This window comes from Haemorhous mexicanus, chromosome 7 (assembly GCF_027477595.1).
Source record: "Haemorhous mexicanus isolate bHaeMex1 chromosome 7, bHaeMex1.pri, whole genome shotgun sequence".
Taxonomy (NCBI): Eukaryota; Metazoa; Chordata; class Aves; order Passeriformes; family Fringillidae; genus Haemorhous; species Haemorhous mexicanus.
In genome coordinates this window covers 36,610,566-36,754,744 of record NC_082347.1, presented here as the reverse complement: position 1 = coordinate 36,754,744, position 144,179 = coordinate 36,610,566, and the positions used below count along the sequence as shown (strand labels likewise).

General features: G+C 40.7%; 1 protein-coding gene and 1 long non-coding RNA gene across 5 annotated transcripts in view; both read left to right on the top strand.

The window, feature by feature from the left end:
- Positions 1-11,319, top strand: part of FAM204A (family with sequence similarity 204 member A) — a 16,357-nt gene extending 5,038 nt beyond the window's left edge. For all 3 annotated transcript variants that reach the window (XM_059852041.1, XM_059852040.1, XM_059852039.1), the window contains 2 exons: positions 10,507-10,613; positions 10,959-11,319. In XM_059852041.1, the coding sequence (XP_059708024.1) occupies positions 10,507-10,613; positions 10,959-11,010 (159 nt within the window). In that variant the 3' untranslated portion in view covers positions 11,011-11,319. The remainder of the gene's footprint in view (positions 1-10,506; positions 10,614-10,958) is intronic.
- A 56,797-nt stretch (positions 11,320-68,116) lies between these two features.
- Positions 68,117-125,851, top strand: LOC132330109 (uncharacterized). Of its 2 annotated transcripts, XR_009487222.1 has the most exons (8): positions 68,117-68,243; positions 101,690-101,867; positions 107,486-107,575; positions 109,443-113,489; positions 118,606-118,737; positions 120,135-120,271; positions 120,389-120,559; positions 121,199-125,851. It is a non-coding gene; the product is annotated as an uncharacterized LOC132330109 (long non-coding RNA). The 2 variants fall into 2 exon arrangements; XR_009487223.1 differs by lacking the exon at positions 101,690-101,867.
- The last annotated feature ends 18,328 nt before the right edge of the window (positions 125,852-144,179 follow it).

Sequence of the window (144,179 nt, the reverse complement as noted above, 5' to 3'; positions counted from 1 at the left end):
ACATCCATGAACTCTCCCAAGTACTTGCTTTAGAGCCCTGCTGCTCACTCCACAACTCAGAGGAGCTGGTATCTGGTCATCTGTGTTGAGCTTTTGTTATCTCTCTATGTTGCAAGCCAGGAGGACAGGAGTAGGAATTTCCTCTTCATTTCAGTTCCCTGTGCCTCTTAACTTTTTTTGCATTACTTCTCCCATAAGCTTGGGAAGCCTGAAGACCGGTAGAGATTTAGCAAGCCTAGAGCAAATAAGGACATATGAACCCCAAGTTGTGTGCCAATACTTGTTTTTCTGTGTATTTATGTGGTCAAGAGTTGATGGCTGGAAGAATTTTGAAGAAGAATGGGAGTAGATGGTTGTCTCTCTGTACTACTGCTGTAGCCTTAGAACTGTGTTAGATATTGTTTTCTCATTGTCATAATTGTTCAGTGTATAAATACATATCTAAAACCAAGTGCAAAGTAACGGTTTTTTCAAGATGTTGTCTTGATAGTTGGTGTAGCTGAGTAATTTCATGAAAGCTGGGCTCTCTTTGCCACAAAAGTGAATACTTAAAACTGGTGAGGAATTTATCAGATAGCTCTAGTAAGTTCATCTAAGAAATTGTTCAGTTTGTGCACATAGAGTAGGTGGTAGCAGCTGAAGTCCACAGAGGCTGTTTTCCCCACTGCTAGTTGTGCATAGGGGAGAAAATGCAGAGGCAAAAATTAGGTTAATAAAATAGTTTTAACAGTTTTGAAGCCAGGTTAGGAAAAAAAAATACTATTGCAGTGAGTGGAAAAGTGATCTTTTTAAAGTCATCCGAGTAGTATGATTTAAACTATAAATCTTCTAGATATAGACTAAAAAATAATTATATAAAGTTTTGCTTTCATTCCTTTATCTTGAATATTCTTACATCTTTAGAGGTAATGGCAATTACAGAAGTAATGGCAATTTTCTGTCCACTGTATATGCTTGGAAAATTCAAAGGTATTATAAAAGGATTAGGAAAGCAAAGACAAATTTTAGCTGCTTCTCATTCTCATACAAATATTTTAAATGTTTCTTAAATACAGTGTTTTAAACTAAGCTTTAATGTAAAATTGCAGATTTAAATCTGTTTAATGCAATGTATTACAATATTGTGATGACTTTAAAAACAGACAGCTTTTGAAGTGGGAAATACAGTTCTTAAGGTTCTCTGAGGTTAGGTAAAAGTAACTGTTCCTCAGTGAATGTTCTTACAAAATCATTAAACTCCTCCATTTAGTCACTCAGGGCAGTTTCTAATGACTAGACTCTTATCTGCCTTGTCACCAGTGATCACAAAACTTCAGCCTGCAAAGATAACAGCTATTGACAGTGGTAGGAATGTGCCCTGATGTTCCATTTAAGTCTGACCAGCTTCTGACTGTTTTATTACCTTTCATGTGTACAACATGAAAAACACTTGCTGTTCTCCTTCACAAATGTCATTATCCCATCTCCTCTAAAGTGGTTGGAGTATTATAATCAATAAAACATACTGAGGTTCTAGTGCAAATTGTTTGACTGTAAAAACAAATTAATGTAAGAAGTTTTAAGGTTTTGTAATATTTATGATAAACTGTTATCTGATTTTGGTAGCCATGGGATTATACAACATCTAGCATATCCCAGGTGCTCCAGCAGTGTATTATTATTTGTGGAACATTAGCTCCAAATTGTTGACTTTCAAATATTAGCATGTTGTAATTCTGAAAACAAAATGCTTGAAACATTATTAGTATTCACAGCCTTGACTTGGTTTTGGTTAAGTGGGTTTGTCTGAACAAATAATATGTTGAAAGAAGGAAAACTCAAATGGCTGGCTTGATCTCTCATGAGGAGTTCTGTCGAGGCAGAATCCATGTGAATTCACTGGGGTTCTCTGCTCTTGTAGAGATGTGCTCCATTGCTCACTGCAAGGTTCATTTTTCTTTGTGATTTTCAGAAGCTTTTTTTTAATGGATCCTTTAAAATACTTTTTTTTCCTAAGGAAATTCTTCTAACAGTGACTGTTTCAGTGAAGAGCTATAAAAAGAGGATTTGATTATGGAAGAGGCTGATTGAACAGTCATTGTTTTGTACACAAGTACTTAATAAAATATTGCTTTCATGTTGTAGTCATTCAACTGCTACTTTTCTTCTCTTAGCAGTTTACAGAAATGTCAATTTTAGTACACAATGCCTCTAAGAAGTGAGTTAATTTTAAATTATGTGGCTATTTGTATCCCTCTAACTTGCAAATGCAGCACAGCTCTGTGAGCAAGTCAGGCATGGAACTGCACTGTGGCTGTATTGAAGTACACCACTTCTGAAGTGTGGAGTAATAAGTGGATGAATTATTGTTCTTTTATCTCAACTTCATCTCTTTATGTATAGTTTTCATTTTTCTTGAGCGGTGTCACAGGGCTGGGGACAGAGAGTGTGTGAGAAACAGCTGTGTGGTGTTTGGGGTGCAGCCCCCCTTGCAGCCATGTGAGAAATGTTCAGTGGGTAGGTGTTCTTTTTGAAATCAGGTGTATGGGGTTTTAATCGGCACCATTTTCTTTTGCAAGAAGCAGTGACTGGAACCTGCTGATAAAGCTTTTGCTTTGAGGCACAGATCCCAGAGTTCTTACAGCCGTTTCCTGCCTTAATAAGTGAAACTAATTTTTGATGTATAACATTTATAAGCCTGTGAAACTGATAGGGCAGCTTCAGTATTTAGAAAAATGAAGCCAAAAATAAACAGATGATGAGTATAGGCGGTAGAAACATGTCCTAAAAAGCAAAGGAATGTCAAAATGATGCTGTCAATATCCTGTCATTGTGACACAGTGAGAAAAGGTTTTTTAAAATCAGATTCATTTAAAATCAGTGATGACTTAGGCAATATGCATAATCTAGCAGCTGTCAGTGCATCATGGAAAATTGCATTCTAAAAACCTAAATGATACAGCTTTAAGGTTTTGGGTCTTCAGGTTTCCAGGTGGTACTTGTTGCAGGTTCTTTAAGGAAAATGCTACTGCGCTGCATTAAATGAGCCTTTGGGCAATATATTATTTGTTGTTTTCTTTGTTTTGACAAATACACACAAATGCTGATTTTAAAACAAATCTTCTCAATCCAGGACCATTCAAGATTTTGGAGTGAGAATTAGAACTTGACCACCTCCTGCATGAGGCTGTATTAACTGGTGGCTGCATGGGTGGATTCATATGTAGCTTTTGGGACTGGCTGGTGTGTTCCCCCTTGTTTGTTGGCAGTTGCATTTCTATTCTAAACATGAACTGTGTGTATAACATTGCTGAATTTTTTGTCCAATCTCTGGACAAACCTCACTGCCAAGTGTTACCCCTTGTCTCCTGCTGTCAGTCATCAGGGTAGCAGATTTCTACCTGTGGCATTTTTGGCCATCCCCACAGCACGTTCTCTTGTGGGGTGTTCTGCTTCCCTGAGAGGTCTGGTGATCCTGAAGTTCTTGATTTTGTTATTTTATACACAAGTGAAGATTTTCCTGAAAAAAAATACGGGCATCTCTGCATTATGTGGCAGAGAATAATTTAGGCCTTCAGTAACTCTGCTCCTTCAGCTTCTGGCTGGAGCACCTCAGTGCTGTGATGCAATTACAAGATCAACACTGCTTTATAACAAATGTGTTGAGCAGCAAAATAATGCATGTGGGTCATACTCCTTAATTCACTGTAGAGCTTCAAGCATAGTTAGACTACTGAATTATTCCTATAATACCTGCAGTACAGTACTATTAGTATTAAAAAAATTAGCAGTTCATTGCAGCATGCATGGTACAATATGCACAGTTAGTGTTTATTATTGTAATCCAGTTGCTGTCTTTGTTATCACATTCCAGGGCTTCCAGCATGGGCAGAGTCCTTCATGTTTTATAGTTGGGCTGTTCAGATGTAGCCTGGCATACCTAAAGCTGTTGTTTGGACATTGCATTTAAGGATGACTTATTTCACTTGAGTGATGCCAATAGAAATGTTAATGTAGGGGTTACCCAAAAAAAATCTGAGCCTTTTAGAATGAAAGTTATTAAGAGAATAAAGTTCATGTGAACACTTATCTGGGCTGAAATGACAAGATTTTTTTAGTGATGCCTTAGGGTAGGATAGCTGAGATCTAATCGTAACAGATCCTTGTGATACTTGGAGCTGGGAACAGACACTTGGAATTATGTCAATTTCTTAAAGCTTTGTAAAAATTTTTCTGGAATTCTATCTTGAGATGTAATTAAATTGTTCCTACTGTGTTAGTAGGAATCCACCTAGATTTCTTTAAAGAATAAATGTTGGTAAATTAGAGCACTGTGACTGTACATAGCTGGATGTCTTTATCCCTTTGAGTAAGGATGGTATGTGCAGATATCTGCTAATTTCACTCTGCTGTAAATCAGTTTCAATCTGAAGTGATACTTGTAAAAATTATTTTCATAGGTAAACTGAAAAATCTTGAAAGATTCCCCACCACCACTCCTTACATTTATTTTTCCCCCTAGAGAGACTTTTTTTTCATAGTGTTTCTGTGTTCAAATCATGCTTTGGTTTTTTTCTGTGAAATGCAGAACACAGATTTCTTATGGCTCTAATACTGTGAGAACTAATCTGACTAAAGCCCAAACTTTGCACATATTGGTGGGGCTTTTTTGTGTGAGCTGCCTGGTAGGCAGGTGCCACATTGTCTAAGAACACATTAGCCTGAGGACTGTAACTTGAACACAATTATATAATCTTGACCATATTAGACTTACCTGTCAAAAGTAACTTCTAAAATATTTTGTAATTTAGTGTGCTAAATTGCTGTAGCACTTGTCAGTCTCTAAATACCCCAGACTTTTTGACAGCACTTCCTGAGTGCCTGGCTTAGTGTCTTCTGGCATTTTGGGGAAAGACTTAAAAACCTGCAATTTATGGGGACACTGGTATTTAATCCAACTGAAACGAAAGATCTACATTGTAATTGATGAAATTAATTGGCTATTCACTGGAATATCATCCTCATGTTACAGCAAGATCGGTCCTGCTGTTGTCTTTAAAATTTGATTCATCAGTTTTGACCATTTTCTCATGATCAAATTAGTATCTCCTGTCTGCAGGTAACCTCTAGTCATATAAATTAGAAAGGGAAGTACACAAGGCAGTTTGTTGGTCATAACTGCTGAGAACCATTCTGGAAACTGGTTTCCATGTGAGAATCTGGGTAGGAAATGGTTGGTTGTGATGACATTACTGTCAGAGATGGACAGGAGTTAATACTTGACGCTATTCTGTTGGTAAAATAAAATTTCTAAGTTCTGTGCAACGTTCACAATTTCTCACAGTGTTTTTAGGTACCTGAAGTGATGCAGGTTTATGTGGAGTGTAACAAAGCACAAATCAACTTGGAACTCTTGTTGTGGAAGAACTGTCCCCCCCACCAAAAAAAAAGGAAAAAAAAGAGGTTTTTTTATGTGTGAAGGATTTCCTTTCTTACCTTAGTGAAGGTGCTTCCAAATACTCCTCTTCATTGAGGTGGTTTTCTTTTAACCTTTGGAACATGGCAGGGTTATCACCTAGAATTACATTCTTATGCTCCCTTAATTATGTATATCTTTTCCTTAACAAACCTTAAAAAAAGATTTCAGATGTTACAAGTCTAATTAAAGAGACAGACAAAGCACAGTTTATACTGTAGATTTTTTCTGCAGTTCAATTAATCAGCATGTTTTCTCTTTTAATTAAAACCATTTTAGTAAATTAAAGCCCACAGCAAAACACATATATAATTTGTTTGTAATTAGCTCTTAATTGGTGGTAGTTGAAGCTTAGCACCCTTGGTTTCTTTCTTCATGATTGCCATTTTATTAGCAGCCAGTCATTAATTAATCTTTTTTTCTAATTAGCTTATAAAACTGTTGATGGCACATTATTGTAAATGTGATTTTAAGTTCAAAGCTTGTTAATAAGCTTTCTTACTTAGAAGAACAGAGATAAAGAAATTGCTGAAAACAGTACTACAGTTCTTTTTTTAAAACTGCCTTTGTTATAAGGGGGCTCTGTAAAGCATCTAACAGCTTATGGTTAATTTTTTAATGCTGTGTTTTCTCGTGAATGGAGGAAGTTACTTGCATTTAAATGCTTAAGTCTAGCAAAGAACTTAATATTAGAACAGTTTTCTGTCCTTGCTCCATTCCTGTGTCATCCAAATATGATGTGATGTTGTAATACACAGCATAAAAATACAACAAAGGTATTACAAAGTATTTTAAAGGGGAAGTTGAGCACATCATTGAAAGGGGACAATTTTCACTGCAAAATCCACTCGGTATTCTTGTTTGCTTTATATATTTTATATACGTCAGCAATGGATAACATTCCATAACATAAAAGGAGAAAATCATTGCTAGAGGCAAGCCTGAAATAACTAGATTCATATTTGATGAGAAACTGTAACACTATATTAAAAGGCTGTTTGGCTTCTCTGCTATGATCACAGGATATTTCAGGACCTGTTTGAATATAGATGTTTTGTTGGAGCTTTTGTAGGTTTAATATTTTGTATTTCATACCTCAGTATTTCTGGAGCAGTTCTTGATTCCGTTGTCTCGTACTTGTATCATTCAGCATTTACATTTTACAGTCCTGTCTTAAAGGCAAGTCTTTGCTTTGTGATATTTAATGTTAAATGTCCTGATTTGCAAGGAAGTTTTCTGGAAGTTACAGTAGATTCTGTTGCAACTTAATAAAAATGTTTACTCTTCTGCCTGAGCTTTACATTCTATTTCAACTTCAGCCATTTCTTTGCTTGTTTTAAAAGTGTTTTATGATGCTGTGCAAGAAACACTAGAAAGGGATAGCTGACAAGGAAAAAATTAAAAATTGGATAAAAAGTAAATGAATAATGTCATATTACTAAAAAGATGAGAGGCTAATTTGTGCCGACTTTTTGCTAATTTTGTTCAAGCCTCAAAATGAGGAGCTGTCACCCGTTCTGTGTAGCACTGATGACAGTGCCAATGATCCATGAAATAAGCTGCCGCTGGCTTTGTTCTGATAAGAATGAACAAATCTGCACAATGTACGGCTCCCAGAATCTCATTTTCATACTTGCATGCAGGCTAAAAGAAATAAGCTGTTTGCAGGCTTGATTAATCAGACATTTGAGGGTTTTTTGTCTCTTTGATCTCTTTCGTCTCCTAGGTAACTTGCTTGACATTAATGTTGAGCTTGAGTAAAGACAATCAGGAATTGTAGACCAAACTGATATAAAAATTAAAGACCTTAACACTTTAAGTACTCCAGTAATGGTTCCGCTTTACTTCAGAAAACATCTGTTTTCATTTAATTAAAGAACAAAAGAGTATGGCATAAATATTTTTCATAGAGACCTGTTATTCCATAAAAAGTGAAAGTATGATAATTGTTATTTTTAAATAAATGCCTTGAAAGTGTTCAAAAAGAAGCAAAGCTTCAGATATTTGTTACAAGGTAACAGTTTCAGATGAGTAGGAAATTTTCATTTATGCTGCATTAAACATCTAGAGTAAGATATTTGACATGATTATTGGTCAACTTCAAAATGGAAAGGGCTTTGCCCTGTCGAAACTAAGTTGTTTTTTAAGTTTGTCTCAAAATACAAATATATATAGTGTTACAAGTATGAACCATTATATCAGCTTTACTACCCAGTATGATTTACACACTTTAAACCTGTAAAATTGAAAGGAATTTAAAAAAAAAAATGTCGCAGTGCGTTTGCTTGAGGTTATGCAGACGCTTTTACAAATCTTCCAAGTGGCTGTAAAGATGAATGCCTCAAGGGTCTAGCCAGGGCCCTGCTTTTCCAACCAGCTAAAGCCCTTATCTTAAATCCAAGCAAAGTACCATTAATCTTTTTGAAAGACCTTTTATGGCTTTTAATATATCCCAAATTAGAACATTTTACACCCTTGGTTCCTGAAATATGGTGATAAAAAGCCTTTAGAGCTTAATTTTCCTTACTGCGTGCTCTGACCAATTTGCAGTTCTTTGTGATAATGTTTAGACACCTTAATTAAAATGCAGCAAAATATTGGATGTTCTATATGGAAAATGCTGATACTTTGACTACACAAGAAATTGTTGTATATATTTTTATTCATGCTTTCTTACTTCTTTTAAGATTGTATTTTATTGAGTTATCTGATGACCTGAAATGTTAGTATGGTTTTTTTTCTTTTTAAATATAAAATCCATTGACCAAGCTTTTATAGGTTTCTTATGGGGGGGAGCAGGGAGTGAAGATGTATGTCTGGGTTTGGTGGGAGCAGAAGACATTTAATCTGACTAAAATGTTTGTGTGTGTTTATATGCAACATTTGTTTTCATATCTTAAAAATTTGACCCTATGTAGCCTAGAAATTATAACAATGCTGCAAAATGTTTCTGCATTTACTTCCACATATACTGCAGAGGCTCTTATTATCCCATTTTTTCTGTACTTTTCAAAGATGGAAGAACTCATTCTGTCTTCCAGAAAATGCAGATAAAAAGACTTTTCTGCAGCACTTGTTTAGAGGAGCTCCCTTGTGTATATTTGTATGTGTATAAGTGCTCAATAGGCCACTAGAATATGTTTTAAGGAGATTGTGTTATTCATCACACAGTAAAAGTTAATTTTCACGTGTGTTAGGGGGTAAAATAACTGTAATAAAGGCATGGTTCTGCTGACTGACTTCAGCCATCAGATTGCTCTATTGTTTAAACTAATAATTACTCCTGTTTCAATTTAAAAGTAAACATTTTTGAATATTTTAGGTGAGTTTTCTTAAGTATTTTTATACTACAATTATATTAAGGGACAATGCAAATAAAAGAATGTTATGTTTTGGTCTTTGATCTGGAACTTAGCAGTTCAGATGTTGGCATTGAATTACTGTTAATAAAAAACGTTAATGCTCAGGAGAAAATTACGTAGATAATATAAAAGTTTTGAAGTAGCTGGTCACAGTATGTTATGCATGAAGATGATTCCAAAGGTACATATTTGGGACCTTATAACACATGCATATAGTGGATGAGACATTTGTTCAGTTTTTCCTTTTTAAATATTATGTTTATGAAAATATCTGTTTTTCTTTCAAACTGTTTTACTCAGCTCCTAACTGGCTTGTGTTGGCAGCATTTAGAGCCTCAAGCAAAGCACAAGCTGAGTTGTGCTTGCTGCCTTTCCTTAAAGGCTGCTATCTTCATTCTTGAACCCTGAGAGGACCATAAGGTAGAAGAGCTTGTGATGCTGGTTTGGGTTTGTTTTTTTTTTTTTTTTTTGCTTTGTTAACAAAATGATCACCTACCTATTGTGTGTTTGATGGGATAGTTGTGGAAAATGTGTCAGTGCATCTACACCTGCAGATGTGTTCTAGAGTTCTCTCTCATCTTACCTGGATAAAACATTCCTCAGAGTAAATATTTGTCTGCATAGATGCTGCAGATTATTCAAGTGTATTATCATTAATAATAGAACTTCAGCCAAGGTGTTAAAGAGTATTCTTCCCCTTGGGTCTCCCATTCTTTGATGCTCCCATGACATTTTGGGGGACATTTAGAATATCCAGTTTGCTGGATATAACTGTTTGTTAATTTCAAGAGGTTTGGGTGTGGATTGAAGGAAAACCTGTTTGCCCACATCAGTTTGTAGTAATTTGGGGTAAATGAATTGCATGCTTGTCTTGAAGAATAGTAGTAACTTCTGAGAATGAATTCTTTCATAACTCATCATGTCAAGTCAAGGCAGCATCCACAAAATATAACTGCAAGTTATAAGTGCTGATTAAGAGAAATAAACTGGTCATAGTTCACTGTATCTTTTCCCATCTTTTTTACTTTACTCTTCCCTGCCTTTCCCTCCTGTGCTTGACATTCACTAAAGTGAATTTAATTCTCACAGTCTGCATCAGTTTATGGATATTTTTCACCTACATGAAAAGCTGGGATATCACACCTGCAGTTTAAAAGCTTGAATTGTGGAGATAGACACTAAGGACACTGCATCATGTATTTTTGGACAGACTGATTAAAACATGTCTAGTGGTTCTAGTGAAAAATGTGTCATGGTAGCATCTCTTCCTGTATAAAAATGTCTTTTTGGGTGTTTCTGACACTTGTAAGACCTGATTCTATTGTGTTGGCATAGCTGAGGTCACAGACTGGTCCTGATAATGGAGAACTGTGTATTTCGATATGTCTCTCTGTATAAAATAACCAAGCAAAAGTATCCAGTGAGCTGTTGCCATTTGCTTTTGGTTTTGAAAATGAAGGATTTGGTGAAGAGGATTGCTTGCCCAGGATCCTACACCTTTGTGTTTCCCTCAAGAGACATTCTTGTTTGTCCAGTCTTATAGTGCATCGTCAGCCTAATATTTGCAATATATTTTAGTAACTATTGACTTTGGAGAAACAATATCAGACCGAGTAATTTGTGAGGCTTAAATTTCATATGAGCCATTTGCATCTAATCAGTTTTCCTTTGTTCCTTTTCATGTCTTAGCTTGGTGTGAAAATTGCCAAAGCTGCCGCTTGCCGCAACTTTGTAAAAGCCAAGCAAGAAGCAGAGGCTGCCCAAGAAGCTCAAAAGAAAAAGAAGCTTGCTTGGGGGTAAGTCATTTGAGTATGGAATTAAACATTTGTGGTTTCATTGGCACTAAGGGTGTACAATGCAATCTCAGTTAAATGTTTTTTTTAGTTGAAATAGGCTTGTGCTAATCTTATTTGTTTAGTTTAACCTTGTTGGGTTTTGGTGGGCTTTTTTATGAGTGTATCAGACTTAAGTACAGAGGCTTTATCAGAAATAAAGTGGTGGTTGTATGGCTGTATTTGTCTTCATGTCTTTATTACAGTATTAAAAATAAGTTATTTTTGTTGTTGTTAAGAATAATGTGGTTAAATACCTAAAACACATACCCTCATCATTCCTAATGTGGGTTTTGTACTCTGTTTCAGATTTGAAGCCAAGAAAAGATGGGAAACAAAAAGCAACATGGGATACATGTAGTCCATCCTGTTTTCCTCAGGAGTCGAATACCTGTTGTTACTTGAAGAATTTTTGTGGGCAGCTTATTAAATCTAAACATAAAACCCCCCAAAACACAACACATCAGATACCTAGTATTTATCTTAATGTTTTTAAACTGCACTGTCTTGTTTTGTCATTCTTATAAATAATACAGCAAAAATACTATCTAAACATTAAAACTGTGTTAAATTTTCCTCCTAGAAATGAAAGCTAAAGATAACACATTTCAGATAAATTTGGAGTCTGGTAGAGAGTTCTCTGTAGTTGAAATAAAATCCTTGGTCCAAATGTGTTTTGTGCTGTACTGCAATGTGTGGGTATAAGGAGAGAGGGGTATGTTTGCTTCTGGGGCTGCACAGACTTAATGCAGTAAGTATTTCTTTTCTTGTCTTACACCAACTTACAAACAAAATTTGTTTGTAAGTTGGAGGAAGACACCATCATAGATCAAGAAGAGCAAACCCAACCTATCTTTTTTAAACCAAGGGCATTTATAGCCTTAGTAAATATAAACACCAAAAAATGAAAAAAAAAGCCGGGAAAAAGTCCATCCTCCCTCTCCTGGAAGGATCTGGTACTATTGGTCATATCCTGGTGCCACATTCTTCATAATATTTCAGGTTCCTAGTTTTCTTTCCTTCCTAAGAACACAGGTTTTAAAAGTCCAGATAAAAATACATAAATACATATCTTGGAAAAATATGTGAAGTGTTATGTTGTACAGTTAACTGCACCCAAGATACAAATGCAGATTTTACTCTAAGTCAAATGTTTTACAGATCAATTATGATTTGAATGTTTATGTTATAAGATTATAACAAGAACTGATGATAATGTTTCTTCAAAATTGTTCCCAGTGAAAAGAAAGTACACATTCAAAACTAATAACTTTTCTCCCTGAAGCTCTTGCATATATGTTTAGTCACCACAATGCCTGAATTGAATTGGTAATGTAAATGTCAGTTATTGTTAACCAAGATTAATATGTTTCAGGCCAAGGGTATGGTATTAGTGTAATGGTGATTTACTGTGGAAGTACTTGGGGCTAAAACAACTTGCCAACAAATAGCAATTTGAAGTTTTACAGCAGCAATTCGAAGAGTTCAGGTTTGCAGTCCACGATGGAATAGTGCATTTTTGTTCATTAGCCCTCGGGATATTTGATTCTTTTTTTTAACATCATATTTCTTTCACACAGATGAGAGTTTGCAATATGGTAATCTGCAGTTAGCTGTAATTAGTTATGATGACAGAGTTGAATACAATTGCCAGGATTGTAAATTGGGGGCTAAACAGGTTTCTGCAGTATAACATCATAAATCTCACACTATGGTTTACAAACTATATTGCTTTGCAAACTTTTGTGTGGAAGGAAGCAAGTGCTGCACCTCTGGTGAAGTGATTGTAAAGGCAAATTGCATGTTTGTATGTGTAAACACACAGGTTACACCATGAGCCTGCATCAATATCTCTCTCAGTTCCAAGTGTTCCTGTCCAGAAGTTGCAGGCAATCTGTCCATAATTTCTGGGGTTTTTTTAGGCATCTGGAAGAACTGCCTCTAAAGGTGTTAGATACAGTTGGCCTTTGTTATATACTGAAAAGTAGAATGATGCTGATAATTGATGCCAAACACACCAGCAGCATTCCATTAAACTTTTTAAAGTATCATTTATTAAACAAGCTGTTTTCTTTTTTGCAGTAATTGCTCTTAAGAGTAATGGTATTTGTCAAGTGACGATCTTGATCTAATTGCAAGGATCAGTGTTCTATGCTTTGAAAATGTGCTTTAACAGAAACCCAAGCCCTCAAAAAACAGCTCTTGCCCAGCTATCTGTACTATTTTAGACTAAATCAATTAATTTTATGTTAGGCCATTAATAATGAAGCTGTTAGGAAGTATGCAGAATATTTGCTTTGGGTCACTTGTGTGATGAATTTAAAAATGACCACATTTCAAACCTCTTTATCCACCTAAAGGGTTGGCTTGAAATACTCACGGATTTCCAGAATTATACCATGTTCAAAAATATCTTAACAGGGAAAATATAAAAACCTAACACAGCTTTCTAGAGTTCATATAAATACATAAGAAATAAATGAATGCAGAATTGTACCTTTAATTATAATTTTCCTAAATTGCTGATCTGTTTTTTTAAATATCTTGCATTGTGCTCACACTATTTTTTTTTAAATTGTTTTTGGACTGTGATGTAAATTTTGGCCAAGCAAGTAAAAGTGCATTCTGAGACTTAATGCTTCCTGTTTAGCAGTGTTAAACCAATCCAAATGCTTGTTTTAGTTAACTGAAAGCTTTTTAATCAGCTTAAATATACAAGCTCTTACACTGATCTAAATTTGAGATGTAATAATAATTCTTTTAGTAGATGAAAAGTTTGCAATATCTCCTTGTTTGGCTGAAATTACGGATCTAGAGGAATGTAGTTAAATTATAAATATCAGTAAAATTCTGTTGTGACGCCAAATATTTATTAGAAGTTCATTTGATGCTATCTTGAGTTGGGCAACAGTTCAAAAGCAGCCCTGCCAAAGTGGGGGGCTTCCTCCCTCTCAGAAATCCTGAAAAACATAAATACATGCACTGGTTACATCCCAGCTTTTTCTCTCCACCAATTTCATCCAACATCAGTCATGGTACTTTCTTGGATATCCTGAGTAGCCTTAAGTCTTTTGAGGAAAAATTGTGTAGCTTCCCAAGTGTGGCTCTCTAGAGTAAACCAAGAAACTATCTGGTAGTACAATGTGCTCTCACAATTTCTGTGTGAGAAATTGTTGTTTGATCAAGGCTGTCTCTGGAGCATCCTGGCCTGCTCCAGCCTCGCTCTGTTGTGGACAAGGCTTTGTCAGTCTGGCCTCTGAACTGGGCTTGTCACTCAGGTGCTGTGCCAGGTGAGGGGTTTGCTTTGGGGTGTTCAGCAGCCCTAACCATGCCAGGCTGGGGGGCTCTGCCCCGTTCCACTGAGCAGTGTTGATGCTCCTTGAACACTTCTCACTCGGCTGCCATGTCTTCATTGCTGCTCCCATCTCATGTTCTGGCAATTCTCTTGGATTTTAAGGCCTACATCAGAAATACTTTTATCAGCTCCTGTGATAAAAAAATCCAGTTTGAAGTTTGACAACAGCATACTAATACAATTACTTGTATTTCTTAATGCTGCATTCCTGAGCTCCTTAACCAAAGAGTGGCTGCAGGGACAGTTTGGCAGATAAAAACATATATATAGTTGTTAGAGTTTTAATAGTTTTTTTGCCTGCAACCATAATCTGTATCATTATTTTTTTAGTTTAATTCTGTTGGACAAGTTTCAAAGATAAATGTGGTGTGTAATAAGTCTTTGCAGCCTCTAATTTGTGAAGGAGTGTCTGTCCAGTTAATACTTGCTCATTGAAGCAAGGGGTTTTGAAATAGCTGAAGTACGAACTGTAATTACTGATGTCTGTTTCCTATTCACCTATGGCTTCTGGCATTTGATCAAAAACTGTAATGTATTGCTTAATCTCAAAGCATTCCCCACTTTCAAAAATGTTTACCTCATGAGAATTGCAGAGCACTAAATGACCTTAGCAAAACCAGAGTAGATTTTTTATTTGGCATTGATCATATGTAGCTAATCCACCAACAGTATTTTTCCTGTTATTTTTGAGTGTTGGTAATTTAGGTACAAATGTGTCTGTAGTGTACCTTTAGTGCAAGCTCAAAGCATCTTAAAAAATATTAAATCTATTAATAACAGGGTGGGATTTTTACTTCAGAAATGAGGTGGCTAAAAGGAGGAGTACAAAGGTTGAGCAATTTATGTGAGGGCAAACTCCTGGCTGGCAGCAAAGTGACGAGTGAAGGAATCTCCTGGTTTGCTGTTTTGTCAAAGCTGCGAATAACAGAGAAAAATCAGTCTTGAACAATTTTGTGGCAGGTGCCTAATCCTCTTTGAAAGTCATTGGGAATTGGGCACCTCATTACCATCTCTCCCACCGAGAGAGTAAAAGAGCTGCGATATTGAATGCAGATGTTCTGAGCATCACAAGAGTGAGGAAAAGCCCGAATTTCATTTGAGAAAAGTTGTCATTTTTCGTGTTGAAAAATGCCTGTATTGCTTTGATCTGTCTCCAGCTGTGTTTATTTTACCATCAAATCTTGTCTTCCCAGTTTCTGTGGGATTGTAACAGAGTTGAGAGGTTTCTATTTCTTGACTTGTAATTGGACCTGGAGTAAAACATTTTGCCCTAAAAAAAGCATAGGAGCTAAACAGACACTAAGGAATGAAAACAGCTAACTTTTTAAAAGGAGTTCTACCTATTTTTCATGTGATTGTGCTTGCCATGCTCTTTGACTGATATTGAATCATCATCCTGACTTAAATACTATGTTCATTTCTCTTGGAGTTTCCCAGGTATGCTGGCTGCCTGACTCACAGATGGAAGTGACTTCAGGCTGGCATGAAGTGACCACAGATTGAAATGAGCATTTGTATTTCCATGTTACGTGTCCTAATGAGTCAGCCTTTGGCAGCTTTTGCTGTAACTGAGGAAAATAGATACAAGAGAAAAGGTAGATACAGAAATAAGGATACAAATGAGAACTGGCTACTTTCTCATAGCCAGAGAGGGAATTTTGTTCATCCTTTTTTCACAGCCTCTCTGAAATGAGCAATATATTCAGGTAGCCCAAACAGCAAGTTCAGATATCAAGTAAAGTGTAATGCTGTCTGTGGACTCTCTTAGCTAGGTAGTATTTTTGGTATTTTAAGGACTTCTCTGTGGAGAAGTGGTTGCTGACCTTGTCAGATCTTTAATTCCTAAAATGCCAGTTGGCCTCTACTGGTACAGACCAGTATTAATTCTGAACTAGTGGTGCCCTGAATTTACCAGTACTGCTCAAAGAGAAAGAATCTGCATCTTCTCTGATTATTCTGATGCTGTCCAATCATCTGCACCTGTGATGAAAAATCATCATATTATTTTGTGAATCGAAAAGATTCCCAGCATAACCGAGGATCACTGCGATTGTTTTAACATTGATTCCTCTTCTGTGGAACTTATAAAAATACATTTTCCACAATTATATTTGAAGTATGTCACCAGCTCCTCAAACTACCCTCGGTAATAGCACCGGATTGTGAGAAAGCCCTGGGTAAAACCAGGTGTAATGTGCTGGTATAAAGTGTAAACATGCAAAGAACATCAGAAAGTCGACGTGTTGCATGATTCAGCTTCTAATTACCATCAAACAATGGAGGATGGAGCTTTTAGTTATTGCAAGTTAATGAAGAGAATGTTGAGAGCAGCCTGCTAGCAAGAGCTGTCCTCTCTGTTATCTGCTGGAGGAGTACACAAGCTGCAAAGGGGGAGAGTCAGCCAAACAGGCATTTCCAATTTGAATACTTCCTCTTTTTGGAAATACGTTTATAAAATGTCCTCTTCTCTCAGCACAGCAATGCCAAGGGCCTTTCTCACACAAATACAGACATCACACAATGCTCTTGGTTAAGAATTACTGCCTTTGCTTCTCTTGCTGTGTTGTTTGTTTGTTTGTTTGTTTAACAAACTTTAAAATATGCTTAGCTTTAGGTCACTTTAATTTTTAAAGATCAGCTCAGGGAAGGGATTTGGGTACACTTTGTTAAGCAACAGCACGTTTTTCTCAGCTCTGTGGGGCTGCTGTTTCATGCCATACTTTTACCAGGCTTTTTAAAGATCAATGTCACATCTTACAGGCTGGTGTGCACTGCCTGCCCCGGGGTCAGGCCTCAAGGTTAGATATCAGGTGTGTCTGAGCAGTTGCTGCTTCCTTTCCAATCTCTCCTTCCTAAAGGAAAAGTGTCTTTTTTTAAAGCAGTCTTTTTTCAGTGATCTGGTTTAGTATGTGCATCCACAAATAATTGCACAGAGCTTATTGGGGGAGTGGTAGAGAATGGGTTGAGGAGTGAGAGCAAAAGGGTGAGATTCCTGTAGAAGAGGAAAGAGGGAGGGAAAAATGTCTTATACTGGCATTATCTCAGGTCATACTGTACTGTGAGGGCCCTGTGCTCAGTTTCAGGCTCACAGCATTCCCACTGGAGTCACCTTCATTGTTTTGGATAGCTGATGATAATGCTGGACATTGTTGTTGTTAAATATAATTATGGATTTGAAGCATAGAATTGTCTGATGTAATTAATTTTCTGATTCAATCAAAAAGCCTTAGCTCTAGGAATATACTCCCAGATTCTTTCATGATGGAAGTGGCACAATTTAGCCACAGATCCACAATCTCTGGGGATCATATTCTGCTGCCCTCAATCAAGGAGAGCCTTTATTCCAAAATTTGTCAAACTGGAACAAATAAGGGTGACAAAATTTGTATGAAAACAAAGGACTGGAGACATGGACTTGCATTTGCTATGGGGTGTGGATATTAGCTCCTATTTCAATGCTGACTGCAGAAGGGTGTATAAATCTTTAAAATCTAAAGGCAACAGTTAGGTGGAGAAAATTAAGCAGGCAGTGCTGTACTTGGTGCTGCTAAACAATCTAGCACTTAAATGCTGATGCAGCCTGGATAGAAAGAACTCTCCTACATTTTAACTGCCTGCAGGTGCCTGAGCTCTTCTTCTGCATTAATTTTCAGTGGTCCCAGCACTGAATGTTGTCAGAGTTCTAGCAGGTGTTTACAGATCCTCAAAATGAGATTCCCAGTGGATTTAAGGGGCTCCACCAAAAATCTGTGCCTCAGCTCTGAAGTTTCTTGAATATTTGCTTTCTTACAGTCTTGAGGAAGCTGAAGTGGAATGGGTTCTGGAGAGGGGATTCCTGTGAGGTGTCCAGGCTTCAGAACCTATTTCTTTGATGCAAGGAAAAGAGTGCATTGAAGCAGGGGGAGGAGTGGGGAGTAACTGAGATCAGAAAAGGCTGGAGGACCAGAGATAAAGGCAAATGTCTTGTGGAAACTCTTCCAGGTTCAATGATGTCAATGGTGAGAGTTTGTTAAAAAAAAAAACCAAACTTGGTTTCTACAAGCTGAGGGTGCATAACTTGTATGATTTAGGTACAGGGCAGTACTAAACACCTTCCTCAAGGCTGCCTGGTTGCTTTTTTATACTTCAGCATGTGATCTCTGTGAAATTCAACACAACTGCTGCTGCCATAACAAAAAAAAGACCTTCCCAGAAATGCTTTTTTGTTGTTCATTGGGAGCTTATCGCAGCTGACACATGCCTTTTGTTGCTGTCACATCCCTTTTGTTGCTGTCACATAAGATAGCCAGATGACTGCTACCAGAGCCTTACCAGTCACCACTGCCACCACTGCAGAGAGCCTGGTAAGAGCTGGAAAAGCTCCTAGACAGATCTTGTAGGACACATTTTTGGTGCTAATGTGGAGTGCATGCACCTTCATCAGCTGAGCCCCTTAATTTAGAAGGAGGAAGTTCATGGATTTTACAAAATTTTCAGGTCATCAATGTAATCTAGTGAAGAACATTTCTGTAAATGTCTTCCTGTGGCCATGCAGTATGGAAAATAAAGCTGTAGCATAACCTCGTGCCTGAGCTCCCTCTGGTGTAGACAGAACATGTGCTGCTTGCACAGATGTAAATTAAATTCTCCTGGAGTTGGATTGCCCATGGTCAATGCTGCTCATTCCTGTCCCACTGGCCATGCCCACAGCTCAGTCAGGACAATTCACTCACTTTCATTGAGGTGAAAACTCCTTTTATTCTTCCCAATAATAGCACAGACAGGTTAGGAAAGTTGGCCAAGGCTGTGGAGAGTATGACTCACAGGATGGAGAGAGTTGATCTCACATAATTGTAACCAAGCATAGGCTCTCTGACATTTGACTTTTACACATTGAAAACCTGGCTGCAGCTCTTGTGATTCACACCTACCCTGCAATGAGCACCTATTTTCCACTGCTCATAAACCTCTTACATCTTCTGCCTAGGTCTTGTATTGAGTGTTTCAATTGACTTCGTTATTGTCCTAAGTAAATGTTAACTAGAACTTTATGAGCCATCATGACAGAGAGGATGCAAATTTTCATTGAAATATGTTTTGGGGAATAATTAATAGACGTGCACAATTCTTTTGTTATTTGTTGTGAAATTCATCCATTCTGATGACATTTCAAGAGCTGTTTAATCCTTGCTGCACTAATTTGCTTGTGGGATATGCCACAGACAAAAGATGTGCTTTACCAAGACTGAGCAGATGCTTTGTTTGAAATTTCTTACAGAGCCCAGTATTTCAGATGGAGCATAATGGCACTGCAAATGTTAATGCACCTCAATTGATCCTTCCAGCACTGCTCAGCAATGCAATTCATCCTCTGAGCACAGAATCTTACTTCTAGAAAAAAATTAAGTAGAAGTGCTTGGATCGCACAGAGTCCATTAGAAATAGAATGTCCATCTAATAATAGAAAAAAAAGTGTGAATTGGTCCTGAGGATAAATGGGCACAGATCTATTGAAGCAAAGCACTCTTTTTATGTAAGTGGAGTTGCACATGTTTTCTCCAGGGATCAGTTCAGTCCACTTTGCCTTTGTAGTTCATGCTGAAATTCTTCAAGATAGGAAAAACTTGCAGAGTATTTGCATGCAGTAAATGCTTGGCATAGATCAGAGTCTTTACTTCTCACTTTTGCTAGCAGTACAGTCATTTAAAATTAAAGAAAAAAATAAAGCAAGTAATTAATCCTGTATGAATGTTCAAACATTTGGTTACTAAGAGTTATTTTCTCCCTCTAGACCTTGGACTTCCTCTGTGTATGATCCAAGAAGGCAAGTAAAAGTCCTTTCCAGGAAAATACAATTTTCAAGCACCCTGATTGTGCTATGATACTTGCTCTACCTGAATCTTTTTAGATAAGAGGCATCATGCTGCCTTTCATTTATTTATCTCTGATTGAAGAGCAGGGGAACATAGAAGTGGCAGTCAAGGAACATGTTAGAGGTGTGTATACAGTTTGTGATAGTGAGATCAAGCAGAACTTGTAACAGGGAGAATTTACCTCATCTAGAAATTCAGCTGTGCTCATAATAAGATCCTCCATCACAAAGAAAAAAAAGAACAATCTGGAAAAAAAATATTTTCTCCACCCCTTTGAAAGGACAGTCTGATCTTGTTTTTAAGGTATGGATTGGGACTCTGGATATTTTTCCATGGTCTTTTGCAGGCCAGGCTAAGATCATCCTGTCCAAGCTGGCAAGCAAGCACCAGCTCCACTCCCAAGTCTGTGCAGCTCTATTTGTGTGCTGCTCTAAAATAAAAAAACACCAAAAACCTTCTGAGAGCCCCTAAGCCTCGCTTGAAAAAAATCTGGACAGACATTCCTCAGAAGAGCACAGTTCAGTATCCAGCACTGGCCTCACTTCACTGTGAGACCCTGGAGAAAGCTCTGGGCCAGGTTTTGAGACACACAGAGCCATCCCAGAGCCCACTGGTAAAGTGCTGCTGATCTTTTAAAGGCTCAGGGGCAGTCTCTGGTTTTGCCAGAGGGTGTGTGCAAAGCCCAGCTCTGACACTGCCTCACAGGGGGGCTGTGAATGAACTCCTGCATCACTGCCTGAGTACAGGCATTCCAGATCCATGGAAGGGTGGGAAGGGTGTCCTCCAGACTCCAGTATGGATGGGAAGCTCAAAATTCAATTGCACCTATAGGGAGAGCCCTAGTGAGGAAGGACCTCCTCTCTAGTCTGAGCAAATTTCCTGTTTTCAGGTTTATTTGTATAATCTCAAACTGCTTTCTCCATGGTTCATCTCTTCAGGTCCTCTGTAAGGAGACACATGGCGAATTCTGCCATGATTTAGACAAAAAATCTGAGTCTGCTTTACACAGGGAGGCAAATAAAGGTTCCTGGAAATCCCAGCTTTCAACTCCTTCTAAAATGACATCTAAGAAGGCTGCTTCAAAAAATATGGCCTTTTATTTTTTTTAACCATGAATTAAATTTTGGCTTTGCATATTTGGGAAGAAGGAATGTAAAGGCAATTTTTGGATCTCATCATGCAATAAGTACCTCTGAAGAGGGCTGCACTCAGTTCAAAATAGGCATGCACTTGGGAGCTCATAGGCCATACTTCCAAAATGTACTACAACCAGGGTTTTAATTTTCTTCTAATTTTAAGGCAGGAAGATCAACAAGGCAGTTATTTGCAGGACATATTGGGCATAGAATCTCATTTAGAAATATCTATCTGATCTTTTTAAGCTTCTTTAACAGTGGAGCTTATGGTTGAAGAAGTCTATATGAAAGGAGCTATTTTTGTGGCTGTTGTCCTCCCTGAAGAGCCCAGCACTGCACAGGGAACAGGGAGGTGCATGTATTAAAAAGAGGATGGGTGGGGTGCAGAAGCAGCCAAATTTTTGCTTCAGCACAGCCTGGAAGCAGCTGTGAAATGAGAAACAAAGGCTGTGGCTGGCCCCACCTTGAGAGGATGGCAGCACCCACACAAACCATGGCAAGCTGCAGCAGTGCCTCCTCCTCCTCCCTGCCCCTGTGCAGTGCAGGAATGTGCTGTCCTGCCTTCCCTGGTGGCTGCAGCTCTGCCATTGTCATTCTGCTGCAGTCGTGCATGCTGTTGGAATTCATTTGTCATATCCCAGGAACTGGAATCCATCAAAGCGTAGTCACTGGCCTTTTAATTAGTGTTAGATTAGCATTTGAAGATAGGGGTAAATTCCCAAGTCTAACTTTGTTTAAAGGTGCATATTCAATACAGTAGCCAGGAAATCATGTATTCTCATGTACTTATTACCTTGGTAATGTAATGCTGGGAGGGAAAAAGGCAGATAATACTTCCGACAAATATTAAATGTTATTTGTAGAGCTACTGTCTGTGAATTTCAACAGAAAATCATTTCTCATGCCTTGCCATGAAACACACACAAATTTCTTTTGTGGCTTTCATGTTTCATTAAAGCTTTGTATGTGGAGGAGAAGAAAATCTAAATTGCTACTTAATTAAAGGGATACTGTCAGATTAAATATATTTTGAAGAAATGAACTTTGCTTTTTACCTGGGTTGTCAGTAACACCTAGGATTATTAAAAATGAAATATTTTTTAACATCTAATATACTTCTCACCATTTATCAAGCTGGGTCTTTTCTTCTCCTTGGCTGGTGAAACTAAAACAGTCTCTTGCTTTTCCCTGTAGTCAGCTTCATTGTCTGGATCCTATTAGCTAACCCAATATTGAAGAGCTTTAGGTTGTAAATACCACGAGGTGAACCTTACATCTAAACCCAAAAAAAAAGAAAATGTATGGCTCTTTCTTTAATCCATTAAAATATTTCTCTAAAGCTGGACATAATGTAATATACTCTCCCTTAATCACATTTTCATCACCACACAGCATGTGCAGAGTGGGTTAAATCCTGGAAAGTGCTGAGCAGTGTGGTGTTCGTGCCTTCCCCTCTCACTGAAGGCCAAAGGTTCTGAAGGTGCTCAATTGCATGGAAAGGAGTCAGGCATCTCTGTCACTGTTTGGAAACCAGAGCCCAGCCCCACCCGGCGAGCTACTGACTGTTGTGGTGAAGGATTTAAATTAGGAGCAGGGCAGGATTGCAAAATATGTGGGTACATCTGACAAGTGAAAATGAGAAGTGATGTGGAGCCCTCCAGCACCTTGGCTTTCCTACAACATCTGCATGGTCCTGTGTAGAGGGGCAGGCAAAATCTTATCCAGGCAGATGCCAGGTGCAGCTGTAGAGGAGACTGGATTCTGCATGAATGGCTTTGTTGTTGATTTAACAGGAGCTGCAGAAAGAGGATAGAGAAGGTGTGCAGTATGGGTTAATATTATTATATTTGGAAATAATAGTGCATTCAGCAATCCCAGAACTCGGCAATATCAGAAAGGGCATTATTTACAAAATGGCCCTATCTATGTACACCAGTGAAAGCTGGTTCTGGAGTTTCATATTAATGCACATTAGCATCCTCATGAACCTATCTGATAATACTTCTACATGGAGACTTAAGCTCCTTAAGCAATGTTCACACCTCCATGAAAAATAATACATTTAACTTCTTCCTTTAAATAAACTTTCTGAGCAAGTCTATTAACAGTTATCTGTTATCTGCCACAAGGGGAAACATGTAGACAGTTCTGTAGTGTCTTATAAATCTTGGGCTGCTGAGTATTAGGTAGTAAATTAAATGAGAAGAGAGAGCTCCTTTCACTGGATCCTCCTACTTCATTTTACCACGTAGGAATGTTTGAGTCCTGAGGAAACAATCTGCATCCCCAAGGGATATGTTCCTGCATTCTGACAAGTAAGTCTCCAATGTAAAGAGCATTTTAGAATGCTTTTGTAGTAAAGATTTACCATGGCCTGGGCATATAAAAGCCTGCCTCAGTGCTGTACAGTGTTGTATCATTTTAAGATGAGTGTGAAAGATCACTCACAAAATCTCACTTCAAATATCTGGAGATGTCCACAGGCTTCAGCAGCAAACAATAGCCTGTGGGTTGGCTCCTGCTCGAGGGCTGAGCAACTGGAGCTCAATTCCCAGGTCAGCTCTTTCCTCTGACTGAGCAATTCACTTCATCCTCCCCTGCTCCACAGTCCCCTCTCGTGAAGGATGGTGAGGGGGGTGAAGGAATGGATTCCAGGCCTTGCAGGGGCTGGGATGGCCAGGGATCTCCAGAGTGGGAACTGTAAGAGTCACTTTGGGGACAGAGGTTCTGGGCAGGGCCATGGAAGCTGGTGGGAAATTCTGTCTGCTATGAAATGCTATCACATCATTAAAAAGCAAACTCTAAAGAGGGACTGTCATGGTAAATGAAATCCCACAGACTTTTTGGGTTGTGTTTGATGCATTTGTATGAAATCTGTTTTCATCCCATTTATTGCCACAGTGGCAGTGGAATTTCATTTGAATAAAAAAATCACCCTCAACAACTGGAGGATTTGGATTCTAACCATAAAAGTTAAGTTAGCTGGATTTATAATATGCCATAATCAAGTAAAAATACATAAACAGGAATCAGACATGTACAGACAGCACAGAACATGGATAATTCCTTTCAGGATTTAGCATATGGCCAGCAGCTGGCAGATCCCAGTGACACTGAGTGAGAACATAGGCATCCTTTGCTGCATGTTCCTGGGTGACAATAACTGGTAGGAAGGAAAAGACTGGCCATTCATAATCTTTATTTTATTTAATGAGACTTTTATTTCTGTTTTGAAAGGGAGAAGGAAGACATGGAAAGGCAGAAGCTTCCTGGAAAGTAGAAGCCTGTATAAATGGCACCAATGGGAAAAATAGGCTTTTATTTTCTTTCAAAGACATAAAATTAAACAGAACTTTCCAGCATATGTTAGTATTCATAACTCTTGCAGACCATGCATCAGAACAGAAGACTTGTGATGATTATGAGTCCTTTGTATTGCGGTAGGTCCTGGAGATCAGGGTGCTATTGTGCTGGTTGCTCATAATTAGAGATTGTGTTCTCCCTGGAGTAGGGACTATCTCAATAAACAAGACAAAGGGATGAGAAAAAGGAGTTGGTATTGTTCTCACTGCACAAACAGTGCACTGAGAAACTGGCATGTTAAATAATTTGCCCAAGTTCATGCAAGATCTGGCAGAATTTGGCAGGGAAAGTTTCTTGGCTTTTTTGCCAGGTAGGTATTTAGTTGATTGATCTCCTTCTGCAAAAGGAGGAAAACATGGTTTTAAGTGTAAAAATAATTTCAGATTTAAGAAATAAATCCACTTTGTTGTCCTCTAAATCTGTTATGTTCACATAAATGTCAGGCTTTTATTTTTGTAAATGTTGGTTTTCTTTTCAATTTCTCCAGTTTATTTCTACCCATCTCTCTCTTTAAAAAGATATGAGTAGAAAAACTAGGAGAGGAAAGAGTTGAGGGGCCTGGTGAGGAAAAACAACAAATCAAAGTTGTAATTAAAGCAACACGACCTCCCCATAGTTTCCAACTTTATTTAAAAAACTCAAAAAATTGGTGAATGTGAAAAAAATCATTGATTTAATGAAAGACAGAATTAATTTTCTCTCTTATTTCCCATTCTTTACCACATACAGGAAAGCCCCCAAGCCCAGTATGAGAGGAAGCCAGCAGAACCTTTTGGCCATGCACCATGAGGCTGCCCAGGCTCCTCAGCCCAGGCCACTCTGCACCTTGCCATGGCTGTTCCTACTCCTCTGGGAGAGCCCCAGCTGCCCCAGCTGGCAGGGTGGGACAAGTGCTGGAGTCAGGAGGGTGCCAGAGCTCACAGGGCTCGTACTTGGGTGTGTGAGAGCTTGTGCTGCACATCTGGGCTGGGGTGAGGGTTTGGGAGCTGGGGCTGGCAGCACTGGGAGCATTCCAGGAGGAATGGCTGTGACAGAAAACCTGTGATCCTCAGCTCTTAGGCATTGTGGGGTTTTAAGCCCAAAATTCTGTCACTGTGGCACAGGACCTGAACCAGGCTTCTCACAGCAATTTCCTGCCAAGTCTGCACCAGTCAGAACCTGCTCTCTGCTTGCAGAGCTCTCAGGGCTTATTTCACTCCCCCAGCTCCTCATGTGATATCAAGAGTGCAGAATACCACAAGGAACTTGTTGTTTCTGCTTTTAAAGATGAACATGTGAAAGAGAGGTGCTGGATGCTCAAGGGAAGGGTACCTTTATCCATCCTGTTTCTCCTTTAGTACACTGGAGGCAAATAATGCAGCTTTTTTCTTCTTATCCTTGTTTCTTGGTGCTAGGATTGCTGTGGAATGACTTCTGTGCTCGTACTGAGGTCAAGGGTTTCCCTCCAAAGGCAGGGCTGAGGGTCCTTGGACATCATCCCAGAATCTCCTGTGACATAAACAAGTTTTAAATATGTTCTGAGAGCTCCCATCATTTGAATGATAATGATGTAACATTTTCATAACACTTAACAAGTTCAAAACCTGAAGGAAAAGGAACCAAATTAAAAAAAACAAAACCTTTTGCTCAAACTTAATACTTTTTAGAGCACTAAGTTGCCATAACAAGTTGATGCAAAAATCTTTGGTGACAACTTTGTATTTTGTCCTACTGTGGCTAAAATAACCTAACTCTTGTGTTAATACTTAGCCAGCATAGTAAATGCTATTGGTTACAGAAAATTAAAACTTTTAAATAGTGAAACTACTTTTACTGGAGTAAAAGAAACCTCTTAAATCTAAGTGTTTTTCTTCTTTTAAAAAAGCATAATTTGTCAGACATTAAAATAACAAAAGGTCTTTGAAAAAGGATTATGGTTTCTGATGTTTCACTACGAGAATGGATTTACTTTATATCCTACTGATGTTGTAATCTTGAATTCTGAGGTAATGTTTTAGCCCTTTCTTTTCACATAAATAAAGATTTCAATGATAGCACTTCATTTCTTCTGTAGAACTTTCCTTTATTTTTCAAACTACTCATTTTCTCTCGCTTAAACCATTTCATCAGAACAACATACAAATTGGATGCAGCGCTTGTTAGGAGGAGGGGAGCAGTTAGAAAGGCAAAGCATTTCAAATCAACACAGTGCTGACTGTGAGGTAGATTTTAAATGGAGAATTTCCATATTCCTTATTGCTGATATGTTTTTCTCCAAAGTGCACTTTAAAAGAAGTCTTATTTTTAAGATTCCCTTGTACAACATGAAGGTGCATTTTTTTTTAGCATATTGTGGGGTATCTTTCAGTCACTTGAACTTTCATTGCCATGGAGCACAAACAATTGTTTTCCATCAGTAGCAAACACTGGATTTTAAGAATCAAAAAGCATATTTTAGCATAGTAACAAAACACTTGCTAATCACACTGACTTCATCCCTCCTTGAAAAACGGTGCTATATTTCTCTTTGGGCTGTATAGGTTTTAATTAACACTAAGTGTCTTTAAAGAGTTGCAAATTCCCACCCTTTCTGAAAGGAAATCCACTCTTTGCACACAATTGGGCTGCTTTTTGGGGTTGTTTAATATCTTATAGCTGGGTGAGTGATGGAGACAGCAGAGCATCTTTAAAAGATAATTGTTTACTACCAAGGGAACAAAGAGTGCTCAGGGAGGCTCGACAAGAGATTTCCCTGCAGCAACTCCATCATTATTATTAGCCTGCTTTCCAAATAGGGACCATTCTCCTGACTCTCACCCTACAACCTGCCTTTGAAAGTATAGAAAAAGTGCTGTTTATAAACCAGATTTTTTTTTCTTTATTTTGTATGGCGAAGTGAAGGCCAAAGCCTTTTCCGCTCCAGCAGAACCAGCAGGGAGGAAATACAAGCAGTAATTACCTTAAACAAGCAGGACATAAAGGCAGCTGCCTCTCCAGCCCAGTGCTCCAAGGGCATGAGGAAATGTCAGCACTCCCAGCCCACAACAGCTGGCTGGAAATCTGGCATCCCTGTGCTTCTCCAGCCTTCTCCTGTGGGCAGGAGTCCTGCCTGGGATACTGCAGGACATGGGTCCCCAGAAACTGTGGATGGCTTTGTTCAGGTGGGCAATCCCACTGATGGTCCTTGAGAGAGAGAAATGACAAAGCAACTTGGAAATCAGTTGTGGAGAAGGTGGAGTTTGGTTCAATCCTCTCAGAATAATTCTCTGTAGAAATTTTCAGTCACCTCATTTTTCGTGGGTTTTTTCTTCCTTGAGTAAGGATCAAATTGACTTTAATTTTATATTTCAGCACAAAATATTCTTCTTTCTTTTTTCCCTGTCTTCCTGGACACAGGAATTTGCTGACAGAAGCAAAGTCACCACCAAGGACCTGGGCACGAGGCACGGGCTGGGAGGTTTGACAGGGAGCACGTGGTGCTTTGTGGGTTCAGTGCAGAAAAAACCATATTCCTTAAAAATGGTGAAGAGACCAGCTGGGCCCCACTCATGGCCTTGCTGCCTCCACCATGGGCCCTTCTGGACAGTCATGTCCAGCTTGTGGCCATAACAGGTGGGATGGGGCAGCACTGGCCATACTGGAAGGGATGGGAACTGGATGGGGCTGTCCCAATAATAGGATTTGCTTTGGAGGCTCCCACCCCAAACAGCCAGATCTTTGTTGCCCTCTTGAGATGTGTGGCAGATTTATTTCTACTAATGTTTTTAAGTACAGAGTGTATCTGGTGTACTTATTGCTCCTAATTAATGTGAGAATAAAGAATCAAAGAGGGCATTCCTCCAATGGGTTGTTTTTGAAGAGTGACAAATTAATCCCCTTGGATATGGCTGAAGCCAGGGAAGATCGTTTTGTTCCTCTGACAAACTGCAGCAATTAGATGCCCATAACTCTGCTCACAATAAATAGATTTTAATAACTATTTATTCTCTTATTGTAGGCCCAAATCCCGGGCCTTGCATCCTTCAGCCACAGGTCCTTGCAGGTAATGTTGGAGATGTTGGAGTGTGTTCCATTTGTCAGGACCTGTGTGCACACACGTGTGTAAGACACTGTTGTCAGGGATTCCATGGAGCTATTTAAATGCAAATTTTGTTAGGCTTTCCCTTAGGCTCTTGAGAGCATTGGACCAAATCCTAAATTTGCTCCTCCATGTTTCCAGGCCCTGTTTGCTCACACAGTTACCTGTGCTCACTTTCCCTGAACGTACATTTTGCAGGGAAGAATTTGATGGCTGGGTGTTTTTGTACGGCTGTCCCTGTAAATGCACAGTGACATTTCAAGGGGATACTTGTAATCTGCTTTAATAAGGATCAGGTTTACCAGAACTCGCTCAGACTTCACAGGGGCAACTTTAAATCCCCCAGAGTCAGGGAGCTGGGACAGCCCTTGGGCGTGATAAGCCAGAGATGAGACTGACAGCTCCTTGTGCTGATGGGGGCTGGAGATAAAGAACTGGGACACTTCCAGCTGGAATTGTTTCTCCAGGGCGACGGTGGTGGGGAAGGCTGGGAGCACCTTTGTGCTGGAGGGCTCAGAGCAGGGGCTCAGTCAATGCTATCAGCCTGCAGCAGACCCGCGGGGCTCCTGCACCTGCTGGCCCCGCTCCTTTGTGCCAGTGCCACGTCCTGCCTGACACCCCAGGGTGACAGAGCCCCCTGTGCCAGAGGGTCCCCCCACCACGGGGTAATCCTCCATGCCTGGATGTTTATTCAGGAGGCTGCAAAGGGGCAGCAGCTGCTGGTGGTGGCCACGGATGTACAGCTGGAGGTAGCCATGGCTCACGCTGAGGGAGGGTGGATTGTAAATCAAAGGCGGCTCCGAGGAAGGGGAGAGAGAATGATGCATCTGACTCCATCACCAGAAGGCTGATGAATTACTTTATTATACTGCACTATGTACATTTCATCTAAACTGAAACAGCCATGCACTCACCCTTGCTCCCAACTGCACAGCACTGCGCTCACCTCTCATTCTCCCGTGACTGTCCCGTGACAGTCCCACACACACACACACACACACACACACTTCTTGGCCCTGATAGGCCAAGGGAACAAAACATCCTCACTTTGGGTAAACAATCTCCACATTGCATTCTACTTTAGCACAACACAGGCACAGCAAGCGAGACAAGAATTGTGTTTTCCTTCTTCTCTGCTTGTCTCACAGCTTCTCTCTGCTCAGAGGGCGTGTGAATACCACAAGAGTGGATGGTGGGTTTTCCCCCCCGTGCCTTGTTTCCTTTTTCTGGTTGAAAATATTTTCTGTGGTGCTGTTGATGAACCCTGTGTTGCCCTTAAATTGGCTAAATGTAATGTCCTTACAAAGTTTTCTAAAAAGGGAAAGTGTGGCCCTTCCACGCTCAAAAGGAGGAAGATAACATTCATGTTTCACTGCAGCCATTTATGGCAAAATAACATAAAATCTTTCTGCAGTGCTCAACTTCAGAAAAAAATGATATTTTCACAGGCCTTTCCTTCTTGGGTAGCAGACTTTTTTCAAATGGGAGCAGGCTGTAAATAGCTGTGAAAAATCATTGAGAAGGACAAAGCACAGTTTATGACACAGGATGTCACATGAATGCAGACACAGGTATATAAGTTTGCTGATGTTGATCTCATATAATACAATTTAATGGTTGTTTTTTTTGGTACCCTCAGTTTATGATGAGTTCTAAAATTGAATTCTGTTGTGAAATTCTAGAGCTAGAAGAGTCATGCCAGCTCAGGTTGAGGCTCTATTCTACTCAGTGCAGTTTGAAATTTTTGGGCCAAATTTGAGCTATTCAGCCTAGGAAACCAAGGTAAATGTTGAGGCCAGGTTGGTGTGATTGTGGTTCTTTGATGATGTGTGGTGCACAAAAAGGAAATTGTGAGGTCAGAAGGGAGGGGAAATAGTTTTAGAGCCCAAAAACCAGTGAGGCACAGATGGAAGGTCTAGTGGTGTTACTGGGGGAGGAGTGTCAGAGACAGTGGGGACAGCCAAGTAGTGAAAGACTGCAGAGACACACAGAAATCCTTGCTCTTGTCCCATACTTAAAGGAAATAATTTGCAAGACTTAGAGACTGCAAAGACTATGTTTTAAGTAAAACACCAAAATATCCAAGCATGCCCTATAGTCTTGGAAACAGAGAATGCTGCAGTCCCTGGACCCAAGGCTGAACGGAACCAACTCTCACCTCCTCTTTGATTTCTCACTCTCACCATCCCAAGCCCACATCGATTTTCACCCAGATATTATATAGAGAGGGTTGCACAGATCAAGATATTTCTTTTCTTCCTTCTACTTCTTCCCACCTGTGGCTGCTGTGGCTGACACTGGCCCTGCCTTTCCCTCGGCACAAACCCTCGCTCTGGAGAGCAGGGCTCCACTGCAGCGCGGGCACTTAGCACTTTATTTTCTCCTGTGAGCACAGAGTGGGAATGTCTCATCTGGTGTGTTGAACTCAGATCTAGGTGCTAAAATGTTTACTGCTTCCAGTCTGCCCAGCAGGATGCTCTGAGAGAAAGAGAGGCTTGTGAGCCTGCTGCTGAAGGAGCCATCCACCTCACAGGGCTTACGGGGAAACCGTGCTGGATCTCAAACATTAGGCTTTTAATTATTTTAGGGGACTTGTTCCATGAGTACTTCAGATGCTTTTCTATTAACATTTGACAAGATCTCAGCAATTGAAATATAGTTAGTGAGATTGCAGGGTTTAGATTGTTATCTGAGAACTTCTGACCGAATTCTGCTTTCCCTAATTAATCCATTCCAGCATCTCCTTAATGACATTCATTTCAACAAATAATTTCTCTTCTTCTCTAATGATATGCAGCATACTTGGCACTAGAGTACAGATAAATACATATATGTTTTTCCCATTCTAGAAGAAAAATCCATATGCTCTGGATAATGAAGGTTAAGTGACAATTTTTCTTTACAACCACTCAAGTCTTACAGTCTGTGAACTGAAAACTGGATTAACCTTTAATTACCCCCCATGATCTCTCAACCCTGAAACAACATTAGCACTCCTCCTAGTGTTATTTGCATACAGCATTTAATGAGAGAAACATCTGTTTGCATATTTCATATCATTAATATTATGCAGATGAGGTGAGTTTTCATGTTGCAGAGGGCAATTGTGCAGAAATCTCCTTTTCTCTCATTTTTGGTTTATTTCCCTCCTCCAAACAATTTGCTCTGACATGTATTAATTGGAAAAAGAGCTGCCTGGTGCCACCAGCCTTGCATATATAATGCATATAGGCGCTATGTGGTCTGAGTGGCATCATGGCAATATCCTGATGAATTTACAAAATATTCAATATCTGGCTTGATGCTATTGGCAAACCTGTTGATACAGTCTGAGGCAAATGTACTCTTTTAATGAAATGTGCTACTGTGGCTGAAAATTAAATGAATACAGGTAAGATTGCTAACAGGGTTGTTTTGGTTTTTTTTTTCTACTGACTGCATTTATAAAAGATTTGTTCTGTCTAATAAGATGAAACATATTCCTTAGGTACCTGATCTGAGAGCCATTTGACTGACTGAAATCTAGGCTAGATTGCCATCTGTGCCTCTTCTCTTCTGAAATCTTCCATATGGCCCTGCAATGAAATCTTTACTTTGCACAAAGCCGAGGCCATTGAAAACTGCTGGGCCACTGCTTGCAGTGAGTGCATAAACCTGAGCTCTGGGAGGTTCTCCTTCTTTTTCTTGAGGAGTAAGGAGAATTTTCCATTTTGCTTAGCTTGAATCTTTTTTTCTTTAAGGTGTTTCTAAGAGTTTAAGCCATCACTGATATTAAAAAAAACCCCATGGCTGGAGAAGGGAAGGGAAATGGGGATGGAGCCATGAACAATAATTATAGGGGGAAACAGGGCATTGATTTCTAGTTTGCTGCTTAAAATTCCCTAAGTCACAGAGGTCACAATTTGCTGAATGTTTAGCCAGCCCAAGATGTGTGTCACATCTGGATGTATTCCCAGTAAACAAGGTATTGTCTTTAAAATTAGACTTTTAGAAGAAAAGCTGAGGATTTGGTTAGACATTGCTCCTGTGCTGGCTTTGTCATTTGCTGAGGGAATTTCCACTAATTCAAAAGCAGAAATTATTTCCCTCAGAGAGATCTGCAGAACGTTTTTCATAGGTCCTAAATTTGTCTAACTCATCACAAATTGCTTAAATTGCCCTTTTCTGCCGTTGAGCCAGTGCCAGTGACAACTGAAAATTCACAAAACTTCTTTTGCTAGACTTTTATCTGGATAAAAGTGAATCTGGAGCAGCATGAAATTCACTTCATTGCCTAAAAGGACACCTGAGCTGTATTTATCTCCCAAACTGTTCCTCTGTTGAAGAGAATTGATTTGATTTCTGTGACGTGGGGTTCCTACAAATTGCTTGGACTAGAGTGCAGAAACAAAACAGTTTTCACATTTGGGAGTGACTTCTATATGGAGACATCTTGTGGTTCTAATTGTCAAGGGCTGGCAAACTTTCAGTGAGGAATAAAATAGAAATTTGAATAACCTACAGGCTTATCTGCATAGCAAAAAGTCAGTGTGTTATGGAAAAATGAGATTACTCTGGAAAATGGGTGTTTATATCAGGATGATTTCTTTCCAAAACATTTGTGGTGATCCATACCTCAGTAGCCTGGGATTAGCTGAGCCCACCTATTCCCAAAATAAAAGATATACCATAGGTAATACCTACTCTGTGTCTAAATGAAGATTAAATATGACTGAAAAGTATAGGTTTTATCCCCCTACTTATGCTGCAGACTAATAATATACCTCACTTCTAATTCATGACAAATTTTATAGGAGAAATTTGTGGAATGTTGCCTTTTCTGATGGGAATCATTTTCATGACCAGTTACATGCTTTGTGAGAACATGTGTTCATTTAAAGCAGATTTTCATAGTTTAAGAGCTGCTTTAAATAAGTAAAGCTTGTTTATCTAGAGTTCTGACTTGCAGGTAGGATTACTGTGGTTTTGTACACAAGTCATTGCTTTGGCATCTACCAGGCCTTTTATGCAAAAAAGAAAAAATCCTTAATGTATGCAAACTGTTGTGCATGCAAATTCTGCCCTGTGTGTGGAATTTAGGCATGCAAAGGAGCACAATGCTTCCCACATGGAATTGCTGCTGCTTTGCAAATCCTCTCACTCCTGAGCACCTACAGTGCATGGGCCAGCTCACAGAGTCATTGCTCTGGAATTTAGATTTATTTGGGTAAACAGATTGTGCTGGTGGCAATCAAGATTTAGGCTGGCGTAAAACTTTATTTCATAATTCCTTGCATTTCAGGAACTGCTATGCACAAGGAAGGAGTACTTTCCATGGTCACACAGAGACCTGGAGAAGTAAATGAAATTTGGGGTAAGGTTGTATGAAATCTTGACAGAGTTTGGGAACAAGAGAATTGCTATTCCAAAGCTGTGCTTTGTATTTCAGCTACACAAGAAAATTTTAAGTTGCCAAAAAATTTTGGATAAAAAAGGATTTTAGCCTATCATGACAAGCTTTGTTTATGTGATATTATTTAGATTCTTCAGATATAAAGCAGATGGTCCTAATTCACAATAGTGTACATTTAATGGGTGAGGACTATCTTTGGGACCCTGGAGAGGACTTAGGAAGGCAAAGGGAGCTTTTTTTTTAATTTGCAACAAACTCTTTGTGCATCCCAAGGCGCTGACACTTCCAAGGCAGGGATTCTTCCAACCACTGACTGCAATCCAGTGGCTTCTCAAGTGAAGTAAAAGTTGTTGATTGAGCTAGCTAAGAAATAATCCCCTTGATTGTTCAAGAGCTTTTGTCAACACAAGGTCAAATAAATTTTTGTTGGCGTGGCTCTATTTTCATACATTGCGACCAAGGAAAACAAAACCTGCGAGCGGTGGCTCAGCACTGGCAAAGCAATTCTTGCTAAAATCAGCAGCTTCTGTGCCAGGGTTTAACTGAACACAGGATACTTTTAGCAGGTTGTTGTTGGCATTTGATACACAGGTGCACTCTCATGCCAATTCATGGATGCATTTTCCTCCGAGCAGGGATATCATAGTGATATCTGTACTTTAACATGGATGAGATTATTTTGGAATTGGTGAAATATTTCTCCAGTTAAACACTTTTTTTTGTTTTGCTGTGCAGCTGCTTCTGAAAAGCTCATCTCCGTGAAGTATCTCTGTTTGTATGTGCATAGAAAAAAAAAATCACTAAACAGAAAAACAAGAATAATACCTGTGTAGTAACTGAGTTTAAATGCAGCACAATTTGTATTGATAGTGGCTTTTATAGCCCCTAATCTATAGTAAATTAAATTCTATCTTTATTCTTGTATCTAAGATAAACAGTGAGAATGTAATTTATCAGTAATAGAAAAACTTTTGGCATTTAAGAAAGAATTGAGCTTTAATATAAGGACGTTTTTATACCTCAGTAATAAATTAACATTTCAAAAGTACTTTAGCCTGCTGAGATGGATCATTCTATGAGTATGGGTAACACCATGGACTCCAATAATTAGTGTAAATTGCCTTTGAATAATACAGAGCTGGGAACAACTTTCAGTGCTTAATGCCCCTTGCAGTACATGATGAAGAGTCCTTAATGGAGCTTGGAAAAACAAGTAATACCTATAAATCAAAGAAGAAAAGCCGTTTTTGATGCATTTGTCTGAGAGTGTGAGTTTTAAACCAAATTGTTAACACTCCTCCCTGCTGAGGGTCATGGATTAGCTAGGGTGGGAGTTTCTTATAGGATCTTTCACACTAACCAGCAGAGGTAGGGGGTTTCAAATACAAGTGTTTTCTTAACCCTAATCCCTGCCTCCCTGACCAGTAGAGCTCTGAATTTCTCTCTAATTAGGTGGAGAATTAGTAGGTGGATAAATGTGTTAGTGGATGAGGATGAAGTGATTAACTTGCCCCAGACTATGATAGTGAGTTCAAGGCGCTACTGAATTCATTTTGTTTCTAATAACTTTCTCCTACATTCTAGCAGCACCACGGCAGAGCCCTTGCATTTATATCTCTAATCTTACAGCAGTATATTCTCTTGCCTCATTCCCATGGCTTTATCTGCTATATTTAAACAGCAGTGCAGTATATTTCCCAATGTGCCAGCTCACATTTATGTGCACTATATAATTATCTCAACAGTTTTGTAACCTAATTTAGATATATTTATGTTACAGTAAGACTGTGTGTCTGAGGAAATATGAATTTTATTGCAAGATAATGAGACTGGAATACTTCCTCCAACTGTACTTTACAAACAAATATCTGCTGCCTTGCTGCTGCTGCCTGCTTGCTGCTCTTTGTTCAGTGTGTGGGGCTGTGCTGTCGCTGAGGAAACACAATTTCACAGGGCTGTAGCCAGATGTGACTCTGCTAAACTGGAGTGGTGACATTTGCTGTTTCTGAAGATGTGTCCCTGTTGACTAAGCAGGGAGGGATTTGTCCTGGTGGAGGGCAGGATCTGCTCCCTGCCATCTCTCCCTCAGCAGCCTCCAGCAGGGGACAGGCTCTGGCTTCACTCTGGAAGGCTGGTGTGAACTTCTGCCCTTTCAAAGTGATGCTGCATCATCCACTTCCACCCTCCTTGTTAGTCTTACTCATGGCCACCACGGTGTCTCAACCAGCCCAGCATGCTCCTGTCCTCTGGTCTGCTCAGACCTGTGAATCCACTTGGCCTCCAAGAATGAAGTGTGCTACTTGCAAAACAAGAAAACCCAGCAGGAAAGGGACAAGATGCCCAAGATGGCTCAGTGCTGTGACTCAGACAAGCAGGGATCTGAGAAAAACTTTCCTGGAATAAAAGCCAATGAGTTTTTCAGGTGTATTCAGAATAAAGGAGGGTGCTAGAAGATGCCACAAATAGGACAAGATCATAAATGTTCATTTTCTGAGAAGACAGTCTGACACCTACAACTCATGGCACTGGATGCTGACCTTAGCAAATAACTAAAATTAATATCTTTCACAAAAGATCTGGTGCTTCTCAGCATACACATTGAAAGGAAGTAAAAGTGCCTTGGGGAAATGCAAGCACTGCTGTTGGTTGACTGATCAAAAATAGAGGCTGTAGGACATACCAAATAATCCTTCAGGTCTGCCCTGAAGGGCCGAAGTGACATGTTCAGACACACACATTTCAAAATAAGGTGAAGAGGGAGAAAGGGAGAGTGGATGACCAGAAGTCTAGGGAAAAAAAAGGGTAAAGAAGTAATGTTGAAGAAAAGGCAGAGGTTTTGTGATAGAAGGCAGATGTGAGTGTGTGTATGAAATGCAGAGATGTGTCAGGAGTACCTAAAGAGGTCCTAGAGGAAAACTTTCTGCCCAAGGAGATAGGCAAAAAGTTTTCTTCCAGGACCACAGTACACATGAGAATGATGGTGCAGCTGAAATATGGAAGGTTTATCTTAGAGAGTAGCCAAAACACACTACTAGTAAAAGGAAAATTAAATCTTGCCTAGCTAGGATTGAAAGACAAAAAATAAGATAAGTTCAAACTCTCAGTGGCTTAGAATTAGTGGTGTTAAATGATGGTTATTCTCTCTGCACACACAGAGGTGATGCCTTGTGAAGGCTGACCTAGAACTAGATGGAGCTAAAGAATGAAGCAGGGATTTATTAGAAAGCCTCATTGGATGCACCTTGGGCAGCACCAGAGCCCAGCCAGGGCTGCACCCAGGATGACCCAAAATGGCCCCAAAATGCACGGCCGGGCACGGGGTCTCTCCCTGGGATCAGCTCTGCTCCATTTGCACCTTGCAGTTCATTGTCCCAGCCCAGCTTTAGCCCAGGCAGTCCCACCCTGCTTGTTTTTCTCTCTCCAGCCCACGGGGTTTGTGCTCCTGGGCTGAGATTTGGGTCATTTGTCCTTGGTGCCCAGCTGGAGCAGGAATTGTTTTGTCTCCCTGCTCTGTGAAGAGAGCTTACTATCCCCAAATATAAAGCTCAGAAGTATACACAGAATCTGAAAAAAATAGATAATCTAAAACCTGAGGAATGATTTCCCCCCTTTAGCTCCACCACTGACCCCCCCAGCCTGTGACAGGGCAGGCTGGGCTGGCTGAGGGGCTCTGTGGGTCAGCCAGGGTAGCTCAGCTTGCATGATTGAGTCATTAGCCAGGGTATTGTGTGTGCAGCCAGGAACTGAGGCAGGCAGGAAATTTCAAGGGAAGTGTATTTTCTATGCAGTGCAATCAAAGTCTATTTCACCCTTATCTCAGTTGTTTGCTCCAGTGAGCATGGAGTGCCTGGGGAGAGCATGGCTGCTGAGGAATCTGAGGTGCACAGGGTGCACAGGGGTGGTGCCAGGGTGAGCAGGAGCCAGCCCTGTGCTGCCTGGCACAGCCTGTCCCTGGGGCTTGCTCCTTGCTAAGCCAGAGGATCTGGGTGCTGCAGAGACACTCAGAGGTTCACCCTTAGAGTGAGAGCCCCGTTACCTCAATCCCAGGTGTCTGCAAAATCCCTGGACTGCACAAGATCCACAAAATGTCAAGAGCTCCTGAGAACCTCAGCAAACCTTGAATGGGCTGGTCTTCTTTCATGTTTCAGTTTCTTCCTGTCCTTTTTGCTGGTAGAAGCCTCTGCCTAAGTGTCTCACTGATAAAACTCTGAGGTACACACTTGGGAAGGGAAATGTTGGGGGGTTTGGATGTGTTTATGGCAGTGGTTTGCAGATGGTGCCATGGGAGTTTCTGTGAGGTGCCAATGCACAGCTCCCAGGACAGGTAAAACACTTTAGGCTCAGCATGCTCAGTAGGTGAAACCTGTGTAGCAATTTAGGTTCAGGGTCAGCCCTCAAGAGGGTACTTCCCTGGCCCCAGCCTCCCCAGGTGGAAGGATTGCCTTTCTAATGTTCAACTGCATCCATACAGTACATAAAAGTCACCCTTCATTAGCCAGGATTATGTTGTCTCTTGATCTTATCAGGTTTTGCTCTGCAAACTGCAAAGGAATGTAGCCTGATGCAAGCAGCAAGCCAGGAACCTCCACTGGAAGCAGGAATTTCACTAGCTAAAATCTCTCTGAGGTGACTCTCTACAGAGTTTATCTTCATTTTTTAACAGGGGTGCAGCTTCATTAAAGCCTTGGGAGCCAGAATTTTGCTAGAAAGATACAATTTTCTTCATTAAAAAATGTAATGTATGTGGAAGTCAGTGAGTGATCCCGTTCTCTAATGGGCTACCCTACCCCTTGAAATAGTTTTATATATTTAAATGGACAAGGATGTAAATTGTACTTCCAAACTATTAAAGCCAATGGCACACATTAAATTATGCTGTGAAAAGAAGATAACTTCGGCCAGTAACTCTTAAGCCTAAATGAGTTTCTCCTAAGAGGAGAACAGCTGCTTAAAGTACATATATTTAAAATTAAATTTCTTTATTACAAGTTACTTAACGTATTTTGGACTTATATGTTCTCTCTTTTTTATGTTTTTTTTCTTTTTAATTGCACAAAGCTGTGGAAAATAATCGGAAACTCAGTTAGCATTACAAATTGAAAATCAGAAATTACAGAGATGTTTTTTCAGGTTCTCAAGCTACACAGGTGTATTAACCCTCATTAGTCGTTTTGTGGCAGTGAGAGATTTGAAAACAGAATTCTATTATGGTATTTATGGTCAAAATCTGATATGATCAAATAATAGGTTTCCCAATAGAAAAGTCTATGTGCTATGTAGTAAACTTGATAATTGTAAGAATACATTTAATGCAGTAGAACTGAATACCGAACCAGGAGATTAACATTTCTGTTATATAATTACAAGTTCAAGGAGTTCAGCTTCTTATCATACTACAGTAAGTATAGAAAGTAGAAGTGATCCTCTTTAATTTGTAATTATTTAACTGAAATAGAATGTCTCCCAGTCTTATTCTTACTCTTCTACACTGAAGACATTGGTATGCAGAAACCATGCACCAAGGAATAGTACACTATCAGAGTAGGACATGTTTGAGTATTCTTTAAACCCAACTAAGAGAAGTTAATCTCATTGAACTTCTTTTTATTCAACAAAAGAGTTAGATGTTTCCAAGTCTAATGTGACTATAATGTTCATTAAATGGACTTCTTCACACCTTTAAATGGATTAACTGTACATCTTCACAGTCTAATTATTATACATGTCTCTCACAAATCACAGATCTAATTCAAAGCACTATGAAAGCTCTGTTTATGAGCATTAGGAAAGCAGATACAGTGAGAATTGAGTGTGATTTTTATCTGGGTCATGTAAAAGAATCAGTGTCGTCCACATTAAAGAGTGCACCTTCACTTGTTGAGTTTTCCTTCAACTCTGAACTGGTGAGAGCCTTTGAAAAGTTAAGCCACTTGGTCATCTCCACTCCCTCATTTGTCCAGAACCCAAGATGATCCCTGACTAAGATCCCTGCAGCTGTCTTGTTCCTAATTTTCAGACAATAGCTGTTAGTCGGATAAAGGATGATGCACAATTTTACCAGTATAGGAATAACTGTGATTTTGAGTCTTAACTGAAGTTAGGTTTTCTAATAAGATATTAAGAGTGTTTTTAGTGATCAGATTTTAAAAGGTAGCTAGGTGCCTAACTCCTTGGTGCAATCATGCCTGAACCCTTCAAAAAGAGCTTTAATTTGTCTTTTTGCCATTTGCAAATTGTTAGCTCACAGAAGTCAGTGGAGCTGTGCCAGGCTGTGTGGGCTTGGCTATCAGAGAGGATAGTTAGCTGTAGAACAAACTTTACTGTCTGGGCAGTAAGGGCCTATCAAAAGTTTAGGAACGTGGTATGAAAATATGGTCCTCAGTGAAAATGCCTCATCTGTAGTGGGAGCAAAAGTCAGATGTTTGCCCAAGTTTTCTCATATTTTCATCTGTAGAAGGAAAAAAGAGACCTCAAAATCATAATGAAGAGGTTTGCAGGATGATCTTAGGGCTTTACAGTGAGACGTAACAATAAAAAAAGTTTCATGTATTACAGAAATATGTTATGTATGAGACAAATTTCCACTGACTCCTGACATGGCAAAAATATCCCCATTTCTTACAGATGTGTGCTGGCAGCAGTTGTAATTCTGCTTGTGTTTATAATGTAATACCAGAAATATTTCCCTTTTTCTCTCAATTACAAAACCTTAGATATTTCTGCCACATTTCTCTTACAAGAGTGTGCAGATCCTTGGAGCAGATGAGAGTTCAGATAATTGCAATTCTCAGTTTGAAGACCATCAGTTCCCTGGCCAGGCCCACAGATCCTTTCAGCCAGCAAGGACCCAAGCTCTCTGACCAGCAGTGGTGTGTCTGAGGCTGTGCAAGAAGCACAGGTAGGTTGGTTTTCTTTTGCAAGGGAGGATATTCCAGTGAACAAGCACAGATATTCTATTACTGTGCAAAAAGCACAGACATGCCCCAGTATGACAGGATGGAAAGGGATGAGCCTCTCTGTGCTTGTGGGTCTGACTTTTCTCCTGTGTTTGGACAATACAGATCTGATTTCACTGGATCATCTTGCAGCTGCTGTGAAGCAAATCCCAGAAATGTAAAATGCAGCCTCAGCAGCATGAGGTGCATCCCCTCTGTATGCCAGTCACAACCACAGACCACAGTGTTTGGGTATTCAGACTTCAATGAAATGGGGAATTTTGCACATTGGGGGAGGTGTTTATCCCTTGCACAACTACATCCAGGTGATTGACATGTATTGTTATATTTCAGTCTGAAATTTATGGCTGGAAATAGGCTTTTGCATTCTTGCCTTGTCGGGCCACCTGCTCCTGTTGCTTTCTATCCTGTGCAAAAGCACTTCAGTTCATAAAATAAATAACTACCTGCAGCTCTCTCTGCACAAAGGCTCCCCTGACCCCAGATATTGTCATGCTTTCTGCAGTGATTTTAAAGAAAGGCTTGCTCTGCTTTCCACGTGTGCCTCAGTGTCCTGGGCCCGGTGGCAGGTATGTCAGGGAGGATGAGAACCAGGTGTTCCCCCAATTATTTACTTATTTGCAGACATGGGGGCTGCAACATCCGCTGGAGCAATTTGACAGTGATTTACCTGCTGCTGCCAGCTGCTCTCTGCCTGTGGGGGCTGCTCCAGCTCCTGGGGCCAGCTCTTGACTTCCTTGCTTTGGTACCAGAGCATTTGGAGGCCCTGCTCTGTCCTTTCAGTGAGAACCAGGCAGCTCAAAGCTTCTCCCAGTCTCTAAACCTATTGCAATGACTTTGCTGATGAGGTTTCCAAGAGCTTTTCTTGCCTGAGGTCTGAAGATGCAACTTCCAAACTTTTACATTTCCACATGCTCCCACTGTAGGGGTGCATCTCAATTGTCTCACCAAGGTCCAGCAATATTCTTGTGTGGAGCTTTTTACTCCAGTAAAAAGGTGTTCCCACAGGTAAATTTTGTGAATTTCTGCAGCAATGTAATATTTGTTTGAAAGTATCAGTGTTACAATGGCATCAGCATAAAGTATCACAAAGCTTTGTGAGCTGGATCTTGATGAAGGGCAGAAAGTATTTTTAGTTTCACTGCTAAATATATATATGAGCAAGTGTCTGGATACAATTCCAACCTGCTGGCTGTTCCCTTGACACCTTAGCTGAGGGAAATCCAATTCTTGCTCACTGTGCTCCTGCAGAAGCATGGTGTGTGGCTGGGGACTGGTGTAATTGCAGTGGATTCAATTTTGAATTCATGGGGTTTTGGCAGGGAAGCAGCAGCACAAGGAATTAATTTTTTTGTGTTGCCACGTTTTTTGACTGTACCCACTTTGGAGCAAGTAGGTTTTTTTGTTTTTTAAAAAGTATTTCTTAAAAAAGGCCCTAAGAGCCAAAAACAAACTGCTGTGTACAGCAAAGTTTCCTATTAGGCTGAACCAATTTAGATAAAATGACCTGTCTTTCAAAGTCTGAAGTCTAATTTTCTATAATTATTTTTACTTACACAGCTAGGTAAGCAAACAGATTCTTAGGTAAAGAAGTTGTTTTGGTTTTTTTTTTTTCCTGTGAGTAAGGATGGGGGTCCAGGAAGGTGGAACCTCTGCTGACAATGAAAGTGATTTCCAGAGATCAAGATCGAGGGGAAATGAGCAGAGAGCCTAGAGAAACACAGGACAGATTAATTTAAAATATAGTCTAAGGGAAAAAATAGGGTGGTTTTTTGTTGTTTATTTTTTTTTTGAGCTGAAATTTCCATGAGAAATTTGTTTTATGTTTTACTAAGAGCATAGAAAGGTTGCTCACCCTTCAGACAAGAATTTTCATTTCCAGTTTTGTGCATGTGGCAAAATCTGGAAATATCTGAAGTAATTTTGGAGCAAAACAAGATCCCTTTTCCTGTGAATTCTCAGTGATTCAAGCTCTGGAGCTTTTGCTATAAAATAACTTAGACTGTCATCCACATGATTTTCCCCTTCCAAAGACCTTCCCAGGTTTGCCCAGTGGCCACCTCTCTTTCTTCAGGAAGGCTAAATTAGGCCAGTTGGTGGAATATGCTCACAAATGATTTCTGCTGTTCACACTCCCAGATCTGTTAAGGAGTTAAATGAGTTAAATGAGTCAGTTTAAGATTGATGTTGACTAGGTAACCTGCTTATCTCTAGAATATCCATTCTGAAACAATGTATAGGAATAAGCTGGGGTTTTTCCCTATACAAATCCTGCCTTAAAAACATGAGTCCCAGGTCACTCTGGGACTGCAGGATTCTGGCCCTGCCCCTGGCCCTGTTAACCCAGCATGTGTCTGTGATCAAAATTCAAATACAGTTGCACCAACTGTTAAATAACTTGGATCCTGCATTTGTAACTGATCTCAGCAGAGATGTCAATCCAATTAATATTACATTAGTCTACCCACAAGACTCTGCTAGTACAGAGCTGATGCTCCAAGTCCAGCCTGGGCTTGTTGTCTGCTACCTGACAAAGCTGAAAAAAGGTGAATACTAAATGTAAGATAACTCCATTAACTCTTTGTTTTCCTGAAGGCATATTCAAATACTATGAGTGCTGGGGGGCCTGCTTACAATCTCAGTGAACATTTCATTCTGACTCACCACTGGATTTGTAAAAACTGTTTGTGGAGCAGAGGCATCTGAAATCACTATTGGGAAATTCTGATCTTAACTTGTATTTATATATTTCACCCAAAGTTTCCTACAGTATTGAAAGTGAGTGGAAAAAAAAAAAAGAAAACACTTTTCTTCTAGGAACTTTAATACCAACTAATAAAAACAAAGTTCCTTAGAGCAGTGCAGGTGGAGTAGAGGCAGAGTGTCAAGGACAATTGGGGGAGAAGAGGACTTCCTTTGTGATAGTTAGAGAAGGTCTCAAAATATTTGGCATTTCTGAGCCACCTGGGTCTGGGAAGCTTTCATCCACTGCACTGACTGTACAGGACCTAAGGGTAGCAGCTAAAACCAGAACACTTTCTTCTGTTGTCTGACAAGCCAAAGAACAACCAGTTCTCCCTGTGTAAATAACACACCGTGGAGCTCAAATACATTTCTCTTCCTTGCTGACAAAACCTGGGGTTTATGGGTCTGTCATGCAGCTGATAATCTCAGGGATATCTGACAGTGTGACATCAGTTCTCCCACCAGCCTGGAAGGCAAAAGAAAAGCTGGAAATTTTGTGTGAACTTTTCTGGTTTAGATGACAGGCAACAAACAGGGATATCTTAATTATTGTTCCCTTGATTATTAGACAGAAATGGAGAACTATTGTTGTGGTTCTTTTCCAAGATAATCTGGTTCCTATCACACTTTAGTTTTGTTTCCCAGCTCTGACTGAGGAGTGTCCAAAACCCTGTGAATCTTGCCCTCTGTGGTCTCTCTCCAGCACAGTGGCTGGTTTGATACAAGTTGCTGGGTTTTGGGCTTTTTTCCTTCCATTTTCTGTATCATGATGAGCTGCCTTCTAGCTGTTTTGTCAACAGTGCATTTTTCAATAGGCATTTGCATGTTGATATGCTAATTGCCTTGATAAAATGTTTTATCATTTGGATTGCACCCAAAATGGCAGGAAAGTCTTCTCTCCTGCCAGAGGATCTTCCCATGGAAGAAAGAAAATTCTTTTCAGGTGAGAAGATTTGATAAAGTCTCAGGATGACTCTTTATAATTTCTTTTGGATCCTGAAATTTTGGAAAAAATGAGTACAAATTCTTACTCTCTGCTGGACCAATGTCATTATGAGCTGGATGGCAGATGAGCAAGGGAACTGGGAATCAGCTAATTTTGGTATTTCTTTGAAAGGGCTAATACAACTGACAGGCACAGTTACAAGGGACTCCAGTTTAAAGTTACTTAAAATGTTTGGGTGAACACTTTGATTTACTCGTTAATTACTTTCCTGTTTTTTATTGAGCATGAAACAGTCAGTGCAAGTCTAGTGACTCATGGATGCCTTCAAAAAGCTTCAGGCTCAGTTTCAGAGTTGTGCAGCAGCTTACCCTGGCTCTCTGCTTGCTGACTTGGGGTTTCAAGAGGTTTTTTTGGAGGAGACTCAGAAGATTTCAAGTTCCCTCATCAGGGTGCAGGATATTTTCTAAAGAACTTATTGATACCTGAAGGTATCCAAAGACCTTTTTCAAAGCTGCCTTCTAAGCAATGCCAGGACATCCAGAGGCTGCACCAGGTCTGTCCAGCTGTGGCCTGACTATAATGGAGAGCTCTGGCTTGAAGTTGTGTCCTAAGGAATAAAATCAAGGTTTTGTCAGTGATGTTGTTACAGCTGCTGGCCGTACTTGGAGTTTCAAACGTGAGAAACATATTCCACTTTTCCTGATTGTGGGGAACATGTCAGATTTTGAAAATATGGTGTTATTGGTGGGATATGGGAGCATTTAAGGGCTGAAGGGATTATGGGCCTTTAAGCAGATGCTGAGTACACAATCTGTGCTGTGGAAATGTAAATCTAATTTAAAAAAAAAAAAAAAAAAAGGAAAACTTCATCTCCAGTCTAGTACCTGAGGCACAAAGAAATGAAGCAATATGGGCAAGGTCTACAGCAGAACTGCTGTTCCTCAGGTCTGTAACTTTAACCAAAAGAGCATCTTTGACTGCTTTGAGAGCCCAGTATGAGCTGGATAACTCACCTGGGTGTCTGCTGTCCATGTCCAGAGGAAACACAAGGTGGGATGGTGTGCAGGGATGCACCACACCACTTCCTCACGGGAAAGAAAAACCTGCAGCCTTTGCTAAGTGGCAAGTCTGGATGGCACACAGAAAATTATGGAGCACATTCCCTTACAGCCAGGAAATTGGTCTTGCTGGGGGGCTCAGGGTTTGATTTATGGTGCCCCTGAGCCAGGGCTAATTGTTATTGGAACAGGCCCCTGGGATGGACTGGGGGTGGGGGAACACTGCTCCAGAGCCAGAGGCAGAGCAGAATGGTGGTGGGCACTCCCCTGGCTGGGCAGGCAATCCCAGAGAATTCCCCCTCTCCTCCAGATCCTGCTGGATGGGGCAGAGAGAGAGCCCAGCGGGCTCTGCAAACACCCCAGGCAGGAATGGCACAAGAAAGGACTAAAAATAGAGTTGATGTGCCTCAAGTTTGGGTCCATTGAGGTAATCCTACACTCTGCAACTGCAGCCATGGGTCAATGAAAACAAATTGCAGTTCATTCCCCAAACAGAAACATTAAGACACAGGAAGCTGCTGAATGCTGAAGGTTCTGGCCTTGACTTCACAACCTGGCCAATTTGTGCTGATTGTGGAGCTGTACAGCTGTCAAGGAGAAAACAAATATTCTCAAACAGAAGCTCCTCTTTTACATAATATTCCTTTTATTTTATTTTTTTTTCCCCCAGACTCCAGCCTTTGTTTCTAGAGAAAAGCCAAAACCTATTTAGCATATGCAAAAAAGCAAAGACGACACTTGTGCTTGAAACTGTGAGTGCTGAAGCAAATCCAGGGCAAAACCATCTAAAATGGGGAGGTTAGAAAAATACTGGATACTTCTGAGGTAAAACCAAGGAGGGTCCCTACAGACCAGACCACCAAAGTTTGCCTTTCTTCTTTGGCTGAGAAGGACCCTCACTTCAGCGATGAGTGACATTAGCAGGCTGATAGGGGCAGGGTTTCCAAAGACAACCTAATTTGTAAACAATCAACATCTTAGCAAGCTGTAAACAGCTGCCTGGACTTCTGGAAGATTTGCTGATGCTTGAAAGGCTAAGAAAATCACAGTGTTTTCCTAAAACCCCCTTCATTAATTTGTGGCCTGGTATTCATTAGGACAGCAAGCCTCGGGGGGCTGCTTACAGCTTAGCTCCCCCCTTCCCATCACTTCTCAAGCCCACATTCTGCTGGAAATTCAGTTTTAGGTATGTTCCCATCCAATGGGAGGTGAGGACCTAAAAGGAAAACAAACAGAAATCAGAGCACCACCAAAAAAAAAAAAGTGGCTGGTTCCTCCTGCCCCTAACAACAGGTCATTTATCACCAGTGCTCCTAGGGCTCTCATCATTAAGTGGATTCCACAGTGATGCTTCTGCCCCATCCACGTGGGAAATCAAGGAAGACAAGACAAGGCTTGTCTAGTCCTAAACTAGAGGGAATTTATGGAATTATGCAGACCTGGTACCATAAGAGAGAGCAGCACCTACACCCAGTACAGGAAACACATCCCGGTGCTCAGAGTGGAGCAAGATAATGAAGTAATTGGGCAGGTAGCAGCCAGCACCTGTGACTCATTAGCACAGGCTCCTTCCAGGGAGGATTTTAAGAGCTGTTGGATAGATTTTGAAGTTGTGGTAGAACAAGGTTGGTTATAAAGAGCTATGAGAGAGGCTTTACATGCTGGAAACCTCCCCCAAAAGGTTGATTTTGTAAATTACAGAGCAAGGGGAAGCTCTGTGTGCATGCTGAGAGAATGAAAAAAAAACCAAAACAAACCAGACTGAAGAGAAATATGGAATGGTTTGTTTTTCCAGCATGTCTTAGGTAAACAGAAGTTTTTGCAATTAGATTTCTTCTTTCCAATTCATTAGGGTTAATGCAGTTTTAATTAGCACTTGATTTGCAGGCTATGAGGTATGGTTTAATGTGCCTTTTAGAGATTCCAAACCAAAGTACTGCAAGAATTGAACGCAAATGAGCAAATTAAGATTTTTTTCATACCCATTTGTGTTTGTGGATGATTTTCCCACCAGTTTTAATTTGTAGAACAGCGATCCTAATATAGAGAGCTCCAATTTTTTTTTTTTTTTTTTTTTTTTTTTTCCCTGTGGAAGAAGTATTCAGTGCAAAATACTGCCCAAAATCCTTGGTTTGTTTCTGTTCTCACACACCAGCCCTGCCTTCTGCAGGTGCACTGTTTGGCCTTATTACTAAGGCCACTTATCTTGCCCTCTTGGCATTGAAGACAGACAGATCTGCAGTGGTGACCTTGTGCTTGTGTTGATTAATTCCTCTCTCTAACTATGCCATAATTACCAACTTTGCAACTGAATACTGGATCACAGCCCAAGGGTTCCTTCTGAATGCAAAATATGAGGAATTCAGCGTTGGCAATGAGTAAATCTTCAGTAATCTGCCCAGGTGGTTCTTATATTGCACCTGCCACTGTGGCATCCAGCTCCTGCACAGGAGTTTCAAGTGTTCCAAGCACATATAAACACAGACTGTCTCCTGCATTCCTTTTGTACTTTGGAAGTGCATGGAAATAGCAATATCCAGGGGGAATGTTTAGAACAAAGCCAAGCCAAAAGCAGCTCAAGAGCGAGGAGACTCTGTCCTGAGTGGTTTTATCTAATTTCTGTTGAACAGAAAATATTTCTTATTCAAGAAATGAAATTGTCATAGTATAAATAATATAAGGACTAAAATGGGGAAATGTGTCCCAAACACATGAAGCCACTGCCCTGGAGGTGAAAGGCAGGCTGAATGCTGAAGTGTCAACATTAACTCTGCAGTCCCACAGTCCCTGTCACTACCTGGGATTTGGAGGCAGCTCAGAACCTTGAAACCTCAGCAAGTGAGGCTCACATTGTTCTTCCTTTCCCAATATAAAAAGATTCACAGGGAAAACAAAAAAAGAGTGTCAGCCTAATAAATCTTCAGTGTTTCTGCATTAAAGGCAGCCCTGAGACACTGAGCATCCTCAAGGCACCCTCGGCTGGGAGAGCCCTGCTCTGCTGGGGCTGGTCCCGCCAAGGTCAGGGCTGCAATCCCCACTCAGGCCATCCACTTGGGAGCTGGACTCGATGATCCCTCTGGGTCCCTTCCAACTGGGAATATTCTGTGATTTCAGAGCAAATCCCAGCGATTTCCTGGCTGTGGCAGGACATAGGCTCTGTGCCTTCGGCTCTGGTTGCTTGTCTGGGTGTTTGTGGGGGGGGGCTTGGGGAGGTGTGAGGGTGTCCTGGGATGTGGGGACAGCCCAGCCTTGGCACTGCCAGCTCCCACAGGACTTGGCATCCCTGGGTGGGAGAAGGAGAAGGGGAGGGGAAGGAGGAGAAGGAGAAAGAAGAAGGGGAAGTGAAAGGGAAAGGAGGGGGGAAAAGGAAGGAGAAGAAGAGGGGATGGAGAAGGAAAAGGGGAAGGAGAAGGGGAAAGAGAAGGAGAAAGAGGAGAAGAAGAAAGAGGAGAAGAAGAAGGGAAAAGAAGAATGGGAAGTGGAAGGGGAAGGACGGTTGAAACAGAAGGAGTGGGGATGGAGAAAGAAAAGGGGAAGAAGAAGGAAAAGAGGACTGAGAAGGTGAAAGAGAAGGAGAAAGAAGAAGGGGAAGGAGAAGAAGGAGAAAGAAGAAGGGGAAGGAGAAGAAGGAGAAAGAAGAAGGGGAAGTGAAAGGGAAAGGAAGGACGAAGCAGAAGGAGAGGGGAAGAGGAAGAAGAAGGAGAGGGGATGGAGAAGGAAAAGGGGAAGCAGAAGGAAAAGTGGAAGGAGAAGGGGAGAGAGAAGGAGAAAGGAAAAGAGAAAGAAAAAGGGAAGGAGAGGGGAAGGTTCGGAGCGCCTGCACTACCCGCGGTCACCACTAGATGGCGTCTGCCCACCACGTCTGCTGGCCGCCCCTAAATCGCCTTTTCCTGCCTCAAAACGCGCCCGACGGTCGCTCCCCGCTTCCAATAAAACTCTTTCAATATATGTATATTTTAATTATATTTTTTTACAGGGATAGAGCGCAGGTGAGCGGAGATGCTGTTGTACTGAGCGGTTGAAACAAAGCAAGGATTTGGGGGGGTTGGATGCTGCGGTTCTCGACCTTGTGCACTTCAGCATCGTTGGTACCACGGCAGGTTTTCACACCAAGAGAATTTCGGAGTGTCCTTCAGGGGATGGCGATCTCAGCCTCATCATCTTTTGTAAGGCGTCTTTTACTTTGGAACACTCCACGCCTGGATTTTTTAAAAAGCTGCGTGCGGGGGAGCAGCAGCAGGAGCACACTCAGTCCTGTCCCAGCCAGAGAGGGTCAGGAACCCAAAAGGGACAGAAAAATTATAAACAACTCCAGCCAGGCCACCCCTGGGAATACATCCAGGGGTTCCAAAATACAGTTTTTATGGTGTAGTTCTCCATACTTAATGCTTCAGCTTCAAATATGCATTTTGCTTTTTATTTTTGTTGTTGTCACTACAGAAGATGGACAGGACTCTGCCTGGAGCAGTCAGACTCTGATCTTGCCCACTTTAATTGGGTAGTTAGTTCTATCTTTTCTTTCCCAAATTATTTGCAAGAAATTGTGATTTAATCCACTCTGCACTTAAGAAATTTAATCAATCATTAGAAATAACTGCCGATGATAGGAAAATATGCTAATTCATGTTATTTTTGCAGACAAAGCGCTGATATAAACAAAACATAATTAAACATGCCCTCTTTATACACTTCATAAAAAGCCACAGTCCTTGGGTATTATAAATCTAAACTTATTTCTCTGATCTCAGGGCATGAAATGTGTTCTGTGAATTGTCTTACTTCTTGTAGGAAAACACTGATAATATTTGCCTCGCAGGCAGCATAAAACACAAAATGTAAAATAAAAATAAGTTATTAATCAGACTAACGGGCAACTTAAATGGAAAGCTGTCTTCTATGTCACATTAAAAATGATAATGAACAACATTTCACAAGGCAATATTATTAAAATTAAAAAAAAAAAAATCAAATCCGTGTCACACACAGACTTCTTAACCCATATCTGTGCTGTAGTCTCCAGGAAGCAAACGAGAAGGACAAGTTTTGCACTTGGTTACCATGGGTATGTTGCCTGGGGAGTACCTGCATTTCCACAGAGCCATACCTAAAACAGGTGTTGCTTTTTTATCTGCAGCTAACCAAGCCCCAGGCAGCCGGGATCTTGTTTTTCCAAATTTGCATCTTAGTAGAAACAAAGTTTTAGCTCAATTAAATGCCTGTCACAGGAGGGAGGGAGGAGTTGGGATAAGTTGTGACGCATAAGAATATGTTGTGGTTTTGAAAACGGCCCGGTAAGAGGTATTTTTTTAAATGATCTGTGGCAAGAAATAATGAAAAAAGAAAAACCCTGCCCCGAGGGCAAGTTGTTGCTCTTTGTTTCTCACTTGGGAACTAAGAAACAGAATTTTGAATGAAGTTCATTGTGTAAAAATATAGACTGGCTCATGCTGTAGGCACCTGCAGGTTGCTTTTGCTATTTTTGCTTTTGTTTTTTGCTATTTTGTTACAGACGTGGGCCAAATTCTGCCACCCTATTTCCAGCATAATTTAGATTGACACTTGGCTTGTGGGAAAAATTCTTATTGTAGAAAGGTTATTATGGCTCTTGCTTTTCTTACCCAGTAAAAATAGATGGATTCTTTCATCTAACTAAACCTCTTGGGTGACCAGCTTGGGGCTGCCCTCTGCACAGGGTAGCAGGTGTGGATCTGGCAATTTATTTTGTGAAATATTTTTAGCCCTTGAAGACTTTTGCCACCAGTCTAATGAGCAGTGACTCAGGGCTGAGCTGGGGCTGCACACAGGTGTCTCCCTGCCATGGAAGCACTTCCCTTCTGTATTTCTGCTGACTCTGTGCCCATCATATTCTGCTTTTGGAAGACTTTAAGGAGCCTCTCTTCATAAAAAAAAAACCTTAGCAAAGATGTTTGTAGGTCCATTCAGCTCTGCCACTGCTGAAGAAGTGCTTCTACTTCCTGTACATAAAAATATAGCAAAGTTCACTTTTTCTCTCTTGTGTATTTTTGCAAGAGGTTTTGCATCAGAGGTTTTGCTTATTGCTTATTGAGGTGTAGTTCCCTGCAAGAGAGGATCCTTCACAGAAGTAATAATTACCTGATTGCCAAAACAACACTTAGGCACAGTACTTTTCTCTATCCAGAAAAAGAATCCTCTCTTTCCAGCTCACCCTGGAGATCTCAGTAAAATCCTAAAGCTGATACCTTCTGAGTGTCCTCCAAACCTCTTTGTGTGACAGTCCAGCTATTCAGGTGCTTTTTCAGTTGTAATTGCACTTGAGTTCAAAGCCAGTGCAGTTCAACAGGGCTTACTGCTTCAGACTGGAGGCTCATACTCATTGCTTGATCCTCCCTGCAGCAGGGGCTGCAACTCAGTTTTCTGACATGCCTCACTCTCCTTTTAGCTCTGTGTTTAGTTTTGATTTATTTACCTTCTCATCCCATTTCTGTGCAAGCTCTCAGCTCACTACCTCTAAGAGTTTGTGTTCCCCAGCAGAGGGAATGGACAGCAGTGGGATTCCAGGGCCATGTCTGTGTGCTGTGCCCTGGCACACAGCTGAGATGCAGTGCCAAAAATCCAAGCTGAGTGCCAGGAACCATGCTAAGATCAAAACACCAGGCTGGGGGAAAGGGATGCAAGTCCCAAACATGAATATCAAGTGTATTTCTGTGCTACAGGACAAATGGCTACAACATTTTCAGCAGAAAGCTTTTGCAAGGCTGAGCATGGGTTCTGAAACACCTCTCAGCACTGCTGTGCCAACTCTGTAGTCTCTGCTACCTTTGCATTGCCCTGCTTGAGGTTTCTTGGACAATCCCACAGGCTGACCCATGCCTTTGGGATGACCAGATCCATCTCTGACTCCAGCCACCAAATAAACAATTTCTTGCCTCCCCCAGCACATTGCAGTGGATATGAAAGTTCTATTTTAGAAGAAATTATGTGAGGATGAGAGTAGCTCTTTGGGTTCTGGGTCTATAGGTGAATGTTGTGGCAGCTATAAATTATGGTTCTCTGGGTGATTGTTGGTTCACTCAGTCCTTGAAGGGAATTGTTCTGGGCCCAGTTGTAAGAGACAAAAATCTACAGGATATTTCAGAGAGAAGGAAAAATTATTGGTTTTTTGTCTCTGTTTGAAAAGCCAGGTGGGACTGGAATTGACAAAAATTTGTCCACTGAAACATCCTTTTCAACTAGAATATAGTTTAATAATCCTAACATTTTATTATATTAAAATTATGCCTATTTTAGTGAAAAAATGGGGTTTCCTAATTCCCCTCCCCCTTTTTAAAATCTGGTTTTTGCTGGAAGATTTGAAACACGGACTTCCCTGTCTCTCCATATATATATACCCACATATGTGTGTGTGTGTACACATTTTTAACTAAAATTATTTTTATATATTTTGGAATACGAGGTGCTAAAATGGTTCCATTTGCTTTTTTGATATCCCCTCCCCACACATCTTGCAGGGAAGGTTTTCCTGAGTTTTCTCTAACAACTTGTGTTTTCTGGGCAAACGCAGTGGAAGCTGGTTCTGATTCTGTCTTCCATCTAGAGCAACCCTGAAATCAGCTGAGCCCTTTAGTAAAAGAGAAGAAATTGGCCCACAGTAGGAGTTTTCAAGGATGACAAAATTCAAATAGTTCTTTTCATTTTAGTGGGTAGTTCCTTCATATGCATATATGTATATGTGTATATATATATATGTATATATATATATATATATATATATATATATATATATAGTTGTCAGGTGTGATAAAGAAGGGAAAGTGTGATCCCATCAAGACCAAGTCAGCAGGAGCTAGACAGACAGAATATTCATGTTTTGCTTAAAATAGGAAAAACTGGCAGCAAGGTCTGCATCACAGCACAAGACTATATATAGGACTGTAAATTCAAATCATGTTCAATCATGTGCTGCTTTATCTTTCTCCTCACTTAGCAAATATTCCTTATTACAGGTTCTAAATGCTCCTTGAATTGTGTCAGGTTTTGCTTTTATTTGTTGTGAAGTTGTTTTTCTTTTTTCCTTAATGATGATGTTGCAGCAACTTCTAGGGGTTTTACTGTTTCAATGCCTTGTTCCAAGCCTGGAAAAGCAAATTAAAAATAGTCACAGAGAGCTGAGTAGGGATAGCCTGACTTTAAAAGACAAAGGAAGAAGGAGCTGTAAATGAAATGTAGGCTCCACAAGTGATGTCTGTAACAAAGTGCTCAGGCCTGACTGATCCACAGCTACAGAAATGTGCTTCTTGAGGATGAAAGAACTGACAAAATGGGAAGGACTTAATTCCTCAATTAGTTTAGTGATTGAGATGTTCAAGTAACTCCACAGACTTTGCAATGTAGCATCAATAATTTCAGAGCAGTATTTAGAATTAATGTAGTTCATGTTTTACTGCATATCCTCCCAGGCCCTGATTATATGGGGGCCCTCTTCTTTATTACTTATGTGTGAAAATAGCTTGTACTTCTAAGAATAATCATTTGTGTTCAATGAAAAGCACAGGCAGATCATCCAAACTCAGGAAAAGCAGGAAATCTGAACAATGTGCTTCCTATTCTTGAGGCTGTTTATGGAAAGCAGCATTTGTATGACAAAAAGCATAATTTTTTATTATATCAAACTTTTCACATCAAATGCTACTAATGCCTTTCAGTTCCTCCTGCTTTTCTGTCTAACCAGGACCAGCTCAGTTGCCACTCTCTGGAGTGGAGAACAGCCCAAAGCTTTTATCTATGGTTTCCTTTTTTCATTACTTTGCCATGCAGTGGAAGTGATCACAGTGAGAGCTCCATCCTGTGCAGAGCATGGTGCCCCACTCTGGCTGCTCAGGTGGTTCTCTTATCAATTTATCAATTTATCAGCCATATAAATCAGTTTTATTCCTTCTGGAGCATTAGAAAGGCTTTTACTGACAGACCAGGTATCTTTTTCAATTAAGGACTTCCAGATGCATTCTGTCTCTCAAGTTAAAGGCTTTTTCCTCAAGAAAAAAGTTTTCCACAGAAATGTGTCAGTTGTTTTGGGGTGCTGCTGTGTCTCAGGTGTGATTTATGGATCATTTGTACCATAAAGAGCCTTCTGCTGGAGGTGCAACACAAAATGCTGTGTCATGAATTATAAAAGATTAGAACTTGAGAACCAAGGATGGAAAAAAAAAATGGAAACTGTTTCCAAAAGGACAACTAGAGATTTAGGGATATATCCTGTTCTTAGACAACAGAAGTCCACAGAGATTAGAAAAAAATATTATTACCATCTCTATTGCAATTTCATGGCCTTTTTCTGAATAGAATATTTTGTAAGTCCTGCACACCTACAACTGAACAAAGAACAGGAGATTTAGAACTTCAATGTTATGGCTGGTGAAATTCAACCATAATGATAAAAAGAGCTGAAATTTTTTTAAAAATTGGTATTTTCTACTTTTGGAAACCCATTCAGTTAAGAATAAAGTAGTTTTACAACAGCAAAACATTACCAGTGCTGACTTTAAAGGATGAGTTTTCTTGCAAGCTGTTTCTGAACCGTGGAGGAAGTTGTGACAGTCCTTCACAAGTAGTTTGGAGGGTAAACCCCAAATTCACAAATGTTGCTGTCTTGCAGAAGGCAGCTCATGTAGCTCCAAAAGGCTTGGTGAGTAAAGTAACCATCCAAGTTGCTGCAATTAAAGAAGAAACCAGTGTTGTTTCTGCACTAAAGAAATGTCCCTGCAATGGGCATGCTTGCTCAGGGTTTACTGGCGTAATCCCCATTTTCCCTCTGGGAAAGCAGAAGGATTTTTGAAAGCACAGAAGAAATCTTTCAAGCAAAGCTACTTCACATCCTATTGGAATAAAAAGCTCTCCTGTCCCACAAGAGTTAACATTTCTGCATTGTGCTTTGGAGAGCCAAATAGCTTAAGGACATGGGGCTTCTTCCTTCTTCCCTGGCTGGTGCAATTCCACTGACATGTGTAATTTCTTCTGCTTTCCACCAGATCTGTTTGCACTAAGTCCCTTTGGCCTTGCCCTGCCGTGGTCCCCCGTGGTGCCCCTCTGCTGGGCACCTGGCCCCATGTTCCCAGGACATCAGGGTTTGAAAGGAGCAGCACCCCCGAGGTAATTCCAGCCCATTCCACAGCCACCACCTCCCTTTTCCTCCCAGAGCAATCCCAGAGACAGGAGTGGTGTCACAGCCAGCAGTTCCCACAGCGACAGGCCACTGAACAATAAAGGGCTGCATATTCTAATGATGATTAATTACATCTTCTCCTATCTTTCCATCAATTAACTGGGAATGTTTCTTTGTTTTAATAATTGTCTTTTGGTAAATAAATGTGTAAACACTACTTAAAGCATTTTGGGGTCTAATTATACTTATCTGAAAGTTAACAGATTTGAGATGTGATTAGTGTTTTAATTGTTTTAAATGATGGTAAAACATGGTGTTGGGTATTGATTTTCTGTACAGCTGATCTCTGATGTGAGACAGTGAGGAACTACAAACAATTGTCTCTCAAACCTTGTGGTGACTGTAAATCAGAGCTCTGTCCAAGCTGTGTTTGTACTCAGGTTTGTTGGCTTTTCATCTGGTCAAACCAGCCACCCAGTGACCAGAGCTACTCAGCCAGGTTTGAAAAACAGCTCAAAGGGCCTGGCTGTGGTTCCTGCAGGGGAACAGCATCACAGCCCCCATCACAGTGCTGGGGTGCAGAGGCAGCCCCAGCCCCAGCTCCCAGTGCAGCTCAGCCCCCTTTGCAGGGACACAGCAGGGACAGCTCACGTGCCATGCTTGACCCTGGGGCAGGGGAGATCACAGCTAAATCCCCGTGGTCTAAATGCACCAGGCTTTGGGGTTCCTCTCACCCTTTCATGTCCCTGCCCTCTCTAATGGCAGAGGAGCCCCGTGTCACCCTGGCTTGTTATTGTCATTAGCTCTCATTAGTGGAACACTGCAGGCTGGGCTGGGCTCAGGCAGGGGCTGTGTCCAGCCCTAAGGGAGATCCCAAGGTACATCCTGAGCACAAACCCACAACCTCCAGAGGGAAGGGAGGCACCAGGGGCAGAACCTGCCAGCAGCAGAGCCTGCAGCATCCCTGGTGGCTGGGGAGGCTGGGCAGAGGGGATGGAGAGGAGGGGTCTGATGGAGGAGCTGGTGTCCTGATGCTCTTGAGGTGCTCTCTCTGTCATTGCCTTATTTTCTGGAAAAATCCCTTCGCCAGGATTTCTTCTCCTAGGAAGCTGAGAAGGCTCAAAGAAAAATGAAAACAATAATTCTGTGATTGCTTCTCCTGTGTTTTGCTGCTTGGAATGTGGTTGGAAATTGTTTACCCAACAGGTGAATTGTTTGTCCTTAATGACCAATCACCATCATCTGTGTCAGACTCTGAGGAGTCAGCCACCAGTTTTCATTAGTATCTTGTTAAACCTTCTCTAAGTATCCTTTCTCTATTCTTCAGTATAGTTTAGTATAGCATCCTTTAATATAATATAAGCACATAAAATAATAAATTAGCCTTCTGAGAACACAGAGTCAGATTCTCAATTCCTCCTTTGTCCTGGGGACACGGCAAAAGCCACACTCCCTCTGTGCTGCCACAGAGCCCACGTGGACCCTGGTGTGAGCAGTGCTGGGTCCTGGTTGCTCCTGCAGCTGCTCTGGCTGCTCTCTTCTGGGGCTCAGAGGCTGAAGATCATTCCTCACCCAAGCACAAAGTGTGCCCATGGCCATGGACCTCTTGGGTTATGAGCCCTCTCTCTTAATTTCCCTGTCTCTAAAGCAAGGGCAATATTTCAGCAGTTCAGGATGATGTTAGAAGGTTAAACTCGCAAATCTGGAGAGGGGATCAGGCAAGACAGGATAAGGACAGCAATATAAATAAAGAAAACAGTTCTCTGCTATTTTTTCTTTACTCAAAACTTTTTTGGGGGACCTTTTTTCCAGTTAATTTCTTTTTTTAAGATAAGGGAAAAAGAAGGAGAGGAAGAAATATCATCTCACATATGCAAACAGAATTTGCATTAAATTTTTTCTTAAATTGCAATTAAGCAATAAATCTTCACCAGTTGCAAAAATAAAGAGAGTGGGGTGGGGGAAATTTATTAGATAGTGTAATCTTTCAGGCATTTTTTAATTTCCTTCTAAGATCTAGAATATCAGTCCGAGTCCCAGGTAAAATAGGATTCAAATTTTCAGCCACAAGTTGTGACTCAAAGTGCTTAGCTAAATTAAACAGAACAGATGTGCAAAATAAGATGAGAGCTATGCAAGGAGCTCTCAAACAGCTGTCCCACCTTCCCCTCCATTGAAGAGCCCAGCCTAATTCCCCTTTGTTGACTAAAGTCTGCAATTTGATCCTAAAAGCTTGTCAGAATTAAGTACAATGCCTAATATAAGTTTACATTTTTACTGTTTTTCTTTGATATTTGACAAGGACGTGGGAAGTAGGTCCAGAACTTTCTGCTGGGCCAATTTGCCCAAGGTTGCTGTGAACCATGCTTCCCCTCGGGCTGCTTGCCCCAGGGACTGCACTTGACACCTGGCACCTGTTGGACACCACAGCAATTAATAATTAATTAAAGAAATAACCCCTTTACATGTCACTGTGAAATCAAAGCTTCAGCATAAAAAAGAAATTCACCTTTTAGGTTTCCAGAAGTAACCTCTGCCCCAACACTTGTGCAGTATGGGGAGGAAGAGATATTTGCTTTTTGCCTCAGAGAAGTGACTTTTACAACAGATTAAAAAGAAAAGTAAAGTAAAGGATAGGAAGGAAAGGTCAGCCTTGTTAAACCCTTCCTAGTAAACACAACTCAGCTGCAACAGTGACAACCAGTATCTGAACATTTCACATCTAAAGAGAAAAAGAAATTACAGACATTCTTCTGGAAAGGAGGATCAGTGGAGCCTTCCAGCTTACATTTCTGTGTGCACCTTCCAGGATGCACTACACTTTTTCTAACTGTTAGTATTTTGGTTTCAGATATGACAAGTGTATCTTGGCCTTTTTTAACCTTTTTCTTCCTTTTTCTTTTTTTTTTCTTTTTTTTTCCCCCAAAAGGTAGCTGCACATTAAGGAGATAAGTGAACTTCAAAGGGCTAAATACCAATCAGAAGATGGAAGATGGCCACACATAAAGCTGTGCTGCTTCTGCAAGCCCCTTTAGTAGCCAGACAAGGTCACTGATCAGGGTAATTTGCAGGAAAAGTCAATTTCTCAAGTACCCAAGGCAGGTGTTGTGCCATTCTGTGACAATTTACTGAAACTAAATTGAGGAAGTTGAAAAAAGCAAAGGTCATGAACCGTGGGAGAAAGGAGGGAAGCAAAGTCTCTTTGACTGTATTTTTAACTCCTTTTCAACCAAAGCATATTTACAAATTACTGAGCCTGTTTCCACTTAAAAAAAAATCCCACTTGTGTAACTCAGATGTGTTTATGAAAACCTGCACTAAAACCTGGCTGCACAATGAGGAGCCTTGGAGGGTGGTTAAGGAAAACACAGAGTGACCCACGGGGAACTCTCAGCAGAGTAAAGCATGGGGAAAAGCAGAAGTTGTTTCTTGTTCTGAGAACAATTCTGAGTCTTCACAACGACACAAAGTAGACAGGATGGAAAGATAAAAACCTGTCTGGGAAATTTGAAGCAAGCCACTGAAATGACTGCAGAAGGACAGAAGGGGAGTTGATGTCTCAAAAGGTATCTGACTGTGTCTCTGCTTCACCTGCACCCCAAAATGCACTTCTAAGACTTGGTCCTTCAGGAAAGGATGGTCCCAGTGCCAAGGCTGTGAAATAAGGAGGCAGAAATAAAAGTGAAAGAAATGTAGGACCCTGCATCAGCAAACTCCCATGCCAAAACAGACCTCCCCAAGTGTTGTTGACCTGGGATGAGGAAGAGAGAAATCCAAGACCTGGTAATCTGAGTGATGTTCAGATGACAAATGGGGGGGATTCCAATTTTATTTCCTTCTCCTGTTACCACAGGTTCTGAGCTGGTGACCTCTTACAGAGCAGGAGATATTTGAGTGGGAAAAGGTCCAGTGTTCATGCTGTTTCTGGCACTGGTGTGGAGCACTCAGTCACGCCAAAACATCTAACATCCACCAAGAAAGAGCAAAACTAAACCAAACCAATCCACACCAACACTTTCTCTCTTTGTCTCCCATCCTCCAAACTGAACAAATAATTTTAGTAATTGTGTTGGTGACACAAATACACTTGCAGCTCTCCTTTCTCTTCCCTGTTACAAGATTATTTATTTTATGATAAATTTTCACAGGTCATTGGCAGTGCCTCTGGCCCAGCTGGGAAATTTATGGGGCAGCAGAAGACCATTCTCTCTCTCTCTTGTTTTTTGTGGGCTTGAATCCAAATCTAATCAGGACAAACTTCCCCGAATCCTTCCTTGGAGGAAATATTTCAAAAGAGAATAACATTATTAATATTTTGAATAGGTAGACAAGGAGGAAATAGTTGTTTATATATTTATTTTAGAGCTACATAGATTGAAAAGAGAGAATTTGGTTGATAGAATCTGCATGTGTACATTCCATGGAAGAGATGCATTTCTATGTGAATGTGAATAATCAGAAAAGGTTTTTGTCTGGGACTCCTGAAAGGGAACTTGTTTGTTTCAAATTCTGTGGGGGTTTGAGTGGTTTTTGCCCCTTTTCCAGCAAGCTCCAGCATTGTTTCTCTGTTCATGCAATGAAGTCCAGTACAAGCCATCTTCTCTTTGCAGGACCTCTCGGAAGCAATCTGCAGTTTGGGATGTACTGAGCTGGGAGTGGCTGGACTTTGTTTCTCTGCCACAGCACAGAAGGCTTGGTAGAAAGATTCATTTAAGTACAAAGAGGATATAATTAGCCTCCCAAATTACTCCAAACCTGCTGCTGCCTCACTTCAGCTGACTAAAGATCACTTTATGACCAGGAGATAACAGTTTTATGTGTTTGGGCTATTCCCAAGTGCTGCTGGTCAAATCTGCCCCTCGGTCAGATCTTCTAGAAATACAATCTGTGAGTTCCTTGTAAGTACAGGACTATTTTTATTTATCTGTTTCAGGGCCCCCTTGCCTGAAAACCAATCCAGTTGTTTAACTTTGAGGAAAAGAGCCCTAATCTCTCTTGCTTCTATCCCATGTCTTTTACATCCTGAGACTGGAAACAATCTATATCCTAAACACTCAGAGTTTCAGGAATGTTAAATAAGAAGGCTCTATCTGCACCGGGCAGGAGGACCTGAGTTAGTTAGTCAGGCAAATAAACAAACACAGTAAAACACACAAATAAAGCCACCACACCTGCAGGAATGTTAGATATGTTAAAAGAGGTTGCATCCCTAGGCGAGCTGCGCTGGTTCACTTTTCATCACCAGTGACCACGTTACACATGCAGCTGGTGACATTACTTAGCCTCCAGCAAGGTCAGAGCACGCCATGGAGTGAACAGAGAAAGAACTGTTCCCCTGTTTGTAGCAAAAACATGGTCAGAAGTGATTTGAACTCCAGCTGCAGCTCGGTCTCTGCCTGGTGCTAGCAGAGCAATGCTGCTACCAGGGGCTGGCTCCCCTCTCTTGTGGAAGCATCTCATTGCCACCAGGCCACCTTCAAAGCAAAGATGGGTTAAAAATATCTTTTTATCTCATGAAACTTGTCTTCATACGCTTCCCTAAAGTGAATTCTAGGGAAATTAATATTCAGGAATGTATGGCAATAGAGGTTTTTGTTGCACTTTGTAGGCACTGAAATGATGTTTTCTGTCTGGTTGTATCATGAACTGGATTTAGAGGGTCAGGTTTTGAAAATCCTTGGCAGCTCATGGGTCACTCAATTGCCTGCTGGGGCTCTCAGAAATGCCCATTCAGCCACATCTAGCTTATGTGAAGGACACAGGCCTGTAAAAGATTTGAGGACATATAAAATTTGGACAAAGATGTTTAAGAATGCTGTGGCAATCATCAAAGTGATTCCCCAAGATGAGAGAGCTAAAAGATGAATTAAACCACAGACTGATGGTGTCACAACTGTTTACATGAAATGAAATACACTGTACATAACATATCTTTAGTGCAGAACTTATTATTTATTTGATTTTCATTAATAGTGATGCCTAGGAATACTTAATCACATTGTCTGGTCAATAGATTTAGTCACAGGCACTGCCTGAAAACCATGGTTCATTCTGAAAAACTTCAAGTTTTACCAATTGTTAAAGGGGTTAATAGAGGCTGTGCACGAGGAAGATAACCTAGGTTTAGAAAAACTATAGTCATCATTGTTCATTTATTCTCTTTATTGAGGTAATTTAATTATCATATAGACACAAACATTTGCTCCCATGCTGGGCTCTTCACATCTGTTAGTAGAGATTTGATTAGGTCTACACAAATGTGCTAGATTATACCATCTAGTTGGTGAAATTCAAGCCACCTGGATATTTTAGCAACATCAATAAGAATAATTCTCTTTTTCCAAATCAGTAAATCCAAGATATATTAAAAAGAATTAATTAATGAGTACCAGATAGGCAAAACAAACATTTGACAATGAATCATATTATCAAAGGTTTTGTGGGAGATCCCTCTCAGCTTATGTTTAGATGTCAAATTATATTACCAAAACTAAACAATCTGTTAAACCGATCTCTTAATGCAATAAGTCTCAGCACCAAACTCTCTTTTTTCCCAAAGTCCTTCATGAATGCAGTGCAGCATCTAAGGACAACACTGCTTAAAGCACCAGCAGTAATGTTACATTAACAAGTCATTAGTATGAAATAGCTGACTCCTAATATTTTTATTGCCATTAAGGGTTTTTTTCTGTTTTGTTTTAAATCATGTAGGACCTGATGCTGAGAACTGCTAATCACCCAAGGAGCCATTGTGGGTGTGAGTCAAGGCAGGGTGAGCAATAACGCCCTGAGCGTGCATTTCTGGGTTATGCTTTTAGAAAGTGAATGAGCCAAAAGCTTCACAGGGAATTTCTAGTAAATACAGCTGTTAAGATGACATACAATGATATTAAATGTAAAGAGAGGGGAGAGGAAGCAGCTGTTGTCCACTGGAGAACTTATCTCCAAGTTAGTTTAGAAACATACACAAATGTTACATTATTTTTTTCCCTTTACTCCAGAAAGAAGCTGCTGAAATTAATTTAGGTAGAGGTGAAGCCTTTTTTGAGAAAAGAACTTTCAGACAGAACATGCCTTCAATCCAGAAGTATTTATGAAAATACTTTATTTTAGTCAATTAAATATTTGTGCAAACATAGAACAATTTGAATTAACTTTTAGTGAGTCCTTCAGGCTGTGAGAGGAGAAGCACAGAGTGGTCCAGCTGGCAAGTGAGAGCAGTTCCTGGACCCCAGGAAATGTGATTGGTGTGAGTGCCCAAGCAAGTCCAGGTTAATTCAGCTTCCTGTGTGGCTGACACCAGGCATCTAAAAGGGGGAATGTCTCACTGAAGTGTTTTGTTTGGGCTTTGTGAAGCAAAATTGAGCAGAGTTCAGCTCCTTGAATGGAGAGCTGTCCCTCTGCATGGATGTGGTGGCTGTGACCAGCCTGGGGGGAAGAACCCTGTCCCATGTCAGGCTCCCTTGTGCCTTCCAGAGAGCTCTGTCTTTGTTTGATGTTGTTCTTCCAGAGGAAGGGTTGGAAAGCCAGGGAGGAGGTGAAGTTTCTGACACATCCCTGCTCTCTGCACGTGTCCCACCAGATTTCGTGGCAGTTCAGGAACGGACCCAAAGGATTATGGTAACCTAAGAAAAGTGGGTTTTTTTGGGTACAGCCTTCTCAGAAGTGGTGTTAAGGCTTGTGTTATAACTTGTCACTGCAAGAGCAAGCTGGACTAAAAGCTTTCTAAATCCATATAATTGAACTTAATTGTTTACATAATAAAATTATTTTTAATGGAGAACAATTGAACGATGATGATTCAGTCCCAAGAATTTGCTTCTAAATCTCCCAACAGGCCTCCTCTGGGAAGACTCATCATCAGAAAGAAGGATGTGTCCTCACTCTGAGGTAGTTGGATGTCTCTGAAATATACCTAATAAAAATAAATAAACCTAATGCAGAAAGCAACTGGATGGCAAACCCATCCCAGCCTCAGGAATCCTGCACAAAATTACCAGGCTTCTTTTGACCTATTTACTCCATTGAATATAAAAGAAATGGGAGTTATTGTTGTGAATCCAGAAGTTCTGGAGAGATGCTGGAGAGGCACTAGAGATGCCCATGGAGCTGAAACTGAACTTGAAGCTTTATTTTTGTTGTTGATGAGGTTCAGCTCAGGAAAGGTAGCAGATTTATGGACACTGATTTATGTTCCTGATATTCTGCTGGTAACAGCTTTGGGGCAGAAACCAATCAACTTTCTGCTGATTTTCTGTGCGCTTTTAGAAAGTGATTGCTGGTTTCCAAACCAGCAATCACACACTGGGGTGGTTTTAATGTTTGGAGGAGTAGAAGAAGAGAGATAGATTTCACATATTTTATTTCAAGTCAATACTAAAATTTTATTAATTTAATTGCCCTTGACTGTGTTCAATTCTTGCATCAAAACTGACCTGAAGAATTATCTTTTTAATTCTCCACCACACAGGGCCTAAGGTCCCCAAAACCACTGGGTCTGTTTGGCACCACTTCAAGGTTTTTTCCACTTTCATTATAGCCTGGATATGACTTGAAATCATATGTTATTAGCCTGAGTGAGAATTATATGAGGAACAGTGTTATAACAGGGCTCAGCAATGAAAAGGCAGCTCCTCCAGGGCACTTTCAGCATCTTGTTTTGCAATATGTGATAGAAAAGTCTTTTTGTGCTGTGAGCAGGTGATTTTCCCATCCTGTTTGACACAGCAGTCTGCAGGTGTTGTGTGATCAGATGTGCTTCCTTCCTGAGGCATGTCCAGAACTGTAATTCCAGTAGTAGTAGTAATAATAATAGTAATAATAATAATAATGTGGAAGTCACGCCTTAAGGCTTTTTTTTTTTTTAAGAAAGAATTTTTAAAAATTTTCTGCAGGAATTTTTATGTGTAGTATTTTCTCTGTATTCTGATGCATCCCTCTTCCTCCTCTCCCCACCTGAACACATCTCAGGACAGCCAAAGTGCCTCTTCCAAAGTGAAATATTGATACAGATGCAGCTGCTTTTGTGAGATTCTAGTTCTTGCTCATAGGGCAGGTTGCATTTGAGTAAATTATGTCAATGTTTTTTTAGTGGCTGGAGATTACTTCATTTAATAAAGTAAAATAAGAGGCAAGTGAAACTAGGACATTTTAAGCAAAAAAATCCTGAGGTGTTGGAAAGGTCCATTTTACAAGAAAAAATGGATTTGGAAAGACACTGCTTTAAAAGATTGGATTTGTTGCTAAACTGACCCACAAAAAATCCTACAGAAAAAGTAACTGGAGCTCCTCCAGTGCCTGAACCCAGGGCTGGAGGGATGTGCTCTGCAGATGGATCTGGGGGCCATAAGTGCCAGTGGAGACTTTGCACTAGGAAGGCTCAGCACCTGTGCTTTGACAAAGTATTGCCAATCAGAGCTGCTGAAGCAATATTAAAATGCAAATGGCCCAGTTGGGGTGCTCACTTTTCTAGATCCATCTCAGAGAAACAGGGCTGTGAGCTTGCCTTGCGTGTTGATGAAGCATCCCCTTAATAAAAAGTTTGCTGATGGTCTAAAGCAAGTGGGTGAGCATTGAGAAAGTCTAGAATATATTTAAATGGGCTACATATTGAATTCTCTAAATGTTTTGGCTCCCTGATTACTGAGGATCAAAGGCAAAAAGAACTGATTGATACTGAGCCCTTAAAAATCAATTCTTTAGGAAAATGTCTGCCCTTATTTAGTGTTTTGGAATAATAAATGATGAAGTGATTTCAGCTGTAAGAGACACATTGTGGGCAGCTGCTGGACCTGAGTTCAGCCTTGTGCTATTGTTAAGAGGTAACAACAGCACAGATCTTAATTGAGGAATAACTGGGAAAAAACCCAGTTAAATATTTTTGTAAAAATCTGTAGGCAGAGTTGGGCTGTTGACCAAACAGACCACACCTAACCAGCATCTTGGATTCATTCTCCATTCCAAATAGCTTGGATGGTTCACACAACATATTTATCCAGAGAATGGATTCATCTTAAATATCTTTTATATTCCTAGCTTCTTTTAAAAGTAAGCTGGAGAAGGGCTTAGGTAACTTGATAGTAATCTACAAAGACAGAAAATAGGCCTTACTGCCAGTTTGTGGTTAATTATGGTAAACTCCTATCTGTAATTTACTCCTGCCCATAATGGAAAAGAGAGTTTTGCTTGAATGTGCATTACATTACGAGGGGTTCCATCCCATGCAGTGACATGGCATTGTGTAATTTCATACACCCAGCTCAAGTGGGACATGTTTTTTCAATGTATCTGAAAAGAACCCAGGGATACACTCTGGTAGAAAAGAGATTTCCAGTGGACCCAGCTCAGCAAGTGGGGTTTGTGCCAAACCCAGGCTCTAATGGAAATGTTAATCGCCATGTTTTTCTGCAACTCTTGCAGAAGCAAATCCAGAGTATCTTTTAATTGGGAGTCTTTCTTTATGGCCTTCAGATGTTTATAAATATGCACAACCTAATCTGATTAGGGCCAGACTCTACATGCTGCCTGCTCTGACAAAAGGGGAGAAAGTTCTTGCCTGCAGCCTGTGAATTCTGCTCCATTCTATGTCTCCTGTGGTATTAGAGGAGCTGAGCATTTTTAATACAGTATTAAACAACAGCCAGTTCTTTCTTCATCCATTTTCTGTCGGACAAAGTAGTGTCTGCAGTGGTAAGTGGGAAAAGCTAATAGGAAACTCTTTGTGGGAACCCATTTTTTTTCAACTTCAGCTGAAATAAAAACATTTGATGCAATGATATCGATTTTAAGGAGAATATGGAGCAGAAGAAAAAAGTAAGAAGGGATTCTTACAAAGCTTGCAACGCATAAGCTTTGATTTTTGAAGTGGAGATCTTTTAAATTTATGCTGCTTTCAGTATTGCAATAACAAACTAAAATTTTTCAATGTAGGTGAATATAATATTTCAGTTAGTTAAAGGAAAGTCATGAGGAACTTCTAATTTTTCTGTCTTTCATCCCACATCTGAATTTAATCATATTTTAAAGTAGCATATTCCTTCATGAGGCAGAATGTCTATCCTCCACACAGGTTCTGCCTGGGGAATTTCACTTACTGCTGAGCAGCTCTGGGCAATATTAAAATTGCCTAACTAACTTCCACAAAGGTCTCAGATCTGCTGCTTGGCTCCTTGCCTTCTGAACTGGCCAGCCAGTAGGAAACAGTAGACTTTGAATATGAGTTTAAATTTGGGCTGTCTGGACACATCCTTGCATCCCTTTCACAAGATTCATTCTGCAGCTCACTTACACTGACTGTTATTAAGTCCCACAAGAGCTTCTGAGTGAAACTTTGGCTCTTCTGGTTCAATCTCATCCTGTGAAACAAAAAGGACACATCTTTAGGTGTCTACATGTGGTTTGGGGTCTCTTTCCACCTCCTCACTTCTTCTCCCCAAGAGGTACATAACATTACCAATGGCTGGTGGTGAAATCATAAAAATTCATCACTTGTTCACGGTGTGGAAGTCAAGAAAGAATGAATGGTCAGGAAGACAATTTTTTAGTGTAAGGTAATGTTGACCTTTGTAGGAATAATTTGTGCCCTTCAGCATCTGCAGCTGTGTAATAGTCACCAGGGAGCTGTCTGACTCTGAATATATATGTATATTTTAAAAAGTGTCAGCCAAGTCAGAGCTCCAAATGCAAAATGTATTGCTCAGGAACACTGGGAGGATTTGTCTCTGCCTCTGAAAAGCAGTGGTGTAGAGAGCATTGAGAGTCACAGATGTAACTGGAACATTTTCATATTCTGATGAGGACAGGCTGTTTGCAATGCTGCTCGAGTTAGGGGAGAGAAAATTGCTCCGTTCCTCTCAGATCTGCAGCTGCAATTTCACAAGGAGGAAAGTCTCTGAAGGGAAATGTGCTGAGAAGCTTCTATAGGAAATACTTGAGTTTTCACCCAAGACAAATGAATTCTGCAGAAACAAATGATGTTATTGTATTATAGAAATAGATAATGGTATTGCCTTGTAAACCTTTATTAGGTAGCTAAAACAGCTTTTACAGCATTGTAAATGAACAGAAACACCTGTCCATAAAATTCAGGGGTGTTTCTACAGACTGAGCCACATCCAGGGGTGGTGTTTGTCTCCTCTGTGGCTTTCAGTGTCCTCTCCTGTCAGTGCTGCAGACCAAACTGACATGGCAACCACTGGTGTTCATTGCTGAGCTTGGCACCAGGATGCAAAGGAGCCACAGAACATTCTGCAATTGACAGAAGTGGTGTGCAATGGGCTGCATGCTCTTTCAGAGTTGTTTTCTCTCTTGAAAGGCACCTGTCTCTGGAAAGCTGACAGAGGTCAAGGTGTGATTTCAGCGTCCCTTAAGCCCTGCAGTAGTGTTAGTGACATTTAAGAGCACAGAAATCACTCCCACCTGCCTGCACAAAGCTGCCTCTTTGTCTCAGGAGCCACAGCAGAGTTTGAGAGACAGAAATGGGTGGAGAATCACAGCAGAAGTGGTGGATGCTCATCAGTTGCAAAGCTGTGACTCTACCCAGAAAACAGCATGAGACATTGAAGTGTCATTCCTACCTCACCTGTGAGATCCAGGTTTGTCAGACTTTCTTTTGACTCACTATCAACAACTTCAGCTTGTGACTGTGACTTTCTGTTTCTTCAAACACCCAGTGTGTAATCATGTCCTTTCTAAAATCTGATTAATTTCTCATGGTCTGCCTTACTGCTTGCTCATACTTCTGATCCCTCTTTTGCTATTTTCAGCCTACCCAAAGAAAATTTGTGTGATATATTAGTACGATCACAAGTAGCTCAAAAGTTGTAATGATTCCTGCTTTTAAACATAGGTGTTAGAAAAAATTATCCAGGCAGATAATCCTGGACATCCCAATAAAGGCACCACAATTATTCAAAATATCAGGGCCCAGTCGTGGCTGTTGAATGAGTATCTTCTCTACATTTAGAGCAGATCCATAGCTGCTGTATGACTCCACTGAAATGAAGGGAGAATTATCTTCTACTTCACTTTGTAGACATAAAAATATTCATTTTCTTGTGCAAGGCATCAAGGGTCACTGCATTAAAGGGCATAATTCACAGGAAGAGCTGTACACCCATATTAAGGACCGAATTTGGCCACCCATATAAACACAATTCTATATAAATACTAAAGAACTGGTTTTTTCTTCCCTTGATTGTTCTAGTGAGACCAAAAAAATCATCAGAAGGTGAATCAGTCTTGCAGCTGATACTTGCCAAGACATGAAAATATGGGGATGGCCTGTGAAATAAGAGGCAATGGGAATAAGAGTGAAAACAAAGGAATTGTTCAAAACTACTAGATGCTATTGCATGATAATGGAAAATACCAAAACCTATGAATGTTGCATCTGGATTGCTGTCTGCCTTTCTTTGGGAACACTCATATGTGTTTAAAGTGGAAATTAATGAAGATAAAATTAAAACACTTGTAATGTAAAATATTACATGCTTTCTCATAGGATTGAGATGTAGCACTCAAGAGGATTAGCTCATAAAAAGTCAGATAATCCTCACTGGTGGGATAAATATAACTTATAGAAATTCCTGAAGCATGCTCTGCAGAAGCATTTCACTAAAATTAATTTAGCAATAATATTATAATTCCTGCAGACATATTTTTCAGAAGTTGTTAAAGATCCATCCAAGTCATGCAAAGCATTATTTTCTAATGTACCTAAATTTCTTCAAGGACGAGGGCTGTCCTCAATGATGAGGAGTCAAATTGAAATGAAAGCTAGGGAAAAGAAACTTAGGTAACTAATCTGCATGAGGGTTTACAGCCTGCTGTGAGCAGTCAGGTGTGCATGTCCAGCACACACAGCTGAAGAAGGTTTGGACAGTGAGAAATAACTTTGATATTGGCTTAGCAGTATCAGCAATGGACAAAATGGGTGAGTTTGAGAAGCTGGAGCAGTTTGTAGAAGCAAGTAAAACACAGTTAGGTAAAACAATAATGGAGAAGAAATCATGAGTTGAACACAGGAGCTGGAGTGGTAGGGAGGTTCTGGAGAGAACACCAAAGATTCATGGGCTTGAGCTGTGATGTACATCAATGATGTGGGAAAGTGGGGAGAAAACAGAAGAAATATTGTGGGTAGAACTGGATTGGGTTCAAATCACTTTCCTGATCAGCAGCAGCAAAGTTATTTATCAACATACTGGAGGCTGACTCTCAATCTCATCTTTGTATTGGAGCAGGGATGACTTGAATCCAGTAAATTCTTGATTTTGTGCAAGTGAAAATTAACAAGTGGCTGGAATGTGCATCTTTAAGTCAAGGGGGAAAGTGTCACAGGGAAGTGTTCTGGATTTACTTGGTTGGGTGATGCATAGTCTGGAAAATCTGATTTATACCAACCAATTAAAAAATATACTGTTTTATTTATCCAGAGGAGAATCACAAGGTGATTTATGAAATGTCTGCATAGGGAGAAATAACTGCTCTCAAAATCTAGTATTTTAGCAAAAAAGGTACAGTGACATCTAATGCTTAGAAGATGATGCTGAAAAAGTTCCCATGAGAATGAAGATGTAACCTCTTAAGCAATGAAGAAAATAATTAATCTGAACAAGTGTACTAGCCCATTAAATTCATGTTTACATGTATTATCAACAAAATCATTGATTTTCCATTAAGCAAGGGTTACAGGCATCACTAATTTCTTATTTGCAAACTTACTGATTTTAAAATATATTTTATAAAATAATTGGAAAATATAACATGCACAAAATTACTTTTTTTTTTTTTCAACACTCAAATTCTTGGATAGAAATTATTTTCTTTTATGTGTCCTGAGAAACAGACTCTTTATAACATTGTGATAGGGATGATTTAAACAGAATTTGGACAGAGCAACAGAGCAGGTGTGAGGCTGTGAGTGCATAAAACCTATTATTGTTTATTGTAGCACTGATTTTTGCAGCATATATATCACTGAAATTCAGATTTCTTTACTTCTATCCTATGGCCCAGATTCCTCACCTGTCAGTTTCATGCAGGCATCTCAAACAATGGCAAAATGGCAAAATAATTTTTTTATAGTGACTCCCAACAATATTATTCAATTATTTTATTAGTTTTCTGTTCACTTACAAAATGACAACATTGCATTTGAATGGAGCTGATGGGTTGAAAAAATCTTTTATGCAGCGTAGAATAATTTCTTGTAGGCAACAGATTCATGTTTATTTTTCCAAGTATAATGGCACTCCTCTAGGTCAGTAAAAAGCCCTCTGTCTCTTTTGAGGCAAACCTCTTGCTGCAGCTGAGGACTGAATCCCACAACTGAGTAAATATTTTATTTTCATATATCACCACTTGCACTGTAATACAAACTTTTCAAGGTAAATATCTTCAGAAATTGCAATTGTGATACCTGAATGTGTTGGAGTCAGACTCTGCAGTGCAGAATCAAAAGTAAATAGTGAATCCTAAAGTGCTTTGGATTTCTACTTGCTGTAATTTTGGTTTGACAGCTCTGGGGAAGCAGAAACCAGAGGTGCCAGGAGGCACAAAGCTGCTGCACTACAGCCCTTAGAGAGATGCTAAGCCTTGTAAGTAGTAGTATCAATTTTTTGCCCAGAAATAGCAAGATTTTGTGTCTGGAGGAGCAGGATGGAGCTTCAACCAGCAGCCACCTGGGCTGAAAGACTTTGTGATTAAACCCAGGACAAAAGGTGAACCTGGGTTTAGCTTGAAAAAACAACAGTTTCTTCCTTTTGGCATCTGAAGGAATAAAACCTTAGACAAGGTGTTCAAGTGCCCACCTCTCGTGCAGAATATTGTGGTATTACTCACAAACCCAGCTTTGGCACTTGGATAAATGGCTGAATTTTCAGGGAGGTTGGAACACCTTAATTTTTACACCAGTCAGTCCAGCCCAGGTCCCAGGGTGAAATGGGTTTTGCAGGAGGTGGGATTTAAAAGGGAAGGAGGGTGCACTGAGCAGGGTCCTGCCTGCCCACGGGAACCTCTGTGGAATTGCAACACTGCAAGGGCAGCATCAGCCCCATTCTCAGAGACTCACTGCAGCTAATGGAACAGAAAAACAGCCCAGCATGCAATGACTAAACCTTTAATTACCTCTCTGAATGATGGAGAGAGGCTAAAATCTGATAAACATGCTTAATTGCTGGCAATTACAAAAAAAAAAAAAAAAAAAGGTGCATTTTTGAAATACAGGCCAGTATTTTGCAATATTGTTTCAACATTGTGATGACAACTGCACTGCTCTTAGGAAGGGGTTGACAGGAAATTTCTTCTCTTAATTTTAGAGGAGCAGGATTAGACCCAGTGTTGCAAGGAATGGACACCTTCAGCAAAAGCTCAGTGTGGGATTGGTGCAACTTGGAAATCTTTCTTTCATCCATTCTTTGGTTAAGGAGATCCCTGTTTGTAAGATGTGGCTTTTCTTTGGAAATAACTGTGAGTTCTGCCAGGGAATCATGGCTTGTGTTTGCAGATAAAAGCAGTCCCCTGAGCTCCAGCAGGATTTCTTGCAGGTGACTAAATAGCTGTGGCTGTTCTATTGCTCCCCAAACTCTACAGTCCTCTCTTATCTTTACTCAATTTCTTTACTTAATTTCTTATGAGAAAACTCATGAATGCTTGTTACAAAATAGTCTTAATAAGTTACTGGCAAAACTTGAAAGAAGAATAAGATTTTCACTGATTTCTGTGTTCAGTGAGAGTAATAGTAATAAAAAGGTGGTGTTGCCTATAAAATTGGCAAAACCAGAAAAAATAATCCCCCAGCTGATTTAATACGTGCAGCCATTGATTCAACATCCCTAAAGTTTGATTGATAATGTAACCCATCAAAATCTCAGAGTGGGCCATCTAAGAGTGCATCTAATCTTACTGAAACCAGACACAATGGATTTAGAGGATGGCTGAAAAGTTCAGGGGTTACTCAGGAGAGGGAATGAAGCATCAGCCACTGCCATGATTTGAGGCTGTGTTTGAAAGGAAAGGCTTCTTAAGGCTTCAAATCTTTCCTTGCCTGATTATGTGAAAAATAAAATTTGTAATGGACATATAACCAGTCTAAGTGTTTCCTGTATCAGCATACTCCAGCATCATCTGAGAACCCCATCACCTCATATATATTTAGTGTTTCAATGAAGTGGGAAAGAACTGATATCTCCAGATGGGGTTGGAGGAAAAGGCTCTCAAATGATGAATTTAGAGATGGGGAGGAAAGGTATTGAGAGACTGAGTAATATACTGAAATCTGGGCAGAGGAAAAAAGTGAATCCAGGTGCTCCTGCCCTCTCACCTGCTCTTCTCTTGCAGGTGCCATTCTGCTGGGAGGTGAAATTCATCCTGCTGCAGTGACACAACCAAGGTTTGCAGGATCTAAGTCCTTGACCTCAGTTCAGATTCTGCTGCCTCTGCTCCCTTGCTCTGCTTCCTCCCTCTAGTCAAGCCCACCTTCTGTAAAAATGTGATGTGCAGCCACAGCAAAGGAAGATTTTTGCAGATACCTCATCAGACAAAGGCTGGCATTTACAAAGGCATGAGACCACGCTCTGAAATGCAGGAAGTTAAACACCTAGCTGGAGCTAGATGGCTCATCTGGCCTCCAAAGCCCTTCACCTGGTCGTCAGGTCTTTAAAAAATAGCAGGTGGCTCTTAAAAAGTCCCCTAGTGGTGGATACAATTACAGGGAGAGCAGTATGGAAAGGCTGAGTGGGAGAGAATGCAGGTTGTCAGGTGTTGCACTGGAGGGTCTGCAAGGTCCTTGGCAGACAGAAGAAAGGCAGTGTGGCTAATGAGGTGAATTTGTTTTATATATTTTGTTCTAGGAGGAAATAAAGCTGGGAGCCTGAAGAGAAAGGGGCTGGAGAAAGCTGGAGCATGTTGCTGAGTGTGTGCAGGGCTGCACCTGCTTGGAGGGGGCTCCCAGGGATCCCCAGGCCGGGGGAAAAGGAGTCAGGGCTGTGGGAAGAATTGGCTGGGGCTGCAGAGGGACATTAAACATGAGGCTGTTGCATTTTACTGTGGTCTATAAGATATTTAGTATGCTCTACACTCAGATGTGATGCTGATAAAATGTCTGTGTTTGCTTGGGCTTTTATAAGAAAGAAAAAGACTTTGCTAAGTGTTACACAATGAACCATTACCCCAAGCTCAGTGTCTCTAACTTCCACTGCTGAGATGACAACCTGCATGTGCCACCTCACTTTTAATTAAAAAATCACTCATTAGGAGGCCAGGAGCTTGTCTAGTGAGAGGAGTCTCGTGCAGTATCCTGACCTCTATTTGCATCTGTTCCTTGGCACTCCACGTACAGAAAGCTTTTAAGTGGTGTGAACAATGAGTGCTGTGTGAAACAGTGGGCTCCAGGTCTGATGTGGTATCCTGGGCCCTGGCAAAAAACCATAATTGTTCATCCCTATTTAAATACACCAATCTGTGCAATGGGAGGATGAGGGCCAAGTCCTCATCTGAAAACTCTTAAAACTGCCACACCATGTGTTAAAATTGCTCAAAGTATTGAAAACTTTCTGCTTCATTTCTTAGTCTGGGTGGCTACTCCATGAGTGTCTCTTATCTCCAGCTAGTGAAGGCAAATGATTTTGTCCCCTGCACATCTGGATTTGTCTGTTGATGTAACAGGAACAGCTGTGAGCTCAGACTGGTTGATGTTCAACCCCACTTACATTTCCATCTGGGAGGACTGTGTGCCCCACAAAGCAAACCTGTGCTTCTTCCCACCACTGATGAGAAACACAGAAATTACCTCTGAGACTCTCATTCCTCCTTGTTTAAGAGGCTTGGTATTTATTTGGTTGGTTGTTGTTTCACAGAAACTGATTTTGCAGGGTAGCTGGGTGCCTGTGCCACTCCAAGGTCATCAGCTCACAGTTAAACTCCTGGTGTTCCTTTGACAAAACATGGGTGCTGTTCCATTTGCTCTGGAGTTTTCATGCCTGTTTAGTCAGTGAGTGTTTGCCATTGATTTTGGTAAGAGAGGCACCACTACTCCCTTTTTTCCATGTAGCACCACACAACTGTCCCAGCCCTAAGCTCATGAGAGAAGCGATGAAGTGTAACTTCAACATGAAGCATGATTTAAAAACAAACAAAGAAATGCAACTAAAAAAAAAAGTCTGATTTTCTTTCATTTTCTGTTAGTTGCTACTGATTATTTCTAGAGTCTCTCTTACTTTGCACAAGAAATATTTACCTGACACCACTGCCACGCACTTCACAATAACCTGTTCAATACAAATACCAAGTGTCTGGGGTTTAGCAAACTCTACAGCCATGAGACATTTTTATTTCCCTACATGTTGTGGAAGGTCTTGTATTTCTTTTGGAACCATAATGGAAAGAACAGATTCACAGCTTTGGAATTCATTCTTTCTTGCACTGAAACAGCCTGAATTTCATGACATTCAGACATGTAGAAAGTTCACCTTTTCTCCCTCAGGCACTGGAGAATGACGAATAACTTTGGTGGTGGGGGGGAAATCACTTTTTACTGTTATTATTATTACCTGTCTTACCAGTAAAGGTTTATATTAAATTCTGCTGCTTTTCTTAAGCTATTACTTGAGATTAGGGCCGTGAGAGGAGAAAAAAAATGTCTGAAAATATGGTTTGGATAGAACCAAAAGCATTTAAATGAAAACCAAGTATTACCAAGGCTGGTCAAAGAAAACTTCTTCCTAAGCTAGTAATAAATTAGTTTTCTCCCATGATGGGCATATGCAATGAAGGTAAAGCACTGCAAACAAAAGGCCAGGCTTCATTGCTCTTCCCAAAGAGATGTGGCAATAATGTCTCTCTTCATTGAAACTGTCCAGTTTACCAAGAACACATCCAGACATGGGTGATTGCAACCTGCATCTCCAGGTCACAAGGAAAATTAGCTTATATGGATGGTAGGTGGCTGGAGGTGTTTATGATCTTCTGTTCATGTTAATTTTTTTCCTCTAAAAACAACTTTAGAAGAGGTTGTGATTAATTTTACACTGATTGGCAGAGAATTCTCTAGTAAATGCCCTATTGATAGAGAAAAATAAAATTTTTTTGATGTTTCATTTTTCAATAGTGAGAGGACCATACGGATGGATGGATGTTGCCACTGGATTTTATATAACCCAAATAAAAGTGTACAGCTCTGCTGAGAAGTTACCATTAATAAAGCAGTAATGTTTAAGAATTCCCAGTTATAGACAGAAACTTCTCATACTGAGTACTACTGTAAAGATAAACCAAGGACTAAATTCCTGTCCTTAGTCAGTTCTAGTCCAAGACAAGAAATAGAAGCAGGAGATGTAGAGCCAAAATAGTGAAGTTGTACCAGACAGACAGGGAACCACAAGGAAATAATTAGGGAAGAATAGGCAGAGGTTTAAAAAGTCATTATATTCAGCACCAAGTGTTTTCCTATGGCTATCTGAGGAAAGGAAACATTTCTAGCAGCATTGGAGAGAGAACAATGAAGTTTGATGATATCTGTGAGAGATTCTTCCATCCATGAAGGCTGGCATGGGAGAAAGGGCAGAAGTGCAACAGAGAGGGGATGATGGAGGCATCACTGGCAAATCCAAGGAGAGAGCTGACATGATGATAACACAGAAAAAATGATAAGGTGGAGTGTGGATGGGTCATGAAGGGCCTTTTGAGTGAAGATGAATGCTGTACGCTTGATACAGTGCCAAGTTCACAGATGATTCACTGTTTTCCTTCTTGAAAGTTTAAATTTCCACATTATTTTTATTTGATTAATGCTATTGAGTGCTTCTGACTGATTTTCTCCTAATAACAAACATTCCATTCATTTTACCAGGCCTCTATTCAGAATAATGGATGGGTTCCTTGAGCTCAGTGCAGTTGATGTCGTGACATGTTGGTACATTTCTACACTATCACTTACAATGGCTCAGTGCACAGAAAAAGTAATTTCAATCACTTTGTATTAATTGTTTGATTGTTCCTGGGTAAAGAACATCAAGCAGGTTGTGGTAGGCTTGAGATAGGTTACATTAATTTCCTGGAGAAAGCCTTTTAAAGACTATAGTTAAAGATTGAATGCTATCCAAAGGTAGCATCTGGTAGTTGGGTTTGTTGGGATGTGTCTGCCTTTTTAACCTGGGCTATTACACAAAGATTTCTTTTTATGCCTTTCCAAGAATAGAATTTTGGTGTGCAGAAGCTGATCCCAGGGTGCACTTTCAGTGATGAATGTCCTGGTGGAAACACTGGCTGTGCTTTTTCATTCTCATGGTAGCTGTTCACCTCCCTTCTCGGAGGGGAATGGGCAGACAACCCCACAGTGATGGAATGATCTTTATTTACACCATTTTCTGCTACTGCCCAAGTGTTCAAACTGTCTAATCTTAACATGTGTTATGCACAACTCTACATGAGAACTACCTTTCCATCTTTGGAAGCTGGGATTTCTGTGGATTGCCTGTACTTGCAGTATCTAACTCAAGTAACAAATCTTTGGTAAAAGGATCTTCTTGGTACCTGAGAACAAAATCTAAAGCACCCAGGAATCTCAGTTTGACCAAAGATATCTCCACTCATATGAGCAGCAGGCAATGCTCATAAGTTAACATCTTTACAAAATGTCTAACTCCCCTTAAAACAGAAATTGAAAAAAAGAAGTGGAGCCTTGGCTTCCTGATGGCCCATTAACCATCTTACTGATGCTCCAATTGCTGATAAAGTCAAAGAAAATGTTAAATGTCTTCATCTGGGTAGGACAAAGCCTCTAATCCTGAATGAAAACTTATGCAAATCTTGGTGAGAATGTGCTTGCCAGCATTTCCATAGCTCTAGCTTTGTTCAGAGCGTAGCAATCAGCTGGAATTTATCCATGAACCCTGTTTATTAGGAGAATGGGAAAAAGATGTCTATGTGGCAGAGTTAGATAGCAGGGCACAGAAGTGCTTTATTCTTATGTGTATTTTGCATGAAAAATCTTCAAGCCATTCACACTTTTCAAAAGTGCCTAAGGAGCTTTCGCTGGTAAATTGGACAGGTAAATTCTCCTTCCCTTCACATCCTGCAGCACATGCCTGGTAGCAATGGAAATCAGGAACACTTTGTACTCTGAAAGTCCATGAGAAAGTAATTACAAGATCCTGACATTTGGAAACTTGGATCACAAAAATCAGGGGGGAAAATATCCTCTTTATTTTAGGAATACGTGTGAAGGTGAAGAATCAAAGCAAGTGTTCCCACAACATTCCTAAGAGCAGTGGGTTTATCCTCAGCTCCTGTAAGATGATGAAATGACACTAATTTACACAGATTGGAGGAACAGCCCTTTGAAAAGGTGAATTTGTGACCTTTCCTTGATTGCCAGACATAGATTTAAGTACCAGAATGAAACATCCAATTTTAATGATTTTGGCATGTGCCTTCTTCTTTCTGGACTTCCACACCACCCCAAAACCAGAGAAACTCCTTCAATAAAAGTTTTTAAAATATAACAAGACCAAGATTCTTTTCTTTTTTGATATTTGCTTTTAGAGGGGCTTATATATAATCCCTTTTAAATTACTGTGCCTATGGAAGTTTGCATGATAAGGCACCTTATAAATTAGACTGTATTATGTTCTACTGGATGTTGAAATATGAAGATATATTGGCGAGACGATATCTTATAATTAGTTTGGTTTCACCATCTTAGTGTGAGTGTTGGCTGCTCCTCAACCTGAAAGTACTGCTCTCTCCTTAATGTATATCCCTGTATCTTAAACTCCACATATTTAAAGGATGGTATACTACTAGTATGTAGTACTTGATCTGCTTGATGTAGTATTATATTTTTTTAGCAAACAAAGGCTGAATGTTAAATTAAATGCAAGACTTTCAGAAGCAGAAGCCTAAAATTGGGGTTTTTTTCCAAATATTTGTGTAGGGCCCTCTATGGAAGAGCTGGACACCATATGATGATGCCTTTAGATCCTATTGAGAGCTATTGAGCTATCAGCACTGGAAACCAGGTGACTTAATTGCCAAAATATATAGCAAGTTGACCAATACTGGTGACCAAATGGCTTATCTGAATCAAAGTGAGAATTTCTGGTTCAAGTTCTGCCCATCTGCAGGCATTTTGACACTTTTTTTCTATAACATTTCACTGTAATTATATATTTTGCCTATAACAGACCACGACCATTTTAGGTATCTGACCAGTTTCAACTGAGTGTTTTTGTAAGACACAGCTAGAGATCAGCAGCAGTATAAAGGAAAGGAAGAATACCTCATAAAGAATGAAAAATGGTAGAGGATTTTGAAGGCCACAGATGTCCATTCTCATGCAAAGTGGAACCAGTTTTGAAATTGGGTTAACTTAATAGGCTGTGAATTATACAAGCTCTTTAAGTTAATCTGATTTCATAGCCACCTTAGCGTATCCACACTTAACTGTCTGAGGACCAGAGCACAAGGCCTTTGAAGTGTCAGATGAGGTGGATATTGCTGAAATTTCCATGCCATCAGAGCATGTTGCTGGTGGTGTCTGCTCCTGGAAGGTATTTGAACCTCAAACTATGACATGAATAGATTGGTTGGGGAAACGTCACTGCCGGCACTCGTCCTCTTGGAGTGATGACAAATGATTATGCTGTTTTTTTCCATTGTGTGCACAGTTCTCTGATGTTATTCCATCCTCTTTGCTATATCACAAAGATCATTCAATTCCTGATTGAAGTCCCTGGCATCTCACTTCCAATGCCCTGCGGCATTAACACATTGCATGATTCTGTTTCAACATCCTTTGCTTCTTGGCAGAGATTTCCTCCCATATTCCAAGCCTAGACAGTGCATGAAAGGATTTCTGAGCTTTTATACAACAGTCTTGGCTGCTTTTTTTTCCCCCCCTTTTTTTTAATAGTTTTTTTTTTAGGCAGTGACTAACTGGTCTATCTCCCCTTAGCTGTAGTGAGGACATGAATTACACAGAGGTTACCTGAAGGTAAATGTCCCTATGGGATTCAACACAAATGTTGCTAGAAATGAAGCATTTTGGTAACAGATTTTTTTTTTTTTTTGACAAATGAAAAATGTAAAACCACTGATTGCTTTTATCCCAATTCAACTGAAAAACAATACATACGTGTCTGTGCATATATATATGTGTATCTGTATGTATATATACAACCCCCACACACCTCTGTGACTGAACTTTTCAGCAAAAACAAAGTGACTTCTTAAAACAAGTATTTTTTGTGAGATGCAGTTTTCTTTGGGAAAACTGATTTTTTAAACCTTTTTGTACCTGTTCCAAGCAGAACAATAGCCAGGCTTGAAACTCCTTGGAAGGCATTTTATACCAGTCCATCCAAAAAGACTGTGTTTATAAAGAAGTAATGTGCTCAATTCCTGTCTCAGGAAAGAGTAATACATTTACAAGTACTCAAAAACCTCTGAAATAACCACTTCTGCCTTTCCTAGCCTAATAGAGAGCACATTAGATAATGAAAGTAAACAGAAAATGCACACAGCACTATTTCCTGTAGCACACAACTGCATCCTCACCTAATGCTAATCACAAGCCGATACTTGCCTACGTAAATCTAATCAGTTTCTTTCAGGATTGCATGAGGAGTGACTCCTTTCATCTGCATGGGAAAACATCCAAATCAAGTATCACATTTGTGTCCTTTAATGGTGCTGTTTTCTCTGAAACACACAGTAACAGGCTCTCCACTTCTCACGAGTGTCCTGCTAGCAATACCGTGGTGCTCATTTTAATTTCCTCAGCATCTAGCTGTGGTGGCAGGAGGATGTTTAGGTGCCTGGACATACATCCTGCCAGGTACTAAGGAAATTCACCTCAAAGGAGGTGTTCTGACACTATGTACACTGGGTGGTGTGTGTTGATATTAGGTGTGATGAGACAGAGAAGCAGGACTTTTTGGCTGATGTGAACCAGTCTAATTCCTATCAAAAGGAATAGTTCTTGCCTGCTGAATATAAACAATGTAATGCAGTTGTGTTGATTGCTCTGGGGCTGCTTTTAAAGCAGGAGAGGTAGACAGAACTGGGGCTCTGAGTTTGATCAGTTGTTTAGTTAAACTTGTGCCCTATCACAAGTTTGATCAGTTCACATCACATGGGTGAGGGGGCAAGAGATATCCTGCCTGCCAAGCATGGCTCTGCTCATCTCCATGCTCTTCTGCAGTTTTGAGTGCCTGTTTTCCACAGCATTAGGTGTGGTAGAGGTCATGGTGAAATGTTTCCATCATGTTTCTCCAACTTCAGCTTGGTGAGGACGAGCCCTGGGTGGTAAAGGTGCCACCTGAGATCCCCTGGGTTGTATAACTGCTGCAGGTCCCAGCCTGTGTGCACCCAGCTGTAGGCACCTGGGAACTTCGGGGCTGAACAGGAAAATATCTGTGGATGTTGGGAAGAGCAGCTTGGTTTGTGAATTCCTTTGATCTCAACTGAGTTCATTTTCAAAAACTGGACTGCAGAGCCTCTGCTCTGTCCAAGCCTGCAGCAGTCTGTGTCCCCTTCCTGCATCTGGCTTTCAGTCTCTGTGCATCACTTTCCAAAAGGGAGACGAGAACAGCTTCAGAGGAGGAGCCACTATGGAAAAATGCTGGTTTTCTCCATATCGTGGCAATGCAAGCCATAAAGGAACTACAGAAAGCAATGAGAGATATTTTGTTGGAAGTTTCATTTTCTATCAAACATTTTTTAACAGTACCTCATCTCCTTCAGGCAAAGATAAAACTAGAGTTTTTACATTGAGCCCAGGATGAAATTTAGCAGAGAGTTAAACCTAAAATAGAATGAAAAGTGTTCTGTGCATCTTTTGTTTCACAGATTTAAAAGTTATGTGGATTGGCTGCTGCATAGGGTTTTTTTCTTGTCAAATTCCCAAAAAAGCAATTATATAAGTCCTCATGAGTCACCAGCATTGTTTTGTTTTATGAAATGAAAATGCTCTACCAATGAATTGTCTCTGAGTGCAAAAGAACATATATAAAACTCAGTCTGCTTCTGCTTCACCCCTTCATAACTCAAAAGTGATTAAGTAAATTATAGCTACTGAACACCAATTTTGTTATTGAAGAAAAGTTAAGTTAAGGCTTATTCAAGTGTAACTAAAACCGTGTTTTTGAGCAAGCTTTAATAAACCACTGAAGGCAAGATAAACCTTAACAGAAAACCTGCTTTACTTAATATTTACCAGATATTGTTATTCCCAATATCTTTAAAGCTAAAGTGCCTTAAATCTAAACTCCAACTTTCTGCTCTGAGAGAACTTGGAAGAGGTCATGTTTTGAGCATATGTGTAAAACAGCATTCCATAATTGATTTATTAACATATGAGGTCATATTTATGATTTTCTTTTTGAAATATATGAAAGCAAGCTATAACTGTATAATCCTGTATGATCTATTCAACAAAAATCTGCTTCAAAAGTCCAAGAAAAGAGTAAAAGAGGAAGGGGGGTGGAAAGCAAGAAAGCCAGTAGAATGTATTTTGTGATGGTAAAGGTTATTCTCCAAAGAACAAATTAATGTAATTTGTACTTGGTAAGGATCACATCGGATACTTTATTTGCATTCTTTCACATCTCAGGAGAGGTGTTGCTAAATAACTCCAAATGGGGAAGAAAAAAACAAAAAGAAAAATTCTATTTAAGTGCAAACACGGCATTTTTCAGACAGCGATGCCATAGCACGTAGGGGGCTCAGGAACACTACCTTAAGGAGAGCCTCAATGCCCAAGGACTTTTTTATGCTGCTTTTCTGCTTTTCTCTCCCCCATTCCATTCCTTTCCTTTTTTTTTTTTTTTTTCATCTGCGAGGCCTTTTTCTGCATACAATTTCTGAAATGTGAAGCACATGCCGGGTTACCCTGTAGCACAGGTCCCTGCTCACTCTCTATCAAAGTCAGAGCTGCCTTTGAAGTCAGAGCTGCCTTGTGCCTGAGCCCTGTGTGCTGCTCTCCTCCATCCAGCACCGTGCGCTCTCGGCGCTGCCCCGGCTCTGCTCGCCACGCTGGCCACTCGCCCCTGGGCTGCTGCTGTCCTCAGAGTGCTTCATCACCCTCTGAGCCCCCGGCTGGGCCTGCTGACCCCTCCGGGTCTGGCTACAATTTAGTTGCCATTTGGAGGTTCAGGTCTGAGGCGCGCTCGGGTCCCCCCCGAGCTGTGACCTCTGGGATCACCCCAGCTCCCAGCGGTCATTTCCATGTGCTTTCCCAAGGCTGTGCATCATCTGGACTTCTGCTTTATTCTGGGATGATGTTACAGCAAAACAATGAATTTAGCATGTGTTGTTTTTTTTTTTTAATAATGAGCTTAGCACATGACTCTCAACAACGAGATTCCTTGAAGTTGTTCAGCACGGTATTGATCGAATTGGAGATCATCAGAAATGGGCACTGGTAGCCAATCAGAGCACAGCCTGTGCTAATCTGAGTGTCCAAAATCAGTCTGAATATTCCCCATTGAATTGGAGATCATCAGAAATGGGCACTGGCACCTAATCAGAGCACAGCCTGTGCTAATCTGAGTGTCCAAAATCAGTCTGAATATTCCCCATTGAATTGGAGATCATCAGAAGTGGGCACTGGCAGCCAATCAGAGCACAGCCTGTGCTAATCTGAGTGTCCAAAATCAGTCTGAATATTCCCCATTGAATTGGAGATCATCAGAAGTGGGCACTGGCAGCCAATCAGAGCACAGCCTGTGCTAATCTGAGTGTCCAAAATCAGTCTGAATATTCCCCATTGAATTGGAGATCATCAGAAGTGGGCACTGGCAGCCAATCAGAGCACAGCCTGTGCTAATCTGAGTGTCCAAAATCAGTCTGAATATACCCCATCCACACTCCTGGATGGGCATATAAATAAAGACCCTTCATCATAACTCATCCTCTCTCCTTGCCACAAGCTTTGACACCAACCTGTAATCTCCTTCACCTGCTTAGCAATTTGGGTACCTTGTACTTAGGGACTGTTTTCCTCCAGAGGCACCTCAGGGTGGCCCGGGGTTACAGACTTGGTGGTGTGCCAGGGGCAGTCCTTCAGGGAAGTGACAGGAGTCTCCCTTGGGCAGAGCTGCTGTCTGGAATGCTGTTTAATAGGCTTCTCTCGGGCAAGCTGGGACATGAGTCCCACATATAATATGAACTGCAGTTCATAATTTCATACAAACAGCCCTGCCTCTGTTATGATCCACTCTCAAAGGCTGAGCACAGCCTGAGCTCCATAAAACAAAGGACAGAGAGAAGAATATTAAATGAAGGGGGAAAATTTCTCCAAAAATATAGCAAAACACCCTGAAATCTGATGGAGGGTGTTTCACCAGCTGTACAGGTGGTTTAGAATAAACAATGAATGTTTTGAGGGAATTTTAATTGTTTTAATAATTAAAAAGAATTATTGTCATTTATTTAGCAGTGACACTGAAGATTGTCTTTCAGAAAACTCATTTTAAGTGTGGAAAAGTTTCTGTGCAACAGCCAAATTATTTAATAATGTGTAAGCTTCCATTGTGGAAATAATTAATAAAAATCATAACTGTGCATCTTTATTGAGATATTCAATGACTTAATTCCAAGACTTAGCTGTTTCTAAGAGATTCTCTTTATACTCAATTATCTTACCATTTCTTGAAGATACTCTGCTGGTGGTCTAAGCCCAGCTTGTGTGTTAGCTCCTAGAGAGAATATTGTGATATTTTAAAATGTTTGTGTGCACTTCAATTCCTACCTTCCTATCCTCCTATGTACTTTCCTATCACTTTTTATCTTCTAAGGTGCCATTCACTGCTCAAATTAACCAAAGCTTTAGACAGAGGAAAGTAAAACTTATACAGATATAGGTGCTACATTTTTGGTATAAAAGAGAGTCCTAAAACATGAGCAGCTGGGACTTGACATCCCAGCAGGGGCTGAGCCCCTGGAGAGAACCCAGGGACTGGACTGGGGATGCTGCAGCCCCAAAGGCCCCCTTGGAATCAGCTCCCACCTGAAAACCTGCACCCATCCAAAGAGCTGGGATTGGCACAGGCAGGGAGTGCTGGGATCAAAATCCAACCCTGTGTGCTCAAGGCAGATGACAAAGCTAAATCTTCTCCAGAGCTTCTGCAGTTGTTCTTGAGCTCCTACAGTAATCATGGATATCCTCTTTGAAGAAAAAGTGTTTGTTTTTTAAAGCCAGTTGTGTGCCTGTGGCAAAAAAAAAAAAAAAAACCAAAAAAAAAAAAAAACCAACAAACCAACATTGCTATGGGAAAAAGATCCTGACAGACACATGAAAAACATTTCAGGTTGTCATATACTGTAATTACCCTTCTGGAGTTAGAAATTCATATAATTTTGGTATGACAGTGTGCTAGGTTTTTTTTTTCTTTCTCTGTGATTTTCATAGGGTCCTTACTTTTAAAAAAAAAAAAAACCAGCATATATTTATCCCCTGCCCCCAGCCTGTTATTTTTAATCTGATAAAACTAGTCATTGATGCATTAGAATGGAAATAAGTCCTTTTTTTGGGACCCTGTGCTCTTGAGAATCCTTTATATGTCTAGAAATTCATAAAATCTTGGAAGGGTTTGGGTTGGAAGGGACTTTAAAGATTATCCAATTCCAATCCCCCACATTTTCCACTATTTTTTCCCACTTCCCGAGGGAAGGAACTGTGTCATTGCACATGTGTGACCTGAAGTGTCTTTCAAACACATAGCCCTTGCTGGTTGAAGGGCTACCCCAGGTAGTGTCTCCCACCTATGCTGCCTCTAAAAAAAAATTCTCGAGGAATTTTTTTTTCTGCTTTTGTTTATCCTTGAATTCCTCCATAAGATTTATTTTCATTCTGAACTGCAAGAAAATTCAAATTTCTGCTGAAAAGAAACTGCTGCTTTCCTGTATTTCCTCTCAGGTTTCTGCTCCTGTTCCTTTATGGTGTTTTTTTTACTAGCCACTGTTGAGCAAAGTGCTAGAGAATATGATTCCACATCTAATTCAGTGTGACAGCTCTTGTATCTCTTGTTCTGTTTAAGAAACCTTCAGCCAATTATCAAATACAAAATAAGCTTTTTTTTTCTTAGTCTAATAACAGGCAAGATTATTTTAATTGGGACTAAAATAATTGAGAGTTTGTATATCACATGTTAATGTCAAGGGCAGATCAGATCCTTTTCTATTTTGCAAGGCTATGCCATGGTAAACAGTCCAGAACAGCCCCAACAGCATTGCATTTTCAGACACATCAGCCATAAAAATGATGGTAAAAAACCCTTCTGGTTTCACTGGAGTACAGGGAGGGTTACACATTTTATTATGGGGGGCATGAACACCCCAAACACAGAAAACATTTCACCTGCTTGTCTCGTGGCTGTGATTTTTCAAAGGTCAAGATTGGAATTCTGCTCCTGTGATAGCGCCAGGCAATATTCTACTTTGTGATGTGTGGCCCATTTCACCCTCAGTGGTGCTGTGTGTTTTGGGAGGCCCAACACCCCTTGTCACTGGGAGGAATATTTTCCCAGTCACTGGCACTGCAGGTGATGTCAAACTGGGAAGTAGAAGGCTAGATCTAGGGCTGTCCTCCTGGGCTGCCTGGAATTTCAGGCAATTCTCTGGAAATAGTTCAGGTATTTGTTTGTCTGTTTGTGCTTCCTCCTTATCTCCTGAAGTTACAGAATGCTAATGAGTTGTGTTTCTATTTATAGAAAATAAAACATATGGGGAAAGGATTATGTCTGTCATACACTGCCAAGCTGATTTCATGCAGTGGCCCTTCTACAGGGAAAGTTTCACTTCCAGTACTCCTGGGAAGTTGAATTCAGACTCCAAGCTGGAAAGCCTGGGTTCCCATCCCTCCATCTGCAAGGCACTTAACCCCCAGTTCCTCCCCTTCATCTGCAACTTAATTGGTTTAACTGCACTTCCCTGCCCCACTCTGGGTGCTGCAGGGTTAATTAACATGCAGAAAGTCCTTAAGATTCTTGGATGTAACTTTTGTTTTTTGTAGCTTTTCTCAAAGTAGCTTCTGGAGAAAACCTTCACTCTAAAGTGAAGCCTTAGGGTTTTCTTAGTGTAAGGTCACTCCTGATATCTTTTGCTGGGATTGGGCTGTGGTGTGTAGCATCATTAAAAGGTTGATTTTGAGCAACCATTCAAATTCTACAGAACCTCAACATGATTTTCATCCCTTGGGTGTCATCCAGACACACCTCAGTGACACCTCACTGTGACACAGAACTCCTGAAAAGGGGCTGTCAGGCACACAATGGACACAGACAGGTAGGAACTGAAATACTGATCAGTGGCTGCTCCTCTGGGAATGATGCTGCTGCTCCATAGATGACCCAAGCTTAAGTGTTTCCATGTTTTTTCTTGCCCTCCTTCTCCTTCTCCTTCTCCTTCTCCTTCTCCTTCTCCTTCTCCTTCTCCTTCTCCTTCTCCTTCTCCTTCTCCTTCTCCTTCTCCTTCTCCTTCTCCTTCTCCTTCTCCTTCTCCTTCTCCTTCTCCTTCTCCTTCTCCTTCTCCTTCTCCTTCTCCTCCTCCTCCTCCTCCTCCTCCTCCTCCTCCTCCTCCTCCTCCTCCTCCTCCTCCTTCTCCTTCTCCTCCTTCTCCTTCTCCTTCTCCTTCTCCTTCTCCTTCTCCTTCTCCTTCTCCTTCTCCTTCTCCTTCTCCTTCTCCTTCTCCTTCTCCTTCTCCTTCTCCTTCTCCTTCTCCTTCTCCTTCTCCTTCTCCTTCTCCTTCTCCTTCACCTTCTTTCTTCCTCTCCTTCTCCCCCTCCTCCTCTCCCTTCACCACCTTCTAGGAGTCCATAACTTCATAAAGAAGCTGCAGCTGAGCTTGCATGGATTTGAGCTCAGTGTAGGATGAAATAAGCAGCAATTTCAGGAGGAAGTTCACCCTGAGAAGAGCTTTCCTATCAGCTGGAATTGCCACTGCATTTGAACTTTTACTTCTGCTGTGCTGTGCAGCCAAACCCCAGCCTCCTGGGAAAACTGGAGGAAACACATTTTGCACAGGGGATCTCTGCAGACTCCGGCAGGGTTCCAGCTACAATTTTAAAGGAGTAGCAACAATTGCTTCTCCTGCACTCTCCACAGAGAGAGGATTTTGTCCAATGGATCTGCCATGCACCCACCTGCCTTTTCTGGAGGCTTATTTATTTTCAAGGCAGGCAGCAGTGCCTGTGCTGGTGCTGAGTGCTCCTTCCCACTGTCTGGAGAGATTTCCTTGCCATACAGACAGCCTGCTCTCGAGTCCCCCTCCTTCCTCTGCCCAGTCATTAACATAAATCATAACCTAGCAGATGAAAAGAAATTTCCAGTCTTTGTGATCTCCTGCCAGAGTTCTCCCAGTTTTTTCTCAGTTTAGGAAAACAAATGTGCATTGCAGCATGTCCCGAGGGTTGACAAAACCGGGCTGTTCCAGACCAAGAAGAAGAAGAATTCTGAACACGAGGCCCTGCTGTGGCCCTCAGGTGGAGCTCTGGGGTGTCCCTGCAGTGCTGTGGGGCAGGACAACCTCTGCCACCTGCCACCCTGCTGGGCTGGCACAGTCCTGGGAGGAGATGATGGACTGGAGCCTTCTTCCCTCTGTCCATGAGCCGCAGGGCTGGCCACAGCATCCCAGCCCAGATCTGTGCCTGCAGGGAGAGCAGGGCTTGTCCCATCCTGTGGCACATCCCTGGGATGAGTGAGGGTGAGAAAAGATGCCCTGAGAGGGGACAGGGGCTGCTGTCCTTGCTGTCACCCTGTGGCAGTGCTGCCTCCAGGATGAGGGGCTGCTGAGCTGTCAGCTGAGACAGTCACTTTGCTCAAGCTGGATGGGGATTTTAGGCTGGGTGTTTTTCAATGAAGAGCTGTTTTCCAGACTGTTGCTAATCCTGCTGTGCAGTCTAGAGGGACACAGGCTGGGCTGTCACTGTTTTGGAGCTGTGACCTAAACAAGATGTGATTCTAAGTGCAGCAACTTGGAGAGGAGGTGACCTTTTCCTAAGAGGGCTTCAAACAAAGAGCACTTTTCCAATAATCCCCCGAGAAGTGAAATCACTTCTAAAATGCTGTCAGAAGTCAATAAAAAGTTCAGGTACCCTGATAAAAACGAGCAGCTTAAGCCAGACTTGCAATATGAAGCAGAAAAGCTTCACTTTTCCTCATCACACCCCCTGCTTTGCTTGTGCAAAGATTCAGTGATCCAGTGTAAGAATTTGTTTGCCACAGTCTCTGCCACTGCAGGGCAGGATAGAAACTCACTGCTTATATTTACTTTATATTCTGGAAAATGTGACTTTGGTGCAATCAAATGATCAAATCTCAAGCTCACTACAGGCAGATAATAAATGAATAGCTGTCTTCAGCCCTTCAGCACAGCACACTTTTAATGCATTGGTCCGAGCCCATATGGTCTTATTTTATTATTCCTAGCTGCCTACTATATTGAATTTTGAGGTAGATTTTTGAAATGGATATGACTTCCAAATTTAGTCTCCTCAGGACTTCAACTTTGCTTTTTGAAATTTTATCTTTATTTGAAATTTTTATTAGGAAAATACAAGTCATGTGACATAGTCTTTTTGGTTTGCCAGGCCTCCCCCTTCCCAGGACAGGAGGTGCAGAGAGGAGTGCCCCTCTGCAGTTTCGTGTCAGAGTTTCCCCTATTTTTTCCCCCCAGGATTCTATTGAAAGTAGAAAATGACTTCAACAAAATGATGCTAGGTTTTGTTCATCAAAGCCAGCCTTGATTTGTGCAAGTTTATTAAATCCCTCAGCTCTCCACTCTCTGTGCTTTTTGTGCATGGCATAATCTACCAGCAACAGAATTTCTCCTACCCACTTGTACATGAAAACCTCAGCATTTCAGGTTATGGGGATACTCAGAGAAGATCTGTTGAGACCATCATAGCTGACATTATTTAATGATTTAAACTTCAAAGCTCAATGAAGATTTGCATCATGCATTGTTGTCCCACTTTGAATCGTTGCTGTCTTGTGTCCCTTTCAACCCAGAACTGGGGGTGTCACAGAGGCAGCTGATATCTGCCTCTGTGGAGAAGAGCCATGCATGTAATCTAGAATATTAAACACAAAATCAGGTTTCTGGTGAAGTTACTGCATTATGGTTTGATCTGCCATGATAGGGCTCACAGCCTGACTGGCATCTCTGAAGACTTCTGTAATATGAACAATAATTATGAAAACACAGACAAAAAATGCATTTGCTGAAAAAATTTTCTTTCTGGTCTCGTAATTGAATTTGTAGGAATTCCTTGAAAAGGTAAATACCAAAGGTATTGTGAACATAGCAAAAAATAAAATCATTTAAGGATTCAGATGAATGTTTGTAGGAAGCATGGTACAGTTTCTTCCAGCTTTACAAACAGGATTACATGAGTAATCTTCAAGTACTCTAAGGATAAATAATGTTCTGAAAAGCCCCCGATGGTTTAGGTATCAGCAGGCTTTCCCTTGCTAGCAGGCATGCATTTGTTTCTGGCCCACCTCTCTTGCAGAGTACAAAACACAAGGAAAATCCCACTCTTTCTTTAGGCCCAAATTTGCTTTAATCCTGATGAATATGCATTTTTGCATCTCATTCCAGGATGTGCTGAGATGCAAGTTTAGATTCCTACCTTTCCAAGCTGAAACACTGACACTAAAATGTTGTCTCCTGCTTATATTAGATGGATATAATATCTGAATTCCCCTTTTCCAAGAAATCCCCAGGACTGAGCTGCTTCTCAGACCTCATTTCCTCAGGTTTGGCAGTGCAGGGATGTAGAAGTCCTGCAGATTCTCTTGTGTTCCTGTGGAGTTTGGGGTTTTCAGCACCTCCCATCAGAGCCTGGTACAGTTCCTCTCGTGATTCCTGCCAAAAGCTCTTCCAAATAATTTTGAGGATTTTGGTGGTATGTGAATAGAAATGGATTTGTCAAAATAGTTCCCATTCTGTAAGAGCAGATGTGGTGGTAGTTATTTATTAGGACTGCTCTGGCTGCTTGACTGTGAATCCTGTGGTTCTGAAGGACCATTTTAACTACTGGTCTATTCAATTAATGCAAAAATTGAAAACCATAGCTCAGATTCAGGTAGGTAAAGTTTCATAGAAGTATTTTAATGAACACAGAAATGACAATAGATCCCTCTGACCCCTTTCTTAGGGGCACAGTTAGTGTAGTGGACAACTGAAAGACATAGGGTCTTGAAAATGCAGGAATAAGGCTGTTAAGATGTGACTAAATATATTGATGTATCTGTATCTCAATCCTGAATATTTCAAACATAATTTGCTCAATGATACCATTTTTAAAATTATTTTTAAATTGCTTTTTTAACCTATGCTTTCAGAAGCTGTCACATTAATTGAAATTATGTTCCTTGAAAATTAGGATGCAATGCTGAGTGTTCCATTTTTATGTATATACATTTATGACTTTGGTTCAATAAGACACTCAGTCTTTGAGGCACTTACTCAGGTTTGTAAAATAACATTAAAAAAAAAAAAGTGAGGTAAAAGTTAGTCCAGTTCTGGAATAGCTTATAGCATATGCACCTGTTCTCTACACAAAAAAAAAAAAAAAAAAAATCGAAATTTTAATTAGTGATTTGGCATGGTCTGCTCTTCTTAACTAGCAGTGTCTTTTATTTCTTCATCTGACAGCCTCCTCACCCCCAGGGTATGGTGGAAAATGACTCATTTTCATATAAGGTAGAGGAGTTTAGTGAATATATGACCTGCAGTTTTTCCCAATTTTTTTTCCTATAATATAATGTACTTTGATGCATTTCAAAGATAATCTGCCTGATGCTTTGCATATTCCTACTTAATTACAGTATATCTCAAGATGATTTACTACACCCAGATAATTCTGAAATAGTTTTGCTATGGAGGGCATGCACACCACAGACAGCTGGATAATGAGGCAAAGAGTTCATGGGGGAAATTACATGTGTATGGGGAAGTGGGCAGGGTTGGCACAGGAAGAGTTACAAATAAAAAGAGATATATGGCCTCAACTAATGTTCAGTGATGAGATCTTTCTGACAGTTTCAGTGTATTCTGGCTAAGCCCCAATTATTATTTAAACATGGTCCCATTCCAGCCTCTCAAAGGAATGGGTGATGAGCAGCACAGCACTGATAAAATATTCTGAAGAAATTTCCATGCTTACTTATTTCCTTTTCCAGTTTTATATCATAATATCCTAGTAAAACACGGATCTATTTTGAGGCCAGAGAAGTCTGGAATAGCATTTTGGCTTTTTATTTGACCATATGTGTTAAAAATTCCAGTGACTCCCTCCACACAAAATTAGCCTGGAATGAAGTGATCAGTGCTTGAGAGCATTTCAAAGCCTGAGTAACAGACCCAGGCTTTTAAGGCCAGATGAGGACTGTGGGATCACCCATCTGACCTCCCCTATAACACACATTGGAGACAACTGGAAATAAATGTGCACCTCTTCACCCTTTCCAGAAATGCTGGGGCACATCAGCCCAAAGCAGGTGGAGGGTTCCCATGTGCACCACGGGCTACCTCAGAGCCACCAAACAATCCCAGGGTCTCTGTGCCAAGCCACACAGGTGTTTCCATTCACAAACATTGGAAGAAAACACCAAGAATTAAGTAATTTTGAGGGGAAGAAAAGCTTTTTGGGAATTTAGGATTCCCTTGGCTGAGATAATGGTCTTATTTACTTCTGATTTATTTTTATTTTAGCTAGTAGAGTTCTGAGGACTGGATTGCCATGACCTATTTATTTTTGGAATATTTTATTCTCACTAGGAATTCATTTATTTCCACCTCTCCAACCAAGTGTTAGCTTGGCAAAAGAGTCATCTGTAAAATTTGCTGCACATCTGCAAATATCAAATGTCCACGAACAGGCAAAAGACTCACTCCACTTACTTTTTTTGTCAGATGGTTTCATTTAGAACCCAAAGGGTCAGGAGTCACAGCATGACCTCATCAAATTAGACTCAACTGAGAGAGGTGTTTAGCACAACAAAAAGGAAGTAATCTGAAGGACATTAAATGCAAATGAGACTGCCATGTGCAAACTTCAAAAACACCTGATCCAAATGAACAGTGTTGACGGGGGTCGAAGGGGTGAGAAAGAAGGTTTCATATTTTGGTTGATTTTTTTTTTTTTCCAAGGGCCATCAGCAATATTACATCCTGTAGAGCTGGCTAAAAAATCTCATAGGTACGTGAATATTTAAACTTTAAAATGCCCTCTGCTATTTTTGCCAGGTGAGAATATGTCAGTATTTACTGGCAGGAGTTTGGTGGACTAGTAGATCAAACCTGGTACCAACCCTTTCTCTGGTAGTAATCCTCTCTTTTTTAGTGGATTTGTTACTAAAAAAAGCAGTTTTAGAATTAGTTCTTTACTGCTTGAGTCTCATTTTTAATCTTGAGCACCTAACTGAAGAATTACAAGGAAGCCTCAGCTCCTGATAGTCCTTTTGTACAGAGACTAAAAGGCTTGTTAGAAGGTTTGCACATTTTCCCTTCAGGACATTAATCCATGCCCCCATTGGCTGAGATGTCTTTCAGCCATGAAGGCAGTGGGGCAGTGAAGGTCTTGTTATAATGGAACCAGGCTATTTCCAGATAATGTGAATCAGATTGACTTCAGGGATAGATCTGCTCTCCAGATGTGGGCAGAGGCAAGTGGAGCAGAGATGGCAGCTAAGTGTAAGGAGAACCTCAGAATAAATACTGAGTCAGAAGTGCAGTGTCTGCAATGAGCAGTGCAGAGATTTTCAACACTGAGCCAGGGAAAAACGTGATAAACAAATATTTGTTGCTGACAGACACAGGGATGTCTAAGTGCATTGAGAAATGAGCCAGTGATTAAAAGGGGATCAACACGGGACTGGAAGCAGCACTTTGTCAAAGTTCAGGATCTGAATACATCCATAGGACTGCAAAGATGGGAAAGCAATTGAAAAGGCTGGTAAGCAGAAAACAAGATCAACTGTACTTGCTCATAGAAATCCAGGAAAAAATAATAGAATAAGTGCAAGAAGAGTCATTCAAAGAACCTTAGGTAGAGTGAGAGCTGGTCACAATCCCAAATATCTAATTCAAAGACTACAGAAGGCAGTGGAAGCTCTGTCAAGTGTTAAGGCAGAAGGAGTGGTTTTGTTTCTTCGTGTTTGGCTCTATTCATCTCGTTTGGTCTCGTTGGTCTGCATCCCTAGAGCCAAATCAGAATTAGATCCCTAAAATCAGATCAAAATTAGCTGCCTAAACAAGTAGCCAAGCTCTAGATCAGTGCTACATGCATCACAAGACAGTTGGAATTTGTGATGGACAGTCTTTGAGACAGAAGAATGTGGGGTGATGGCTGAGATGTTTGTGAGCAGTTGCCAGGTAGGCTGAAAGATGACTGTTCATGTAGAAAGAAGATTATTTTATTCAGTGATAGGAAGGTGGACAGACTGCATTATCCAGGCCCATCCTTTCAGGAGTCTCTTCCCATCCTCAGTGCTTTCTTTGTAGGCAGGGTGATCACAAATGCAGCCTTGTGTCCCTTTGAGGACCCTGCAGAGCAATCCCTGAAAGAAGGTTAGTAGAGCAACGACACATGCTCCTCCAGCAGCCTGTGGAAGGTGCTGCTCTTATTCCCTCCAGCATGGAGCAGTTTTTCCACAGTCTGAGCCTTCAGAGAGGGGGCACTCCTGGGAACAAGAGCAGCCCCACGATCAGGTGTCATTTTCTTAACCCGGCCAGTGGGTCTTATCTCCGGATCAGGCCAGCTGGCAGCAGGCTGAGGGCGAGTGCTGCAGCCAGGGGAGGCAGCAGGGGAGCTGTACAGTCAGGCACACACTCGGGGTGTGGGGGCTCACATCTGGCTGCAAGATGCTTTGAACACTTTGTCGGACAAAGGCGCTTGGTCAAAAAAGGTCAGGGCAGGTTCAGTTGTACTGCCAAGGGTGAAAACTGCAGTGAAAGTCAATAAAAGGATCTCATGGCTTCTAGTTTACCCAAATAAGGGGAGAGAAGAATTGTTAGCATAGGGTTTTCACTTACCTTTTCAAGGTCATAGGAAGGTTAGCTCAGCTTCAAATTGCTGCATAAGCTTGAAAGGAAGAATGACAAAATGTGGATTAGGAAAATACATGGTCTCATTTTTAAAAGGTTGTTCTACCGAAATTGCAGAGGATGGTGGTCACCAGGAGGGTGAAGTGCAGGCAGGCTGTGATGAAGGCTCAAAATTTTGCAGCTCGAGCATTTTTCCACATGTTTTGAAAGAGGGTGTAGTGACAAGAAAGATTTTGATGTTACAGCTGGGTGAACTCCAGTTACATGAAAGATGTATATTTTTAATGGTGTTGGTGATTATCTACAGGCAAAAATGAGCAGGAAAATTTGGGGGTCTGTAGCTTGGTTGTTTCCTGGAAGGTCTGATTTAATTACAGAAGAAGTCATTCTGTATAATATATGGCTGGTTGACGAAATCCTATCAGTGAAGATGATCTGGGAGAGGTTCTGGATACAGGAGTCTGTTTTTTAAGCTCCCCTTTTTATACAAAGTAAAACATCCTAGACAGTCACCTGAGCTTTGCAAACCATGCTGGGGCACTTTAGTTCTGCCTTTATAGACAGAGAGCAGAGCTGACTGTGGCAGACTGTAATGAGTTTTCACTGCCAAAGAAACTAATTTGCTGTTTACAAGTCATGTTTCAAATGAACAAAAAAACACCTGTGTGTAAATTACTCTTTCTGCAGCATGATTTTTCAATACTTCCAAAGACACCTGTAGGGTTTCATGTCCAATACCATGATAAATTAGTGGTGGCTGGATGTCCAAACCCAACAAATCATCTTCAGGCAGTTCAGCCACTGAAATGTTAATGTCAATTTACAGTAAAAAATATCCTCTTTCATACAGAAATAGAAATTAGGGTGTGTGCACAGGAGTGGGTATCAGTTTATAAATCAAGAATTCTGAGCACTTCAAATGTTCTTAAAATATTACAGCATGGAAAAATATCAGGGAATCTGTTATTTTTGCCTCTTCCACCTCTGGCTGTGCCCACTGTGTTCCCACTGATTGCATCATTGTTAAAAATAATAATACAAACAGAGATTTCAAAGAAACTCATGAGCAAATACTTTATGGTATTTACAAGGTGCATTTTTTATGAGTCGATTTTTCTTCTCTTTAAGCAATGCTTCATCTGTATCTAGTAAAATCCTAGATGAGAAGCAGTTTACTAGATATAGAATATTAAATACAAATATTGGGCGATCATAACAGATAAGTCTGAAAAGGCCTTTAAAAGAAACCAAAGAAGCTTTCATATAAACAGCTAGAATAAACACATGAAAATTTGGGGTTTCTTAATAAAATGTACTACATATGTGTGTAGTTAGGAAAATGTCTAGATTCACATGCACTTATGTGTGAGTATATATATATATATATATATATATATTTGTGCACTTACATAGTTCAGCTGTACATGTATACACATATTTTATACATTTATAACATCTGTTTATTATAATTATATATGCTTTTCAACACTGTTGTGCTGTTTCAAACTGTTCAAAACCAAAACTGCTTAACACAAAATTCTAATACTCCAGCTGGAGGTAAATGTCACCCTTCTAAAATAATAAGCTATAAATACAGCATTTTTTTTTACTGTTTACTCTGGATAAATTTTATTTTTAACTAGTATGCTATCCCGAGGACCTGGAAGCTTTCCATGCATATATACAAGATTTGACCGTTGTTTAGTGGAAATAATACCAAATTACACTGGTGTTAGAAAGATGCTAGGCAGCCTGAAGAATGATGCAATGGTTGAACCTAAAAGTTCAGTTCATTTGCAGGGATGTTACTGGTTCCAGCTGTGTTCTCTAGGTAGGGGATGGGGAGAAAGTCCATGTCCAGCAGGAAATAGAATGGGATACATGGAGCTCCTTGTTAGGGCAGAATACACACCAGAAACCAAACAAAGAAATGCCTGAGATACACAGCACTGACTCAGAATAAAAACAGGAATAGTTGGATCATGTCATGGTAACCCGAGATACTTTGCACAGGTCCTCCTACACTCTTCCAGGGAACTTCTTCAGGTGACACTTTGTTTAATAATGGAAAATACTCCTATATGTAACCTTTAGAATCTCCCTTAAAGTCTTGACTGATGTGTTTTCATCATTGAAATTTATAGTAATATCAGCATCGGTAATTTATGTGTTTTAATTTAAAACATCTGGTTTTAATTCATGTAGTTCAAGGGGTTTTCAGCAGTTGCCCATGAGTAAACATTTGATCTTGATACTATATTTTGAGCTTATATTTGACTACATATTTCCCATGTTTGGTTTTCCATTAAAATTTAAATTATTTTGTCTCAAAAAACAGTTTTTCACAAGAGAAGTGACATTGTTTCTAAATAATGAAGAAGACTTCTGTGTTTCAGTCAAATTGGACAATGAAAACAATTCCATTCGTTGCATATTGGATTTTGGTAATTCTCACTTCTGGGTTTTTTGGAGGGTTTGGTTTTTTTGGTTTTTTTTTGCATACCCATTCAGTACTGCTGTGCTGGATGATACTGAGACATAAGAAAAGACCACTGTAACAAGGAAGTTCTCCCATTAATTTTCAAAATCCAAGCAGGCTCAGTGAGTGCAGTTCAAAAGCAATGCTCTTTCTTTGTGAGACATATGGCCTTGAGCAGCATTCTCAGCTTCCCCTGTGGTTTTAGGATGATTCATGGATTTTGATGGTTTTCTCGAAGGCCCAGTTGCCAAAGTGCTGTAAATGCATTTGAATTTAATTTTATTTTAAAGTGAAGGGGTTTTCAGCTACTTGGTTTCAAAGAAGGGGTCGAGAATGAGAAGTTCAAAGGCTCCAACACATTAAGACATTTAATTAAGGGATCTCAACATCTCTTTGTATTAAAAATCCATAAATGAGGAGGGACATTCTGAATACATGGGACTGAATTCTGAATGCCATGGGATTGGCAGTACTGCAGATCTCTTGCAAAAGAAGTCACTTAGATGGTTCTCTAAAAGCAATTTCTTGGTTTCAAACCAAAGCAGTTCAGCTTGGACTGCTCCCAGCTGCTTCCATCTGCTGTCCTGGTCCATGGATTCTGTACCAATGGACTTTGCCTTCACATGGATTGTGGCAGCAGCAATGAAAGAGCTGTGTGGAAAGTTAGGTCAAATGTGTCTGAAGCCCCAAATGCTCTTTCCCTAGGAGAAACAAGGACATATGGTGTGAGGTCTCCCATTGCCCCAAAGTGTGATTATGTATGTGCAGGGTTTTTAACTAACAGACTCTGGCTTCAGAATACTCTGAAATAGATTTTTATCAGGGGGTGTAGCAATTGGATGAGGGGTGCAGGTTTCTAACTCAGAGGGCAGGATTAGATTAGATACCAGCCAGAAATCCTTGCCTGTGAGGGCAGTAAGGCCCTGGCACAGGTTACCCAGAGAAGTTGTAATGACCCATCCCTGGAGATGTTCAAGTCCACCTTGGATGGGAGCTTTGGGCTTTGAGCAACTTGGTCTATTGGAAAATGTCCCTACCAATGGCAAGAGGGGGAAAGCAGATGATCTTTAAGGGTCCTTCCAACCCAAACCATTCCATGGTAGGGTGAATCCATGATATCATGATTTTGTGTATATTCCTATCAGTAAAGAAGGAAGAACAGAAGACAATAATTATGAGAGAGAAGGTGGCTAGATCCATTTACCATTTAAAATTCATCATCTTTTTAGCTCTTTAATTAATTCATTAATTACAAATTAGCTCCCAGGATTTCATAGTAGGAAGCTTTATAATTATCTAATCTTTACTCCTGTGTAACAAACCAAAGAACTGAGCTTTAATCCTCTCTCCATAACTGATGGTGGGTATAAAGAAGAGATTCAATCAGGAGTATTACTCTATCAGGACTCATTTCTCTGCAATTTACGATACCATATGGTATATTTAATCAGGAATAAAGAAGGTTTCCAGAATTGGAATGATTTTGTATCAAGACTGGGAGATCTCTAGCTGCTCTACTTTCATTGATATGAAGGACATTAGTCTAATCATAGCTTTGGACTGAATTTTTGGTTAACAGCCCTTTTGAAGTAAACCTCTGTGATTTCTGTTTTTAAGTCTTGGTTTCCTGCCCAGAACCTGACCATGCTGGAAAGCCTTTTTGAAGACCTTTATTCCTTTAGCATATTTACCAGTACCTGAGTGTAATAACACAGCATTTTTATCCTGGGAACACAATTCCTACACTTCCAGAGCTCCAAATGGGAATGTCCTGCTTCTCTGAATGGACAATATATGTCTCTTCAGGAAATAATCCAATATAATTTGCCTTTGGCTGTAAGAGCTGTCGAAGTGTTGGAAGGTCTCTGGCTGCAGCCTTGCAGTAAGCCAGTTTAATCAGAGTCATGGTAGCAATTCAACTTGAAGAAATTTAAATTAATCTCTCTAAAGAAATAAAAAAAAAGTAACAAGCCCAAATCTTAATTAAATGCTATATTTTAAATTCTGTGAATAATATTGTCTAAGAAACATTTAATCATTGTATTTTCTTGTTTAGGATTAGCTGTTTAAAGACAAAAGACTCTAGGCTCCAATTAACTGCTGCCAAAAATTAATTTAAGTAGCCTAATTGACAACTTGCTTTAAGCTACATAAAATCTTGGCATAAAACTTATTGTCAAGGGAGAAAATATTCCTAATTTATTACTTTATTATAAATGAAACTATTGACCAAAGTGCACTTGCTCTACTTGCAGCTGTTATGTAGAACAACAGCATGGAGATGAGGACGATAAGGAGTCCTCGTCCTTATGTGTAAATACGAGTTGCTCTAAAATTGCACCAATTGTGAATGGCTGTTTGGAGTCACCAGGAGAGGGAACTGCTGTGGGACGGGCAGAAACCTTGTTTCCAGGTGGTGCCATGGATCCCATACTGGTGGCACTGGTGGGCTCCTGCTGGCCTTGAGACAAAGGCTGAGGGTGAAAGCCGAGCCCGCGCGCCTCCCACCTCTATGCAAAAGAGAAATGTAAACTCTTCCACATGTGGGAGCAGAATGTGGTCGCTGTGGGGAGAAGGTAGCAAGGCTATTAAATGTAAAACCAGGGCTGAACAATCAAAAGGCTTGTCTGCGAGTGTGCGAGATACTCGGATATCTGTGAACAGGGAGAGAAAATTAAAAGCTGTAAGTACATACTGTAAAGCTCTTTAGTTTCTTGTTTATGGTCGCAACGGGCCAACTTTCAAAGCCACTTCTTGAAACGTTGCCCACGGTTTTCCACCTGCAACTAGTTAGACACACAAGTCCTGTGTTTTCTGCACTGGCACAGCTAATTTGCACCCCTCAAAACCCAGATGAGTTACAGAGGCATCGGGGAGCTGTGTGGGGCACAGCTCCCTGGTTCCCTGGCCCTTGTTTTGTGCCATGCTGGAGAGGCAGCCCTTTTCCTTCAGCCACTGTGCTGTGCCTTCTGCTGTCTGGCTTTTCCACTCACTGTTTCTGGCCATCCATCCATCTCGGCCTGCTTCAACACCTACTTGATTCGTTCTTAGCCATTATGCTGGGCTTTTTTCCTCTTTGTGCTGCACAAAATGATGGCATGGGAAAGGTGGCTTGCTGGTGTGCAGCTTTTCCAAGGAGTCCCTTTGAAGACTAAAAAGGTTGCTTGGAAAATATGGTATCTTGGCTCAATTTTCATTGTCTAGGCACATTTCATTTCAGAAAATCATAAACTACCAATACAACCATGTCATTGCAATTTTTCAAGCATTTTCTTTTTGTGCCTGTGTGTTTTATATCTGGGTGAAGTCACATCCCCCCAAGGCTATTGGAACAAAGCTCAGCTGAGAGCTGAACGTACCAAACAAGGGGAAATTACAAAGGGAAAGTTAATGTCTCCAACCATTAGTATGGGCACTTCTCCCACAGCCTTGGTGAACCCTGGAGCAACAGCCTGAGTTCACTGTGAGAGGCCACTGGCTTGGGGAGATGCACCTACATGGCTGAGAACTTTGGAAAGCAAAACCCTCCCAGCCAAGAGCACGGCATCCACTGAGCCTCAGAGATGCTTTTGCAGAGCTCCCAGGGCACTGTGACCCTTCTTCACACCCCTCCTCCCCTGAACAAACTGTTTAAAGACCAAGATTTGCTGCAGAGATAAGGAGCACTAAAGAATTTACAGCAGGTGCTATTTGAAGAGACTTCGAACAATGCAGAATTACCTGTGCCCATTTAGTCCATTAATCTTCTCTTGTAAAAATAGCAATAAACAGTGATTTAGGAGCAGGGAGGAACCAAGTTAGAAGCCCTGAGGTTAACAGGGAGGAAGATCAGTGCTTGTGGTTAAATTTCTCTGTTGGTGCAACAAGTGACTGAACTGATGAAAAATGTAACTGCAGGTACAGGGTAGAAAATACCAAATTACGATGGCTCTGGATGGTATTAATTAGCAGATATATCAGAGGGATTCTACCAGGTCATACTAGGTGCTGCATAAAACCACAAATAACAGCACCCAGAGCACAAAAATGGTTTGCAAACTGCAAAGACCCCCATAACAGATATATGGACTTGCACTGAATGCCCAGGGAAGGCAGTACAACAAAGAGGTTGTCCTAACCCAGAGCGACTGGCTGAAATCTGAAGGTAAGTGACAGTGGTTAATCACAGTAATTACCACCTGCTTGGCTGCTGAAGTGTCCACAGCAGGTACCCTCAGCCCCAGAACAAAGTCTTGTTATGATGGATGGGCTCTGGGTTTTAAACTGAAAAATTCAGGGACCTGACCAAAGATCACTGGAGCCAAAGGTGATTCTTTTCCACTGGAACAAGCCCTGTGGCATCAGGAACCCATCAAAAAAAAGGTGATTTACGTGAATGCAGCAGCAGAATAGTTTCTCCCCGAATGAAAACAAATGAGCTGGCAAAGTATTAATTTAAAATAGTTGACTTGTTAATGAGCAGTATATATTATAAATGTTGCTTCTTGAGGACTGTCAGCCTTTGCTTTGCAGGTGGCTGTGTGCCTGCCCTGCTCTGGTATGTGGGTACCTCCCCCAGAGGCTCCTGGATCCTCCGTGCACCGAGCAGTGATGTGCCTGCTGCATTTGGCTGGGAGCTTTGGAAGCAAAGATGGTTGTGACTTTAGCATGGTTGCCAAAGTGTTCATAGGTTTTAATGCTCTTCAACAAGGTAATATTAATTTAAAATGGCTTTGTTTTTCCTCTGTATTAAAAAAAAAAATTCTGAAATAACTTTTGAAACTATTCTTGTCTTGCTTTTTATATGAACAGGGGCTTTCTCATTATCATTCTAAAACAATCTCAATTAAAACCACTTTTTTATCACTCATTTAAAAATTTGTGGAAATCGCTGACCTCTTTAAAACCAGAGCGAGCTCAAAATAATTATGACAACACTTTTTCTTTCATTTTTAAAAAGAAATGTGTTTCTGGGTTTGATTCTGTTAATGTAGAAGACTGTAACTTTGTTTTGAATGAGGCAGTTATGTCAACAACAAATTTTGAAAACACACAAGAATCTGAGAAAGGAAGGATCCAGCATTATTTACACCATTTTGTAAGATAATAAATACAATTCCTAGAGTGAACTGGCTAACTAAACACCGATGTTGTCAATTAAAACTTTAGTTGGTAGAAATATTCCCTTTACGCTCCTTTTTTCCTCCCACTCCTCCCTGTGTGCTGAGTATCCTTTATTCCTGGACACCAGGCAACACAATGGAAAGAAAGCAAGACCTGAGCATCCAGACAGAAAACCAGGCCTTGAGGCAGAGCCAGAGGCAGCTGGGATCCCAAGCCATACAATGCCACCACATCTGTGCTGTATGATGAGCTCCAAGTGCTCCTTTCACATCCCAAGGGCAGCTGGATGCTGAGCATGCTGCTCCCAGCTCCAGCCCTCTGGTGACTCTCGCCCAAAAATGCTGCTGAGAAAGGCACAAATCCCTCTGCTTCTGCACAGTGTTTGGGATGCAAACTGGCCAAATATGTTAGGGTCAGCACAGGCACAACACTCTGTTGGCAGCTTAAATACAGTTGGGATAGGGGGCTGGCAAGGACAGTAAAATTTAACATACAACAGTTTCAGAACATGAAAGGGAAGGTGATTTTTAAATATAATCATCCCTCAAATCTGCAATTGGGATGAGGGTTGCAACAAAGCAAACAGGAATTCTGGAAATGGAGAGGCCTCTCCGTGTACAGCACAGGTTGTTTTGCAACTTTGCTGCTGACTTACCTGAAAAGAATTCCTCTCCCCCGGTTCCTGATAAGGCACTTACTCCTTCAAATTCCCCACAAGGAGCAGTGAGATGGGGACAAAGTGGCACTCCCCAATTTCCTACACTTACACTTTCATTTGTTATTAGAGACAAACTACAGCATAATTGAGCTAAATCTCCAGCCTCTGCTGGAGGCAGCAATGCCACGCATGGTGCACTGCAATGCCTGCTGTCCCGGGGATTTTTATGAGATCATATTTCACAAGGAAATAAATTTCCTCCTCCAGTCTGATGCAATCAGGTTACCAAGTGGTAACCTGATGGTAAATAGCTATGGATAGCTTCCGTGCAGTTTTGCAAAGTGTTTGGGGATATTCGAGGATGAAAGCTGCCCCAGATAACATCTTAATCACTGAAATCTGGAGAGTGATTGAGAAAACGGCTCCACAGGGATGTCCCAGGTTCCCTGCACCCCCTGCAGCCACTCAGCACCAGCAAGACCCACAAGAAACTATTTATGTTGTATTCATCTAGCCTGTGCCAGCACAGCCCAGCTTTGGTGACAGTCTTCTCTCTGCCACTAAGGCACTGACTTGGATCGATTCATCCCTAAACTGCAGCTATGGAACCTGGCATAAGATTGTTCAGTGTAAGTACGTGCATTTCACTTCTCTTTCTAGAAGCAAAGGAAGAGCAAAACATCTTCACAAATATAAATTGTCCTCCCTCTACCCACGCAAATTTTCATTGGAAACAACAGATGGGTGCTGCCCAGTAGAAAAAAAAAAATCAGTTAACTGAGTTTACAGGGAAGATGTTTTTTGAAAGGCATTTTGGTAACATGCTCAGGATGGCCAAGGCATCCATAGGTACTCTCCAATTCATGGAAGGGGCACTGTTAACTCCATGACAGCTGCTGTTGTATCACCATAAACATCTGTCCATGACCAGCAAGCAATGCAGCAAGTGTGTTGTGTGTGCCACGTTCAGACCTGAAGCCAAACAAAAGAAGTTCAAAGGAATGTGAAGTCATGCTGGTTTCCACCAAAGATTTTACCTAAAACTACTAATTTTGGCCAGACAAGAAGGGAGAGAGCTGGATTGCCAGCAAGATTGTTGGCTTCTGGCAGCTCTTTCATGAGTAAATCCCACGGATCTCTGCTCTGAGAGAAGCAGGCAGCAATTTGAATCTTGTTCTTGCTAATTTTAGATATGTAACTCCTGAAACAAGGCAGGAGACATCCTACAAATTCTATGTTGACTAGGAACAGGAAATTCTGCTGAACCTGTAGGCATCAGCTCCTGCCATATTCCAATGTCCCATGGAGAACCCTCCTTCCACCTGCCCACTGGAGAGAGCTCTCAGCACTTTGTGATCTGCCCTTGGGAGTGGTCACTTCCCATGCACTGGGATTTAGAAGAGTCATTTCACTGCCTGTTCCTGGAAGCGAAACAGAAGCTGTCAAATGTGTAACCATCATCACTATACCCCATCTAAGTTCATCACACAGGCCAAGATTTTGTCTCTTCTTCTTTTTACCCCTCTTTCTGATAACCACTCTTTTGTCACTTCTCAGTGTTTTCTCAGTCAAAAGACTAATGTAAAAATCACCTCCATGGGATTTATGCTTCTGTTTTTCAGTAGGCACTTGCCATTTAGTAACTCCTTAATGTGAGATTGTGAAATACCTAAAGCTAGGCCTGATCTGGCAGGATAATGAGGACGCGAATCGCTATGGAGATCAGCGGAAATTGTGCGTTGAGGCACGCACCATGAACCAAACATGTGGGGATCAGAGAGCAACTCAGGATTGGGTTCAAAAGGTGATGAAATGGGAAACTGTCTTGAGCATTTTGATATGACATCCAAAGGATTTACCCAGGTCAGAGCAACCTGATGAATTCACTTGCAAGTGAATCTCCTTGGAAGTTCTCCTTCATCCTAGAGAAAGCACGAGGCATCAGAAAAGGAGTTCTTCACAGATAGTGTGATATTCAGCTCAGGCAGTCCTGTAAGTGCACAGGAGAGAAAAAGATGGTGCTGGGCCAAGGGTTAAGAAATGCTGTTCTCTCCCATGGACATCCACTGTCTTTCCAGACAAAAAAGAGTGCTTGTATAAATTCACTTGCAACACAGTTTGGAAAATGGAGGTTTTTTAAAACATGTCACAGGACAAAAACTTCTGAAATTTGTATTGTCTTTCAAAGAATTTTAATTATTTATAACAAAGAAGCATTGACTTAATTATGCAGGTCCATCCTCTAGTGCTTACATCTTTTTGTTTTTCTTTCAATCTTAGTATGAAGTAGTTTCCAAACCTTCCTAGGACCTAAAATACATATTAACAAAAAATCTAAGTCACTTGGGAAGTGAATTAATTTCAAGATATTTTTAATCATTTCTAGGGTATATATCTGAATTTTCTCTGAAATGTTCCTTTCCCAAGGTGACTAGGATACAGGGGTGATCTAATGCTTCCCTGAGACATTCCTCCCATGTTGATTTGATATAAGATTTGCATGCCTTTTGGAAGCTAATATCAGCTCCTCAACAAAAATGTTGCAATTTCTATTACTCTACCCCAATCTGCAAAGAATGCCTTTGTGAGATTTTTAGGTGAGAGAAATCTTGACCCAGACAAAGGTTTTGTTTTTGTTGTTTTGCTTTATCTCCTGATTTACCTTTGAGACAACACCCAACAATATGCTACCACACCGTACAAAGCCAGATGCAACAGCTCTGCTTTTCATCAGATTTTTGAAAATCCTGGGAAAGTGGGCATGATACATGATGAAAGTGGGGAATGTGGTGTCAGCACAGCTGCACCTTTCTACCTTGGAGCTTCAGGCCACCACAGGTCCCTGCAGCCAGTGCTGGGGCTGCTTTCTGGCTTGGACTGGAGGAAAGACCCAGTAGACATCAGTGACCAGGCACAAACTGTTCCAGTCTCTTCTGCAGTCTGGAAGAGCTCAGAAGCCCCCTGAGCCCCCTGTCCTTGCCTCTAGGAGTCTGACACACCACAGGCCAAGCAGCCAACATAAAGCCAGTGAGGCTTTTGCTTCAGTGGATGAACTGGGCACTTAGAGATGATTGTAAAGCAATGCTCTCTGTGAATGTTGATCCCACTGAAAGGCTTTCCCTGCTAATCTCAATAGCCCTAATTTCTTTAGACATTCCAGAAGGATTTTGCATCTCAGTCTAGACACACTTCATCTCTCTGTTTTGAGAGAGAAGCCTTTTGAAGCTGCCAGAGCTCCTTTGTTTTCCTGCTCTGAAGGGCTTTGGTGCCTTTGAACAAAATAGGATAGCCTAGGATGGAGATGAAGTCTTCAAAGCTCACTGTTTCCCTATGTGCTATTCAAGGTGCAGCCCGTATATCTAGAGTTTCTAGTCCCTTTCTGCTTCTTGTTTCCTAAAGTTCCTCATTAAAGTCAATAAAAGCATGGGATCAGAGCTCTAGTTCTGCCTCAGCCTCTCTGACCTGTGGAGAAAGTCTCCTCATCTTTTGGTTCCCTATAAATATTCTTTTTCTTGTGCCAATTAATCATGTAATGTCTATACAGTGTTCACAGCATTAGATGGAGTCAAGACCAAAAAGGCATAATCACGTCTGTTTCTGCTTCCCTCTATGAACTCTTCTGTGCAAGAATCAACCTTTCAGGGTATAAATAACTTCTGCTGGAAATTTCTGAGTTTTTCTGATGTCAAGCAGGATGAGGCTTGATTATGTTTATGCTGGGTTTTGGGGTTTTTTTGCTCACACAAGTGCTTGCATATGGAAGACAAGCAGTGCTTTTAAAGGCAGAGTTCAGTAAGCGCCTGGCCCCGCAAGAAGTGACAGACATTGAGGCTGGTCCCATCATTGTGCCCTGGGTCATTCTGCAAGAAGTAAATCAGCAGCATCTTAAAAGCAAAAGCAATGCAATGTGCTTTATTATTTTCTTACCTTTTCATACAGTCCTCCTGAAAAATGTCACAAAGTGTGACTCATCACATCTGCACGAAGTTATGAAAAAAGTAAGCCTTGTTAACCTGCTGTTTGAAAACCAGAACACTTTTATCAGTTCATATAATTGCTAACCCCTTATTCACTGTTCAACACTGAAGGGTTCTTTGCCTCCTAAGATCCCACTAATTGCTGACAGATTTGATTTCTCTGTGACAGCAGGAGTCCTGTTTCTGGCCTTTACATCAAGTAATTGCTTTATTTTTCTCCCTCTCCTCTGAAAAACGGAATTCCCTTCTCCCCTGCTTGAACCTCTGTAATGACTTCTTTCTATGTTATTAAATCCTTGCCATTTAAATCACATTTAGAGATGTTTTGAATAACTGATTCCAATTACTAAGGCTCTTACTAAGGAGCAGCTGAAAATGCAAGTCATTACTTGCCCATACACAAGCAGCTACACCTTGCAGCAGTCTCTGGTGGACTGTATTTTATTTCTACTCAGTAAGGTGCAATTTATACTCATAGGAGGCGAGTGTTCAACAAATATACAGCTGCTGGAGTTCTCATAATTTGTTGCTTGCGCAAAATGGAGACCTGATTTTATATTTATTTTATAGAAATCATCTGGTCCTTCCTGTAGTGGCTCAGGAAGCCTGCTTGGAACAACAGCGGAGATGAGCAGCTGACCGAGGAATGACCCACGTGAGGTTACTATCCCAAGATCTAATAAAAAAGCATGGCAGGGTAAAAGGAAACATGTACAGGTCGTACATTCCTTCTGTGAAGTATGACCAACCCCTCTTGTCCCCAAGGTTGTTTTTTTTAATACAGGTCATGATTTCCTGAATGCACTAAAACTTCCCGGCAATAACAATTTAGTTCAGTTATTAATCATACTTGTATTCATTAGCGCCTTTGTAGAAAAAAAAATATGTGCCAGGAGATGATTATTTGACAAATTACTGCAGGGGCTCAGCATAATAGCTCTGCTGATACAATCAACATTGAGCCATTAAAAAAAAAAAAAAAGAAAGAAAAAGGAAAAAAGAGAACTTTCCAAACTGTTCATGAAAAACACTACGCTGTCAATGGAAGGGAACTGACATTTAAATAACTACCACACAGTTGTCTTCACATGCACAGGCTCAGCTCTTTTCACATCCAGTTACTACCGTGGCACATGTAAACAACTAATAAGTGAAGATAATTCATAATAACTGAGGAATTTGCATTTGTCTCCAATTCACGAGCTTATTAGGAGCACAAGTGCTGCAAACCAAGCTGTGGCTGAGTCTGAACTGGAAGCCAATGTTCGGTGTACTGGGAGTCTGTGTGCAGCTCCCAGCTCCTGCTGGTGCAGGCTCAACTGGTGCCTTGGAATCTGTACAAGAATTAAATAATCCCTTCTGTATTTTCATATTAACTTTCTGGTACTTCCCCCAGCCAAGCACTGATAATTAGGCCTGCTAATATACACAAAGGCAGCAGTGTCCTTTTGACCAGCCGAGTAAAACCACCACCAAGTGGAATAAAAGGTATGCTGATAAAAGCACAGCCTGACTACTAAACTTGCATCAGTTCTGCCAGCACAGCCAAGCTGAAATAAAGATCCCTCCCTTCTCCAGCCCTGATAGCACGAAAACCAGCACAAGGCCTTAATTTTTAAACCCTAGAGTCTAGAAATGGTCTGTGCAACAAAATGCATCTCTCAAAATGCAATTATTGTTTTCATGCAGCACTACTCTTCTTAATAAGTAGATACAGTCATGAGTTAGTATTTTTATTGTAGTTGTTCTGGAAAGTTATTTGGTACAGTGTAAGGTGCTCCTATAATTTAGTTGGAATAAAACTGCTTCTTCAGATTGCCTAAAAGTGTGAGCAGACCAGTATCTGTGCATCTCCTTGCAGGCACTGCTGTGTTTTCACGCACACATAGATAACTATTCACTAAGGTCCAACTTCACTGTGGCTGAAATAAATGAACATTTTCCCGTTGACTTCCGTAGGCAAAGATATGGATCCAGAACCCAACTGCCTATACTAATATTGCCTCAAAAATACCACTTCATGCATATAAAATTGTCCTTAATGAGCAAACTAAAGTAGGTGGGTTCATTTGGTATTCAGAGATAAGCTCCCTAAATGTGTAAATTAAAATAAAAATAAAATTTTGATGAGTATAGGGAAGTTGTTTTCTGTTCTTTTGTGCAGATATTATTCACAACTTTCCCTTTCTATGCATGAAAAGAAAAGAAGATTGAAAATACTTGCCATTAGCTTAAAAAAAGTTGCCCAGTATCAGGAAAATGAATGTCTCTGATGCTAATTTTGTTGCTATGAGCACAGACCAATACACCTGGCAAAGTCTATGTGGTCTGGAAGGCCTTGGCCAGGGGCTAATGAAGGGACCCAAGCACAGATACTAAGCTCAAGCTGAGAAATAAAAGAAAGCTGGCTTGGTGCTGAACATCCCTCTTTTCATGAGCTTTAATTAACCCCATTATTGGTTTTAATTAGAGATGCTTAGGAGAATAATCGCCGAGTTTTGATCTGCTTTTTCTAACGTGGCAGCAGCAGCGGCAGCGGCATCCAAAGGAGCCTGAGTCATTTCCCCCGTGGAAAGCCGGAGTCAGCATTTCAGCATTTCCACAGGGCTCCTCACACGGACGTGGGAACCGGCAGAAGGGCGAGATTCCCCAAATCCAGGCTGGCATCCAAGGCTGGAGCTCAGCACCAGCACCACGGTGCCAACCCCAGAGCCCTAGGGGTGCCCAGAGCCCCAGGATCCAGCACGGAGCTGGAAGCAGTTAAGCAGCTGTACCTCGGGGTACCTGAAATTAGGCCCATAAGGGCAGGCCTGGAGAAATGTTTTAGAAAAGAGCAGCGACGTTCTCAAAAGAGCCAGGATGTCAAAATTCACTTTTGAAAATCTCCCCAGGAATCCCATCTATCTGCCTTTTTAGTCACTTTGAAGGTTGGTGATTAAATCCATACTTACAGTGTGATTCTCCCACACATGGGGAGCAATGGGAGCTTTGTCATCACCACTAATGGGGACAGGATTGTGAGGAATGAAATATGCAAGGAGTATGTGAGGGGAAAAAAACAGGCTTGAAAATCATCAAATGAAAGAGCCAGCGGAGTTTTTAATTTTTTATTCATGCTTTAATTACTGAAAATGATAGAAGCACTTTGCCATTTTTTAAAAATGGTTACGTTTTAAAATGTCTGGGGTTGTTTGTTTGTTTCTTTTGGGAATGCCTTACAATAACCAAGAGATATAAATCAACCCATGGTTTTGCTTTTCTTTTCTTCTGCAGCCACAGCTTAAACAACCAAACAGCAGGGCAGCTTCTCAGCAGCCTGGCTCCACCCCGAGTGCTCTGGGAAGGTTGGAGTGGGGCTGCAGCACATGCCAGCTTTGCCCTGATGGAGTTCTCCCACAACATTCATGCCCTCCTGGTTGGGGTGCCCACAGAGCCTCCTAAGGAGGCTGATTTCTCTTTGCTAAACTTTTGAGACCTTTCCTGCCTTGTTTCACAAAAATGAGGGGTGCTGAAATTGGAAGGACAGCCCAATTTTTGTGATTATTCTGAGTGAAATGCTTACTCTACTTTAACAGCTCTGTAAGACTTAGCTAAAAAAATGTATCAGGTCATGCAGGCAGACATTTTTCCACTTTCATATCTCTCTGTACCTTCCCTCTCCCCCTTCCCCTGTCCCATATAAGCATCAGATTTTAATCTGCTTCTGTCTCTTTAGGGGTGTGAGCCCACAGTGTCCCAGGTCCCCAGGGAAGGAAGCCCTGGAGCCATGCCCAAACCTCACCAAAGCAGCTGCCTTGGGTGGTGCAGCTGTGCTGGGTGGGAGGCTGGTGTGGGCCAGATGCTTTAGGGACACTTACTTGGAGTTTGGGACAAAACCCTCGAGGATGTCACAGTTTTCTAGCCTCTGCTGCCCACAGGGACTGTCAGTCTGGTTTCTCTCATGGACCCTCAAAAATGGTTTTGCTCAATCTACGAGGCACAGAGAACCAACGAGCTGTCAGGTGGGAACATCCACATCATCCCCCAAGGACCACTGAAGAGGGCCAAAGCCATGGAACCTATCACTGGACTCTTCATTCACTCCTTTCTTTTTAAAATATTCCCTCCATGGGCAAACAACTCCCTGGCATTGCTAGCCAGTGACATGTGACCCTGCCTGTCACAGAGCCCTGTGTTTTATGCCATGGGGCAAGAGCAAATGGCCAGAGGAAGCCAAGGCAGGAGCAGGTCACAGCTCCCTGGGCAGCTGAGCTCCTGGAGGAATCTCCTGCTGTCTTGTTTGCTCTCTCTTCAGTGTTTCAGCTCTCTGTTTTGCAGAACTGCAGAATTTCTGTAGAATGCAAAGAGCAGCTCCTCTGTGTCTCACAGGCATACTGTGAGGATAAATGTATTAAAGATGTGCAGATGTCAGAGTCCACATCAGGGCAAAAACATCTCAGGGAAGATAAATACGCCTGTAGACACCAAGTAGTCTCTTTCTTTGATGCTTTAATGCTTTTATGGTCAATAAAGAAACCCTGAGTTTCACAAAGGCTGTCTGACAGTTCTAATATTAGCATCCTCACCACATCCTTGATGATGCCTGTTTGTATCTCTGTGTGATGCTGATGTTGTTGGTAACATTTTCATGTAGTCTAAACCAAAGTACAAACCTGGTTTGTGCTTGACAGTGAATTGGTTTGCAAAAATGAAGCAAAACACAGTTCAATCATTTGCAAATGTGAGGAGAGGATGATTACATTAATATTTCTGTATTACATGAAAAGATGTCTAAGTTGCTTCTTCATAGGAAGAATAATAACTTAGTAAAGGAGTAAATGTAATTCAGCAGAAACAGCAGTGGATATTTGCATTTCCCTTGGCTTTAGTTCAACCAAGTCAAGAGCTTTTTGTGATAAATTCAGTGAAGAGAGAGAGACCAAGCTGCAGGGAGGCTGTGCCAGTAGCTGCAGTCCCAAGGCAGCTCCTGCTGGGAGCTGCTCCCACCCCATCACACACGGGAGCAGGAGTGCAGCCTCGACCTGACAGAGGTTACACCCCCTCAGCGTGGCCAAATTCATCTATACTGGAGCAGGAGAGATTGTGCCATCAATCACCTGCACCAGGGATGAAGTTAAGCTGCTTGCTCAACTTCCCTTTTCTCCTTCCTTGCTGGTGGAGCCTTACCCACCCAATCACAGGTGCCTCAAAGGAGGGTTTGTGTGGGTTCTTTTTTTTTTTCTTCCCTGGAACATTTGACTAAATCACATTTGCAGATATTTCAAATGTTTCATTCACGTGACACCTGAGCTTTATTTACTTTTGAAATAAGTCATCTCATTAACAGAATTCATTATCCATTATTACTGTCATGTCATTCTCCTAATAAAAGGAATGTCTGTAGAAGCATTCAGTGGCTTAGCTGGTAGCATAGTGAGCTATTATGCAGCAAACCTGCATTCACACTGTACATTGGTATGCCAAGGCTGGCAGAGACTAGGAGCATCAATGAGGTAATAGTCTTAATCTCTGAGGGGAGGATTATGTTGTGCTGCACTGCAAATGCCTCCTACTGTTAGCAGGATAATACTTCAGATGGAGCTATAAATTGTTCAACAAATAAGGACAGGTGCTGGGAAGAGGGTGAAAAAACACCTTCAATGTTCCACCATTATCTCCAGATAAGAGGTGGAAAAACTGTTGTTCTCACTGCTAAACTATTATCACTCTTTCTCCATTTAAATTACCAGCGTGGCATGGCCAGCCACTCAAAAGTGAAGTGCACTGATAGTAGTTGGGTCTCTTCTTCCCAGAAATGCTGTTTGCTTTTGTGACTGAACTAATGCTGGCTGTGGATACGTGTGGCACGAAGTGATCACGGGCAGGCTGCCCCAGAAACACTGTCCCACCTCCCTGTGTGAGTTCCCTTTTCCAGACAGTCCTACTGCACATCTGAGCCTGGACAGACCGTGCTCCTCACTCTTTCCTGCTCAGAGAAAGAGTTAGGATTCATTACTGTTCATGGCATCACAGCTTGTAGCTGTTCTCTTTATGGAACCAAGTTTTATAGATCTGATACTCTGGTTTCACCTTAACTGACCCCTAACAGCAGAACTTAGAATGAGAAAGGGATTTCTCCTTTATAAGTGGTAATAAAAAAGTTGGCACAATTTCCAGACCATCTTTTGCAATAGGAGGTCAGTGAATATCACAAAGCTGGGAAAATTGTATTATTCCCACTTTACAGAGGATAGATTTGAGATATACACCAAAAAGTACTCAACCTGTGCTTTTGCTGGGGTAAACTTTGTCCAGTGGTCCCTGGAAAATGCTGCTTTATCACAGGATAGCAGAAGAGCACTTAATGGCAATGTACAGATCAGCAGTTCAGGCTGAACTTAAGCAGAGCTTTGCTCCTAAACAAATGTTGCCTTTTTCAGGTAGCAGTGATTTACCACAGTCCCAGCACTTGTCTCTACTCTTATCCTGTTGTTCTTCCCACTGCTGGAATTTGCTCTTGATCCAAAGCCTCACCCAGCCACACAACAAACCAGAGGTGAATTCAGAGTGGGAAGCAATGCCTTCAGTCTCCCAGGTTAGTTCTGAGTCTAGCTGAGAAGCTTTGCTTTGGATCAAGGCAACATTAATTTAATTTGCCTGGCTCACTTCTCAAGGAACAGAAGTGTATTTCCCTGCTTATCCAGCTGTAACTCAGGGACCTGCTCTTTGCCCAGACCACATCTCTTATGATGCAGTGAGGACCTTTTCACTCACCATGTGAAACACTACCTTTTGATTAGAAATGCCCAGAGAAACATTTCCAGGCCCCTAAATAACTTTTTTAATGGTTTTGCTCATGGAAAATTTCAGCATTTGCAAACACTGTCCTGTTTTAGGATTACAGCAAATGAGGGAATATTGACCTTGCCCACCAGCTTGAAATTACTTTAAAAATTTTATCCAAGCTCAAATATGTTCAGCCCTGAGAAGTGGGAAGAGAGACCTCTTTTGGGCAAACTCTTAGCAACATCTGATTTAAAAGATGCTCAGATTGTGGGTCTAACTCATTTCCTAGCCATGCACGTGGAAATTCAGTAATTCCCCCCCCATACTGCTCATCTTTCCTGTCTGTGGAACCAGTACAGGCTGCTGGAGAATCAAGGACACAAAGTAGCTGATGATATAACTAAACAGATTTTTCAACCAGAATCAATGGAACAAATGAAAATCTCTATGCGCTTGTTTAATTTTTTAATTTTGAGTTGATCCTTCTTCTCAGGAAGCACATGCAAGGGGCTCCTGCTTTTCCTTGCAGAAGGGCTGACCTGCTGCTCACTGCAGAAGGATTCCATCCTTTCCATGTCTCTCAAAAAATATTAACTTTTTTGCTCTCAGTTTTTTTCACCCTTCCTCACAGAAATGCCTGGCTTCATTTGCTAGAAAGTTAACCAGTTCTCATCACAGTTACAAAGACTGGGATAAAAAAGTCTGTCCATCTCTAAACTCTTGGTCTGAAGGTTTGCTTTAACACCTACTCACCCAGTCACAGAAGCTTGTCACAACATGACTCAAACCCAAGTATTTTCTTCAAGAGGGAGCTTCAGCTGGAAGTTGTGTGACTTTGTGGCCAAGCACAGCCACCCCAGCATGGATCTGACTCCACAATTTCTGTAGGAGCTGGAGTCTTTTCTGACAAAAAAGGGAATTTTTCCTGGTCAGGACTGCACCCTATTTGCACTGACACCAGATTTACCACTGCTGAAAGTGGTGTAAAGGGTTTTTATGGTGATGGTAAACCTAAAGCCAGCTTGGCAGAAGTGAGATTTGTAAATATATCAACAGAACAGCTTGTCTCTGGCTCCCCTGCAGCCAGGTATGAGAGATGCTCAGGGAAAAGCATGAGACACTTAAACTCTGACAATGCATTAGCACAAAAAATCCCAATATCAAAGTCCAAACACACACTGCTTTACCAGCACTGCAATCCAGTGAATCCCAGCCTTTTGGTTGGTTTTTTCAGCAGTCTTTGGAAGAGTTGTTATCTTTCTGATTTAAGATACAGTGTTACTTAAAACCCCTTAACAGTAAACCAAATGTCAAAAGATGAAAAAAAAATTTTCCATCACCCTCTGCTTTTTATAAAAATATATCAATTTAATAACTTGGTTTAAAGAAAAACAGAATGATCATGTTAAAATACTGCCAAATTTATAAGCTTTGACAGTCCCACATACTGAGATGAACAGGCAAATTTATTTAATAAGAAATAAAATACATTTTCTCCCTGCGTTCACTGAAATAATAAGACAGACACATCTGTCCCAAATTTCTTTTAAGGAACAGAATGGCTGCTGCTAACTAGAAAATAGTGCCTTTCTGCTGGCTTACCTCAAGATAAATTTACAGCTTCACTGTAACAGTATCAGAATTCAAAATGTAATAAGTTCAAGTAGAATAAGATCAAACATTTCTGTCCACATTAACTCTTTGATGTCACAATTCAATATCTCACAATAAAAGATGGGGATGTAAAATGCAGGAAAGTTTATGCAACTTCTCGCTGTTCTCAAAGCCAAAATATCTGCAGGGTCTGTTCTGTGGGGTTTGCACATTCCTGTAGGAATGTGTGGTGAGCATGGTAGAAGGCTACACTGCCACAGGAGTCACAGACTTATATGATTTTTAGGACAAGCAGATCTTATTATTGGTGCAGACCTCAGGCCCTCGTAGTCCAGCAGCTGTTTAGGGACCTAAACCAATATCTCAGAGACAAAAATTGTCCCAGGAACATTTCAGTGCAAGATCTTTGTGCAGTTAGAGAGCTAACATATTTCAAAAGGATTTCAGGGAAAGAGATGGTTCTTCTGCCATCTGGCCTCAGAGGAGGGATAGGCCTCTCTCAGCTCCAAACAGTGCACAAAATGGAAAACAGTAATTGCAGCCACACAAAAGGAAAATGGTACATTTGTCAAGACAAAGAACAGTCATCCTTCTCTATGGCAACAGGTAGAGTTATTACCCATAAATGTGTCCCTAAATCTCCAAAACAAGGGATTTATGCAATGTCCCATATCAAATGGACAACCCTCCTTTATGAATTTCTGCTGTCCTCCCAGACCAGACATTTCTTCTTGACCTAAAGCCTTTGGTCCTCTCTGTTTCTTTTGTGCTTCTCAGATGGCACCAAGAGCATACCAAGAAAAACCAGCAAGGAACTTCTTTATTTATGATCTTAGATCATGCATGCCAAACAGGTTCTTTAGCAGTTTTTCAGTTTCATGTGGCATTCCCATAAACTGCTCCAATATTCTGGGAAACCAAGCTTTGGGAAAAGTGCTACCAGCAGAATGCAGGCAAGGTGTGCCAACAACCAGCTACGATGGTGAACCTTCCCAGTGAGAACCAAGAAAGGGTAAATGAGAGTGAGAACCAAGAAAGGGTTTACTGGGGGTAAATGAGAGCCAGCTAAAGAGGCTGTAGCTCCCCACCAGAGCTGCCTGATGAAGTCCTTGTTTGTGGGTTGATATGACACCACTGCAGCTGTGCCCTGGCACACATTCAGCTTGTGCTGGCCACAGAGTGCTTTTCTGGTCTAGCCTGGAACAGTTCTGCAAACAAGGCAAGCTGTATGAACAAAAATCACTTGATGCCAGTATAAGCTGGGTTTCCCTGAAAGCTTTTGCCAGTGTGAAGTGTTCTTAAAAACTGTAAAAATAAAAAACAAAAAATGTCACACCCTTGGCTGGCATTGGCTTGTGTGCAGACGTTTTAAAGATATATTTGGCTCAGGTTTGCTTTTGCTGGATAAGACTGCACCAATGTAATTGAAGAATGTTATGATAATAATAATAAATGTCACGTTTATTAATGTATTTAACTGCATTAATAAAGGGGAAGCTGTCAAACTGGTGTTACCCTGAGCAAAGACCATAATAACACTAAGTGGTAACTCTTGGGGACTGTGTGAAAACATGATCTTTCTTCTGATGGAGTTGTAAAGCCTGTAACTGAAAGCTAAAGCAATATCTCTCTTACCTTTGTGAAGAGCAACTTCTAGAGAGGGAAGGTTACTTAGCAGGGTCCAGAGCACACAACGAAAGCAGGAAAGGAAAAAGAAATGAGCCTGACAGGTGGAGGTCTCTGGATTCCCAAATGCTATTCTTTTGCCAACAAAAGTGTTTTTCTGTCTAAGAAACAGATTGTGAATATCCTTGTCTATGAGTATTTAAATTTAAAGTGATTTAACCTGCCACAGTGAAATGAAACCTTCCATGAGAGGGTCCTAGAGGAAAAATTAGTTGCCCTGAATATAAAATTAGTTGCCCTGCCTGGGACAAACCATGTGTGTCCTCCAAGGGACAGACAAGTCAGACCCTGCATCTGCCCAAGAAGTCTGAATAAAAATTCTTGAAAACTAAAATTAAAAAGGAATTACCTGAATAAGGTTCACAGAATTCATTGCTTTGTAGACAGGGCTTATTAGAACAAGAGAACATCAGGCAGACACGACAAGTATGACCTGCCATAAACCAACCAAACCACAACTGCATGTAAGAATGCACCATTTTATCTGCCTGGCTTTCAGATCATTGTTAGTGCTGGAGAATAGCTCTGCTCAATGGCAAACAAGTGATGGCCTCACCTTCTGCATAACTGGCACATAATGGGGACTGTAAACTGGGGAGACTAAACAGCTGGGAGCCAGAATGGACCATTTGCCCCATTGCACTTGCCAGCTGAGGTTTGGAGAGGGGAGGTTATAAATATATTTTTGCACATTTTTTTCCTATTCAATCAGCACTTTTCCCATAAACGTTTGCAGGTTAGAAGGACTTTTGGACCCTGACCAGACAAAGCTCTTGACTGCTTGCAGGTAAAGAGCTTGGAAGTCAATAGAATTACTGACCTATTTGAGAGCTCAAAGGAGCAAGGGAGGCAAGGTTTGTAGGGAGAGGTGATGTATATTATGAAGAAAACTGATATCACTGGAAAAAATAGACAAGCTGTCATGGACACAATTTTTAAATGCAAGCCCTGTCAAAGGTTTTCATTTCTGGTGCAGATGAATTATTTGGTTTACCCCTTCTGTTGCTTTGAAACACCTCAGGGCCAGTTTCCTCCCTTTTCCAGTCACTTGGCTGTGGTGCCTTTTCCCACAGCCTCGTCCATGAGATCTGAACTGATCTCTAGGTGTACCTTTCTTTTTTCACAGGGCACCTGAGGCACCTCCTGAATTATATGCCTATAATTCAAGGGGATTTAGGACACCTGACGTGTCATGTAATGGTACACAATTACATCCCAGATCCTAGCTTTCAACATCTAAAATCCAACAAACCTAGATGAGATAATTTCAGGCTGAGTTTCTTTGTGGTTCCATTATGGATTTTTTTTTTTTTTTCCTTTTTGGACAAGGATTAGCTGTAGCATAAAGCAAATCTAAAAAAAAAAATAATTAAAAATGTGGCTCTGGATTCTTTATATACTCAATCCTCTAATCCACCCTCACATAACCTGTTCTGTCACACAGCCCTTGGTGTAGGTGTGTAATGGGATCTGATGACTGAGCTCCATTGTGTGAACACCCACACAGCACAAGCAGACGGAGCTGTTGCTGCAGCCCTTCCTCCAGCACAGCACTTGAGCTCGACCATCCTTCCTCCCACCCTCTCTCTCACCCCCTCTGTGCTCTCTCCTTTACCACACTGCAGTGCCAGGGAACTGCTTTCTGCAGGACAGACCAGAGCCTGAGCTTCACTGCCTGCTCTGAATCTGCTTCAGAGATGGAAAAAGTCCTCATGGGTGCCTGATGTCGCCAGAGCTGCAGGATCCCAGCTCTGCAGGTGAGAGTGGAAAATGTGATGGGATCTGCTTCATATTGCACAAAGCCAAGAGCTGACAGCTCTTTTGAAGATGAGCAAAAGAAGAGGGTGGGGATAAAGATCTCAACTGCATGTTCCCCAAATATTCCCCTGCATTCGACATACAAGGTCTTCATTTAGTTCAGCTCATGCTGGGGATATTGAAACCCTACTGGAATATATATTATTTCTACTAGTGTTGCAACTTTGCAATCAAATAACCTCCTATATTCATTTTATATTTCTCAGCCTTCACAACATGTGCCAAATGCAGAATCTCTGAAAAACAGAGGACTGGTCAACAAGGGTTACTGCCTGCTAATAAAATAAATTGTGCTACAGAAACTTAACAGGTTGTGTGTTGAATCTTTGAAGAAAAAGCAACAAAACAATTTCCACCCACCCAAATACTAACTGAATAAGTTGGCCAAAAGCTTCATATTCTTACACCAATCTACTTTATCATTAAGAAAAGATGTACAAAGAAAGATTCAATTCCTAGCAGGATGCAGCTTAAGAAATGAAGAGGTTGCAAAAGGGAGATTAGAAAAAGCAATGAAGCACAGGTCAATGGTAAAATATCCCTTATATTTGTCTAAAGCAAAACTAATTGAAAATTTAACTAAAAATTGTTGCCAAATATCCCATTAGCTGATTCCAAAACCTGTTTCAACAGCTCAAACCTTTTCCATATCACTGGGACTGCACAGGTGCCTACAAAGGTATAATTTGAATTTGTTTCTTATAAAACAGCTCATAAGTAGAAAATACCCTGGTTTAGCCATTATCAGGCATATTTTTCTAGGTGCCCATAATGGCAAAAGCAGCACAAGCCATTCACATCATTAAAGCTTTGGGAGCTGACCAGGCTCAGCACACGGGCTCTGGGAGACCATAAAGAAAATGTCTGCGAGCAAATTCCTATCAAGAATGAATCAGAACTCTGTGTAAGAGGTAATTTCAGCATCTCTGGCCTAGCAAAGTAATGCCAATTTAGGTATATAAGATAGGTATATATACTTATATGGGATATAAGGCCAGTCTTTCTACTTAAACAACATTTCCAACCAGGAAAAAAAATGTTGTAGGAAACCTAGGTGGTTATTAGTCCTTTTTGTGCTTTGTTTTTTAACAAAAACTAATAACACACCCTCATTCTAAAAATCACAGTCACATCATTTAATGGTTGCAGATTGTGCCAGCTCTCTGGATTAGTAAATCACAATAATGAAATTGTGAAATATCTTCCTACCATCAAGAAAAGAAAAAAAAAAAGTTTTAGGGTTTTCCCAAGCATTTCCAGTGATGATCTTGCCAATCAATTCTTGTAGTGAGCAGAAAAGAACTAATTATATGACTTTTTTTTTTTTTAATTTCAGAACAAAGAACATATAATAATTATTGGTCCTGGAAACTTAAATATAGAATATGCTGTAATCCTGTGTTCATTATGACTTGAGGGACTGGTAATAATAATGAGGCATTACGCAGCCCTAAGGAGCTTCATATCTAGAAGGTAAATACTTAAAAGCCTTGGTACATCAGCAATCCAGAGGCAGTAGAGATTATTATGGTTTTAGGTGAGGGTACATTATAATTCTTGTTTTTAAATCAGCTTTAAATCTGATTGCAGAAGAGCTGGATTTCAAAAAAGGGCTTTGGTGTGCAAGAACATGAGAAGGGCCTGTATTTTGCTTTCTACTTGTTTGTTGGTACTCCGGGGTAGAAAAAGTGCCTGAAAATCATTAAGAACTGAACAAACTGAAGTTAAAAGCTTTGATCATGGAGTGGAAACAGGAAGCAGGTAAGTGTGTTGTGTTTTCCTTCATTGTTTTGCCCTTAGACCACGACATTTGAAATTTAAAGTCGTTGTTTGCTGATTTTTTTGTTTGTTTACATTTTCTGTGTATGTTTTGATCAGCTCAGTTCACTTTGTCGTACAGAAGGACTCTCACTGCAAAACAGCACCTACAAAGCTGCCCTTGTTTTTGACAGGCTAAAATACCTGTGTGATTAAAGCTATCAAATGACCTCCCCACCCTTAAAGCACTGAACAGCACCTAAACCATAATTCAGCAATAACAGATGATCTACATAACACTCCTCCAGTTATAGAGTTTCTCTCTAGTTACTCCGTCACCCTAATAAATATAATAAATATAATATTGGTAATTAATGAAGGGTTGCACTGGGGTGTTCTGTCAAACCTTGTGGAGAAAAAGGAGAGGAGAAATCACCTTGGGGCACTCTTGGAAGTGTCAGTGATTTATTTCACAGCCCCACTCCAAATAAAACACAGGGTTTCAGTCATGGGCTGGTTACATGTGCCAGTCCCTGGACTGCAGGAGAGGGGCACTGGGGGAAGAGTTGCTGTCTGAAATAGACACTTTGGTTGGAAATGAATCTTTGAGAGCTGATGTTCCTCTGACTTGTGTTTCTGAAGGGCTGCTTTAGCAAGCTTGGCTGCTGTGACTCCTCTCACCAGGATGCCAGCTGGAGTAGCACAGGTCACAGAACCCACCAGGCAGCATAAATATTCTGTTTCCAGAACCTTCCAGATTCCTGACAACTTTTGGATTCGGCACTGATAAGTGACCAGGACTGACATGACATCTTACAGAAATGACACTGCTCCTGCAGCAAGGGGCTCTTGGAGAAACACTCTGTGAAGATAAGGGTGGAAAAGTCAAGAGGATGAGAAAAGCATCCCAAAGGAGCCCATGAATTGAGGGAAAGGTAATAGCTGGATTAATGTTCAACTGCTTCATTTTGGGGTTTGCCGTGAATAATTAAGTGTAATTAATAAATAGTGCCCTGAAGATAGGATCAAACAGACTTTGGGTGTGGTGCTTAATCCTTCCTGAGTTGGAGAGCAAGGCCAGCAGCCCATAATGGATTTAACTAATTCTCTTAATTGCAGCTTCATTTGCCTGATCTTTCTAAATGGCATTAATCTAGATTTGCAGAATAAGCACTTGGAAAAGACTTACCAAAATCACGGTAGGATCTCAAAGATACATTTCTCTTCTTAGGTTTTCTTCAGTGAGAGAAGAGATTTCATTGTCAATGCAAATTCTATTAATTTGGCTAAGTGTTCACAGTCTTTGTTGGCATAAAATAAGAATTTAAAATGTCATTAGCAAATTCAACCCTTAGAATCAACATTGGAAATGACAAATTCTGCAAGACTGCTAATTAGTTATTTACAGATTAAATACTTCTAAAAGGCAAAACTGCAGCATTTGACTCTCATTTCTGCACTGGGTACTGAAGCATTGCACAGATTTCTGTGTCTCACAGAAGGAAACACATCCCACGTGCTGACAACCACACTGGGAGACAAGATAATCACATTCCTTTATCACCCTTTGCCTGGACAACAACAAATCTGCAAGAGAGACCTTTAGCTCTGAGCAAATTCCAGCCAAAAGCAGTTATAGTCATATCCTCAGGTTTTCCAGATCTGATCTGCCCTCTGCTCCCACCACACTCCACCACTCAGGTGTTCAGCTCCCTTCTCTACAGAGCTCACTATGATGACTAAAACAATTAACAAAACCTAGAGATGCAGAGTTTAAATCCACTGCCAACAGTTTCTCTCCTTGGGCACAACAGAAAATTTCTTCTCTGACAGTGTTTTTTTGGAGAAAAAGGAATAAATTGCAGCACATATGGAAAAATGTGAAGCCGTGTGAATGGCTTTGACTTGCCAGAGGTGACCAGCTGTGCCAGTTTTGACTCTTGACCCATTTTGAGTTTGATTTCCTACCTAAGTCCTGCAGATGTAACTGCTGTCATTCTTGCCTGAAATCAAGACCATGTCATTGGTGTTATTACCCATGAAAATAAATGCCAAAATTCCCACTGGCTCAGTGGTACAACATCTGCCAACTGAGTCCAGTTCTGCTCATGGCAAGGATTCTTCTGTCTTTTAATTACAGACTGAACAAAATATATATAAAACAAAATCAAACACGAGCAACATGGACTGTCCAACCATACACACCACTGTGTAATGTTTAATGTAGGTGCACACCACTCATCTTTTCCCTCCCTATGATTTGCTGCCTCTGTTGCTGTGTTTTGCCTTAAGCTGGGCTGTAAACTATTAGGAAAAATTTGGTTTTTTCCCCTGTGTTTGTGCAGCAATGAACACTGAAAATCCAAGGGATTGTCACCCCACTGTACTATTAATGATTGAGACCAGTAATTATTTGATTCTCATTATGAAATCAAAGAAATACCACTGCTTCAAAGCTACACATGTTGCAAGTAGCCAAGTGCATGTGATATCCACGGCCCTTTTGCTGCTCTTAGCTAGCCACTAACTCACTTAATTTTGTGTAGTTTAGCACATTACAAGATTGTTCAGGAGTGCCATAAATGATGTCAGGCACCATCAGAAACCACTTCAGAAAATCATTGCCTGTAGCCAGATCAAAAGGTGAACACCTGGAAACTTGCAGTTCTGGGAAAGCAGAATAAATCTTTTTTCTTTCCCCCTTTTCTCTCTTTTTTTCCTTTCTCTTCCTCCTGGAGATTTGTTTCTTTTTGCCTTAAAGAATTTGAAAGGTTTATTTACAGCTTTTCAAATGACCCCTAATCTATTTAGAAAAACACAGCACGGCAAATTCATCTCGGGTGCAACTCCATTTGTTGACTTAAGCAGAGTTGTGCCAGAAGGGAGCCTGGCCCAGGAGTTTCTCTGCAGAGAAAAACAAAGCATTTGAATACAACACTTAATTGGCTCCTTGAGTCCCATCACAGGCTGTCCTGGAATATATTTATTAAAGGTAATTCTTTTATTGTGGTAAGATTGTATCAGTAACTGAAAGTCATGGTATTAGTTTTAAACATTGTCTTTTTCCTTAGGCTTCCCTGCTTGAGGCTGATCATTTTCACAGCACCTGACAGTGTTTAGAGAGACATTGTATTATATAGTTGAGTGAAATCTAAGACCATAAATAACTGGGAAAGTTGCTTATTTTGTCAGATATCAGCAATATAATTGCTTACAATCCATCAGGGTCAACTTTCAGGAAGTAATATAAAAAGTTGTTTGCTGTGGAGCTGTGGAATTCAGAGATGTGCTGGGAGCCTCTTGCAAAGACACACAGAGTCCATAAGTAATATTAAAATGATACTTGCTATATAATTAAAAGCTAATTGATTTGTTTAATCCTTCAAATTTTCTACATTCTTCTCTTGACCAGGTTTTTATATTGATTCACTATTTTTACATTAATTTGTTATTTTTCTCAGCAAGTCCTGAAAAAGGAATACTTTTATGAACACATAAACCCCAGAAAAATAATCTCAGGCACAAAAAGTCTATTAAAACCTGTAGCTGCTGATTTTCTTGCACTAAGGGTAGAGCATGAATCTGCCTGTAAGAGCTCTCTCCATATCTTGTATATGGAGCAGGGGCATGGGGGGGAGTAGAAGGACACTAAAAGGAAAGGATTGGCAAAAAGGATAAGGAAAAGAGACTAAGGAGTGACCAGGGAGAACATTGGTGAGGGGAAAATATAGAAATATCCTGAAAACAGAAATCAGCAAGTGATTGAGACAGGGCCAAAGCAGCCACAGACAACTGATCCTCTTCCCTACTTGGCTGGTGACTGGATATAATGCTCATGGGGCATTAATCCTCCCTGTCCTGTCCCAAGAAACAATCCTTATAAGATCCAGTGATGAAGCCAGCAGAAAACTGCTGAACAATTAGTGTACATTCTGGATGAATCAGTTGCTTTGCTTTCATTTGGATGCTAATGATGTTGTGATTGTGTTAGAGTAAGCTGGGTTTGGGTTTTCTCAAGTACACAAAAAATCTGCAGTTTTAATTAGTTTGCTATGAACCAGCTCACTTTAAACAGTAGCATTTAGTAGATTGTAGAAGATTTTCATCCCTTTTTTCTGACTTTAATATACCAATTAAGAGTTGTGCTTGCTGCACTGTTTTGGCCTTACACTGTGATTTTGGTCATATAGTTTAACAATTTAGAAGAAAATCCTGAGGCCACAGAGCATTTGCAAACACAGACCCAGCTGAACTGATGGGGAGAGCACTGAGAGGGGAATTTGCTTAAAAAAAATATGACCTTCCATGTGCAAACAAACTCATTTATAGGAAAAGGACTAATAAAACAGAGCCTTTTAATGAGGCACCCAAACAATATTTTACAAACCAACTTCTTGCTAAAGAAGCTGTCTGGGTGTATGCACGTGCATTGCTGCTAAAACCAATTACTTTACTACATATGCTAATAATACATATGTATGATTAGCAAATACATATGCTAATAATTCAGCCAGGGTAAAAATGTTAAAGCAAAAAAAAGGAGAGTAGCATTTTGTAGAATTCTGGTTTTGTTTATCCAAGCAACTTGAATTTATACACCACAAGGAAGAAAATGTTTTCTTTTTCACTTATGAAACAACAGCAGGTAATTTAAAAGCAACAAATACAAAAAGTGCCAATCCCAAGCAATTATTTGAAATAAGAATAAATTAAATGCCCAAATTATTTCTATATACCTATATATGATCCAGCATCACTGGGATTTTTAAAATGAGAGCAAGGTCAAGCTCTGTAGCAACAATGACATTACAGACATTATTAAGATATAGAATTACCAAGTCAGATAACTTTTGGTTTTGCTCTCCTCTGTGAAACACATTTATAATTCTTTCTGCAGTTCCAGGTTACAAATGGCAAACTTAATCTGAAGAGAAACATTTATATATTTGATGTTAACTGCAATAACAGTTCTATTCAGTTAGAGCTTTTAAACCTTTTAATAAAGCAGACACTTGACACAAAGTTTTTATTTTATTTTTGTAATAGATATATCCCCCAAAAGCTTGAAGTAATAAATCTGACTATAGACTAATATTTCTCAGTATTTGCCACATAGTTTGTACCTATTAGTGTTGCATAATAAATAGATGTTTAAAATATTTGTTCATAGAGGTCTTTCCTTGAACTTAAGCGTAAGTTATCTAAACAGTTGAAAAAAGATTTATAGTTATGAAGAGGCCTATATGTCAAGCAAAGTTTTATGATATATTCCATAATAAATTAGCAATAAATGGATACAGGTGACTGTGGAATTTATGGCCTTTAATGTTTTAATGCTTCACTAAAGAAAAACCTATTATTAAGGTCCTAAAGGGTAATACAGGAATACCATCTACAAATTGTCAAATTAAATAGTTGTTGCCAGGTATTTGAACAGCAGAACATTTCTGCTTGACCAGCAGCAGGGGTGGATGACAAAGAAAGCAGGAGAAGACCAGATATTTTCTCAAGTACAGCTGAAGATTTCACCCTGCTAACCTTACTCACTGGAAGTGATGAGTCTGATCCAAAACCATCTCACATTTGAAAAACCTGTAATTATCCAGGTAATCTAAGTCTGCTTGAAGGGCTCCAAATCACTCATACAGGTAAGGGCTGAAGGATTCATCCCAGTTTAATGGAAGGCTAAAAGGCAGTGAATGAAGCTTTGCTTGGTAGAGACCTTTCAAACATTTCTGTCCACATGAAAACTATTGCTTGAATTCAAGAAACAACACACTGTGGAAAAGAAATAGATTTCACTGTCCTAACTCTGTGACCTCAGATAATACTGGAGAGTGCCCTAAAACACAAATGCCAATTTGCTCCTGCAGATGCTTGTGAACCTCTCTTAAGTGATTAGAACCCCATCAAAGGATAAAAATATGGGTAAAACTGATGAGAACCCAACCAGAAAATAAACCTTTGAGTCAAAGCAGGGATGGTACTTGGTGAGGTAAAGGGAGAGAGATTTATCTTTGAAGGGAAATCAGACCTGGCAGTAAGGAGTTAAGATCCCAAAACGACTTGGCAGTGCTGCCCTCTCTGGAGAAAGAGCCCCCCCAGGGATGTAGCAGAGAGCAACCCCGTCCTCAAAATTGCTTTTTAAGATTAAGCATACCCAAGCTATTAGCAGGATGTCTGCACGTTAACACATCAGCACAAAGATAGGGCCAGGGGGAGGGGGAAAGAGTTATGCAAAAGTGCTCTGCGACTGCCATTGGGGCAGTTCATCCCTAAAGGGAAACACATGTTATACAATCCTCTGCCTAATAGGGTTGGACAGTAATTAAAAAATATCTTTTATTTGGAGAGCTGGGTCTTGAAACTACCAGCTCGCACCATTAATCTTTTTGATGTACTGCAAAGATCTGCAGCAAAGGTCAGCGGGCGGGAGCTCTGCCATTTGTAGGGGGACGAGCTCCCTGATGGGACAGTGAACTGCAGAGCAGATAGAGCCATTACACCCGGCTATCAGTGAACTGTGGTTCACAAAGGGACCACAGGGTGACCATGACCTGACCACATTCCCATCTGCTCTCATACCGCTGGGCCGTTGGTAAATCACCTTGAAAACTACCAGCAGCTCCTCAGATATAAAATTCAGGTGAGGCAACTGCACAAGGGAACGATTTAAATTGAATGGAAAGTGGGGAGAGGGCTCATTGCTCCCAGGATGCCTTGGTCTGCTCCTCAGAGAAGGCAGAGCCAAACCTACTGTAAAATGAGGCATCTGAGATCCAACTTGTACCTCGCTGACTGTGCCACAACAGTTAAAGCAGCAAACCCAAAGCTGCACTCTATCCTCTCAGCATTAACACTGCTCTGCCCCACCAAATATTTCCAGCAGTCCCATTTGCTCCAGCTGGGGAATCTTCTGCTCTAAAGAGCCTTGATGTCCTCTACCAGCAAAACCAAATCTCCAGAGTGGCTACTGCCAGTATAACCAGGCAGAGTTTGTGCTCAGGGGGAAACCTCTCCACACCAGAGCAGGCACCAAGTAACAGTTCCACAGCAGAGGCTGGAGGGCAGTGTTTTAGCCAGCCTCTGACACTGTCTCCAAGCATGTGCCAGATCAAGACCCGTTGTCATTCAAATCATCTCCAGCAAGAGCTTTCCACTGCAGGTAGGGATAATTGTTAATTAACCCATTAGTCTTGTTCACTTCACAGCTCCTGTCCCTTCCCTCTGCTGTCCTGACACCACGAGATGTTTTTCCTTATTTTGACAGGGCTAAGAACCTCAGTTCAGTGCTTTTTTTAGATTTTGGGGTGTTTTAAAAGAGAATTTGATGAACACCTGTGATTTCATCTGGAAGTTGTTTTTATCCCCATGCTGTGAAGAGCTAACTTCCAGATCACCCTCCCATCCATGTGTCTATCAGATGTGTTCATCTTGTGCTGGGCTGGGCAGGGTGGTTGGGTTTTTTTTCCACTATGAACTATGAGCTTATCTGACCCTTAACAATGACTGCTGCAGGTGAGTTGTAAAGCTATCTGCTGCTCAGATAAAACACAGATACTATCTACAGGTATAGCCTCTGTTTTCAGGAGCCTTCTGCTGTGCTCTGTCCAGAGGGCCAACAGTGATTGCTTCCCAGGGAATGCTCCTTCATCCCCAGGGTGAAGATTCTGCAGAGTCTAATATTATGTAAACTCTCAATTGTTGCTGTTTCCTTGTGGATTTTTTTTTTTTTTTTTTTTTTTTTGCCATTCATCACTTGCCCTAAAAATTCTGTATCACTGTAAAAGGCAGATTACTGAATCAAGATCCCAAGATTATTTTTTTGAGTGATGTCTCCCTCAGGACAGAACAAACTGAGATGATTGTGAAGGATTAATTTAGCTTGGTAAGTGTCCCCAGATCTGGCTCTAGGGTGTCTATTGTCTCTGTATCCATTTCCACTCAGAAAATGGGGGAGAAGGACATCCCCTGACACATTTTTTTCCTCCTTGGACAGCAGAAGTTAGCAGACTTAGATCTTTCTATTCCTCTTAGGTTAACAGTGTATTTTATGCCTGATTTCAGCAGCTGTGATGAGCCCACATATAGAAATATTCTGGAAAGATCAGTTCACAAGAATGCTCAGCTTCTGGGGACAGGACAAGTAAAACAACTCTTGTGCAAAGGTAGTTGATATCTTCTAAATAAGAAGGTAACAAAAAAAATAAGACATATTTCTGATTCAAAACAATATTTATTTAATTTACATATTTAGCTGGCATATTTGTGCAAATGAGAGAAAAGACTGCACTACTATTCCACCACAGATGAGGCTCTTCATTATAACAACATGCTTCTAAATAATGATTTTCAGGTTTTTCTGGCTCCATTCACTACTGCAACATGACAAATCTTTAAAAATATTATACAGATATGTTTTTTGAGGTTTCTAATGTATGGGTATTTTAATGGTATCTACAGTAGTGTTCAAATGAGGATAAAAAAATAAAATTTATGGATTTCAGATGCTTCTTCATTTAAAGCAGACTGAAAAAACAAGGAAGTGGGGAAGTGATAGGTGTAATGCACCGCAATTGCTTTGCATCTGGGATTTTCAAACAAGTTTAAACCACTGGAATCTCTTCATGCATTCAGACACATTTTAAAGAGCTTTGAAGGGCCTTCCTCCATACAAATGTTGTGCATTGGGAATGGGTGTGATCCAAAGCCCTCCTCTGGATATTCCTCTGCCAGTCTGTGGCTCTGCATCCCCACCTGAATTTTGCAGCTGAGGTCACTCCCTGTTATGTCCAGGACTGAATATTCTTGTAACCCTTGTAAGGCACCATATCAAGTACCAAAATTATATCAGTGACCTCTGAGAGCTGCAGCAGGGGAAAAAGGGCTGCCAACCTTCAGCTGCAGCTTTCAGGCTGGTTCTTGGAGACTGGGCTGCAGGGGCAGGTGATGTTTCCAGCATCTCCCAGTGGAAACTGCAGCATTGCTTGTCGTGTACCACAAAATGAGATTGCTCTTGGCTTTAGGAGTCTGTTCTGAGCCAAAACCCAGCAAAAAAAGCCTGAGTAGAAATGCAGGAGGTGTGTGGCTTTCATGCCCAGGTTGCTGCAGCAACTGGGACCAGAGGGAAAGGGTAGCACTGTCTGTTGTAAACACAAAGGTAAAAAGAGCTGGGGGAAATCAGGAGGTGAATCTGTCCGAGGGAATGGAGAAAATGATGGAAGGAGCACCAGACAGAACAACATCCAAGTGGAGGTGAAGAAATTCAGATGGGAATTTTCTTCTAGGGACAAGACAGGACTGTACAAAATCAGAAAAAGTGAGAAGAGGTTAAGCCTACTGGAGGGACAGGGTTTCTGTTGACAATGTGAGATCAGTGTTTGAAAGAGGAGCTACAAAAGATGGCAGAGACACCATGCTGTTGAAAAAGAAATAAAATTAAAAAGAGGTTTATCAGTTCCTTAGACATTTCAGGAGTTGCTGTAGAGTCTGTATGGAACAAAACGAAAAAAAAAAAAAAAAAGAAGGCCACTTTTTAAACAAAAGAAAAAGAAGCAAAGACAGAAAAGTGAATCAATAAACCTCAATCTGTGAAGTTGCTGATCCTTTCCACACACTCCAAAGGGGCTTTCTAAAAATGTAGAATGTCTTTTGATGTTGAAAGATAAATACAAAGGAAAAGCACCAGTAGCTATGACTGGATATCCAAAAAATGTAAAGGTCTATTTGCACATATACCTTCAGTATAAAGGGATAGTCTAAGACAGCTGGGTACCTGTGTGACTTCCTGAGTTAATTGATTTAGAGTCTTTTGTTTCACAGTAAGTATTTCCATAACAATAATGGAGTGGGACATTTGGGGTTTTTCTTCCCAAAGGTATGCAGCAAGCTGAGTTTTATATCCAAATATATATGTCTCATTTGATATTGGCTTAATGGCTGCTTTCCCAAACACAACAATGCCTGGCTCAACAGCATTTCTACTTGATTTATGTAACAGCCAAATTCAGGAACATTGCTTCCATTTTCTTTTGTTTTTTCTTTCTCTGATAGTATCTTCTTTTTTTTTCTTCTTAATTTCAACTCAAGAGGGTCTCAGGTTAAAAAAAGGGAAAGGAAGTTATGCTAATGAAATTCTATTTCCCTTTTAAAGATACAAGCATAACATTTAGCTAACATGCTATTATAAATTTAGGCACACAGGATCAAAATTCAAAATTATTCTCACTTTCAAAATAAAATCAATATGTAAAAATCTCTAAATCACAGCAGAGGACACCACACCTTAAAATCAATAGCCTAATTCATATATAAAGCTGAAATTCCACCACTGAAGGCCCTGTGTGGTGAATCTAGCCCAAGCTGTTGTCTGTAAATTCATTTTACCAAACATCCCAACCTGGGAAGTTGGAGATTGAAGAAACAGCTGAAACTCACCTCTCCAGGAACCAACCTGACTGCAGCTTGTCTGGTGTTGAGTGTCTGGTTCTGGTTTTACTCCTGCAAGACTGAAGTTAAACTATATATTCTTGCCCTCTGTCATCTGACAGAGGAATGTACTCAGCCCCCTAACATTTGCACTGCTTGTCTTGCTGCCATCATTAAAAGAACCTCCTGCCTTGTAAAAATGTAACTACACGTGTTTCATAAAAATCGATATAAAAATAACAACACCGGGGTACTTACATCTTTCTGGAACAATTGAATTCTGAAACAAGCATCTTGGTTCTTCCTCCTGCAAATGGATCAAATTACATTTCACTAGGTAATAAAGTGTGGTGCAATAGCCTGCCCAATCTGTTTTCATCTTGTCTGGTACAAAGTTTCAGATATACTCACTCATTATTCAACCTAATGGGCCAGGTTTGGCATATATTGAATGTTAGCGCTCTCCCTGGAAGCTGCAGAGGTTAACTGCTCCTAACAGCCTCTTTCCTTCCTTTCTGGGCATGTTTTCCCCACGAATATTTGAAACAACAGAACTAAATGCCATAATACCCTACAATGAAGGTGCTGGTACAGACCACAGTGATGAAATAACTGTAGCAATTTTTTTGTTCTAATCCTTGGTCACCTCAGTGGAACCTGGACCATACCTGGAAATGTTTTGAAATGTATCAGGGAAGAAATCTGCTCTTGCCAAAATGCTTGCAGAATTGAAGGTCCATATTATTAAGCATTATTATTGTTCTTTATTCACTTTATTGGTAGTGTTTGCATGATTGTGGCTCTCCATGAGAAAAAATAATTCTGTCAGAACCTGAACTGGAGATGTTTCACCCTTCATTCAATTATCATTTCAGAGGAGAAAGAAAAATCTTGCTAAATACAAATTACTTCATTTAATGTTAACTATGATCTATATAATGGTCATTGTAATCCTGTAAGTGGTCCTGCTGCAGGAAGTTAAAAACAAAGTTACTTCTATAAGCAGAAGCTTGAAAAACCTATGTATATAATTTCTAGGCTCCGCAGCAAGGAATTACACAAATTGCTAATCAGGCACTAAAATGAATATACTGTTGATACAGTTGAAATATTTTCTTTGCTCTCCTGTCGTGCTATAATATTTTTCTAGTTCCTGCACTCAAAGTAGATACATCACATTTTGATGTAGTTAGTCTCCTTTCAAGGTGTGAAATTGGTAAGTACCAACACCAAAGGAAAAAAATTCTTTTAATACTGCTCTGTGCCACTTGAAGCTGTATTACCCTTTGGCTTTGAGCCAGCAAACTCCAGTGAGAACTATTTTATAGCACATGACTATAATAAAAGATATTTAAACATGGCCTAACAATGGATTAAACTAGTAAGACATAGTTTGTGTTAGATCCCAAGGATGAATATCAAAAATAGAGGCAATAGTTTTGAAACAACAGCCAGCAGTGAAAAGTTTACTTCTAATGTAAACCAGACAGTCCCCAAAATAATTTGTGGTTTATTTAATTCTTACCGTTCATCTTGTGTTCTTTTGAGTAAGCTAAAGTAAGACACCCGCGTAAAAGCACCAGCTGGTTTAGATTTTGATTCTGGATCTCTAGTGAGCTGAAAAACTCTAATCTGCATCTGCAAGGGTGGGGAGTCGTTTTTGTAAACAAGGGGAAAAAAGAGGATTTGCTGCAGGGGGAAGGGCAGCATAGAAGAAGGTGCATTTTGGGAGAAGAGAGAAAAAACAACCTCGTTAATATATTATAATAAATTACTGTTTTGTCATTATCTGGTTATATTTGCACAAACATCAATTGCATGTGAGCCCTGAAAAAAGAATGTTTCATTGCCTTTAATACGCACTGCAGTGTGCACCCATACAAAATCATTACTGTAACAAAACCAGCTGCATGTAATAGAAAGCAAATGATTTACAATGTTACTATAAGAAACTACTTTATTTCATATTATCATAAAAAGAACAGCACTGAAAATTTGCATGACAAACACAAGAATCCAGGAAATTCCAAATCTAATTCATTTTTAGGTTTTAATAGGTATTAACTTACGGAGGTGAATTGTTAAGAACATTTCTTGCAGAATATTTCCAGAGAGTTTAGCTGCAATATTGGAACACATATTTAGTGAAATGTGACCTAGCCCAGCAGATGAAGGAAATGCATAAGCTTTAAATTCACTGCTGGACCTAAAAAAAGCACATTTATTTTTATCACCATGCTGTGGCAGAAGGTTTGGGTCTACCAAGGAGCTCTCAAGCCAATGGGTCTTCAGTCCTCTGCACAAAGACTGCTGGATTTGATGCTGTTTTAAAATTTCACTTCTGTTACCAGCCTTCACAGTGACTGTTTTAAACTGCTGTGAAATTTTAACAAATAAAGGTGAGCAGTTTATTCTGAGCCCACATTCTGCCTGGCTGTATGGAGGGGCTGAGACACTCTGCTGATTTAGCAGATTGTGAAGGACCAAATCCCAACTTCATCTCACAGAGGTCATGAAACAAGTTCCTGTTGTGTCCTGGAAGGTAAGCCTATTGTATTCAGCTAGGAAAGGAGATAACAGCTGTTACCAAAAAGGTGGCAGGCATGTAAAACAAAAACTGAAGTCTTGAACAAATGAAGCTTTATAAGACCCAGGCAGAACTCAAACAAATGTTCAATGAAAGTCACTTTTATGGCTGTACTTTGGTTTATCGCAAGGCAGTAATAAATGTGTCTCATTAAAAGCCAGTAAAAGAACACCACCTACACCACCAATTGCTGTAACTGCAGATATAGCAGATCTGGAATAGTTACCTAAAGACCCTCATTTCCTAGCATTTAATGCTTCCCTGTCCATATAAACTAGCTTTCTATGGATTTAAAGACTGTTGGATGCTAAAAGCAGCAGCTGTTGCTGGGAAAACGACACTTTCAAAGCCCTGTTTCTTTCTCAAGGTGAAGTTAGAGGAAGGTTGAATGAACGTGGAACACTCCTCGGTGAAAAAAAATTGCCAGAGGAGAACATGCCAACAGAAAAACAAGCAATTCCCCCATCCTGGCTGGAGTGTGAGTGTTTTGCCTCAGCTTTATTGCTCAGCGGGTCAAATTCATTCCTGGTGAAATGGCAGTTCCCATGGTGAAGCTGCAGGAAAATTCTGAAACCTTCTGGCACCTGTCAAGAAATGGGGATGTGAAAGTGGGGGGAGGAACTGGCATGTAGAAGCTGGGATTAAGGGTGGGAGCCACCACATAAAAGGTTATTCTTGTTCTAGTTGTAAGAACTTTTTTATTGCGTAGAATTTACATACATGCTTATTAAGTGGTTTAAAAAAGAAGCCTGACAGATATTAAACAGCATGCCACACTCTTTATGCTGCTGCCATACAGATGTGTCCAAAGCATAAACAGACTTACAGTCAGCACTTGATTGCTCTATGGGAGAGTATCTCTGCAGTCTATTTCTCCAAACTTTTCAGGACAATTAACTTGAATTGGAATTTTTTTTTCTCCCCCCACAGATTTGATCCATTGCTTGATCTCTCACTGCTTTCCAATTATGTAGGGAAAATATATAGCAAGTGTTTTAATACCCTAGATTGAATTTCCTAAACCTAAGCTAGCAGCAGAGTTACTGGGCCAGGGATTCTGGCACAAGAAGTACAGCTGTGTGTGAGCTGGTGGGAAAACTACTGGAATATCATGACTAGTCTTGGTGTTCACACTTCAAAGCAGCCATGGAAAATTGAAAATAGATCAGAAAAGAATGATTTCAAGATCTGGAATATCTGCCTTGTAGGGATAGATGTTTGCAGTTCAATCTGTTTATCAGAAAAAAGGTTAAAAGACTTGATCAATATATTAATATCTACATGTGGAGAAAATGTGTAATGGCGCCATAATTTAAAATATAAAAATGAATCAAGACATAAAAGCTGAAAATTATCAAATTCTGAATATAGATATAACATATGGGATTATTAACACTGAGGTTAGTTAGTTCTCAGGTAAACTTTTACAAAGGGATTGTGGGTTTTTCACCCCAGAAGCTTTTCAGACTGAGTAGATCTGTGACCAAGGAGAGCTGGGAAGTGGGCTGGGTGCAGGTTTCCCAGGCGAGGCATTCTGGAGAGGGGAAATGTGTTAACCATCATGGTCCCTGTGACCAAGGATGTGCTGGGGCAGGTCAGACTTCTTCAGCTGAACTAACTGGCAAAGCCAACATCAGTATATGAACCAAGGTAAAACCTTCCTGAAGAGTTCCCTCTTCACAGCAGTGTTGATGCTCTGGGAAGCCGTGTCACCTGTGCTTGGCTCAGTGAACTGCCCCTTCTTTCCATCCTGATTCCCTCCTTATCTGTGCTTTCCTGCAGAAAACAAAACAGTGGACCAGGTAATCTGCTTTGTGCAATCCCCCTGGTGCCATGCACAAACCAAGTGCTCTAACCTCTCTTTTACCTCTTTTTTTCTCACACTTAAAATTTCAGGCTTGCCACTGGATAAAAGTCTTCTTTGGGAACATATGCTGGATACTTAAATGTTGAAGAAAATCTCTGTTTCTGCAATTTAAGTAATTCCAGGGATGACCCTGAGAAGTCGTATCTTGGCTGGGATGGTATTTAAGTTAGTATTTACAACTGCCTGTGAGTTTTGCTGAGTAAAGGTTATTTTCACAGTAATATTAGTCCTGTGCCTCTTTACTCAGCACTGTCCAGCCATCACCATGCTTCTCAAACTCAGCAGTTGTGCAATTATCAGCTTCTGTGACATCTTGATACTGTCACTAGCAACAGAAGGACCCAGGCAGTAGCAGGACGCAGCACAAAAGAGCCTTCAAAAAATAAACAGCAAGAATATCTGATTGCCAAAGTGAAGCATTTAATCACATAGGCTTTTCTATCACTGGAAATGAAGGCAGACATGCTGTTACAGTAATATGGGGAGAGAAAAAATGAGATTGAGCAGCAGCAAAGAAACAAAGGAGAAGCTGAAGGAAAACAAAATATGGAGATGATTTAAAATCACTTATGAGACCTGTGCCTGCTAATGCATTTTTTCAAATGATTATGACTTACAGAAAATACATTCAGACATCTTCTTCTCATTAGAAACACTGAGTTGAAAAAGATATAACCAGAATCCCAGTGTGTTCCCCTAACATGAGCTTTTGAACCACAGCTACGAAGTTGCATCCAACATTGGTATGCCTTAATATCATATGTTGCTGGATGATGAGACATCTGTGCTCTTATATGGACAATCCCACTACCCCAGCATCAGTGAGTGTTTCTAGAGAACAATTGCTGATGTGTTAGCATGGTTTCTATCTTTCTATTGAGACTAGTATGCTCCATCTTTGACTTCATAATTTTCTAGCTGATGGGAATTTCAAAAGAGCTGCTGTAGAAAGCTTTTACTGTTGCTCACTGCTTTTTCAGTGATTGATAGACAATGCTGTCAAACATCAACAGAAAATGAGGACGCATCATTGTTCAAACCATGACGATACAGTGAAAACTCTGAGGTAATGACAAATCACTTTTGCTAAAGCACCTTTAAGTGGTGGTGAAGAAGCTCAGAGGGTGATGTCTATGTCCTAACATAGTTAGTGGACACTTTTTTAGTGAGGTTTAACCACAAAGAACTCTGGTGGCAAAATTTCAGAAGCAAAGACAAAGGAATATGAAGAGCAAAGCAATAAGAGATTTCAACACCAGGCAACTGTTCTCATTTTTATTTACTCAGACTCCAAAACCAACTAACTTTGCCTGTGTCACTTTGTTTTCACAGGCAGGTACACTTTCTGACTATAATTCTAAAATGAGAGTGGACAAAGTGACAGAAGAGCCTCAGTAGTTTCCTAGTGTAGGGGAAAGGTCTTCAGAGCTGCAAATAATAACCAGAGACTAAATTCTGCTCTCTGTCACACTGGAGAAAATTCAAAGTAATTACCCCACTGACTTCAGTGTAGTGATCCTAGATTTATATTACTGTAAATGACAGCAAAAATTGGACCCAATATAGAAATAATTTATCTAAGGCCCTAAGTATAGTTAGTTGCACAATTCAATCTGTAAATAATGCCTCTAATGCACATATGGCTAATTTACATCCAGACTATGAGAACATATCCAGTGCTGATTTCCAGGATGCTTAAAGCACTAGGCAGTGCCAAAATAAATCTGCAGTATTCCCAGAGCCCTCACAATCCTTCCAACTTCTGGGGTTGGAAAGAAGATGCACTACACACATTTTGGAAAAGTGAAATTCTATCTGCTGTATACTAGTTATTGGATAATTCTTACCAAAAGGGTATAGAAGGCTGTTAAGCAGCACTCCATGTCTACTTGCAAGAGCTCTGCAAGCTCTCTCCTCTCAAGAAGTTGTTTTTATCTAATTTGTCTCTTACTGGGAGCAGAATTCTAGGAGCAGCTTGAGTTTTCTAAGAATAAACCACATTTGAAAGATATGAGGGTTTTAAGTAACATTGGAGAAGAGTGCTTGGAGTACGTACATTTAACATACATAAAAATTAACTACAGTAATTTAAGTTAGATTCCTTCTCTAATCACATATTTATGTTAAGACCTTGCTGAAGCCAACTTGAAATTGATATTTGTAGGAGAAAAGATGGTATAAAAATCTGAATTATTCACCAGCTCGGCAAGAGAAAAAAATTCTGCCAAAATATCAAGTATTGTTCTGGGCTTTGTATGAGCACTGCAATGTGGTGTGTGAAGAGTTAGAAAATCCATGTCCTGCTATACCTTGGACTTCAGAGGAGACATGTTAAACCTAAGTGCAACAAACACTCCCTCCCTTCCTTCCTTCCTTCCTTCCTTCCTTCCTTCCTTCCTTCCTTCCTTCCTTCCTTCCTTCCTTCCTTCCTTCCTTCCTTCCTTCCTTCCTTCCTTCCTTCCTTCCTTCCTTCCACTCCTTCCACTCCTTCCACTCCTTCCACTCCTTCCACCCCTTCCTTCCTTCCATTTCCTTCCTTCCATTTCCTTCCTTCCATTTCCTTCCATGTAAAGTTATTTAACTGGTTGGGTGGGTGGTTGGGTGGGTGGTTGGTTGGTTGGTTGGTTGGTTGGTTGGTTGGTTGGTTGGGGTGTGGGTTTTTGTATCATCAGGGAAGAAGATTTGTCCTGTAATGAACACACAGGAAGTGTTGAGACCCTGTGGTTAAATGCAGATTAATCACAGCTGCCTCAGCGCTCCAGGTGGATTCCATTAGACCCTTCAACAACAGAAGAGACACAGGATAGTCCTCTGGTAGAACAAAATCCCTGGGAAGAGATTTTGGGGGCAGCTAAGCCTGGGAAAAAGTCTTGGAGATGAGCAGGAAGTTTAAGTGTGTTTAGTTAAGATCAGACTTCAATGAGGACTCATTCACTCAGTCATTTAAAGGAGCACACCATGCTTGAAGGTGGGTAGGTGTTTTACCCACTTGATGTGACTGCTATCTTGGAACACAAACAAATGATGTAAATAAAACAATTTAATCTTTGTACAAATAATTCCATTTACTCAAACCTCGCTGCCTAATGATGTTGAATGTGTGTGTCCCACAAAACCCTTTGAGGTCCTAGAGAGGGAAAACAATTAGAGAAGTTCAGAACTAACCTCATAAAGGACTCCTTTTAGAACATAATTTTCTGGTATTTGCCAAGATTCTCCTTAAGGGAGTTGATAACTTTGGCGAATTTGTAAAGTAATGGTCTCTGAGATCATTGGAGACCCATAAAGAATAAATGACCTAGAGAATAAATGCAGGAGTTATTTAAACACATGAAAAGTACCTCTGAAGAAGCCTCATACTCAAACAATGATAAAAACTTTTTCTTTTCTTCTCCTGGTTCATTAAGAAACCAGAAAGGTCATAATTTTGAAGTTGTTTTTTTTCTACTTTAATATTTCTTAGGTTCAACTCAAGCACAAAAAAAAATTATTCTCTGCAAAGATAACAAAATTATACTTTATTCTCCCTATATTACTTATTTCTATTCCCAATGCATAAAAGTTACTTGTTCAGTTATTGGACATGTACCAAAAACAGGAAAAAATGTTTATATTTAAGTCTAAAAATAGATGCCACATAGCCAATTTCCATCTCTAATTTAACTCCTCATTTTGAGCCTCAGTTTGTGTTGCTGTGATTTTTGAACAGGTACTTCTCCAACAGTCAGTTTGGAGGTTTCCATGAAGTTTAGGTGATCCAAGGACAAATCTGAATTTGGCCCTTAGAGGCTAGTTTTGAAAGAGTTTTGTGTCACTGGTGCTGTCCCCTGTGGAGGCATTGCTGATGACAGTCTGAATACTACCAAGTGTGGGGCAGGATGTACCCCATGGCTCTGTCACACTGGAAGTGCTGGAGTTTGCATGATGGGGAGCCTTTGACAGAAGAGCACAATGGTTTGTGCAGAAGCTGCTGAGAACGAGGTGTTTTCATGTTTTTAAAAGGCTGAACTGAAATCTAACCCAGACAGCTGACTAACATCTTGAGACACAGGCAGTTTGGGTCAAACCTGGGTGACTGGCAAGTTTAATTATAGTATTTGATGACTGCTTTACAGCATTTAAGCCCCTTTGAACTTCACAATGGATGAGAGTGTTGAAAGGCTGTGAAACATGTTCAGCTAAAAATGAACAAAAAAGATGATGCTTCCAACACTCTTAGTGGTACCTGGCATTTATTTGAAGTCTGATATTGCACACAGGACTTCCATATCCGTGCCTCCAGATTTCCGGTTGAAAGCAGCGGATTTCTATCAGAACAATGGACAATTCTGTGGCATTTGCCTAATTTCAAGCCCCCACTCCCCTTTTCAGAGACACATTTCCTTTGCTGGTTCTTCTATGATCCCATTCCTTGCATTAATGCAAGAAAAAGAGGTGAAGAGTGAGGCAGGGCAGACATAAACTGCATCCCAAGCAGATAAACCCACAGATGGCTGGAGAGAGCAGCACAAAAGAAATGACAGTGGGAGCACCTGAGAGCTCAGGACCACCGAGGTCTCTGTAGGGCTTTCAAAACCTACCAGAGAAAATTAAGCCCTAGTGTTGAGACCAAAGGTCTCCTACTTCTGAGATGTTCCACAACAGTGAATGTGAAAGTTAAAATAAAGCACTCAGAGCAGAACAGTGGCCTAACTGACCCAGCCTCAGCAAACCTTGAACATTTTGGGTTGCAAAATTTGGGGTCAGACTAGAAAATTCATTAATATTCTTCTAGATTTCAATAATTGTATCAAAATACTTCCAGCATAATTAATTCTTCTCAAACCAAGAGAGCAGACCAAACCAGTAGCTTGAGAAAAAACTTTCCAATTCACAGCAGTTTGAGCCCGGCTATTTGATTTCTGCAGTCAATTAATTCTAGTGAATTCCTGAAGAAGTCACTAATTGAAAAAATAATGACAGCTAAGATAAAGCTAACAGGCAACAATGTTCAGTCTCAATAATTGTACAGTCTTTCCAGAAAACAGTCTGGACAGTTGCAGCAGCTACTGAAAGTTATTCAGCAAGGCAGGAAGCAGAAGCTTGTCACATGTCAAGACAAAACCAGCCTGTTCCTCACAGCAATGTAATGTTCAAAGCAAACACAACGTCTGCAATCTGCCAACTAAGAATTATTCAGCAAATAATTTCAAAGAGGAGATAGCATTTTCATAAGAAAAACAAAATGTTTCCTACTTCATAAACAGAAATCAGGGAGAAATGAAGTCACCAAATTACCTGCTACAGTTTACCAGTGTTAAACACAACTGCTCTGATTCTCTTAGCAAGTACACAATTGGAAATGAGAAGCAGAATGTGGAATTGTCTCAGTGGCATAGGAAAAAGGATTTTCTTGCATTTCCTTTTGAAAGGGCAGCCAGAATATCAAGGCTCATGTTTAATCAGATACACTGTAGGCTCAGGAAGGAGAAATGAAAGGGAATTACAAATTACTGAAATAGAAAAAAATCCACCCTACTTCTTGGAATTCCCTCTTAAAAAAAAAAAAAAACCAAAAAAACCCCAAAAACCAAAACCCAACAGTGTTAATGTCCTGGGTCAGAAATGACTGGAAGAACATGTAATAGAGATAGATGGCACACATGAGCTTTAGGGTTCTGTATTAAATATACCATGGATATCCACTGATGTTCTGTGATTAACAATTGATTTTTGAACTCGCTTTCATCACTATCTACAAGGAGATGGGGTGTTGGAGTATCCACTAGTAACACAGGACAGCTATTTCAAATTAGAAATGCAGAAACAATTTTCTGAGACCACATATTCCAGCTTTGATGGCTTTTTCTTCATCAGCAAGAATTCTGGGCTTGCTTTTCTCAGCTTTCTCCAATGCTACACAGAGGGTGGCAGAACAGGGAAAAGGGGCAGGGCACAGAACACTACAGGAGCCACCTACCATCCACAGGGAGAAATCCTTTTTACCACAGTGTACCATACAAAGGAGCTTCATTTGACTGAAAGCTCCAAATGCAATATTTTGAGCTCAAAATCCTCTAAATGAAACAAAGGACTAGAAAATTCATGGTGAGACATCCTCAGAGTGAGTGGATTTGGATAGAAAACATGACACAGCAGTGACAGTGAGTGTAAAAGATTATTATTACAGAACAACAGTGGATATCTATGGTGCACTGAAGGAATGGTACAGTCCTGTAACCAAAATGGTGCATAGGAAATAAAATGGATTTTCTAATGTAATATTCACTAAATCATGGACAGTGACGAGAAAAACCTACAGTGCATACAGGCACTGAGCAGTCCTGGTGGCTCAGTGAATGAAAATCTGAGTCATTTCTGGATTAACGCTTTAACAGAGTGCCAGGGGACACTGTGTTGCTGGAGATATCATTATTTCTCTGAGATATTTTGTCATTTATATCCCACGCTACATTCCAGAAGATGACAATTACCCTATTCCAAAGAGGACAAAATCAAAAGGCCAGCTTTCAGTTTGACCCTAGAGGGGTGTAAGAGGGAATAAAATATATCTGGTGCACCTTTGAGCAGAATTCTCTTCAAGCACAGGGGTGGAGGAGTTGAGAGGGCATCTCCCCAGTGCCTGCTCCACCAGCTGAGCAGAGAGGAGAAACATGAGAAAGGGGAAAGGTTCCACACTCCTCTTCTCACATGCCAGATTGCACATAAGGAGTAGAGGACTAATAATCTGTTTATTTTTGAAAGCAGGAAAGGCAGATTGGGTATTGCATTGATATACAATCTGCAGCAGTACAAAAGTTCTTCCAGCTTCCCCTGTTCAGCTACGGGCACATGTATTCCCGTCAGCTCCTGTTTAGAAAGAGACAATACCAAGAAATTAGAGAATACCAATAAAAGGCAAGGAAAAAGCACAAAACTTGCCTCTTGTAAAAACTCATTAAAGTTTTCCTAAGACGCAGCATGCAGGACATGATGTTTGACTTAAATTTCTATTAAATAAATACATTCTGCCTACCTAAAATTCATTTCTTATTTGGATTTGATGAGTTCATCATGCTTGGTTTCTACTTAGTGCAATGAAGAGTATTCTACTAAAAGAGAATTTGTATGTGGTAAAATTAATTTCAGAAATGTTCTGATGTACATGAGTCTCTCTGGTTTCCAAGAAGAACCCCGTGGCTTTCCCCCATGGCCTAAATCTCCTGCAGAGCACTGGCACCATAATCCCTTCTGGCTCTTCCAGCCCGAAATACTGCAACTCTGCCCAAGCACAGCAGCTCCTCCTGGGAGCTTCACTGTGGAACATTTGGGAAAGATACCTGAGGATGTGGAAGAATGACAGCTGCAGAGCAGGAGAAGGGGTTTTCAGGTGAGGGGATGGTGATTTATCCCAAAGAGTTGACCTGCAGCCTTAATTGACCATTAATATCTCAGCATCACAAAGCAAGGCAGACAACCATAGCATATGTAATGCTTTCAGAAACTACTATCCTAAATGATCCATTTACACATCTTTGCCTAAATATGATCCCAGGACATGTATTGAAGCTACCATTTCCAACTGGACCATCTATTTTCCTATAGATACAATGTGGATGAGGAAAGTAGCGCCAGCACTGTGTTAACTATCACAGCATGCAGACAGCTACTATTGCCAGCCAAAAACTGAGCATCAATGAAGTATTTATTAAAATTGTGTACAGAGATTACATGAACTGGGCTCAGGCTAATGATTGTGTACACTGGTGATCCCCTGTTTTGGGAGCATGGACAATAACTTGCTTGGCATTAGGTACTTTGGGTAGCATCATACTTTACTCTCTCCCTAAAGGCCTTCAGCTTTAAGTTTTTAATTTCCTGACGGTCTCAGCTATATGGGAACGTCTCCCAAGGTTTCTTTGCTCAGTAACTTGTGAGCCATGGACTGGGGACTCATGAGTAAGGGGTGGTGGGTGAAGTATTATCTGACCTGGCTGCTGGTTTCCCCGCTTTTTATGGTTTGCAAGGATGGGATACAACTAGCAACTCTAATTTTTTTTTTTTTTTTTTTTTTTGGTAGAAACAGCATTAATACCTGTGACTCCACTTACAGGCGCACGTGTAAACACGTGCAATCTCCAGGCGTACCATAAGCAAAATTATGTGCCCTCAAAACATCATGTATAATATTTCTATTAATATTTTTATATTTTGTAATTTTCACTCTCTCATTAAAATCCAACAGATTTTTCAGGGCAGGTGGATGGGGCTGAAAAATAAAGACATTCCCGAAGCGATTGGCAGTAGGATGGGTTCCAGAGTAGCACCACTCCCGGCTGGCTCCGTGGCCACCCCCGAGCCCCTAATATAGAAAAAAAATAACAACAATAGTCGCCTTTAGCCAAGTGCCCTCCTCTCCACAGCTCCTGCAGAGCTCTCTGCCCGCTCTAGAAACAAAAATAGCGAAGAATTAATTAACGGGACGGGGCTCTCAGCCGGGAGGGGGCCCCGGGAGCCCAGCGCTCCGTCACGCCCGGGGGAGCCGCGGCCTCTCCGGCCCTGCCCGCGGGCAGCGGGGGTGCTCGGGGCGCTGGGCAGCGCTGCCCGGGCGGCCGGGGAACGGCGGCGAAGGGAGGAGAGGGAGGGGGCGAACCCTGCCCTCTGCCCTCTGCCCGCCGCCGCCCGCAGCATGGAGAAGGCGGAAGCGGCGGAGCCGGCCCGTCAGGCCGGGCGGCGGCGGGGGGGCAGCGCGGCGAGAGGCT